Source organism: Primulina tabacum, chromosome 11, assembly GCF_025594145.1.
Source record: "Primulina tabacum isolate GXHZ01 chromosome 11, ASM2559414v2, whole genome shotgun sequence".
In the NCBI taxonomy this organism is placed as follows: Eukaryota; Viridiplantae; Streptophyta; class Magnoliopsida; order Lamiales; family Gesneriaceae; genus Primulina; species Primulina tabacum.
In genome coordinates this window covers 7,991,681-8,135,859 of record NC_134560.1, presented here as the reverse complement: position 1 = coordinate 8,135,859, position 144,179 = coordinate 7,991,681, and the positions used below count along the sequence as shown (strand labels likewise).

Below are 144,179 nucleotides of genomic sequence, written 5' to 3'. Positions count from 1 at the left end.
TAACCTTTCTCATGAAACATATATTTTTATAATTTATTAGAATTGATCACACTTTTTATCATTGTTATTTATTTTCTACTCAATAAAAGTACATACGTACGAGTTGATAGTTCAGTCACTCTTCCGAATAAAAATCAAAATAATTATTATGAAAAAAATGGTTTTTAAAAATCTAAAAAATTCCAAACTTAAATTTAAAAAAATTATTTAACGAGAAAAAAACGTCATATTCGCTTCGGCCAGTAATTTAATTAAAGTCATTTTAGTTTATCATTGCAAATATTAAAAACTAATAAATCATTGATATAAGAATATGTGACCACTATTGATGTGTACGATATTTTCACAAGTTTCGATATATTTTATTCAAATTTTTTTTTGAACATGTAAGACGGTCTCACGAATTTTTTTTTCCCAAATACACGAAATTTGTAGTCAACCATTATGTCTATCATTGTGTTACGACTTATAATTGATTATCTATAATTTCCAAAATACATAAACGACTATAAAAACAAGCGAAATAAATATTGATATATAGCACAAACCTAGCTATCTAGCTGACAAATATATACTTCTTTTTCGTTTGTTATATATATACTAGCACCCCAGTATACGCATTTTGTGCTTATATAATTATTTTTTTAAAGTATTTTTATTTGTTTCGACGACTTTTGTAATTACTTTGAGGAGTAAGGGTTATTTTATAATTTTTTTAAATGATGATGGAATCAGCAACTGATATCCTTCGATGCACAATGAGTAAACTTTCGTGCAAATACAGTAGTCTGAAAACATGCTAGTCATGTAATTGCACTGAAAAATCGTATAAGACAGACTCGTCAAAGAAAATGTTAGTAAGGAAGAATCGAACTTCTGACATTGATCAAACGCTTACTTATTCCACCAACTTGGACACACGTCATAGGTGGGTTTTTTTTATAATATATTGTGAAACAAGATACTATCAACATTTATACATTATAAAATTTAGGAAATATGATAATTATCAAAAAAAAATTATACGAGTTATGTAATAATTTATTAATTGGTTGTTGATAGATACGAATTGACAAATTAAACAAATGTAATTCTATTTTCGATTTTTGCATGACTTATTTTTCATTGGTTTTGAAGACATAGTAAACGCTGGTATTAATTGTGAAAGTCAAATGGATTCGCTTTGAGGTACAGAATATCCCGTAAATAATTTGTGGGACGTTCGTCGCATTCAAACTAAGGTTGGACCACCTAATTAACTGGTATTGTCACCCACCAAAATCAATTTCTTAATGATTATCAGATTTAGACTGGTTTTTGACGTTATTATTAGGCTAGATTTGCTAGTGTAGACTTTTTGTCGGCAAAGATAATAAAAGTCACATTAATTATGAGGAAAAAGTGAACAATCTTTTGTAGCGGAAAAAAATGAAATTAGCATTTGATTCATACAATGAAAATGTGCGGAAGATTCATTCATTCAGACGAGAAATTGCATCTACAAATAGATACATTCTTTCATAATTCAAGTATCCTTTCATCAATTTCTCTCTCATCTTATAACATTTCAGTGCTTAGTTCTATAATATTTGTGAGGTGTTTATTGTAACGCCCCAGATTTGACGAATGCCTTCACTGTATCAAGATGGGTCTTTTCAGCGTGCTTATGTCCTCACTCACACGCACCCTAGGAAACTTCCCAGGACCCATCCCAAAATTGCTCCAAGTCAAGCACACTTAACTTTGGAGTTCTTATGTGATGAGCTACCGAAAAAGAAGATGTACTCAAATCTTTTAAGCTCTTTTCAACTGTACAGTCTCATACCTGAACAGTTTCGGAATCACTCTCCTTCCGGTGTAAGAACAGTTCATCCATGTTTCCTCCACCTAGAAGCGTGCCAGGAGCCTCTCATTGTCCGTGTCACCTCATGGCACCGACAATCATCCCACGTCCTCTTCGATCCCGGGCCTCACATGCCCACCAACTTCCGCTTGGTTCGTCCTCGAACCAGACCGTACTCGGAGAGGTCGGCCTTGATACCACATGTAACGCCCCAAATTCGACGGCTGTCCCCACTGTACCAAGACGAGTCTTTCCACCGTGATTATGTCCTCACTTACACGCACCCTAGGAAATTTTCTAGGGGATCACCCGTCCCAAAATTGCCCCAAGTCAAGCACGCTTAACTTTGGAGTTCTTATATGATGAGCTACCAAAAAGAAGATGCACCTTCTTGATACGAGTAGTACATATCAAGTCTTTTAAGCCTTCTTCAACTGTACAGTCCCATTCCTGAACAGTTTCGGAATCCCTCTCCTACCGGTGTAAGAACAGTTCATCCATGTTCCCTCCACCTAGAAGCCTGCCAGGAGACGCTCATTGTCTGTGCCACCTCATGGCACCGGCGATCACCCCCCGCCCTCTTCGGCCCCGGGCCTCACATGCCTACCAGATTCCGCTTGGTTCGTCCCTGAACCACACCGTACTCGGAGAGATCGGCTCTGATACCACTAAAATATCATGCCCCGGGATGCATGGCATGAACATCGGCAATGTTCTTGAAATGCAATAATTAAACAGACCAATAACACTAAGCCTTATTATTCTAAAATAAATTTATTCAACACAAAGAATTATAAATTTTCTAGCCAAATCACCATCCCCAAAATTCAGACAATTCTTGCTCGTCTATCTCATTCTCATCTGAAATGAAATGTAATAGATGAGTGATATGGTCATCACTCAGTAATTGAAGTGATCATATCTTCAAGTTTAAAAAAAAACATTATAATATTTTACTTATTACTAGATCATATATTTAAAACTTATTCACGAATAGATCTAAAACAGAAAACAATAAACGTCAAATATCTGGCTTAACTCCCCAGACATGATCATATTTATCTGGCTTAACTTCCCAGATTAGATCATAGTATCTGGCTTAACTCCCCAGATTAGATCATGAATGTCTGATTTAACTCCCCAGACTGGATCATAAGTGTCTAGTTTTACCCTACTAGACAAAGTCACAAACAAGATCAAGACATCACCAAAATTATTTATTGAAAACAATCGTCATGTAATACATCATATACTTAAACTTAAAATACCATGAAGACAAATATTATAACGTATCAAGAAAATACACGTTCCACTTACAATCTTTTGCTAGTATTGAAATTAAGGTTGACTCTAAGAAAACTTGAATCCCCCCACCTGGAACTTTTTCACGTTTTTTTTTGTAGAGAGGGAGAGAGTGTTTTGAGAGAATTAATTTTTTAACGCAGTGGAGAATGAGAAAGATGAAGGGTTATAAGTTTTATATACCTAGGATAAAGTTGGGGCGATGTTAGAATTGGGCTCAAGGGCTTGGGCCTCACATTTATTTTCATCTATTAAGATATTATGTGTTCTCTATAGAAACACAGTGAGCAGTTGTTTACTATAAAATATTATAATGGAATTCTTTTCATCTTACCCGTAATTTTTACCCTAATACTTTTTGGGATTTTTCATGTAAATATCGGTGTCCAATTTATTATTTATTGTCATATTATTATCTCATGTTATCGCACGTGAGACCAATAAGTGATATCAGAGCATTGGTTTAAAATTTCTTAAAATTCTGAGCATGTTCTGTGGTTTGCAGCCTATACTGATCTTCCACATCAGAAAATATTTTTTGAGATTTTTCATTAAGACGAGATTATTTTGTCCGGTATATTAAATTGTTGTAGATATAATGACGAGCAGGTACGAGATAACCAAGTTCAATAAAGGCAATTTTATTTTATAAAAAATAAAGCTACAAACAGTTTTAAGAAAGGAAAATTGCTTGAAAGCTATTGTAGATAGACATGTGGAAATGGCGGACGATGGAAAGTTGAATGAGATGAATGATAATTATGTTGCCAATTTACATTTGGCTATAGTAGACGAAGTACTGCAAGTATCTCTGAGATAAAAATAACAAAATTTATCTGGAATACTCTAACAAAGATGTACGGTATCAAGTCACTACACAACAAGATTTTCCTAAAGAGAAGGCTTTATACTCTTCGGATGGCGGAATCCTCATCGATGTCCGACCATATCAACACACTAAATACTTTATTTGCACAACTCACTTCAATTGGGCATAAAATAGAGGAAAATGAACATGCAGAACTTCTATTTCGAAGTCTACCAGATTCATATGATCAACTTATCATCAACTTAACTAACAATATTTTTATGGGTTCTCTAAAATTTGACGATATCTTAATTGCGGTTCTTGGAGAAGAAATCCGGCGCAATAATAAGGAAGATAGGTTGGTAACTTCGAAGCAGATGGAGACTTTACCGATGAAGATTATGGACCGTGACTCCAGTGGGATCCAAAGGCGAGGTAAACCAAAGTCGAGAAGTAAGAAGAAAAATATATACTGCTTTAAATGTGGCGGTAAATGACACTTCAAGAAAGAATGTATGAGTATCGAGAAGAGTTCGCAAGGAAGTGTTGCCAGTACTTCAAGCGGTGATGAAATATTATTTAGCGAAACAACAGTTACAGAAGGTAAGCACAAATTTTGTGACACGTGGATTATGGATTTAGGAGCGACGTGGCATATGACGTCTCGAAGAGAATGGTTTGATTATTATGAACTAGTCTCAAGAGGATATGTATTCATGGGAAATGATAATGCCTTAGAAATCGCGGGTTGGTACTATCAAAATAAAAATGTTTATGGAACCATTCGCATCATACAGGAGGTACGACATATGAAGGGACTGAAGAAAAATTCCTTCGGGCAATTGGATGATATCGGGTGCAAATCCCGAATCGAAAATGAGATCATGAAAATTGTCAAGGGTGCGCTTGTGGTTATGAAAACGAAAAAAGTTGTTGTGAATCTGTATGTATATTTGGGATAAACACACAAAGTGTCAGAACTAGCTGTTGCATCAAGTGGTTCAGGAGAAGAATTGAAAGTGTTATGGCATAGAAAGCTTGGACATATGTTAGAACGAGGGTTGAAAATTTCTCAGAACGGAAGCTGCTGCCAGGACTTATAAAAGTGTCATTACTCTTTTGTGGATATTGTGTTACTAGTAAACGACAGACTAAATTTTGACACTTCCAATGCCAAAAGTAAAAGCATTTTGGAGCTAATTCATTCGGATGTTTGGCAAGCACCGATTATATATCCAATCAAGAAGAAATCAAGAAGATTTCTCTATGAGATGTTGGCAAGCACCGATTTTGGAGCTAATTCATTCGGATACTTTATCTCGTTCATTGATGATTTATCTATGAGATGTTGGGTATATCCAATCAAGACGAAATCAAGTGTTTTCCAAATTCTTAAAGATTTCAAAGCACAAGTTAAACTTGATTCAGAAAAAAATTCAAGTGTCTGAGGACTGACAATGGAGAACAATATACCATTGATAAATTTTATGCATTTTGCCATCATGAGGGCATCAAAAGACATTTCACGACGATTTACACACCTCAACAGAATGGGGTGGTGGAGTGGATGAACACAACCTTGTTGGACAGAACAAGAGCTGTGTTGAGGTCTGCAGGTCTAGATAAGTCATTTTGGGCAGATGCAATCAAAACCAGTTGTTATATTATCAATCGTTCTCTTTCAGTGGCGATTGATCTGAAGACTCCAGTAGAGATGTGGACCGGGAATTTGGCAGATTATTCTCGTTTGTATACATTTGGAAGTAATATGTATGTTATGTACAATTCGCAAGATAGATCAAAGTTGGATTCGAAATCCCGAAAACGTATCTTCTTGGGTTATGCTGATGGAGTAAAAGAATTTCGGTTGTGGGATCCAACTGTTCACAAGCTTGTCATCAACATAGATGTTATCTTCGAGAACGATAAAGTAAAAGGAGACAAAATTACGCTGAATTCAGAAACTACTATATTTCTGGTGGAAAATAAAATGGACGAATTTCAAATTTCTTGTGAATCAGTACCAGAGCACGAAGAACAAGAACATGTTGAGTCTGATGTTTCAAATTTGAGGTAGTCAACTCGAGATAGAGGACCACCAGGTTGACTTTCAGATTGTGTCACTGAAAGAAATATTGCATATTGTCTATTATCAGAGGATGGCGAGCCATCGAGTTTCCAGGAGGCTACTCAAAGCTCAGATATATTCTTGTGGATGATAGCAATGCAGAAAGAATTGGAGGCATTAGAAAAGAATAAAACTTGGGATCATGTTACACTACCACGAGAGAGGAAAGCCATTGGTAATAGATGAGTCTATAAGATCAAGCATGATGGCAATAACCAAGTGGAACGGTATCGTGCTAGATTTATGGTAAAAAGGTATACTCAGAAAGAAGACATTGACTTCAATGTGATATTTTCTCATGTGGTTCGGCTTACAACAGCCAGAGTAGTGTTGACATTTTGTGTTGTGTTTGACATACATTTAGAACAGCTAGATGTGAAAACGGCGTTTCTTCATGGAGATCTTGCACAAGAAATCTATATGCTTAAGCCAGAAGGTTTTGCGGAAAAATGCAAAGGAAGTTAGTTTACAGGTTGAACAAATCTTTGTACGGTCTCAAACAGGCGTCGAGGTATTGGTACAAGATATTTGATTCCTATATCATGGGCTTTGGATACAACAGATTGAGTGCAGATCTTTGTACATATTTCAAGAGGTCTGGTGATGATTCTATCATTTTGCTGTTATATGTGGATGACATGTTGGTAGCAGGCCCCAAAAAAAATCAGGTCCAAGGATTGAAGGCACAGTTGGCTAGGAAATTTGATATGAAGGACTTGAGACTAGCAAATAAGATTCTAGGGATACAAGTTCACCGAGACAGAAGTAACAGAAAGATTTTATTTTCCCAGAAAAATTATTTGAAAAAAATCTTGCAACACTTCAACATACAAGGTAGTAAGCCAATTTCGACCTCTCTTTCTGTTAAATTCAAGTTATCCTCCAAAATGTGTCCTAGCAATGAAGAAGAGAGGATGGAGATGTCTCGAGTATCATATGCATCAGCAGTGTTCGTCATGATCTATACAAGATCGGACATTGCTCAAGCAGTGAGAGCAGTTAGTCGGTATATGGCGAATTCTAGAAGAGAACATTGGAGCACGGTTAAGAGGATCATTAGATACATTAAGGGTACCTCAAATGCTGCATTATGTTATGGAATATCGAATTTTACACTCAATGGCTATGTCGATTCAGATTATGCATATGATCCTGATAAGAGAAAATTTACTATTGGTTATGTGCTTACACTTGCAGAGGGAGCAGTAAGATGAGTTTCAAAACTGCAAATAGTTGTCGCGTTATCTACAACGGAGGCAGAATACATGGCTACTACTCAAGCTTGCAAGGAGGCAATATAGATTTAAAGATTAATAGAGGAGATAAAGCACAAACAAAATAATGTTCTTTTGTTTTGTGACAGTCAAAGTTCTTTGCACATCGCAAAGAATCTATTCTTTCATTCTAGGAAGAAACACATTGAAATCCAATTTCACTTTGTGCGAGAAGTAGTAGAGGAAGAAAGTGTGGATATGCAGAAGATCCATACAAAAGATAACATAGTAATTTTTTTACCAAACCAGTAAACATTGATAAGTTTGAGTGGTGTACATCCTCAAGTGACCAAGTAGAAACGTAAGCAGCAGGGAATGACAAAATTGAAAAGATGTATGAAGATGTGTTTGATTCTCAATCAAAGCTCTAAGTGGGAGAAATATCGCCAAAGATAGGAAAAGTTACATTAATTATGAGGAAAAGTCAAGTCATCTTTTGTAGCGAAAATAACAAAATTGGCATTTGATTCAGAAAATGAAAATGTACGGAAGATTCCTGCGCTCAGATGAGAAATTACATCTATAAATAGATGCATTCTTTCATAATTCAAGTATCCCTTCATTGAGTCCTCTCTCGTCTTATAGCATTTGAGTGCTTAGTTCTATAATATTTGTGAGGTGTTTGTTATCATGTATACGAGAGTGTATTCTTTTTGGAAACAATGTGAGCGGTTGTACGCCATAAAAATATTATAGTAAAATTCTTTTCATCTTGCCCATGGTTTTACCCTAATAATTTTTGGGAGTTTTTCATGTAAATATCGGTGTCCAATTTATTCTTTATTTTCATATTATTATCTCATATTACCACACGTGGACCACACTTTTCTAGTACGTAACTTAGATGATGAAATCCGAAAAATTTTGGGATATCTTAAATTCTAATATTAGATATTTGTGCTACGAAAACTAGGATATATGTACATATATATATGTGTGTATTGTTTATTTTATTATTATTTTTTATTTTTTTATGACGTAGCAACTATTGGTGGAGTATTGTATCGTACCACATCCAAAAATTTATTTCGTATATCGTACCAAAAATTATTGTATATCGTTACCGTACTGAAATATTGTGGTATACTGATATTTCGGTACGATATCAGTATATACCGTTTTATATCCAAAAATACATTATATTTTTTTAAAAAATTAAATTTATTATTTTAAAATATTATATAATTTTTAATTTATTTATATTATTTCGATATTTCGTTATATACCGAAAATTTCAAATTTTATGTTTTTATTGTATCAAATATTTTGGTATCGATACTATACCGTACCGAAAATTTTGATAAATACGGTAAATTTTGGTATGCTAACCTCCGTGTATACCAAAAATTCGTTATTTGTAGTTTTCGAAGCACACTGATAAACCTTCAAGCTAACACAATAAATTATAAATTATGCAAATCAGATAAACCACATTGGACAAGTTTTATATGATATACTCACCCAAAAAGATATTATGTTTTATTCAATGAGAGACGAGATAAACATAACATATTTCCCCTAAATGGGAGAGTTCACGCTATCAAGCCAAGAAATCATATACCATTTGTTCATTATGATGTTAATGGACTTCACCAATATTTTATTTATTCAAAACTACAACTTCAAATAAAAGTTCTCCCAATAAGAAAGAAAATCCACCATTCTTCAAAATTAAAACAAATACAACACAAAATTATTTTAATAAAATTATAAATAAAATAGATTTTTGTAAGAAGGTCTCACTGATTTTTTTATGTGAGAGAGGTCAACTCGATTCATATTTAAAGTGAGAAGTAATATTTTTAACATAAAATAATATTTTTTCGTGAATCAGATCAGGTTGAAGAATCGTCTCATAAAATTGACCAATAAGATCGTCTTATGGGAGTTTTTGTATCATATGTTTTACCAAAAGATTAAAAACATAAATATTTCCTCAAATATTAAAAGAAAAAAAAACAAAATAACTTGAAGAAAAAACTAAACACAAAAATTATTCAAGAAAAATAAAAACTAAATATTATTCCAAATAAATGGTTACTTCAGATACAAAGTCACTCTATAATGTACACGGTTTCACTTACTATTAGAAGGATGCATATTATCCAATGATGTATGTATATATTTAATGCCTTAAAAATCCATAAATTTCCTACTTTTAATAGATAGACTACATATTAAATTTAAATACTACACCGCTAATATTCATTATTATCCATTAAATATAGACAATTACATTAATATTATCAAACTAACAATAATTATGCTTATAGCTATTATTAACTGAGCATCTTAAATAATTTTATTTCTATTTATATCCAATTGATAGCTTTTTTTTTTCCAATTTTTATGAGCATATAAAAAATCTATAATTGGATCACCAAGTCCATTATATTGCTCAACTATTGTAAAAAAGATCTCAACTAATTTAAAATTTAGAATCATTAAATAAAATCATGATATTTATGCAATTTTAGGCACATGAATTTGGGTTTGGTGACAATTTTAGTCCATTTTTTTTGGAAATCGTCCTTATTCTTTTTTGGATCGCTAAATTAATTCATAATCTTTCGTAAATTTATTCATTTCAGTCTCTTTCGTCATCTTCTAGTTGAAAATTAACTGATATCGAATCATGTGCAAGATGATAAGAAATTTGCGAAAAAACTTAAAGCGAACAAAGATATCCACAAAATACAGCGGATCATGCTACAACTGAAAATCAAGAACATAATCTTGTAAACGAATAAAATTGAGACGAAAGCAATATGCTTACCAACCAACAATCTAATTCTACGGTAGAGATGTCCTTTATTCGTTTACAAGATTATGGACTTTTAATGACTTTTATGGAGTTTAAAAGTCTAGAGGTATTCAAACTAGACTTTTATATACTCCATAAAAGTTTAGTGGTATTCAATGTAAACTTTTGTAGAATTTTAAAAAGTCATGTGGTATTCAAACTTGACTTTTAAAAACTCTACAAAAGTCTATAGGTATTCAAAATGTCAATAGACTTTTAATGACTCTAGGAAATTCTATTAAGTACAAGAATTATAGCCTAAGGTACAACAATAAAATGTCAACAAAAGTCTTTGATTCAACCTAAAGATTTGGATGTACATTTAATTGAGAAATCTCCCAAATTCAATACAAACTTTCATTCTTTTCTCATCTATTTATTTTTTTTTATTTGTACTTTTTAAAAACATAATTAAAATTTAAATTTTTTATTAATTATTATATAACATTTTATTTTTAATTATTTTCTTTAATTTTAGTTAATCTATATATTAAATTATTGTATAAGCAAATTCATATCGATACTATACCAAAATTTTCGGTATATCGAACCAAAAAAACCTTACATTTTAAAAAAATTTATAATTTATTGTTTTAAAATATTATATATTTTAAAATTTTGTATATTTTTCCGATATTTCGGTATATACCAAAATTTTCAAATTGGATATCGTTACCGTACCGAAAAATTCGGTATTGTTACCGTACCGTATCGAAATCTTCGGTATACTTAAAATTCGGTAAATTCAATATTTTTTTATGGTAATCTCGGTATACCGAAAATTCGGTATTTTTTCCCACCCCTAACAGGGCTTGTATTGGCATGTGCTATATTACACAATTTTCTTTGAAAGAAGAATCAATTTGATGAATTTCAAATTGAACTAGATAATGAAGCTCAATTGTCTTCATCAGCACAAGTTTATGAAGGTGACGACTTTGATCAGTTATTTAATACTCAAAAATAACAACGATCAAATGCTAATGCATGGAGGGATATCATAGCCAATGGAATGTAGAACGATGTTGATCAAATTGTCAGTAATGATTAGATTTTTTTTATAAAAGACTACTCATTATTTTGATTGTTCTTTTAATAAATTTTATTATGAACTTATAAAAATATTATTCATTAATATGTTGAATTGACATAAAGAATTGAAATTTTGATTTCAATAAATTGGATATTTCATTTGTCATTTTTCACAAATTAAATTGATTTAACTTTTAAGTAAGTAAAATTCATTTAAATTCATAAATAAAAAAAATAATTTAAAATTGAAGAAGTTATCTATGTCCAATAATTAAAAAAATTAATAAAAAATAAATCACAATTATAAACTACAAAATTCACATAATTCTATGAAAAAGTTTACAAAAGTCTACAAAAATCTTGAAAAAAGTCTATAAGAGTCTATGAAATTTGTTTTACAATTCTTGAGATTCCGTAAAAGTCAATAAAAATCTACCAACTCCACAAAAGTCCATCATTTAAAAAAAGTCATTAAAAATATTTGAAAGTATAGAATGAATACACCCCCCTTAGACTTTGTTGTGGTTCGAATTTGATGTCATCAAAGGAGAACTAAGGTTCCTTATATTGGTTACAATAATTGTAACGAAATGTGGCGTTTTAGCTGCTGTATGATTTAAAATATTTAAATTTTATAATTACCACAAACTATAGCTTTTGGTAAAAAGAAAAACGCTCGATCTTAAAATTGATATCCGAACCAGTGACACATGTTGTTTCTCATTTATTGCAAGAAGTGTGATTATTGATAGAGAGATTGTTGAGTGCAATAATTATCTCCGCTCGGTGGAGCAATCAAAACATGTGTTTGAGTTGTTGTGCTGTTTAAAAGATTTGAGGTCACCATTATCACGAGTTATAGTTTTGATAAAGCGGCAAATTTTCGATCCTATACTTTAATTTGAGGAAAATATGGTAAGCTTGTGTATCGGACGATTTCGAGAAAATGGATAAACAAAAAGAAAAAAATGGGTATTAACCCGATAAATTTGAATCACCATTCGAGTTTAAATTTGAGTCAACCCAAAATTCAAAATAGTGTTTTTTTTTTCCAAATTTGAAACTGAGCAGGAATATCAAAATACAAATATTTCTTAACTTGGTTAGATTCAAGTGAGATTTATTTATTAATTTATTTTTCGTTTTTTTTTTATAAAATATTAAAATTGTAGTGCTACAAATTGGGTCAAGGTTAAGTTTGTTATGTGAAAGATGTGGGCCCGTCCAAATGTTTTTGAAACCAGCCTGAGAATGAATCGTCCCAAAATGACGAAGGGTAAGTGGACTTCGGGTCTTTCGTTAATTAAAAAAATATATTTGAGGAAGGCTTTATGAATTCATAATTACGTGATCATTTATTTTGAAAATATATTTGAATTTATATACACTAGTTATTCGACTACATGCGTTGCGTGTTTGATATATATTATTCATAAATATCATGTGAAATGGTCATAATTTCCAACTAAAATATGTAAAATAGGACAACAATGTTGTTGATAGAGAAAGAAATTGATTGAATGGAGAGATGAAGAAAATGATGGAATGGAGAGATGAACTGTAGAACCCGTAAATTAGACTACGCATAAGTCATGCATAATTCTAGTATTTTAAAATGATTTTATTGCATTAGTATTTAAATGCTTTTCTTTAAAGTTAATTATTTTATGCAGTCGTTTAAATTTTTATCTTTTCAGTAATTCAGTGAGGCCGGACTGGAGTTGGAGTTTCGAGATAAAATTTAAGATTCATAAAACATTTTCAGAATTTATTTTAGCTAGCAAGTAAGTTAATTTAAGTTAAAAGGAGGTTTAGGGATTTATTTAAGCAACTTGAGGTGAGTAGAAAATAAATTCATTTAAGTTCCATAATTAAGGGGTTAGTTCACTAAATTATTTAAAGGATGGGTAAGGCATTAAAAGGATTAAAGTTTACTAGTTGAACAATATATCCCCTTCCACTTATTTGATAATTTCGGCCACCCCCTTTAGTGAGACATCATCTCTTTGCAACCTCACCTTTGACCCATTCTTTGATATTCTAGCATGATAACCTTTTTAATTATTAACAACCCTTAATTAATTAATTAATGAGCAACATCCTAGCCTTGTAAACATGTGGGATTCGGTCATAGCCTCCAACAAAACACTCCAACAAATATTTGTTATAAACCAAAATTCAAATTTCAAAATAGGAGACTTGGTCTTGCATTTTCCCATTAAATTTGCAACCATTCCCTCACTCACCTAACCAATATTTTCCCCTCCCTATCACCGAAATCTGAGAGCATTTTCAGAGCCTTAAAACCGTGGGTTTCATAGCTTAAAACAAGAGGGAATCGAGTAATAAACAAGGAAGCAAGATCACTCCACCTCCTTCGCCCCAAATCGTCTTATTCTTTCGTTTTTCTTTCAAACGAAACCAGGCATGCATATGTTCTTCCTTGACTCTTAAATCAAGTCTTATTATCATTTATTTTCATTACATGATCATCATTTCCATGGCAAAAACCGAAACACACCAAGAATTTTCAGAAAAATAAACATGCATATTTCGGCCCCTCCATTTCAAGCTTCACGGTTTCAATTGTTTTGATGGTTTCAGGTATTGGTTCGATTCCAGGCTCCCAAGGAAACATCTAGACATGTAATAGGATGCATTAGGACCATGTTGGTCCATTCATGTCACCACATGAACGCTGGAAGTTGAGAAAATGACAGCAACTCCCCATTTGTGTCCATTTGAGTTTCGAAAATTCAGTTTGCTGTCAAAGGGAAAAGTTTCTGATCATGGCTGCCCAAAAGGCCTATAGCCATGGTTAGAACACTTCCCTAGCATATCTAAGACGTGACTAAGTCGCCCTTTTGGAGGCTTGGTCGATGGTGAATCGGTTTTTAAATAAAACGCAAGAACAGCCTCTTTCCCCATTTCGGATTCTTATTTTTACAGCAAGTATGGTTCGACTTTTGTGGAATGGTGTGGATCTTGGTTGGCCTATGGCCCTTAGCCATGGTTCATACCATACCCCTATATGTCTAGATAGTGCCATGGTCAATCAAATGGCCACTGGAACGACACGAGACAGCAAACGAAGCACAACACCACACACGCATACAAGGTGTTCTCGGGTGAACCTTTCGGGTTACTTCTGGAATGGTGCAAATTGTGGCTGGCCTAGGGCCCTTAGCCATGGTTCAAATCATTTCTTGGAATGTTGGTAAGAGCATCTGGTTGGTGGTTCAAGCCCCAATGGCCGGTAGTCTCGAAAATGACGTAAGGAAACGCAAGCATGCTGCTGTATTTTGTTGACAGCAAGTGATGCGATGGTTCAGTGGCTCGTTCGAGTTCTTCGTTGGCTGTTAGCCTATGGCCTTGGACTGGACAGTGCCTCATTAAGTTAGGAAGGTCATGTTTTTGGTCGTTTGTGATTCGGATCATTTTTGAGGTCGTACGAGGATTTACGGTGCGATGTGCCAAATTGACTCTCGAAAGAGCGTTTCATGTTTTGGCCTCCATTCACCTAGATTTTTACCCTCACCACTTTAGGAGCATTATTTCATCATTTAAGGCGTATTTTAATCATGACTACTTGATGGTTCGGTGTTGGTTCGGGTTGGCATGGAGTCATGATTAAATACGAAGTCGTAGGCGCAATTGTCTCAGTTTTCGGATTTAATTGCATAGTTTGGTCAAGTAAAAGCTATTGCATATTTTTAATGGCATATGTAGGTTGCAGCGAGCCTGGGAGCGATCCAATCCATTCAGTAAAGTTATTGCAGGATATTTAATTATGTTAATTAATTATATTACGTGCAAAAATATTCATTTTGAGATTTATGCGATATTGCTTGTGGTCACTTTACTATCATGATTAAACTCGGTCGCCAGTTACCGATCCGATCGTCAGTTACCGGTCAGTTCAGTTGTTTTACCCAGTATATTGTGGCAGTAGTCTGATCAGACGTACATTATTAAACCCGGTCGCCAGTTACCGATTCGGTCGCCAGTTACCGGTCAGCTCAGTTCAGTTCAGTTTAGGGACCACTTGCGTAGACCATAATCTCACCAGAAAATTATTAAAAGTTATTTCATGACAGGGCTTCAAGGAGCAACCATTTTCATTTATGATTTCCCAGTTCAGTGACGCACGTATTATAATTAATCATGACACGACATTTTTACGATATGCCTCATAACATGATATTTTCACTTGCATGCAATGTTACTATTTAATTACTTGTTATTTACGATATATGCATGTTGAGTCTTTAGACTCACTAGACTTGATTGTTGTAGGTGCTGATGATGTCGGGATCGAGGGCGGGGACCAGTGAGTCAGCTCGAGTCGGCAGTAGTAGGACCCGAGGACCTCAGTTCAGCATTTATTATTATTTGATTGCTCAAACATTTTGTTTGTCGTTGGATAAACTTTTATTGTTATTCAAAAATGTTAATTTCTTCCGCTGCAATTTTGATCATCAAACTTTATTTATCAGTTCATTTATGAATGAGGCAATTTAAAAAAAAAATTTAAATTTTTCCGCAAATTTTCAAACACGGATTTTTAGGCCTTTACAGCTGGTATCAGAGCAATGGTTCTGTAAAGGGTTGTACTACTACTGACCACGAGAAGCTCATGAAGTCACGTCTTCGGTCTGTAAGTTTTACATTTACGCATTTTATTTAAAGCATGAATTATTTGACAGCATGTTTTCATGAATTATTTTACGTCCAGATTTATTTTATTACTCAGTATTTAAATTTAAATGAATTATGGAATTATGCATGTTGGTTACGTATGGGTTATGTATGGAACAGTATGCCCCCTAGACGCATTCTCGAGCGCACTAGAAATGAGGAGCCTCACCAGGAGGACGGGGAGGAGCAAAGGCAGGAGAGAGACTTACCACCTCCACCACTACCTCCACCTGACATGAATGCCCAGATGCTAGCTGGGATGACGCAGTTCTTCGCACAGTTTGCGGGGAACAATGCCGTGGCGACCAGGCCGACAGGGCCTGAGGCTGTATATGAGAGATTTATGAAGATGCGTCCGAAGGAGTTTTCAGGGACATCGGACCCCATGATTGCCGAGGGCTGGATCAAGTCCCTCGAGGTTATCTTCGAGTTTATGGAGCTTGGGGATTCAGATCGAGTTCGTTGTGCCTCTTATCTGTTCGGAGGAGATGCCCGCTTATGGTGGGAAGGAGCTTCAGTAGCTCTTAACTTAGCTACACTGTCTTGGGTGCGCTTCACGGAGGTGTTTTACTCCAAGTACTTTACGGATGAGGTGCGTTCGCGTTTGATCAGGGAGTTCATGACCCTGAGACAGGGAGATCTGACTGTTACGGAGTTCATCCGTAAGTTTGAGAGGTGCTGTCACTTTGTGCCCTTGATTGCGAACGATGCCAGTGCCAAGCTGAGACACTTTCTGGATGGTCTGCGGCCGATCTTACGCCGCGATGTTAGGGTTGCTGGCCCTACTACCTTTGAGGTTGCTGTTTCTAGGGCTTTGGCTGCAGAGCAAGATCTGATTGATATAGAGAGGGATCACTTGGGAAAGCGACCAGTTCAGGTACCACACCGTCCTCCTCCTCTCAGCAGCATCAGCATCACCATAAGAGGCCGCATCACGGCCCGCCCAGAAACAGAGGAGGACCTCAGCAGCAGCAGCAGCAGGGATGTGTCGTCCCGAGGACTTTTGAGCACCCAGTCTGTCCCAAGTGCTCACGCCGTCATCCTGGAGCATGCATGTATGGCTCAGGGAAATGTTACAAGTGTGGCAGCACAGACCACGTGCTGCAGCTGTGCCCCCGGAAGAATCTGCCTACCCAAGGCAGAGTTTTTGCTCTCCATGCTGCGGAGACGAACCCCGATACCATGCTGATGACAGGTACCTTACAGCTTTAAGTTTATATTTGCATTCCAATGTTTTGGGAATCGGGATTAAGATTTTGAACTTAGTATTGCGATAGGATTGCATGCTCTACTCAGTATTATTTTCGGGATTAAGATAGAAGAACTCTGACCTTTGCATGTCTATAAGCTTAGCTCTGTGATTGTTTGGGTTCAGCTTAGTGTTCCGAACTTTCAGGGAGAATTTTCATAGCTGGCTCAGCTACCAAGGCCCTGATAGATTCAGGGGCTACCCACTTATTTATTTCAGAGGTCTTTGCGAATTTTCTCAAATTTAAGACCATCGGGCTAGATGTAGCCTATTCAGTATCATTGCCTTCTGGAGAGGAGATAACAGCCACCAATGTGATCCGAGACATAGACCTTGAGCTGCATGGAAATCTTGTTTATGCGGATCTTATCTTATTGCCGATGCCAGAGTTTGACATCATTCTGGGGATGGACTGGCTATTACTGAACATAGTTTTGATTGACTTCCAGCGGAGATCTGTTCTAGTCCGACCGCTTGGAATGACCCACTTCTTATTTGAGCCGGACAGGTACTTTCCTTTACCGCGCATTATTCCATATGTTCAGGCTAGGAAGCTCATGCATAGAGGGTGTCGGGCGTTTCTAGCGACCTTTATATCTGTCCCCGAGGCGCCCAGTCAGTCAGCCGTAGATGTTCCGATTGTTAGAGATTCTTAGACGTTTTCCCTGAGGACGTTTTTGGTATGCCACCCGAGAGAGAGGTGGAGTTTTCTATTGAGCTTATGCCAGGTACGGTTCCGATTTCCAAAGCACCATACCGACTTGCACCGACAGAGATGGCAGAGCTTAAGAAGCAGATTCAGGAATTTCTTGACAAGGAGTTCATTCGCCCTAGTTTCTCACCTTGGGGCGCGCCAGTCTTGTTTGTTAAGAAGAAAGATGGCACGATGAGGCTTTGTATTGACTATCGGGAGTTGAACAGGGTCACAGTGAAGAACAAGTACCCACTTCCGCGGATTGAGGATCTATTTGACCAGTTGCAGGGAGCTTCGATTTTCTCTAAGATTGATCTGCGTTCAGGTTATCACCAGTTGAGGGTGAGAGACGCCGATGTTTTGAAGACAGCTTTCAGGACTCGTTATGGTCACTACGAGTTCCTTGTGATGCCGTTCGGTTTGACGAATGCGCCAGCAATCTTCATGGATCTCATGAATCACGTATTTCAGCCGTACCTCGACCAGTTTGTGATAGTGTTCATAGACGACATTCTCGTCTACTCCAAGAATCGGGAGGATCACAGCAGGCATCTGACCACAGTGTTGCAGACATTGCAGAAGCACAAATTATTCGCAAAGTTCAGTAAATGCGAATTCTGGTTAGAGAAGGTGGCGTTCTTAGGCCACATTGTTTCCAGCAGTGGCATTGAGGTAGATCCAGCGAAAGTTGCAGCAGTCAGAGATTGGGTTGTGCCGCAAAATGCATCAGAGATCCGCAGTTTTCTTGGCTTGGCAGGATATTATCGGAAGTTCATTAAGGGATTCTCCTCGATTGCAGTTCCACTCATAGCACTGACAAAGAAGAATGTGAAATTTGTTTGGAGTGAGGAGTGTCAGAAAAGTTTCGATACTTTGAAGCAAGCTCTTATCTCAGCACCAGTTTTGGCCGTGCCGTCAGGGTCCGGTGAGTTTGTTCTGTATACCGATTCTTCGAAGCTCGGTCTTGGCGCCGTATTGATGCAGCATGGGAAGGTGATAGCATATGCTTATAGACAGTTGAAAACCCATGAGAAGAACTACCCTACTCATGATCTAGAGTTGGCCGCAGTAGTTTTTGCCTTGAAGATTTGGATGCACTATCTCTATGGAGAGAAGTGCCAGATCTTTACCGACCACAAGAGCCTCAAGTATTTCTTTACGCAGAAGGAGCTGAATATGCGTCAGAGGCGTTGGTTGGAGCTTGTGAAGGACTATGATTGTGACATTAGCTACCACCCGGGTAAAGCTAATGTAGTTGCGGATGCATTGAGCAGGAAAGTCGCAGTGATGGCTCATTTGACGATTCAGAGACCTCTTCAGCTTGAGATGTAGAGGTTTGATCTAGAGTCATATCCTCAAGGGAGAGTTTTCCGTCTATCTACCTTGACCATTCAGTCTTCCCTTTTGGACCGCATTCGCAGTGGTCAGTCAGCAGATGAGCAGTTGGCCAAGTGGAAGCAGAGAGATGAGGCCAAGGGCAGTGTCTTGTATTCAGTCAACGATGGTATTGTGAGATACCGAGACAGGATATGGGTCCCTAGCAGTGACTCTATCCGAGCAGATATCTTATCAGAAGCCCATATGTCGTCGTACTCTATTCATCCAGGGAGTACGAAGATGTACAAATATCTGCAGCTATTGTATTGGTGGCCTGGTATGAAGAAGGACATCAGACGATTTGTATCCGAGTGTCTAACTTGTCAGTTAGTGAAGGCCGAGCATCAGAGACCAGCGGGTTTGCTCAAGCCTCTTCCTATTCCCGAGTGGAAGTGGGAGAATGTTACCATGGACTTTGTGACCGGTTTGCCGAAATCAGTCAGAGGATCGAATGCTATTTGGGTGATTGTAGATCGTCTTACCAAATCAGCGCACTTCTTGCCTATTAAGACGACTTTCACCATGGTTCAGTATGCAGAGTTGTACATCCGGGAGATAGTCCGACTCCATGGTATTCCAGTTTCTATCGTATCTGACAGAGATCCCAGGTTTACTTCCTCGTTTTGGAAGAGTTTGCATTCGACTATGGAGACGAAGTTGCTGTTTAGCACAGCTTTCCATCCGCAGACAGATGGGCAGTCAGAGCGAGTTATTCAGATCTTGGAGGATCTTCTCCGTGCTTGTGTGATGGATTTCTCTGGGAGTTGGGAGTCGAACTTGCCATTAGTAGAGTTCACCTACAACAACAGCTTCCAGTATTCTATTGGTATGGCTCCGTATGAAGCACTATATGACCGTAAGTGTAGATCTCCTGTTCATTGGGACAAAGTAGGAGAGAGAGCAGAGTTGGGTCCAGAGATTATTCAGCAGGCTGCCGATGTAGTAGTCAAGATCCGTGATCGGATGAGGACTGCTCAGAGTCGATAGAAGAGTTATGCAGATCATAGGAGGAGAGACCTAGAGTTTGCTGTCGGCGACCATGTCTTTGTGAAGGTGGCACCTATGAAGGGTGTCATGAGATTTGGGAAGAAAGGGAAGCTCAGTCCGAGATTCATTGGACCATTTGAGATCCTCGACAGAGTTGGGACGCTAGCTTATCGTGTGGCTCTTCCACCGAATCTGGCCGGAGTACACAATGTGTTCCACGTCTCTATGCTGAGGAAGTATATGGCAAATCCTTCGCATGTCTTGAAATTTGAGCCGTTGCAGCTTACTCCGAACCTATCTTATGAGGAGAGACCAGTGCAGATCTTAGACCGGCAGGAGAAGAAGCTTCGGAACAAGCTGGTGAAGCGAGTGAAAGTCAAATGGCTCAACCATTCAGAGGAGGAAGCTACATGGGAGTCTGAGCCGAAAATGAGGAGTCGTTACCCCGAGTTATTCGGTAAGTTTTAATTTCGAGGACAAAATTTCTTTTAAGGGGGGAGAGTTGTAGAACCCGTAAATTAGACTACGTATAAGCCATGCATAATTCTAGTATTTTAAAATGATTTTATTGCATGAGTATTTAAATGCTTTTCTTTAAAGTTAATTATTTTATGCAGTCGTTTAAATTTTTATCTTTTCAGTAATTCAGTGAGGCCGGACTGGAGTTGGAGTTTCGAGATAAAATTTAAGATTCATAAAACATTTCCAGAATTTATTTTAGCTAGCAAGTAAGTTAATTTAAGTTAAAAGGAGGTTTAGGGATTTATTTAAGCAACTTGAGGTGAGTAGAAAATAAATTCATTTAAGTTCCATAATTAAGGGGTTAGTTCACTAAATTATTTAAAGGATAGGTAAGGCATTAAAAGGATTAAAATTTACTAATTGAACAATATATCCCCTTCCACTTATTTGATCATTTCGGCCACACACACCCCCCCCCCCCCCCTTAGTGAGACATCATCTCTTTGCCAACTCACCTTTGACCCATTCTTTGATATTCTAGCATGATAACCTTTTTAACTATTAACCACCCTTAATTAATTAATTAATGAGCAACATCCTAGCCTTGTAAACATGTGGGATTCGGTCATAGCCTCCAACAAAACACTCCAACAAATATTTGTTATCAACCAAAATTCAAATTTCAAAATAGGAGACTCGGTCTTGCATTTTCCCATTAAATTTGCAACCATTCCCTCACTCACCTAACCAATATTTCCCCCTCCCTATCACCGAAATCTGAGAGCATTTTCGGAGCCTTAAAACCGTGGGTTTCATAGCTTAAAACAAGAGGGAATCGAGTAAGAAACAAGGAAGCAAGATCACTCCACCTCCTCTGCGCCGAATCGTCTTATTCTTTCGTTTTTCTTTCAAACGAAACCAGGCATGCATATGTTCTTCCTTGACTCTTCAATCAAGTCCTATTATCATTTATTTCATTAAATGATCATCATTTCCATGGCAAAAACCGAAACACACCAAGAATTTTCAGAAAAATAAACATGCAGATTTCGGCCCCTCCATTTCAAGCTTCACAGTTTCATTTGTTTTGATGGTTTCAGGTATTGTTTCGATTCCAGGATCCCAAGGAAACACCTAGACATGTAATAGGATGCATTAGGACCATGTTGGTCCATTCATGTCACCCCATGAACGCCGGAAGTCGAGAAAATGACAGCAACTCCCCATTTGTGTCCATTTGAGTTTCGAAAATTCAGTTTGCTGTCAAAGGGAAAAGTTTCTGATCATGGCTGCCCAAAAGGCCTATAGCCATGGTTAGAACACTTCCCTAGCATGTCTAAGACGTGACTAAGTCGCCTTTTTGGAGGCTTAGTCCATGGTGAATCGGTTTTTAAATAAAACGCAAGAACAACCCCTTTCCCCATTTCGGCTTCTTATTTTTACAGCAAGTATGGTTCGACTTTTGTGGAATAGTGTGGATCTTGGTTGGCCTATGGACCTTAGCCATGGTTCATACCATACCCCTAGATGTCTAGATAGTGCCATGGTCAATCAAATGGCCACTGGAATGACGCGAGACAGCAAACGAAGCACAACACCACACACGCATACAAGGTGTTCTCAGGTGAACCTTTCGGGTTACTTCTTGAATGGTGCGAATTGTGGCTGGCCTAGGGCCCTTAGCCATGGTTCAAATCATTTCTTGGAATGTTGATAAGAGCCTCTGGTTGGTGGTTCAAGCCCTAATGGCCGGTAGTCTCGAAAACGACGTAAGGAAACGCAAGCATGCTGCTGTATTTTGTGGACAGCAAGTGATGCGATGGCTCCGTGGCTCGTTCGAGTTCTTGGTTGGTTTTTAGCCTCTGGCCTTGGACTGGACAGTGCCTCATTAAGTTAGGAAGGTCATGTTTTTGGTCGTTCGTGATTCGGATCATTTTTGAGGTCGTAAGAGGATATACGGTGCGATGTGCCAAATTGACTCTCGAAAGAGCGTTTCATGTTTTGGCCTCCATTCACCTAGATTTTTACCCTCACCACTTTAGGAGTATTATTTCATCATTTAAGGCGTATTTTAATCATGACTACTTGATAGTTCGGTGTTGGTTTGGGTTGGCACGGAGTCATGATTAAATACGAAGTCGTAGGCGCAATTGTCTCAGTTTTCGGATTTAATTGCATAGTTTGGTCAAGTAAAAACTATTGCATATTTTTCATGGCATATGTAGGTTGCAGCGAGCCTGGGAGCGATCCAATCCATTCAGTAAAATTATTGCAGGATATTTAATTATGTTAATTAATTATATTACGTGCAAAAATATTCATTTTGAGATTTATGAAATATTGCTTGTGGTCACTTTACTATCATGATTAAACCCGGTCGCCAGTTACCGATCCGGTCGCCAGTTATTGGTCAGTTCAGTTGTTTTACCCAGTATACTGTGGCAGTAGTCTGATCAGACGTACATTATTAAACCCGGTAGCCAGTTAACGGTCCGATCGCCAGTTACCGGTCAGCTCAGTTCAGTTCAGTTCAGTTCAGGGACCACTTGTGTATACCATAATCTCACCAGAAAATTATTACAAGTTATTTCATGACAGGGCTCCAAGGAGCAACCATTTTCATTCATGATTTCCCAGTTCAGTGACGCACGTATTATAATTAATCATGACACGACATTTTTACGATTTGCCTCATGACATGATATTTTCACTTGCATGCAATGTTACTATTTATTTACTTGTTCTTTACGATATATGCATGTTGAGTCTTTAGACTCACTAGACTTGATTGTTGTAGGTGCTGATGATGTCGGGATCGAGGGCGGGGACCAGTGAGTCAGCTCGAGTCGGCAATAGTAGGACCCGAGGACCTCAGTTCAGCATTTATTATTATTTGATTGCTCAAACATTTTGTTTGTCGTTGGATAAACTTTTACTGTTATTCAAAAATGTTAATTTCTTCCGCTACAATTTTGATCATCAAACTTTATTTATCAGTTCATTTATGAATGAGGAAATTTTAAAAAAAAAATTTTAAATTTTTCCGCAAATGATGGAATGGAGAGATGAACATAATGAAATCAGCTGACATAAGAGGAGAAAATACCTTTAAAAGTTGCAAATATGCTAAAATGTCGGAAGCAAAGTTGGTTATAATCCTTAAGTTTTGATGATTGACAAAATAAACAATATCAAGTTGTTTCAGGATCCAACCACTCATTTTATTATAAAACAGGTTTTTCAAAACGCTGGATTATTTCAAGTCATTTCAGGAGTTCAAGCCGTTCGGTCTAAAAACCGAACTGCGGTATTCTATCAACTTCCGAAATGACATGAAACAACTCTACTCGGGTGTGGTATATTAGCTTTATCAAAGGTATGTACTTAAAGTCAGGAGAGCATGAATAACAATTTAATGATAAGTACGAAGTATGTTCATATTGTTAAGAAACAATACAGATGATCATTGAAAAGAAATTTCGACCATTGAATTATTCCACTATAAATATGCAGTACATCTCAAAGAAGAAGACTACTGAACCTAGAAGACAGTTCAGAAGCTCAAGCTGATGTTGAAACCATTATTCAACAACAAGCTCAAGCTGAATATTTGGAAAAACAAGGAGAATCCAATGCACGTGCTTCTCCTAAATCTACCGGTCAAACTCATACAGATCTCCCAGAGATTTCACTGATATTTGTGGATGAAGTTTCTGTTCTCTGTCAAAATTTGAGTTTGATCAAAATAAAATAGACCCATTTTCTCCAATGATTGAATATTTTACTACAATGGGAGAGAAACTTCATCATGAGGGAGAACCACGTTTGAAATCTGTGAGAACCCGAATTTCCAGCACTAGCTAGCATTTTTTGCAGCAGCTAGCGAAATTTCAGTAGCAATGCAAAATTTTCAGCATAAGCTAATTACTCAGAAGCTGGTATTTTTTCAGCAGATTATAATCCAGCAGCAGAAAACAGGTAAAATCCAGCAGCAGAAGAGCGAGATTCCAACAGACAGTTACTGATTCAGCTTATGACTTGTAACTGAAGCATTTAACATGGAATAAAGGCGGTTAATGTCAGATTATGGCCATTATTTGGGAGGCTAACAGTCAGAATTTTGCCTATAAATAACACTCTCAAACATCTGAATTGGTGTTACACAAATATTGATATTATCACTTGAATTTTCGAGCTAAGAAAGTGCTTATTTTCGAGCAGTAGAAACCAGTAGCAAGAACAAGCAGATTCCAAACTTCTACCGAAACCTTATAGCAAATTACTGTAAGTGGGCTTATGTATAATATCTTGAAATCAATTTGATAATTCCTGTTTTATATATTTCTGATCTCCGATTTTTGAAGCACTGAAACCTAGTGAACTAATGGTAGGAATATATATTCTGAACATTTATGAATTCTGATTTCTGATTCTGGCATCACCCCTTAGAGAAAAGAACATATAGGGGACTGATATCAGTTAGCCATGAAATTCACAAACATACTCAGTGCTTACTTACTTGCTAATTTCTGATTTCTGTTCTGAATATTGATTCATTTTTTGAAAAGAAGAGTTTTCTGTATATTATTTGTATTAATGTTTCTGTTGAAAATGATTTCGAAAACTGGGAGTAATTCCCACCCCCGCTTATTGAGTGACAACCATATCACTCACCCACCAAACCCATCTCAGATAAGAACGAAAAAGAATTGTTAGAAGAAGAAGAACAGAATCAATTTTGGGGCTGGTGAAGAAGACTGTTGTTCTCATTTATTCTTTTTGTGATTTTCCACTGCATTTGTTAAGATACTGTTATGTCTGATTTTACATTTCCGCTGTAAAACATTAGTTATTTGAGTTGTAACAGATAATGAATTATTCAGTATTATGAACAAAAGACTGGTTTCTGAATTTTGTACTTCTGAGGCTTGTTGTTTTCGAATGTAAATTTGAGAGCAACGCCGGTGTCAAATAACCCCCGTCTCGGGGCGTGACATTGAAGTGGTATCAGATCTAACCAGGTTTCATAATCTGGGGAGGAGAAACTAAAAAAAATGAGTTCTGATAGAATTCTGAAAAATAAGTTATGATAAACTACTGAAAATAAAATACTGTAATCGACTACTGAAAATACACTACTGTAATAGACTACTGAAATGAGTAGAAAAAAAATTCAGTAGACCAAAATCAGTAGATCGGAACCAGTAGATGACCGGAAAACATTATTAACAAAACCAGTAGTCTGGAACCAGAACCAGCAGATGGAAATCAGTAGATCGGAATGCTGCAGACTGGTTTCAACAATGCTGGAAAATAGCAGACTTGACTGCAGTAGCATCAGAATTTCAGTAGGAAATGAATTCCAGTAGGCGCATGCAGTAGGCCTTGCAAATGGCATGGAAGTTGAGGTGTTTTTCGCGCAAACTTCAAACGGCCATAACTTTTGATCCAGGAGGAATTTTGACTATTAAAAATACGGTTGGAAAGCTCTTGACGAGGAGAACCTAACCCAGAACCAAACTTTCGTTCTAGCACCGCCGACGAACTCCAAAATCCTTCGTTTAGATAATGATATTATCATTTCCGTAAAATTTTCCAAATTTCCAAACTTTGAGGAATTTTCATTTCCAAAAGGGTCATTATTTTTGCACCAAATTTGGTACCCTTCATGTACTTGATGTGAAGGATTTTTAGTAAATTTTTCATGCAATTCGAAAAGTGAAAAATTTTGAGCTATTTTCTTCCATTGAATGTTATAGGCTGTACTGATTCTGTTCATTCCAGTAATTGTCTATAATTCGACTTGTACCCTTGAGATCATTTCTAAACCTTCACTCTCATGTTTTGGATGTAGGATATGGCTGACCAGGGTAGCTACATTAAGAGCTTAGAGAATAAGCTAGAGAAACTAAAGGAACATAACTACTGCCTAGAGCTGGACAAAGATGAATTAGAGCGTCGAGCAGAATAATTAAGAAGTGATGTTCAAAGATATGCTCACTATCTGCATGAGGCAGAAGAGGGGAATAGGAAAGCTCAAGAGGAGTTCGAAACCTCCCAAGAGACTGTTGCAGAGTTAGTCGAGTTATGTGATACCTTGGTTGAGAAGATCCAAGTGCTTAAGGATCAAAATCACCAACTTGTGCATCAGCATAATCCGTATTATGAACAGACCGATGCTCAGATTCATGAGTTGCAGAGCACTGTTGAAGTTCTTAGCGACCAGAATGCAGTTCTGCATAGTCATATTGAACATCTAGAAACAGTAATAGCCAACAATTACGATGAACCTGAGGAGGATCCCGAAGAAGAAGAAGAATTCGAAGAGGATCATATGGATTTGGGATTTGGAGAAGTGATAGATTAGATCATCATTAGTAATTCCTTTGTAATAAAACTTGTTTCATTTGCATTTCTGATTAGTAATTTCGAAGTTTAGTTGTAATTTCACTTTCATGGAAATCAATAAAATTTATTTCTATCCATTGGTTTCATATTTAATTCTTGAGCAATTACACAATCATTTTGATTCCTTTGTATAGTCTCTATTCTGCCAACAATCTTAGAAATTTCATATTTGTAGGAAATGGACGGAAGACCTGTGAGAAACAATCGCAATCCTCGCTACGGCAACCGCAACAACAACCGCAACGATGAGGCTGCACAACAACCACCACCAGCAGTTGGCCTCAGTCAGGCGGATCTGATGGCTATAGCCACGATTGTGGCAACCATGCTGCAAGGGTTTGTCAACCCTAATGCTAATCAACCACCACCACCACCACCACCTGCTCAGAATGGGACTAAGCAGCACTATGAGGCTCTCCGAAGAGCAAGAGTCCCGAATTTCGACGGAAGCTCCGATCCTGAGGACGGACAGAATTGGATGAAAGAGGTGGAGAACCATCTTCGACTACTTGAGGTTCCACAAGGGATCAAGGTAGATGTGATTACACATTTTCTTGTGGATAAAGCAGCCAAATGGTGGGAAGGAGTCTCACCAGCTATGGTAAGGGCGGGACCTATCACTTGGCAAATGTTCCGAGAGGCATTTCTGAAGCAGTACTTCCCGACAACAGTTCGAGTGCAGAAGCTGTCAGAATTTGAAAGCTTGGTTCAAGAACCAAACATGACAGTGGTGGAGTATTCATCCAAGTTCCACTCATTGGGAACTTACTCCCCAACCACCATGGGAGACGAGGCCTTGATGATACATCGCTTCAAGAAAGGGTTGAACAGCCGCATTCAATATGCCCTTGCTGTTATCGAACCCGATAGTTTTGATGAATTGATGGGAGCCGCCATCAGAGCTGAGAATGACATCAAGAGGCGTGAAGGTGAAAACAAACTCAAACGTCCTCAGTCGAACCAGTACCAATCGGGCCAACAATTCAAGAAGCCTAGGTTTTCAAGCAACCAATTTACTAGTGCTCAATCCAAAGGAACCACTTCTTCTCAATCAAGCAAAGAGGGAGTCAAGTGCCAAACTTATGGATTCACTCACACTGGTGAATGTCGTAGGAATTCTGGAGCTTGTTTCCGTTGTGGAAAGATGGACCATCGCATTTCTTAATGCCCTCTTTCAGATCCAAGGAATGGTCCAGCAGGAGGAACAACTCCAAACAAGCCTAAGGAAAACAAGACAAATGCTCGAGTTTATTCTCTTACTCAAGAAGAGGCTGACAACTCAAATGATGTCGTAGCAGGTACCATTATAATCAATGATATACATGCGTATGTGTTATTTGATTGTGGTGCTACACATTCATTCATGTCTAAGAGATTTGCTAAGAAGTTAGGAAATAAGCTTGATAACTTAGAAGAACCATATAGAGTAGCAACTTCTGCAAATCGAATTTTAGAAACTCGCACTCTATATCGGGATATTATTGTACTCATAGAAAATCAGAGTTTCAAGACAAATCTAATTCAACTAAACATGGTGGAATTCGATGTAATTCTTGGAATGGATTGGTTAGCCAAGAATCATGCTTTAGTAGACTGTCATGGAAAGATGGTAACTATCCAAGCTCCACACCAAGAGAAACTTTTATTTCATGGTAAGACAAAAGAACGAAAGACTCTTCTTTCTGCTTCTCAAACTTGGAAAGCCATGAAGAGTGGAGAAGAAGTTTACCTAGCTATGTTAAGCAAGGTAAAGAAAGAAACCACACTTGCACTAGAAGAGATTACGGTAGTAGAAGAGTTTCCGGATGTCTTTCCTGAAGAACTCCCTGGCAAAATTTCCGACCGCGAAGTGAAATTTGAGATTAATTTAGTACCCAATTCTACATCAATCTCAAAATCACCATATCGAATGGCTCCGACAGAGTTGAAAGAACTCAAAGAGCAAATTCAAGAATTGTTAAATAAGAAGCAAATTTGACCAAGCGCATCTCCATGGGGAGCTTCTTTCCTTTTTGTGAAGAAGAATAACGGAAGCATGAGATTGTGTATTGATTACAGAGAATTGAATAAGATCACAATCAATAACAAGTATCCGCTTTCAAGGATAGATGACCTGTTTGACCAACTCAAAGTAGCTACAGTCTTTTCCAAGCTCGACTTAAGGTCAGGCTACCATCAACTAAAGGTCAAGACAGATGATATTCCGAAGACAGCTTTTAGAACAAGGTATGGACACTATGAGTTCATGGTAATGCCGTTCGGGTTAACAAACTCTCCAGCAGTATTCATGGATCTCATGAACAGGGTGTTCAAACCATTTCTTGACAAGTTTGTTGTCGTATTCATCGACGATATTCTGGTATATTCGTCACGTGAGGAAGACCACAAAGAACATCTTCGTCTTACCCTCCAGAAGCTGTGAGAAAAGGAACTGTACGCCAAGTTCAAAAAATGTGAATTCTGGCTAGAGAGCGTCGCATTATTGGGACACATAATATCAGCAGCAGGAGTATCTGTGGACCCTAAGAAAGTTGAAGCAATCTCAAATATGCCTAGACCAATGACTGTGACAGAAATTCAAAGTTTCTTGGGATTAGCAGGCTATTACCGAAAATTTGTTGAAGGATTCTCTTCAATAATAATACCTCTCACCAAACTCACACAGAAGAACTCTAAATTTCAATTGAGTGAAGATTGTGAGAAAAGCTTCGAGACTTTGAAGAAGAAGTTTACCTCCAAGCCAGTGTTGGTATTACCTATGGAAGGCAAAGACTTTACCATCTACAGTGATGCGTCTCAATGAGGTTTAAGATATGTACTCATGCAAGAGGGAAGGGTGATTGCATATGCGTGGAGGCAGTTGAAGCCGTATGAACAGAATTACCCAACACATGACCTCGAGCTTGCAGCAGTGGTATTTGCACTGAAGATTTGGAGACACTATTATATGGTGCTAGATGTGAGATATTCATCGCTCATCAAAGCCTCAAATACTTGTTCACTCTGAAAGAGTTAAACATGAGGCAAAGACGGTGGATTGAACTCTTGAAAGACTACGATTTGACGATAAGCTACCACCCAGGCAAGGCCAACAAGGTAGCAGATGCTTTAAGTCAAAAGAATACGAGTAAAGTGATCCTGACATCACTTTGAGCACAACCATGTCTTCGAGAGACAATCAAAATAAGTTAAGATAGAGATCCCGTTTTGGTAAAACTAAAAGAGCAAGTTAAAGAAGGGAAAACACCAGATTTTGAGACGGATAACAAGGGAATCTTGTGGATGAAGGGACGACTGTGCGTACCAGACATCGACAACCTTCGACAAGAAGTAATGTCTGAAGCACATAAGTCGAAATTTTCAGTCCATCCTGGCAGTACCAAGATGTACAGAGATTTGAAGAAAAATTTCTGGTGGAGTGGAATGAAGAAGGACGTGGCAATGTTTGTTTCTAAGTGTCACATGTGCCAACAAGTCAAATCAGAACACTAGAGACCTGTTGGACTTCTTCAACCATTAGAAATCTCGGAATGGAAATGAGAACATATTTCCATGGATTTTGTAGTTGGTTTACCCAAGTCGAGACAAGGTCATGATGGCATCTGGGTAATCGTAGATAGACTCACGAAATCTGCGCATTTCTTACCTATCCACATGAACTATAATTTGGACAAGCTAGCCACACTGTACATGAATGAGATCGTACGACTACATGGAGTTCCAGTTAGCATACTATCAGACAGAGATCCGAGGTTTACATCCCGTTTTTGGAAGAGCTTTCAACAAGCTATGGGGACCAAAATTACTCTTAACACGGCCTATCATCCTCAGACCGATGGCCAAACAGAAAGGACAATTCAAACTCTAGAAGATATGCTGAGAGCATGTGCTCTAAACTTCAGTGATAATTGGAGCGAACAACTGCCCTTAATCGAGTTCGCATACAATAATAGTTATCACAGTAGTATTGAAATGGCACCATACAAAGCTCTGTATGGACGAAAGTGTCGATCACCATTGTATTGGGATGAAGTAGGGGAAAAAGCCATCGTTGGACCCGAACTAATCAAAGAAACAGTGGATAAAGCTGCTATGATCAAAGAGAGATTAAAAGCTGCACAAGATCGACAGAAAATCTGGGCTGACCTAAAAAAGAAGACCCGTGGAATTTGTAGTGGGCGAAAAGGCATACGTGAAAGTGTCACCCATGAAGGGTGTAATCTGATTCAATGAGGCTGGGAAACTGAATCCTAGATATGTTGGACCTTTTGACATTCTAGAGAAAGTGGGAACACTTGCATACAGATTAGCACTCCCCCCTGATATGTCAAGGATCCATAATGTTTTCCACGTGTCACAGTTAAGAAGATATATTTCCGATCCAAGTCATATTCTTGAAGCTGGACCACTGTTGGTTGAGGGAAATTTAAATGAAGAACTGAAGTATGAAGAAATTCCAATTCGAATTGTGGATAACAAATACCAAGTACTAAGGCGAAGAACTATTCCATATGTCAAAGTACAATGGTCCAATCACACTGAAAAAGAAGCTACTTGGGAGTTGGAAGAAAAGATGCGAGAACAATACCCATATCTTTTTGAGGATCATGTATAGCCAAGTTTCGAGGATGAAACTTCTCATAAGGAGGAAGGTATGTGAGAACCCGAATTTCCAGCACTAGCTAGCATTTTTTGCAGCAGCTAGCGAAATTTCAGTAGCAATGCAAAATTTCCAGTAGAAGCTAATAATTCAGAAGCTGGTATTTTTCCAGCAGATTAGAATCCAGCAGCAGACAACAAGTAAAATCCAGCAGCAGAAGAGCGAGATTCCAACAGACAGTTACTGATTCAGCTTATGACTTGTAACTAAAGCATTTAACATGGAATAAAGGCTGTTAATGTCAGATTATGACCATTATTTGGGAGGCTAACAGTCAGAATTTTGCCTATAAATAACACCATCAAACCTCTGAATTGGTGTTACACAAATCTTGAGATTATCACTTGAATTTTCGAGCTAAGAAAGTGCTTATTTTCGAGCAGTAGAAACCAGTAGCAAGAACAAGCAGATTCCAGACTTCTACCGAAACCTTATAGCAAATTACTGTAAGTGGGCTTATGTATAAATATCTTGAAATCAGTTTGATAATTCATGTTTTATATATTTCTGATCTCTGATTTTTGAAGCACTGAAACCTAGTAAACTAATGGTAGAAATATATATTCTGAACATTTATGAATTCTGATTTCTGATTCTGGCATCACCCCTTAGAGGAAAGAACATATAGGGGACTGATATCAGTTAGCCATGAAATTCACAAACGTATTCGGTGCTGACTTACTTGCTAATTTCTGATTTCTGTTCTGAATATTGATTCCTGTTCTGAAAAGAAGAGTTTTCTGTATATTATTTGTATTACTGTTTCTGTTGAAAATGATTTCGAAAACTGGAAGTTATTTCCGCCCCCGCTTATTGAGTGACAACCATATCACTCACACACCAAACTCATCTCAGATAAGAACGATGAAGAATTGTTAGAAGAAGAAGAGCAAAATCAATTCTGGGGTTGGTGAAGAAGAATGTTGTTCTCAATTATTATTTTTGTGATTTTCCGCTGCATTTGTTAAGACACTATTATGTCTGGTTTCACATTTCTGCTGTAAAACATTAGTTATTTGAGTTGTAACAGATAATGAATTATTCAGTATTATGAATAAAAGACTGATTTCTGAATTTTGTACTTCTGAGGCTTGTTGTTTTCGATTGTAAATTTGAGAGCAACGTCGTGTCAACCAACCCCCGTTCCGGGGCGTGACAGAATCTCTGAAAAAAGCTCCAGCTGGTGATCAGACATTTGAAGACCTCGATGCTTCAACCAAAATTATGCCTGATAAAGAAATTTTTATCTTCTCCAGACAGCCTTGCTCGAACGAAGTGCTGATCCATAGTCTAAATACTTGGAAATTCCAGCTGCTGACTTGACCACTGGCCCACAATTTGATAATTCATATGTTCCACTCCTCCAACATCTGCCTTTTCAATCGAAGTCTACAATTCTTGAAGAAGAATTTCCTTCTGATATCAATTTGAACATTTTCTCAAAATTTGACGACAATTTTCCTAAAGTTCTGCTCGACCAAGTCTACTATCAGATTAAGGACCTCTCCAAAAGGGTCAACAATGTCGAAATCAAGCAGTTTTCTCATTATGTAGCATTTGAAAATTTTCAGAAAGACATAATGCATGATCTTGGATCTTTAGAAAAGAGTCGAAGACTTTTCACAACTAATCTAGCTTTTGTAAAACATCAATCTGAATCTTTAGGCTTATCCTTGTTAGATCAAATCATCATATCCCAACAAGCCATAGAGGCCCAGCTAGATCACATCCATACCACTATTGGCAGCCACTTGCAAGAAATCTTAGAATATATGCAAAAAGACGATACCAAAAAAGAGACAACAGAAGGCTATAAAAAGCGTGAAGATCATAAAAGAATAGCAGAAAGGGATAAATTTGGAGAAGATAAGAGGCAGTCAAAAGAAAAGAGAAAAAGAAGAGAAGGTAGTAGTGGCAGTTCAAGTTGTAGAACGTAGGATTTTGTTTTTGTAATAGGTTTTCAAATTTATATATTTGTAAAATTATCATCTTATTCTCTCAATGAAATACAATTCATCTTTATGATCTTACATATTTTTGTAACTGATTTTATATCTTTCCAGCTTAGCTTTGTCAAAGGCATGAACTTAAAATCAAGATAACATTAATGAGCATTTAATGACAAGTATGGAGTATGTCCATATTGTCATGAAACAATACATATGAACGTTGAAACGTTCTACTATATATATGCAGTACATCTATGAGAAGAAGAGTATTGAAACTATTTTTAAATCGCTGAAATTTTCAAGAAACAAGTGTTTGCATATTTCAAGATTTTTTAGAACACTTAGGAGTTTTACTTTCTTATTGCTCAATCAAAGCAGACTCATATCACAGTATATCAGATCTACAAAGATCAATATGTGCTACATCAACCAAGTCAATCTATTACAAAGCTGACTGTTGGGTCATCATTATTATTTATTGTGTTGCTTGTGAATCGAGAGTTCTTAAATATTCAGGCCTTGTAAAATAATTACTAAAAGTTTTAGTCTAGACAATATGATAAGTCCTAACTGAAGTGGTTGTTAAAATACGTTATAAAGCGAAGTCTTTTAATGAAAATCTTCCTAAGTAGAAGAAGGAATGACGTATGAGTTTTATCTTCGAACATCCATAAAAAATTTATGTATCCTCTACTTACGCTATTTCACCTTTTTGCTCATTAAAATTTTCAGACCGCTTCTTGTTAAATTGACAGCCGTTGTGTTTATCACTAGTATAACCGGATCGTTTTCACACTTATTTTATAACAAGTGTTTGAGTAAATCTAATAGTTGAAAAATACATCTTAACAACTTGAAAATTGTCAAAAACATATTAAAGATTTCCGAATAAATCTTAAAAGTATTATTCACCCCAACTCTAACAGTTTCCTACAAAAAGAATTTCTCTAATGTGCTCATCTATTGTAATATAGTCTATAATATATATTATAATACATGAGAGACTTGGAGTAACTAATTTTGCGGTCATTATATAATTTCTGATAAACCAAAAATACCCTTATAAGATACAAAAATACTTCAATTTCATTTAATCAAATAATATCCTAAAAACTATTTTAGTAAATGTTTTGTTTATGTGTAACCATCATATCCCAACAAAATATTCCACTTTCTTTGTCAATATTTTTAAATTTTTACTTGATTATATCATCTCTAACCTAAAAACAATTATTAAAATTTACTATTTTGATATCTCTAAACGTTTCACAAAAATATTATTTAATGTCAAAAATGTTATTAAGCTTTACACAAATTTTTATATAAAATGGTTTTCCTTCCGCAATGTTTTGACACCAAGATTTTAAGTCAGAAACGAATTATCAGATTTGAGACACAATTATAACACACTCCTAACTCAAAACAAAAAAAAAAATTTCTTCAAAATCGCGTTTTACCTTTTATTTGTCTACTTTGATTGCTGATAAATGGCATCAAAATAAAGTTCAAAACTAATTCAATATCGCTTGTAAAAATTCAACTTCACGCAGAGAAGAGAGTGAGAATAAATAGACAGCCACGCCTTATTTGAAATAATTGGACTGAAAAAATAAATTAAGGCATGCCCATTCATCAATCAATGTTTTTTTGGGTACGTTAATGGACCCATTATTATAAACAAAAGTCTCAAGAAAGTAATTGGACAATGGGCTCAAGAAAGTAATAGACCCTGTACCGGCATGTCGAAAGTTTCGATACGTATAACTATAATATTGAGTGTCTCAAAATTTTGCGATATACCGAAATTTCAGTGTTATAATATCAGTATATTTTTTTTTATTCCGAAAAAATATTATGATTTTTTAATTTGTAACTATATTATTTTAAAATATTATATATTTTTTAGTTTAAACAAAAATTTTCAAATTTCATACGGTTAACGTACTCAAAATTTCAGTATCGTTATCATGTCGTACCTAAATCTTCGGTATGTCGAAAATTTCGATAAATTCATATTTTCGGTAAAATAACTTCGTTATACCAAAAAAATTTCGATATTTTTACCGACCTCTACTTGACACTCGTTTAAACTCAAATACAAAGGTAAAATTGTTGTGCAAATAAATAAATTATTTATTAATCAAAATATACTGAATCTGAGTTGCTCATCAAAATGTGTTTGGTATGGAACAAAGTGAAGGGAAATATTATTTTATTTATTTAAGTGATATAATTTCTTATCTTAAATATTTCCCTAATATTATCTTTCCTTGTTGAGTTGATTATGTAAAATATTTATTGAGATTTTGTCTTTCTAGATAATGAGATAAATATGATAAGTTTTATCTTGATATGGTATGATGTTTAAAAGAGGAGTTTATTTACTAATCAAATCTAAAACCTTCCTTATCTTATAGATTTGATAGTGAGGAATTTGATAAATAAGGGAAGAGGAGGATAGTCACGGCGAACCAACGAAAAATCAATCATATACTCTCCTCTCAAATATAAACACGCACTTGTGCATGCTGTGGAATTTTAGAGAAATATTTCTTCAACGGACGTTCTGTTTTGAAGAGTGCAGATATAGCGTGTTGCCTTGAATGTTGGAGATATCTGCAGACAACATCCGTGACGAAGTTGGCTGGAGATCGTTTTGTTGATTTAGTTTTTGGCTCACATTTTTCTTTTGTTGCTTTTGGCTATTTGGTTTTAGAAAGCTTTTATTTTCTCAACGTGTTGAGTAAATTGATTTTAGTCTTGATCACTAGTGATTGGCTTTTGTGTAAACGTTTTGGTTTTCTAGTGATTAATTTTTGCCTTGTGGCACTACTTGTACAAATTTAATCTTGTCCATCTATTAATTTAAAGTTAATTTGTGTTACAAATTATAATATTCTGTTGCATATTGTCTCAAATATTGTAACATTTGACATAACAATTAGTTTTGATAAAACACAAATTTAATTCTTATATTAATATTATTATATACACTTGCCTCTCTCGAAGAACGTTTCTTACACGAAGGTATAAAATCAGACGCAACATTTAATGATACAAAATCACTCATCAGAACCTGTGGTCTGAGGAACCAAAAGGGTAGGAAAAGACACAACACATAATGGTACAAAACACTGCCACGTTGTTGGAAATTGAGCAATTTCCCATTGCTTGTATGACAAAAACAAAGGGCCCCTCAACAGCTGTATTTCACTCTACACTGCCTTGTTTTATTGCATGCACTCTATCGTTCATTGCACATCGAGAATTTCCCCACATACTTCAATAATCCATCCCTTTCACTTGGATTTATATCCAATAACAATATTAATCTCTTTTTTCTCAATAAAGAACACTACCACTTCAAGATGGTCACATAACAAGTTGAGATTCTATCTCTTCTCAGATATGTATACACTTACGGTTCTGATCCAAGAATATGCGTTAATCGACATCACGAACAATCACTAGCGATAAATCTCCGACATCTAATAGGCGTGGCTCGAATCGAACTTAAAATGTGTTTTGCGACGAGTAAGCAGTCACTTGATATGATCACAAGCTTGACCTCGACTTTAAAAGCAAAGAGTGGCTCACGACAACCAGTTGATAGTCTTTTTTAGTGTAATTTTGAAAGGGAAACTTTTATCATGCCATGCATGTTTTTTGACTGATCGATTTTTGGACACAAATCTGAACCCAACATACCCAAGTCGAGAAGGAAAAAAAAGAAAGTAGGCAAGGTGCAGTGACTCTATAAAGTAAAAGATTCTTATAATATGATGCATATATAGTTTCTCTCCACAAATATGAAGACCCCTCATCGCTGATTGTTTCTGACTTTATGGAGCGAAGCCCATGTGCCAAACACATGTAGAACTCATCAGGAAAGGATGGGATGTTAAATTATTGAAGAAAAAGATAAAAGATAGCAAATATTCTTGACTCTGTTTATATATAGTCCTCTGAGAAAAATCCATCAATTATTAGTGCCGTGTTTTCTAGCTGTTAAGTGTTTACATAGAAATAAGCATCATGTATTCCAACTCGACATTCTCGCAACAGAGTAGCTCATAATTTACATTTTCCTAAGCTTTAAAAAATCTAAGTATTGATGGCAAAGAAGAAGAGCTGGTTCAGTATGTTTAAGAGGCTGTTCATTTCAGAGACACATTCAAGATTTGAAAAGGTAAACGATGCACGGACATGCTCATATCATTTGTATGAATTTACTAGGTTAGATGTGTCCCTAGAATGAATTGCCTCAATTTCTTGAGATGTTTTCAGAAGGAGAAGAGAAAGAAATGGATGCTCAAGTTGCTAAAGACGAAACAACTGGCCCCATTATCTGCACCAAGACAAAGGTCACCGTGTGAAGCAGATGCAGAACGGTGTGAATTTGCTGCAACGGTGCCTGCTGAAATCAGGAGCCTCACTACGAACACTAATTATGAGCACCGACAGGGGAATCAAGATCAAGAATCTACAGAATTTAATATCCATGTCAACAGTCCAGAATTACGTTATCAACACCACAACAGGGCAATTCAAGATTTTGCTGCCACCAGAATTCAAGCTGCTTTTCGAGGCTATCTCGTATGTTTCACAATAATGTTCTCTCTTTTTTAAAAAAATGATTATCTGCTCGATCAGGTGTTCATGCTAAAGTTTTTTGTGAGGAAAAAAAAATATCGAGACGAACAAACTTTATCCAGTTCAACACCAGATTAGAGTTTTTTAATAGTTCAAAGACACCATTCATGGCAAACTAGAAGTATGGTCCAGTGCATTAAAATCAAAAAAATCATGCATAGCTTTCATGTACACGTGACGAAATCCTTTACCACGTTTTAATGGCGCTTACAGGGAAGGAAAGCATTACGAGCACTCAGAGGAGTAGTTAAGCTTCAAGCTCTTATTCGAGGGTGGGCTGTTCGGCGGCAAGCCATGAACACCCTTAAATGTCTGCAGTCCATTGTAAATATCCAGACAGAAGTCTGCTCAAAGAGAAGCGAAAGAAGTAAGGATAGTTCACACTGTCAAGAATACAAGTTGCAGGAATTTGGTGAAAAGGACATCAAGGTAAGTCTCCAAACTTCTTTGTCTCTTAATGCACAAGTAATTGCATAAAGATACCAACAGGGGAAGACAGTTTTTTACTTAAAGTTTCATTTACATTCTATTCGTATGCTATAATAAAAAACAAAGGGTGTAAGGTTCACTTAAAATGGTGAAATTATAATTCTAGAGACACAGAATTTAACCAAACGATCATGGTATCAGCTAAATTTTTCTTTCCTATCTTCTTCTTGTTTCTTTTCATTGTGTTCAATACCTGATTTACATTGTTTCTCTTTTGTCTTTTTCTTTTCCCTTTCCTTTCATTTACCTTAGTCATGGGGTCCAAGCGATTAAGGAAGTCGCATTTTATCCTTTGGATAATTCAACAAACAAATTATTTTTCATGTTCATATGACAAATGGTGTGATTATCACCTGCATATTCTTTAAAATTGCAGATAGATTCCAACAGTCAAAAAAGATGGGACGACAGTACATTGACAAAGAAAGAGTCCAAGGCCTTCTTTTTGAGCAAGAGAGAAGCTGCTATCAAGAGAGAAAGGATAAAAGAATACTACATGAATCATCGGGTCAGTTGCTAAGGTTTCAATCCCTCAAATTCGTTTTAATATGAAATCATTCCGATTAGATTTAATTATATGGAAATATATATCCAGAGGTCTGCAGAATCAGAACGCGAGAAGGTATATGGAAGACAAAGATATTGGTTAGAGCAATGGGTGGATGCCCAGCTAGCTAAACGAGATGACCTAGGAAACTTGGATAGAATGTTGCCTGTAAATGCAAGAAACAGAGATGAACTTGGTGGTAGGCAATTAAATTTAAGATATTCACAGAAACAACATCAAGCAGGAATGCCGGATTCTCCTGTTTACGCCCCAAAAAGATCATTTCATCACAGGAAGCAACGTTCCATTGGAGAGGATATTTCCTGCGCAGATTCTCCAGTAATACCTGCATACATGGCCTCCACTGAGTCAGCCAAAGCAAAAGCTAGATCACTGAGCTCACCAAGACTAAGACCAATCAATTCAGATGTCTGCTCCGAGATTAACTCTCCTCATAAGCATTACCTGTCTCCTATATCATCCATCAACAGCGAGCTAACAAGCAGCGTTTGGTTCAGGAATCCGGTTAGTTTATCTCAAAGTTCCCCACGCCTAAAGGGTCTGCAAGGTCCCATAAAATCAACCATAAGCATAAAGGACTCGCTCTTGGATTCGGGAAAATCTTTACCGAAATGGGATTCGCGTTGTACTCACGGTTATATGCCAATTTGATCAGACAATAAAATGTAAGACCTTGTCTAGTTTGGGGTGCCCGATTTGGTTTCACTGAAAATTAAGTCTATAAATTATCGAAGATCTGCCATGGAACTAGTGTCATATGCCACAATAGAAAATCCATCTTTTCCATCAGTTATCCTATTATAATGAGTCTTAAACAGTCATTTGCCACAACGAAATACATGACCAGTGTTTGAATTTAAATAGATATTGCTCTGATCCTGAATTACTGGGAAAAGAAGAATGGGTTACCACATGAATGCTCCAAGCTCCTCTTAATAATTTTCTGTTGCTGCATATTCGCCAGCAGCGTTTAGCTATCTATACAAGCACAGCAAGCCTGCATGAAGACACTTTAGAAACTCCTTTAATCCACAACTAATGACTGAAACTCACGCAATCTCCTCCAGTAACAAAACCATGCCAACACATCATTTTCAATGGGATAGGCTACATAGCATGATTTATTTATTACCTTCCATGTAGTTTATAGTGTAACGTCCCAAATTCGGTGTAACGTCCCAAATTCGACGACTGTCTCAATTGTATCAAGACGAGTCTTTTCAGCGTACTTATGTTCTCATTCACACGCACGAAATTTTCCAGGAGTCACTCATCCCAAAATTTTCAGGATTGTCCCAGGTCAAGTACGTTTAACTTTGGAATTCTTATGTGATGAGTTCCCGGATAGAAGATGTACCTTCTTGATATGAATAGTACATATCAAATTTTTTTAGCATTTATCAACTGCACAGTCTCATACTTGAACAGTTTTTGGAATCCATCTTCTCCCGGTGTGAGATCGGTTCATTCATGTTCCTTCCGTTACAATCTTATTACCATGGCCTTCCGAGAAATGTTAGCCTTTCTAGCTCTACATATGCTACAAGGAAAACTCCATATATCCCACCTCAGTTTGCCAAAACCCATTGTATTACCTTATATTACTGGTCATAAATAAAGTAACATGATAGTAAACCCTGTAACCACCAAGTGAAATAGGAACATTTTAGATGTTCAAAAAATGTTCTTATAAAAATATTATATTCGAAATTTGAATATTTTCCGGTTATTTCTCTAGGTTGCGTTTGAATGAAAGAATTTAATTTGGAAGAGAGGAGTTTATTTGGGGAAAGATGTGAAGGATGGATTTGAAATGATACTCATCTTAGGTGTATTTTAAATTTATCATAATTAACATTGCATCTTCTTAGATTAGCAAGGAACAAAAAATCATTCAAACGAAAAAAAATTAAAATCCATTGATTTCAAACGTATGGCTTCAAATTCTTTCGTCCAGACACAATCTAATGAATTTGCTGCTGCAAAATTCTACAGTTGAGGAAGGGTGGATGTTTGGAAATAATGTCAGGGGTAAAAATGTCGAAAAAAGAGTTTCAAAATAACATAATCACTTTTCACAATCAAAATCACCCTAAGACCAACTTTTGAATTCTAATTAAATTAATCATAATCTAACTCAAAATCTGAGTTTAAAATACACACAAAAAACTGATTTTTTAAGCCAAAATCCAATAATCATTTTTTTAGTGATTCCAAACACTCCCTAAGATTATTGTTAATTGAATTGCTATTAGTTTCTTTTGTTTACTAAGTATATGAAACATTTAGTCATTCTCCATTAATCATGCAAGAAAGGTGATACATTCATATCACGATGAACTACTGCCTTTTCTGTTACGTGATACATTCATATTGTGTTCGTTGTTTTGTTATCGTTTTTAAAATAAAATGTAATAATTTAATAATCTCTAAAACTCTTCATCATTGATCAACTGGGTGTTAAGATTGGAACTTGGACCTAACTCAACCCCAAAAGCTAGCTCAAGAGAGGGAGGATTGTCCAAGTCCATATATACAACTCCCAGGTTATTTATCCAACCGATGTGGGACAATTAATACACCCCTCTCACGCCCAGGAATGAACATCTGAAGCATATATTTTACAAATGACCCAATTATGGGCAGAACAGGTGGCCTAATTATAGGCAGTCCAATACATAACGGTGGAACCCGGGCTCTGATACCATGTTAAGATTGGCACTTGGACCTAACTCAACCCCAAAAGTTAGCTTAAGGGGAGATGATTGTCCAAGACCATATATACAACTTCAAGGTTATTTATCTAACCGATGTGGGACAATTAACACACCCTCTCACGCTCAGGAATGAACATCTAGAGCGTGGAGTTTACAAATGACCCAATTATGGGCATAACGGGTGGCCTAATTATAGGCAGTCCAACACATAACGGTGGAACCCGGGCTCTGATATCATGTTAAGTGTTGGACTGCCTATATTAGGCCATCTGTTCTGCCCATAATTGGGTTATTTGTAAACTCCACGTTCCAGATGTTCATTCCTGGGCGTGAGAGGGGTGTGTTAATTGTCCCACATCGGTTGGATAAATAACCTGGAAGTTGTATATATGGACTTGGATAATCCTCCCCCTTTAAGCTAGCTTTTGGAGTTGAGTTAGGTCCAAGTGCCAATCTTTAACACCGGGGATAAAATCATCCAAAGGCACCCCAAGACTTTTGATTAACAAAGTATTTATTGAACAAAGGTGATGAGTAAAAAGGTTTGGTACCATATAATTATGATGATAAAATCTAGCAATCCGAAATAAAATGTAGCAATTTCTTGCTAGTTAACAATATAATTTCATAGGTAATTTGTGAAAACCATGATGTGATGATGATATGGGTTGTAGAAAATGAAACGGGATCGATTTTAACTGATAAGAGTGAACATTCCATGCAACCAAGTGGAAAGATTTCAATCATTCACATCGCTAATCTGGATTTTCGAGGTCGGGTTCCATCTAATCAGAGTGAGCATTTATCCGACCGAAGTTTCAATGCCTTCCCACGTTCGATGCGCAAACACTGAAAGCATCGTATTTTGATTAAAATGAAGTTGTTCTTGAAAAGGAATGTGATATGAACCAGAACGAGAGGGGATACCACATCATCAGAATATGCAAGTTTCCAAAAACAAAGCTCTTCATTGTGAGTTTGAACGTCTAAATCATGTATCAACAATGTGATGGGTCCAACAATTAATATTTAGGCACTCAAATCATAGAAATAAATCTTCAGGAATGCAGTGAAGATAACAAACAAGAACTTTGAGATTTTTTCGCAGTCAGAAAATAAATTATAAACTGCAGCTCCAGTTTAAACTTGACAGACAGCTACTTTGGTGCTCTTATTCAGTGTGATACATCGACCAAGAATGAACGAGATTCCAAAACTCTATATGAATAGTACAATTGAAGAGAGCTTAAAAGATTTGATAGGTACTACTCATATCATCAAGTTGCATCTTCTTTTCAAGAGTTCATCACATAAGAACTCCAAATTTAAATGAGTTTGACTTGGGTCAATTTTAGGATGAGTGACCCAGCGTGTGAGTGATGACACTAAGCACTTTGGAAATACCTAAGACTCGTGTTGGTACAAGGAAAATGGAACAGATTTAGCATATTTGAAACAAACAAGGTTGTTTTCTCCCTTAAAATGAAGTGAGACGGAGTCAGAAAAATGAAGTTAAGATAAATTAAAAATTTTAAGGGTGGTAAATGCAAAATTTAAAAAGAGGCCCTACTACCCTTTGGCTCCGTCTCTGAATGGAAGAATGAAACTGCTGGATGGTTATTTGTTTACTCGCGTTGAAAGAAGAGCTCCGAGGAACAGTCTGATTTTTTTTTTTTTCTCCAATGGTTGGTAATACCGCACGAAGTTATTATCAATTACTTAAATATATTTTATTAAACTTTAATTAAAGGCCTCACATTGAATACAATTTTGGTTAAATTTTTACTGACTAGTTGAGTAATTAAAATTTGATATTTTTGTTAGCTACGCCAGAAATATGGAAATGGGTTTGAAAAGAAGAATTTATTCATTGAGAATCATTTTGAAGATTATTGGAAATTAAGCCATGCAAATGAAATATTTATGTAAGATACATACCAACTAGATATCAACTGAAAATAAATGGAAAAACAAATTCAATTGAATCACTGAGATTGTGTTTGGATCGATGAATTTTTAATATTTCACTGAAGCTCGCCGATTGTTTTTGGGTAAATAATCAGAGTAGGTGTTCTAGATTCATCATCTTCTTCTTTTCTTGTTGAAATCGCATTTATGATCTTGTATACTTGTCTCTTTGCATTTTTGGTACGTCAAATTTCTAGTATAATTTTTTTCAACATGTGGCTGATATGACGTCAATATGACGTTGATATATATATTGTCACGTCAATATTCGGTTAAAAGAACTAATTGTCAAGAATTGAAATATACATGATTTAGACTGAAATTTGAAAATATAAGATACCAAAATCTGAAGAAAAAAAAACAACAAACTTATATGTTCAAAATTACAATTTCTCTTTTACGACACGTGTGTAAGTGTAAGTGTGAGTGTGTGTGTCTGTTTTTTTTTTTTTCATTTTAAAAATATAATCATTTCAAAAGCATAATTTCAAATTATAGATTTCAATTCATTTCTTTCAAATAAAACACTTTCATCCAACTAATGTTGTAAATCCAAAATTTTGCAAGGATCACTTCCCGTATTTTCCCTCCGACATTATTAAATTCAGTTTTTTCCAAGTGTTATATTTTTAGAAATCTTAAATAGAATTTTTTTCATTTTTACTTTTATTTTTTTGAGTTTATGTTTACTTCAAATAGTCAATAAAAAATTATGATAACTTAAATAGAATTTTTTATTTTTTCTTCCTTTTTACTTTTTTTTTGAATTAATGTTTATTTCAAATATTCAAATCACGCAGTTATAAATGGTCAAAATAACAGAAAAATATTTATAATTATTCTCTTTCGAATTTCAAAATTCGAGTCAAATTTGACGTATTTTCCCGTATTTTCCCGAATTTGACAAGTCAATAAAAATAGTTTTAAAAAAGTTTTTTTTAGAAATAGAAAGTTGGTTCTCATCTTAAATCTTTCTTGAGATATTTTCTTTTTATGTAGTAATTTAAGATTTTTCATTATATTATGTTCAAGCAATTTCATTTCTATGACACAACATATTTTGGATCCGCTATCTGTTGTACATTAACCAGTATGTGAAACAAATCCCGATATAACAATAAAAACAAAACGTGTAAGTAGATCGACTCATTATAATCTCATTGAAATAAGATTCGCGTAAAGAAAATCAACTGTCATTCGTTGGTTAAAGATATCAGTGTCTTTCTTTATTAAAAAAACAGAACAGAAAACCCTTCCAGTGGCAGAGTTTCTCCATCGAAATAATCTCTTATCGAAAGTCCCTGGGCAATGAATATTAAATGTTTTATATATAAAAAAACTTAGCCTACGAAAACTCGAGGAAAATATATGTATGAATTTCAAATATAACGTAGTCCACATATTTTACATACTGATGCATATAGAATTTTATCAATGATCAAAAGTAAAGGCAATAATAATAAGTCTACTTTACAACAAAGATCAAAATGAACGAGTATCATGATCATCTAGTCCGTCGATAATCCAATCTAAACCAAAGTTAGGCCACGACTTCTCGTTTAGGACGATTCCGGGTGCGAATTGGAGCAGATTCTTTGTCTGAAGATGTAGCTTCATTCTCATTCTCGACGTCATCCTCATCTGCTTCCAAGATGGCCTCATTCACAGCAAGCTGGAGCGTGGAACAAAAGAGATTGAAGAAGTTCATGTCTCATATAGTGTATACCTAGTGGCCGAGCCATCATTTCCCATAAAAAAATTTGGGAACTTGAATCATAGTTGTGTGTAAATATCAGATGGAAAAATATACAAGTTTACAAAAGTGTTTTAGAAAGAATGGGGAGGGTGACTGCACCTACTAACCCTCGGCTCCAAAGTTCTTGGCCTTGAAACGTAGAACTTAAAAATGAACTTAAAACTCGCAAATACGTTTTTCTTTGACAAGAGCCAGATCTCTAGGTTCGGCACTTTGTTTTCACACCAATAAAACGATTTTACTCAAAAAGCAACCGAAATTTTCCTGCAGGATTCTAGCACTTACAGACTACTGATATAGTTACCGCGACATAACAATCGCTGCACATTACACCTCTCGTTCCATAAAGTCTTAAAGTGGTTCCACGATTCTAAGGTCATTGATCAGCATAGCATATTTAATATAAAACCATAACAGAATCAATACTGATTTGCTGCCCATTATCACACCTTAAACCGCCTCTTATTTTTGTTGTTTCATCGGTTATATAACTTTTCTCGGGACGAATGCCATATACGATATATCTGCAAGCTTAACCTTCCTAGACACATAAAAACACACCTGATAGTCTCACAGGCTACTTGAAAAGTTGTTTCGATAATTCAACTATCCATTCTTCAATTTATCTTCTCAAGTTTCCAATCTGCGACCCCAATTATTACTTTATAGAGAAAGGATGGAGCTTTATTTATATTCTCAAGTTTCCAGCCTGCAATTTATCTTCCCAAATTTCCAATCTGCGACCCGAATTATCAACGGATAGAGCGAGAGCAGTTTTGTTTACTCACCAAAATCACTTTTCAGACATAAATTTAAGTTCATCGTGGCCGACATTTCCCATATCTTCAACTCCAAAAAATCTAAAGCTCAAACAAACTCTAAGAACTAATTTTCTTCCCTTAAAATGGTGATACACTGCTATTTCTCAGGTATTAAACAACCACTTCAAATCTTTATTACCAGTAAGCCATCATTTCAGTGATGCTTTGTTCTCTGTCCTCAAACGAAATGAATCACAATTCTTAATTAAGCACTCATTTTCAATTCTCAGAAGAATTAATTATTTATTTTCAGCAAAACCCTTGGATTGTTTCAGAGCAATTTGTGGCCTGAACCATCTAATTCTCTAATGCTAGTGCAACTCCACAAGCAGTAAATCTCTGCCAATAAACCGTCAAAACTACCGAGCAAATTCACCCCAGGTCCTATAATCTCCGATCAAAACCATCGAGCAAAATGAATAAGAAAAAAAAAAACAAAATATTCTGTAGAACAAGAAAAGACCCACAAGAATTCTATAAACAGAAGCTGAAGATAATCCCCACAAAACTTTACCTCTTCGAAAAACTTTTGGTCAAGCTTATCAGCAATTCTTATGGAAGTGAAGATAGTGACGGCCAGAAGAGAGAGAGGGAGAACGAAAGCAAATATATAGCTGGAAGGGCTGATGCCTCCTGCGCGTGTCACCACCGAGACGCCTCTCTTGCTCGTTTTCTGGAGACCCACGTGGAGATTTATTCTAGGGGATGGTACTTCAGTCGGCCGTAGTAGCAGCGTCGCCGCCGGCTTGAAGTTGGTGGCGGGGATAAGGCGGAGCAGTGTGGAAGAAGAGACTGAATTGTGTAGCATCGTGTGGCGACGTCGTCGAAGAAAATGAAGAGAAAAATAAATATGATTTAAAAAAGAATTACAAAAACAAAGAATCTATAGATAATTACTTTTTTTTACCCCGCCAAAAATCACTTCATATTTTACGTAGAAAAAAATCTAAACAAAACTTCACTTTTAAATCGAACAACTTTTTAAATTGAAAATAATTTCGTGTTAATTATTTAGTGTTATTTGATCAAATTAAAAATAATAATAATACATGCAACACATGTGCATCTTTTACTAGTATAAAGAAAAGTTGGAGGAGAAAGATGGAGACGGATAATTTTTTGTATGATAAATATCACGCCCCCCGCAAAAAAAAAATCATAGAACAGATATTGTCTAAACCGATTTACTATCATGATCAAAGCATTGTCTTTATAATGAGATATAAATCAAGAGAGATAAGGCGCAGAACTGTGAAAATGAAATTATTACAAAATTAAAAGACAGTCTTGATTGAATAAGGCTTAATCACCATTTCCAAAAATGCTTTTTCTCTTGTTCTACGACTTGCTCTTTATTATCATACATGGGGAGAGAGCGTGATTCGGTGAGTATTTTGTGAAATAATCACCAAGTAGAGGTTGATCAAACACAGAACAACAGGATATACATAGTTGGGCATTATAAACAAATTTCATTAGTTCGATGTCGTTGTGCCAATATCATTTTCTATTTTTATCTTTAAAGAATAATCTTTATTTCCTAAAATTAATGGGTAAAATCGAAAAAATTGTACCCACCATCTCACCAAATTCATGCTCACGTCTTCTTATCCACTATGCAACAATCTACTTGCTTCCACTTCACAGATACATTTATCTTCATACGACAATTGCTCAACTTCGAATTTGTTGTCCAATTTATATGTGAAATCTTTGTACACACATCCACGTATTTGGCGATTTTTAACGATTCGTTTTGCGGTTAAATTTTGATTTATCCTTCATAAAGCAGTTGTATCTAGTATCCATTTTGATGAGAAATATCGTGTTTGCTATGATGGACAGTTATTAGGTTTAGTTTTTGGTGAATATATCGCATTCTCCCTAAGCTTTTTACTGGTATACAATTAAAAATATTCATGCTCGGTAAATCCAATCATTTAGAAGAAGATTTATACTCTCTAGTTTTGAAAGTAGATCTTATTTGCTTGCTCAAGCGGCATGCAATACAGATCTTATTTTTAGTAAAATCAATTTCGGACAATCCAACCACCAACTCTTGTTTACTTAGACTGACAATAGATTTGAAGTTTAAATGATTTAGCCTCTTATGTCATAACCAACTCTTACTACCATTCAAAGCAACAAAATATCTAGGAGTAACAAGGTGTTCACCATTCCAGCTAACTTTATAAGTATTTAGTTCTTTTAGTCCGGTTATCATAATATCACCATTGGAAGATTTGACACTGCATGTGCTCTTGTGAAACTCAACAAAAATATTCATTGTCACATAGTTGGCTAATACTAATCAAATTATAACATATATTTTCAACCAACAACACATATCTGATGATGACTTTGTCATGGATAATCTTCTCTTTACCCATAGCTTTATCCTTGGAATTATCCCCAAAGATGATTTTTGTACATTTGCATTCAATGACTTATGATAGCAACTTGATATATCCGGTCATGTGTTTGAAGCAGCCAGTATCCAGATACCACATAGAATCTCCGGTGAATTCTTTTTCTTTTGTTCCTCATCATCTCTAGTGTCTAGCTTAACATCAGCCATCAAACATTGAATTGTCTTTTCACCATGAAGTTTCTGAGCTAGATGCTTCTGAATCGGAGTCGAGCCAAGTTTTTTGCGCTCCTCAGCAACAATCATTTTATAATCCATATTCTTCTTGAATGACTTCTTGTCATTCATGGACCTTCTACTCTCAAAAGATTTATTTTCATATTTTATGATCCTATTATAATTTGTGATAAAATGGTATTTCTTGTCATAGTTAAAATTACGTCTGATTATCATCAACTTTTCTTTTTATGATGAGATTTATTAAATTTTTACTATTTCTTTCTCATAAATTTTTCAAATTTTAACAAAAATAAACATAACCTCATTTCTTATCTGCTCTACAAACTTTTTATTTGATGGCTCTTTATTAAATGTTGATGCAACAACGTAGCATATAGAGATTTGGTCAAATTATCTTTGACGTGTCTGTCTGGTAGATGAAAAAAGTGCTTGATATACAATACTACAAATCGGAGAACTTATACTGCTTGAGCATATTAAATCGAATCTTGGAAGTAGCTCGAACCTTATAAAAGTTGTATAACTTGAATTTAGGATGTCTAGCTGGTCCGACAGACCGTCCAAATAGAATCTTGAATAAAAGGCGATCCAACTTGAGTTCACGGTAACTAGCTCGACACCTATAAATACAATAAAATAACTGTTGGCTAATAAAATAACTCGATCATGTTTGTTATCACTGAAACAAAGAATTTTACTCTAAAAGATTGAGTGATTGATGTTTCACTAAACTATAGTAGTTATTTGTAATTATAGATCTTTGTACCACTTAAACGCATGTTTTGACTGCTCTTTCGATTGATAATTATTATTCCCCGCACAATATATATATATATATATATATATATATATATACTTGATTTTATTAATAAATTTTACAGGGATTATAAGTAACATAAATTCAATCATATCCAAAAAAAATTACTATAAACAAACCCACCATTCCACCCACACACATTCAAAAGTTATAAAATTTTGCGAAGGGGTGAAATAAAATAATTTATTGAAATTAATTCTTTACAAAATTTATTGAAATTACGCTTATATATTTTGTATGTATATACTATAGTAAATAAATTATATAATTTAATAAAATCAGACCACATTTTAACCAAAGCTACTATACATGCTAATAAAATTTTATAATGATTTTATTATCCCATTTTTTTATAAAAAAAACTAGAAACAAATTACTAGTACAGACTTAAGGTAGTTTATAAGAAATGTATAAATATCGATAATAATTATATTTGTGTGTCTTATTTCTTGATTTTTATTTTTTATTTTTTTGTGTTTTATAATTTCAAGTAAATCGTGTAAAGATCAAGTGTTGTCTAAATAAACTAAATTTTTCTTTCTCAAAAGTAATGGCTCTTCTGAAATTTTCAAATTTTATAGTTAAAATCTTTTTATTTCAATTATGTGTCATATAAATAAATCTTGTAAAATTCAATATAATAAAATATTAATTTATATATCATATCTTAAAATTTTTGAACCCAGATCTTATACAATTATATTGCAAGGACCATCAGTCAACAGAGTGAAAAAAAATCTAAATATATATTTGAATGGATAAATTTGAAGTTGAAAATTTTAAAATTTATAAAAAAAAATTTATTTGTCAGTTAAATTCATTTAATAATAAATTTTAAATTTTTAAATAAATTTTTTTTGAAATTTTTATTTTTAATTTAATTATACTATTTTTATCTTCTAGTCCTGTTAGAATTTTTTTTTAAAAATCCTAATTTTAATAGTGAATTCCAATAAATTCTAAATCTAATTAGTTTGTAATCAATCAAAAACAAATTTCCCTTTTATTATTATTATTATTATTATTATTATTATTATTGTTATTATTATTATTATTATTATTATTATTATTCGTTTTTTTAAATATAAAAAATAGAAACCAATATCTGCGAGACTATATATCCTAACCTGCACCGCACTACTCTTGTGCAAACCTAAAACTTTGATATAGTCCAAAAACTAGCAAAAATTCTCATCAAAGTTTCAATCTTTCTTCTTCCTCCGGAGATCAAAGCAAATCCCATTGCTTGAATTTGTTGATGCGCCTGATTGAGGTCAAAGTTCTGTTCAGTGTTGTCTTTCTTTCATATGTCTTCTTCAACCTTCTCTGTCACCTCTGAAAATAAAGTTCCTCATCTTTCCTTACTCTTTACCAGAAGCTTTCCTAGACGTTTCCTTCTTTATTACATACCCAGAAGCTAGTGTCCTAAGTTTCTGAATCAACTTCTTCGCAACATGGGTGATCCCTCGAAGGTCGGTTCTCTTATTCAAAAACCCTTTATTCGGTTGACATTGCTTTCAGTTGTCTTTGTTTCGATATTGTAATCCTGATACTAGTCTATGGTTTTGATGGGTTTTCCACATTTTTATGTGGGCATTATGTAAATATGGTTTTATTATATATTTTCTTGGCCTTGGAGTTTTACTGTTCTGTCTTTTAATTTTTTTTTTTATAAGAGATGATTTTGAAATGTGGACTCTCTGGATTTTTGGTTTGAAGTGAGGCGTTATTAAAAAGATTCAAAATTTACTCTGTACCATTAAGACGATACCTTACTTTAATTGGTCTGTATTTAACAAGGCCTGATACTGATCTAACGGTGCTTTGTAGTTGCATGTATCCTGTTTTTGTGCATTGTTCTGTTGAACTTACTGTCACCAAAAAAGACGGTAATACATCAAGACTCTTCAATGAGTCCTGGAATGGAAAAATTAGTAGATTTTCACTGATATTATTCTTTAAATGATTGACACATAAAGTGAACTTCTAATGCTAAACTCCTGTACATTGTACTAGTACACCATTTGGGGGCACAACTGATATAAAATGACATTAAACAATGCAAAATTAATGCAGAATGACAAGACATAAAAGTTTAATCAATATTGTTGATTGTTACCTAATTCTCTGGCCTTTTGTTGGGAAGACAAATGTCGGTCAAAGATGTGCCTGTTGATGACCTATAAATAATTAAATGCTGAAAGTATTACTTTCCTCTTCTGTAGGTGTTACTTTTTGGGTCGTTCACAGAGGACGAAACCAAATCTTTGCTAAATAAGGCGTCTTTTGTGGCTAAAAATTATGGTGAAAGGAATGAAATTCAAGCCAATTCCTCCACGGGGATACCTGAATTGACATTTGGTAGTTTTAGCATTACATCTAGCATGAAAGTTGGTTCTCCAAATGGACCAGTCTGTTCACATCCCACTGAAGAGCAAAAGGGAAATGAACAATTGGTTGTTAAACCATCCAGTAATTACTTTCCAAATGTGAAAGATAATGGAAGAACTGCAGACTTTGATCATGGCTGTGATGAGAGAAATCAAGCAACAAGTAGTGGGACAAACTTTCCTGCATTACTTGGTTTGGATAATGAAAGAAAATCATCTAAAAAATCTAGCTCACAATTGCAAGAGTTTGATGGTGTAAACTTCAGTGATTCCACCAATAACTCATCAGTTAAAGCACATAATGAATTGGCCCCTCAGAAGGCTGATGACCACCTTTTAGTTGCTCGAGATTTACTACCTCGAGGTTTAATTAACTCTGGGAATTTATGTTTCCTTAATTCAACACTCCAAGCTCTATTGTCCTGTTCTCCATTTATTTTTCTGCTACAGGGATTAAGGAATCGGAATTTTCCAAAGGTTTGGTTTCTTTACTTCAATTTACTTTGTAAAGTGGCATGTGGCTGTTAGATTTTGTATACTATGGTGTTAATAAAAATAAATTCCATTTTGTGTTTATAGGCTGGCTACCCAACATTAAATGCATTTGCAGAGTTCATTGCGGAATTTGAATTTCCCGGAGGAACCAACATAAAGAAGAAAGATACTAATGTACTTGAAACTGGAAGGGCTTTCAGTCCTATCATGTTTGAAGCTGTGTTGAAAAATTTTAGCCCTGATGTTCCCTCTAGCATTTCAGGGAGGCTTAGGTTTGTGCTTTTCCACTAAGTTTTCATTGTTTGTCACCTTTGGGCTATGAAGTGTTGATTTCAGTCTGAATTGTACTTGATAATTTTGATCGCTTATGTCAAAAGTACTTCGAGGCTTGTAGGAATGATCATACTCATATAAATATTCACTGAAATCAGCCTCCATATCGAGTTGTGTCAATACATCACATGATTTATTAGAAGTAGCTGCAGGTGCATTATGAAATTGGTGTTGAAATATCGTGTTTATGCATTTTGATGTGCCGTAATATCCTAGCAAAACTCTCTCAATTAAGGAGTTAAAACATTTGTATGCTCTTTGTACACAGACAAGAAGACGCACAAGAATTTTTAAGTTTCAGTTTGCATCAAATGCATGATGAATTGCTAAAGTTTGAGGGGCAACCCCAATTAGATGGGCAGGAAACCTTCTTTGGTTTCTATATCTGAAGATGATGAATGGGAGACAGTTGGCCCTAAGAATACGTCTGCAGTGACAAGAACCCAAAATTTTAACCCCTCGGAACTGAGTAAAATATTTGGCGGACAATTGCGAAGTGTTGTGAAGGCAAAAGGTATGTTACCTAGTGATTGGCTAGGGTACCCTCGTACCATTTTGTGTATGATGTTTGGACTGTTGCTTACAAATTTATAATAAGTACGAGTGCATGGTTACATATTTAACCGATGGACCATTTCATGTGTATCAAGATGACAAGATCCATGCATTCTTTTCTGACCAGAAAAGTAACTTCGTACTGAATGTCTCAAATTATCTTCTTCAGCTTTTAGTTTACGCAAACTGGTGTCCATGTGGGTATTTTTCTCTGTATTTTTCCAAATTTCCCATCATACCACCGTTTCTGATTTTTCTCAGTTAAAAGGTTTTTGTTTTGTTTCCTTTTTCTCTCTTTCTTTTTTTATTTTCTCAACTTAGCATTACTTTCTGGCAAACACCTTATCAGCTTAGCAATCTCGCATATTTTTAAATAGTTGTGATTTTAATGCTCTAATTGAGTTAGAACTTTTAAGATAGGCGAGAAGCATACATTGCAATACACCCATTAGAGTGAACACTGTAGATTTTCAATGGTTTTCATGATTTATATTATAATAATAATTAGGCTCACTTAGATGAGCCATTAGATGAACCAAACGAAAAAATAGTGCACATTGTCTTTAATAGTTTTAGATCCCCCCATAATTAAATATTTTTTATTGATCTAATTCACTCACATAATTTTAGTTGTGGTCATCATAGTGGGACATAGCAAATCCCCTGGATATTTCAACTTTTGATTATAAATTTTGTGGTGGTGAAAGTGATACCGTACTTCTTAACATTGAAAATGCTTGTGGGATCAAAGATATTTTGAGGGAACAACCCCAGTGATCCTACCAACGTTCTGAGGTTTGATTAGTTGAATAAAATTTGTTGTCCTTCTTGGAAATTCAAGTCAGTCATGTTGTATAAGCATTTTTCAGTGGTATGATCACCCATGCTAAGATTCTATTGTTGTCATTTGAAAGCTTGTTATATTATCAGTGATCTCGATTACTAGTTCAATGTTCTATGTTATATCTTTGAAATGTTTATTTTAAGAATTAATGATGTTTCCTATTCTTTTACTTACAGGCAACAAAGCCTCTGCTACTGTTCAGCCATTTCTTCTGCTCCATCTAGATATTTCTCATGAATCAATTCGAACAATCGAAGATGCTCTTCATTCTTTTTCAGCCCCAGAAACTCTCGAGGAATACCGAGCATCGTCCACTGGAAAAGTATGTCGATTTAGTTTAAATCATTTTTATCAATGGGACATGATAATATATATCTTTTGGAGGATAATTAATTTTTCAAATATTCATTTGTCTTATCACAATTCAATGAACTTGCAATTTTCCACGTCACGGGCCTTTGAAAAATATTCAATACATATACTGTCAACTATTTTGATTTTTTCTTCATTCTCAAAATTTTCGTAATTTTTTTCAATGGGGTTGATATGTTCCTTTTCTTTTAACTTTCAGGCTGGACTAGTAGCGGCCAGAAAATCCGTAAAAATACAGTCACTTCCGAAGATAATGATTCTACACTTGATGCGCTTCAGCTATGATAGCCGTGGTAGTACCAAATTACACAAACCAGTGTACTTCCCTATTGAACTGGTGCTGAGTCGTGATCTGCTTGTTTCTGCTGCTTCAGAGGTAATATTTTTATGTACCATTTCTGGCTTCTTGGATGTAGCTTAATAATTGTGACTGTTTCATTGTCATGAAACCTGCATGTGAGATCAAATCCTTTTGGTTGGTTTTGTCCCTGGACCATAAATAATGCTCGCCAGCATTTTGAAATCTATATATGGCTTCTTCGTGGCTGTGTCTATGCAGTTAAAGATAGAAAACAGTATTCTAAATGATGGTCGAGGCGGCCGCCTAGGAACTTAGGCGGTAGGTGGCCCTCGACCGTCCCACCTTTGTGTAAGGTGGTCTCTATCGACGGTCCGAGGCTATCAAGCAAGCGAGCTGGCGGCCGAGGCGGTCAATGATTTTAAAATCTTACTTAACTGTTAAAATCAAATAATTTTAAAAATTAGGCAAAGTCAATCAATTTAAAAAAACCCTAGATATAATAAAAACACCTCTCACTTTTTATATTACTTTTGGTTTCAAGTGTCCTCCAACACTTGGTTCAAACCGTCTCCAGTCGCCGCCGCCATCAGTCACCACCTTAATTATTTTGTTGATTTGTATTTATATATTTATTTGCACTTTTTCTAGATTGTATTATATTGTATGGAGTTTGTTTATGCATAAGCATTATTTAATTACATATATCACATAAAAATAATGATTATTTCTAAATTATATATAATCACCTATAAAAATTTGCTAAAAAAAATTCAGTTGCCTAGGCGGCTGAGGTGGTAGGAGGTCACTGACTGCTCCGCCACCGCCTCCCGCCATTTACAACATTGATAGTGGGGTTAATATTTATCATATGTACTGTTCACGTTTTGTTAATATACGTATGTGCTGAAATTGTTCATGAAACTCTAAATTTTTGAACGGTACATGGGACAGAACTCGACATTTCAGCTGCTTATGCCACATAAAGAAACTAGGATAATTGTTATGTGCCAACAATTTCCTTTTCAACTATTTCTCCAACCACTCATGGAAACTGAATTTCATGCTAATAGTAGGATTGACCATTTGCTTTTATGCAAAAAAATTACAGCGGATAATAATAGTGAAATTCAACTTTTTAAACTGTACAACGAGTCAAACATGGTTTGATAGTTGTGTCACACATCCAGCCACATAAAACAATCGTCCAATTGTTACTTCCCTAAACTTACTATTCTTCTTTACTTGCTGCTGACACATTGTTATTCCAGCTGTTAAATACACAATCTTATACTTCTATTCAACCACTAACACTATTTAACCTCTTTCACCTGCATCCATCAATTTGAGATCTGCACACCAATCTACTTTTATTGAAACTAGTATGAAGTACGTGCATAACACTAATTATATATAACATTAATTAAAAATATATATTGGAAGTTAAAAATTAAATCTCTAGAACTTGTATTAGTAGCAAATCATAATAAACAAAACACATATAAAACAATCAAAAAAATGTTTATCCTTCCACGCACCGTACATTAGGGAAAGTAAAAACAAAAAATCAATAATTAAGATGGAGATTAAATGACATACAAAAAATATAGATAATACAACGTATGTTAATTCAAATTTATATATTGATCTCAAAGATTTACTATCATTGCAACATCTAACTAAATATATATCATAGAAGTAAATAATTAGTACCATAGGGGAAAAATGGATGACATGACACTTGAAAATAAAAAAAATGACAACCAAACAAGTAAATTAAATGAATTGCTCTCACTTCATTTTGCATTTACCCATATGCAATTCCTGAAGAGAAACTGGAGGCCAAAACTATGATCATAAATACAATTTTCAAGAAAATTTCAGACTTTTCAATCTCAAGCCCTTAGCAATTAACAAATATTTCAAACAATAGTTGCAATAAGGTGGATCATTTGTGAGTATTGAAAGAAATTAAAGAGAGAATTTAATGGTTATAGAATTTAAATCATGATTAATATTAGGCTTTAATTTGACGTTCATATTCATTGATTCGTTAATCTAATAATAAATTATTTTAGAAAATTAAAGTTAGTAAAAATAAAAATAATATAGAATACAATTTTCATATATGTCTTATGATATTAAAATTTTAAATATATGTCCCTATGGAGTCATTCGATTTATGTAGATGATTTGAGATTTTCAAAATTGGACAAATAAAGTTAGCTAAATAATTTAAATTTGTTTAATATTTCAGGAACAATAATTATATTATAATGAAATGAAATTATAAATTTAATAGTAACAAACATGAGATGAATAAATAACGTAAATTAAATAGTAAACATATGTAATGCAAGAACAAGTGAAGAGACGAGATAAATTTAATATTATCCAGATCATTACAAATCAATTTGTTTAACTCACATTCACATTAACAATAGCAAATAATCATAAATCAAAAAAATATTCTCCTAATTAACTTATAATCGTTTCATTATAAACCAATTAATTGACATATTAGTTAAATAATTATTTGCACCGAATTATTCTTTTTACGTTCTTTCAACTCAAATTTGCACATATTTATTTGATTCAACCGACCACTATTTGCTTTGAAAAACAAAAAGACAAACAATGCTACATAGGATAACCATATTCAACCTCTACACATACCTATTTTTTTTAGTAATGAAGTCAATTTACTAAAGAAAAATAACATAAGTGAATGAGCCCAAAATATATTATTATTTTTTCGTTCAAATTAATTGTATTCGTTTAATTAATGTTTGATTACCTTTTTGTCAATATAATTTTCATTATATATTTGTATAGATTAATTTTACAAGTGCTAACAAATTGTCATGTCATTATTCTTATAATTAAGTATTATTTGATAATATATAATTTAGAGATACTCAAATAAAATAGAAGTTAGGAGAGGAATTAAAACAATTAATTATTCAATTTATTTTATTTATTATTAGAATTAGTGGGAAAAAACTAATGAAAAATTGATTTGATTTTCCGCACAACTCTTTCTCTTTTAATAGCTTTACAAAAATATATTTTTAGTATCATATCATATAATGTATGTAGATTCAAATTTAGTAATTTCTTGATTAATAATATTAGATTCACAACAAAATTTTGGGTTAGAAAATATTATATTTTTTCTTGAAGTTAGAAATTAGTAATTTGACAAAATAAATTTAAAAGAATTTGATTAAATATAATTTTGTTCATGAAGTTGGGAATTAGTAATTTGACAAAATAATTTTAAAAAATTTGATTAAATATAATGTTTCTTTCAGCTCAATTCATTTATTTAATTTAAAAGTAATAATAGTGATTTTACCTTCTTCTTTTTCATTTGTCAATATATTTAATGTAGAATTTATTTAGATGGCTCTTCATTCAAAGTATTCAGATACTTTATTTGGGTCCTTCATAAATATAAGTTTTTGAATTATTTTTTAATTTAATTACATTGTTATTATTATTTCTTTTAATAATTCATCGAGTTTATTCAAATGACAGTGAAATAGACCAATAAATAACATAATTAATTTAATTTAGAATTTAAATGAAAGTTCAAGAAAATTATTAAAATGAGAAAAATAATTAATACCGATATTAAGTAAATTTAATAATGATTTTTTTAATTAGCTCAAACATTTAAGAACATGAACATGACTTACTTTGCTGCTACAAACTAAAATATAAATATAATCCAAGCTTATTTTTATCATGTCAGTTTACATTTAGAAATTTTTTCCATCATCCACACTTTTATAGGTACTAGTTAAAGACACGTGCGACGCACGTAAAATACATTTCTATTATCAATAATTGTTGTTAAAAAATGAGATCAGAAGAGATTAATTTACAAAAAATTATATATTAATGATTTCATGCTATATTAGTCGATAGACAATGAGTAATGCTACATGTGCAATCAAATTTGTACAATAATTTTTACAATTCAAAAAAATCAATACAGAAATTTCATGTATTAAAATCTCATTATAAATTAAATATAAAATCTCATTAGATAATAACAAAATCTCACGATATAATTTTTGTAAATATCGCAGTACGATATATTGGTTGTACTTTTAGCATTATCCGTAGGAAATTCAATGTAATATAATTTGTACTACATGTATTATAAAATGAGTGCAAAAGATATTTGTTCAAAAATTTTATGTGTTATAAATCTAAGGTTATTCTTGAATGGAAGGATTTCAAATCCATGGATTTCAATACATTCAAATGTATTTTTATTATTTTAGAGAAGTAACATCATAAACTTCAAATCCACTCATTTCATGTTTATATAGTAGTATTTCATATTCTAAACCTTAAATTAATTATTGCGTCAAATGTTTTCTTCTTTTATATTTTCAATTTATATTGCTTTTATGATTTTTTTTTTGTCATCAGTTTTTCTACTCTGTGAAAAACAATATTCTCGCCATCTTCATTAGCAAATCTTATGAGAAGAAATGTATATTCTTCTCTATTTGATGCCTCTACAAATCTCCACACAAATTAAGTGTTTTGTAAGAAAAAAAAAGTTTGTTTCATCAAGCAAATAAAACCAAAGAATTTTGTTATTTCAGTATTCTACAAATTATATTTATTTTTTGTAAATATTTTAACTTAATATACAAGCAAATAAAATCAATGAATTTTGGTTATTCTATCTTCTAGACAACTGACAAAATATGATTTAATTAATATTTTATTATATTTATCAAAAAGTGTTCAACTCTCACTTTTATAATGAATAATTGTATAGATTTGATCATTATCTAACATAAATGTAGTTTGACAATTTTGTCCTTATCATAATAATTGATTTGACAAAAACATCTTCACTAAATTTTTCCTGTATGTACAAACTAAGGACAAAGTTGACATTACACAATAGAAAAACTTTGACCTTGATTCACACTTTTATAATATGTATAGATATAGAATAAAATAAAATATTTTTAAAAAAAAGAATGAAGTAGAATACAATATATTGTGTTTCATGATTTACACATAAAAGTATATATAGAAGATTAATTATGTCAATGCATAATTGAAAACAATGCTCTTTATCCACACTTATATATGTGTGTGTGTGTGTGACTAAAAAATTCAAAGATGTCCCACTACCTTTTTTATACCTCTATTATATTTGCACTTCAAGTTTGAATTTTTTTCCCTCATAATATAATGGGTATAGTTAAATCTTTAAGTTATAAATTTATTTTATCTCAGTGTGGTTAGGTCCATACCATAAAAAGTTAAAATGGGCAGGGTAAATTTTATTTTAGAAAAAAACGTTAACTAAAAAGATATAAAAAATGAGAAGAAGTTCTAAAAATGAGGAGAAATTAGAAATTGGTAGGTCAATCAAATAATTTGTTTTTCCCTCATCTATCCCTAACAAATAATCAACTTTACGAAAATACTCATATTGAGTTTCATTATGTAAACATAAAGTTTATTTGGGGTTTGAATGAACCTTTCCTCTCAACTCAAGAGACATGTTCCTCATGGAGCATAGCTACCTTAAAGGAAAGGGCCGCAGAAACTTTTGGTGTATGGTTATACACTGTTTATTTTGGTCGATATGGCTGGAGCGCAACAACAGACTCTTCAAAGACATAGAAGAGCCATCGGAGAATTTGTGGGAAAAACTTAAAATCAGAGTGGCAACATGGACACTGAACATACCAGAGTTTCAGCATTTACTACTATCAGATCTTATTAGGGATTGGTGTTTTATTTTATGTTGAATTGTTACTAGTTTGAATTACTCGTCGTGGATCGTGGATCTCTTGTCCACGACGTTCTGTAATCTTTTGAAAATTTAATATTAATAAAATAGTTTCTTATAAAAAAAAAACATAAAGTTTAGCTTTTTGCCATGAGTTAATATGTATGGGTGTGGCCATGAAATGTGGGGAAGCATTGGTGAGAATGATAATGCGGAATACTTATTTTTGCACTCTCCACTCAAAATGCTGTCAAATTCTCTACAAATCTCGTAAGTTTCCGGGTCAGAGTTTTAAAAAAACTTGAGATGTGAAAAGGGACTACCAAAGATATAAGCTTTCCTCATTTCCTGTATTTTCTGCTTCATTTATTTTCAGCCTTATGTGCATTTAGTGCGATTCAATTTGTTTCCTTGCTTCTTAGTAGTTTTTATTGTAATATTTGAAGCGTTTAATAATTCCAATTCTTGAAATTCTTAATTGAGCTTGTGAATCATGAAGATATTGGGAGTTACATACAAGTCCATGATTTGTGTGAAATAAAAAGTGACTTGAGCAGGATTACATTTCCTAAAATGTGCAGGGCCGAAATTACGAGCTTGTTTCCTCCATCACACATCATGGGAGGGAAGCATCCAGAGGCCACTATACCGCTGACGTGCGTCACCCCAACAACCAGTGGTTACGTTGTGACGACGCATCCGTTACTGCCATTACTACGAGCAAAGTGTTGCATGATCTGGCATATGTTCTCTTCTACAAACAACTGTAGTGGCAAAAAAATTGATTCGGCTATCGTGAGTTACTTAAGCATTGAACCGTCGATCTTAAATATTTTGCTATTGATGGCGAGTGAGAGATCCAGCTGGTTGCTTAATCAAGAGCTACAGAAGATCTGTGGCATTTTTGTTCATTTAGAGATTTAGAGAAGAAGCCTAACGTTATTGTATATCATATGATCTGATGACAAATTGTGGATGAAATTTACTAAGATTTATGTACATGATAAATGTTATGGGATTTTTTTTATCTTTTACTGATAGAAAGTTCTTTTAGGATTACGTGTGAAACAAAACTTTTGCTTGCTCATTCAAATCATTTCAAAAAAATATTTACCAACACATCATACACTTAATTATTTTGAGGATTCTTGCATACAGCTTGGGATCAGTAAGAATTAACACATCTTAAGCTTCATGACTCAGGAGCTCAATTGGGCTAGGGGCTTGGTTCATGTGTTAGGTAACGATTTAAAACTATATGTACAAACTTATTGAAATGCATTTTTTACTGCAACAAAAAACTTGTCTCCCTTTAATACTTGAAATGCACTTTTCAAGGACTTCCAAAATGTGGATTCTATGTATTTGTTGCAACTTTTCTTAAGAAATAGTAGTAAAAAAAGATCCTTCCTCTTCCTTCTCAAGATTTGATTTTAAGGAGAGGAAAAGTTGAGGTCACTACTTATGGACACTTCACAAATGGCAATATCGATACAACATCGAGTCTATACGATCCTAGGTAACATTATTATTCTTTTCTACCACAGTATTTCCTATTACATTAGTCGGGATACACACTAGTAAAATAACACAAGAGATGCAGTACTTTAACACAGGCATGCATCCGGAGTACTGTAATGGGAAAATAGACGGCTCTCGACTTCAGAAGAAGCCAGTGACTGAAGTTCTGCACCTAACCGTGCATTATATGCCATTAAGCAAGTGAAAAAAGGCCATTCAATATCTCCTTTAGATAAGCAGCAAAGGTGCAGAAACTTGAACCGATCATCTGCTGCATCGTATAGATCTCCAGGCCGAAACTGAGAAAGTGCACGATCTTGCCAGCAGATGATGAAACAGCCATTTTCTTCTTTGATTTTATAGCCATCATAGTTGTAACTCTTTAAAATAGGTTTGTTTAAATTGTGTCATTTGGAGCGTGTAAAATAATCAAATAATAATAATAATAATCCAAAAAAATGTTCATTCAAATTTAGATATAACTTGAATCCACTTCCAGTTCCAGTTCCAGTGAAAGATGGAGTCACGATCGAACCGCTTGGATCGACGCATTGAAATTCATTGTGGTTCTAGTTATTATTTATGGGTGTTCTCTAATATCATAGCAGGAAAAAGATAATTTTTAGGGATGGGTTGCTTGCACTTTTAAAGTTTATTTATACACGATGTCTTCTGTTTTTTGATCAATTTTCCGGGAATTAAAAACACCTGCCGTTTCGAGTTCCGGCACCAGAGCAACAAAAAGTAAGACATACATTAATTCATGCTAAACATCGACATTGTTCTTTTGGAACAGGCCATACATTTCAATTTCTTACATAATTAGCTAGTAAACATACTAGTACTGTTTTATTACTATCGGAAATTATTATAAATTCGAGAATTTTTAGTTACTGTGCATGATGAATAGTCCATATTTTTGTCTTTGAGACTCTTTTAACTTCATGGAACTATATAACCTGCAGCACATAGAGTAGAAAAATATCAAAATTATGAATAAATATATTTGTATGTCCATGTGCTGTATTTGCTGAGATCAACTAGAGGAAATAGTAGGAAAGTTGCTCCATGTGTCTAGTTAGAATTAAGCAAAATTTCGAATTTTATACATTCATAATCTATATTAAATAGAGGTAAATTTCACTATAGTGTGTATTAAAATGCTTGCAAATAATAAACTTCTAAGTATCCCAGTGTATTATTATTAATATTATTGTCTTTTTAACAATGTGATGGAGAATTGAATCTAGTTCTGTCTCCCGTTTAGAGAGAGATCATGTCATCAAACCACGAAGGTTTTGGTAGTGTTCTCGGTGTGTTCGATAGCAGATAAAAGTGTATACTTTCTGCCGCATGGGCCAACAGCACGACTCAATATTTCCTCGCCAACTACGCATAGGTGATCAAGGGAAACTAGTCATTCGACCTCAGACTAGGTACTGCTAAGCACAAGAAGAATGGGAATCAAGTAAGAAACCATCAAGAAATGTACATAACTTATTAGAAATCATCTACTTACTTCCGCATCTGGTTCCATGGGCTAATGGCTTCCCACAAAACCGAGCGACGAAGACAGCTTTCTCCATGCTAACTATTTGCTCAACATCATTGGTGATGTGTGGACACACACAGGGAAAGTCAATTGTTTTGACAACATCACAACATTGTTGAGATGGGTTTTGTGTAGGGCCATTCTTTTGAACATATCTCGCACATTGCTGTACGAGACCTTGGAAATCCCCTCGGCATTGTGCAGAGACCACGGTGTTTTCAGCACAGAACAAGGTTAGACACAGCATCAAGATAGCTTTGTATATTATCATTGCTTCCATTCTTCGCCTCTCTAATGTGAATTCTATGGGCAAAGATAGCTTTTAAATAAGGATATTACATGGATATCATGTGACACCTTGCATGTGTTTTGTGTGAAAACGAAGATAGCAGAGTACTGGAAGTAAGGTAGGTGCGAGAGCTTTTTGGGTGATGTTGCATGCGAACTTCAACTCATTATGTTTATGACTTGGACCTCTTTTTTGGCCTTTGTGACACTTTTCTTTCTTAAAATTGGCTGATTCTAGCCAAACTTTTGGTTTAGAAACTTGTCCATTAGCGGCAAAGCAGTAATAGAGCAAGAGGAAGAGAAAGATTAGAATTGAGATATTATCCTTAATTTCATAGTTTCCATTTTATATAGATATTATAATAGGATAAATTGCTCGTAGATCCCCAAACTCAAACTCAACTTTACCCAAACTCTCTATGGATCAAGATCCTCTACTGTGGGCTCCCCACAGTAGAGGGTGTAGTGCTATAGATTTTAGTCTATAACATTATTAAAAAAAACTTATTTTTTTAAAAAAATTGATATTTTTATATTTTAATTATTTCAAAATCAAAATTATATTTTTTATATTAAAATATGTGATTAATAATCAAATTTAAAGTTACAATTTTATTTTTTATTTCAAATATATATTGTGAGATTAAAATGACGTCTCTCTTATTACTTTTTTTTTTATAATTTTTTCAACTCTTTTTTTAAAAAAATGTTCATAAAAATTTATTTTTTTGTTACAAATATGTGATTTTGAACGAATTAGAATATAAAAATGTCAACAAGATTTTTTTTTTTTACAAATATGTGATTAATAAAATTTTAACTTCTAAATAAAAGATTACCAAGATAAAAAATGAGAAAATAGTTTTTTAAAAAGAACTATAATATAAAAAAAATTGAATGTACCGTCTTTTTTTTTTTGTTCGTTCGGAATCACATATTTGTAACAAAAAAATTAAATTTTTATTAATATTTAAAAAAAAGAGTTGAAAAAATTATAAAAGAAAAAGTAACAAAAGAAGTGTCATTTTAGCTCCACAATATATATTTGTAATAAAAAATAAAATTGTAACTTTAAATTGGATTATTAATCACATATTTTAATATAAAAAATATAATTTTGATTTTGAAACAATTAAAAAATATAATACCAATTTTTTTAAAAAATAAGTTTTTTTAATAGTATATTGGACTAAAATCATAGCGCTGCACCCTCTACTGTGGGGGAGCCCACAGTAGAGGATCTTGATCCAACTCCCTACACCTCAAAACCTTTCTTTAAACTCCCTAATACCTTAAAATGGACAAAAATACCCTTATTCCTATTTTAAGTTTAATTGATCCCCGCGCTTTTCAAATGGTATCAGAGCGAAAGGTTGATTTAATTCAAACACAAATTTTATTATTAATAGTAACTAATTGTATGAGAAGGAGAATTTCGAAAAAATTATGAATCCGAACTTAGGTTCGAGAAAAATAATTTACAAGAGCTATTCCAATATTTTGGAATATACACAAGTTTATCTAACTATTGTTAGATATCAGAAACAGAAAGGGACGCATCAGCACCCTCAGGTAAATTCTCAGGTAAACTTATGATTCAAGCAAATACGTTTCTGGAGATAGTACCAGACTCCTCAAAGCTCTCTTTAGATCTTAGGGAAATCCAGAAAACCATACAAAATTATGGCAACATGCTATATTTTGTACCCCAACGAGTTGAAGAAATCCTTAAAAACCAAGAAGAAATTCTTGGATCATTAAAGGATATTCAAACAAGAATTCAGAAGCTAGAGCAACAACCAAGTTCTAGTAAATGAACTTCAGGAGAATGGTTACCACCATCATTTGGTACTGAACCCTTGTTACACCAACAAGGAAAGGCCAGAGTGGTGTCAAAACCTTTGACTGAAGAAGAAAAGATGATCAATCTAATTAAATCTGTCTCAAAAAAGAAATTATCTGATGACAATTTTAGAAAGGATTGGTCTGGAGGATCTACTAGAGCTTGCGGAATCCTTCGCAAATCTCAAAGTTGTAGATCTGAAGATGAACACAGCAGGAGGTGAGATACCTGCTATAACCTGGTCATCTTCTCAGGAACCACCAAGGGAAAGTGCGGGATCTCAGAATGTAAACATGAGAGAATCTCAATCTAACTTCCATATTGGTGGGGGTTCACACCCAGCGGGAACAAAGTCAAAGAGAAATCAAATTCCCTTGCACCAAACACCCTATGGAAAGACTGTTTTAGATCCTATACATCCTTACAGGGTTATGCTCAACCTTGATGTATTAGATTTCAAAAACAGAGAAGATCTCATAGATGATTGGACATCTGCTATGAGAATCGCAGCAGGAACACTTGATCTCAACAAAGAAGGATTCATTAAACTCTTAGAAATGAGTCTTATGGGATCAATGAAAATTGCTTGGGACATGACTTCATTAGAAATGAAGGAGTCAGTCCTGGCCGGAGAATCTCTAAGCGAGATAGCCGAAAAAATGTCTACCCTATTTAAAGCACAATTTATAGGGGTAGACTATTTTAATAGTTAAGATACAGAGAAGAGGAAGAAATATACTCAGGCTCTGTATAGTCTTGAATTACACGATATATGTTTAGTGGATAAATACATTATGTTATTCACTAAATATCGATGGAATTCAAAAGTCGAAGAAGATATAGCTATGCAGCTTTTCTTCGCAAAAATGCCAAGCCCTTGGAGAGAAATGCTCATAAGGGAATACGTACCTGGTAATCCAGATACGTTGGCAAGAAGAGCCTCTTTCCTTAAAGAAAAGTTAGCAGAATGGTGTCATATGGCAGCATTACAAAAGAATTACAAACGCTTAAGGGGTATCAACAAAAGAACTTCTTTGTGTTGTAAAGAGAATGATCTTCCAACAATTATTGGAAGTAAACCACAGAAGCACAAGAGAAAAGGTTTTAGGACTCATCCTTATGCTCGAATTGGAAGAAGTTCCTGGAAACCAAGAACTGTTTGGTCTAGATAAAAAGCCAGATCTTATAAATCTGGACAAAGAAATAGACCATCAAGAAGTAGGATATCATCCCAAGCATCGAATACATCTCGAAGCACAGGAAGAACACCTACGAAGAAAACTTTCAGAAAAGCCCATACTCGGGCTAATGAAAGTTTCAAAGATTGTAATTGCTGGACATGTGGAGCAAGAGGTCATATCTCGACCAATTGTCCAGAAAATGAAAAAAGAGGTATTAAACGCTTTGATCCTACCCCGGATATTGAAGAAGCAGTTTATTACCAAGATCTTATTCAAGTATACCGATTTGAGGACATTGCCTCAGATGAGAGTATATATGAAGAAGAAGAAGTTCTGAGTCAAGAAGAATCCGATGGAACTGAATCGGAATCTGATTGAGGACGAAGTGTTTCGACATGAAACACATGAAGATTTGTCAGGATTCTTCAGCCAGACAACAATATCTCATAACATGGTCCAAAGGATCATGATAGAAAATCATAGCCTACAGAGATATCAAGGATTCTCTGCAGGACAGGTAGAAAAGTTTGTAGGAAGTATTGGCCTAAGAAACAGAAAGCATCATCTAATCTATAAAGTTTCTAGAAAGAAAATGGCAATCCCTATGGAACTTACAGGCAATAGAATGGAGAAGCAGTTAATTTCTACCGAAGAAATTAAGGATGAATTACAAAAACTCAAGATAGAAGTAGCAAGGACTATGTTTTGGATTCATATTGAAGCAATCCAGATTATGATAAAGGCTGCTTTCAAAGAAGGGATAGATTCACCTATTGATATTGCTATATGCGATAAAAGAATGTGGAATCTACAAGATTCAGTAATGGGAACAATCTCAGGAAATCTCTGTGCAGGAAATATTGTAGGAGTAATCTATCCAAGGATAGCCTACAACTTGGCAGATCGAGATTTCAGCCAAGCCTTGACATTACATCCGAATTTCAAGGAAAAGAGGCTGATGAAAGAAGGTAATAGACCATATTCTATTACCTATCAGATTTCATATGCTCTATCTAATACACATCACTCAGAGTTGTTAATTAGAAACGAGTTTATTGAAATTCCTGAGATATTCGGATAAGTTGCTCAGGCAATTTATCCAGAAAGAGTTGAGTTTCCTTTAATACAGGAAACAGATATCCAAATACAAGACAAATCGATTCTACAAAGGAATCAAAGTCTTAGATTGAAATCAAGAAGACTATCTTTTCAGGGAGATAGAATTACAAGTTATAGATGGGATAAAAAGCCTGTCATAGAAACCCAACAGGATCTAAAAAGTTTTTCTACGATAGGAAAACTCAGATGCCCAGAAGGGTGGAAGGAAGTAGAAATAGTATTTGATATTACGAAGCAAATGAATCAATTTCCTTGTAATACCATATACTATTTGGAACAATCTACGATAGGAACTTACCAAGGACTAATTAATATCGGAGAATTGGAAGTCTATATCCAAGGGATTCCAGGGAAAGAATCAGATCGACTGATTCTTGGACTAGAGTTTCTCGAGGAACATAAACCTTGGAAACGTCTAGAGTATGGAATGGAGTTTATGGCAGAGGAGAAAATGTGAAAAATCCAATGACCACAAGCCCATTCTCCATATACATTCCCATAGGAATGTTGTATGAATAATATAAGGCAGAATATTTTGCTGCTTATATTGATTCAGGTGCTGGAATCTGTACAGCAAAACGAGGAATTTTTCCAAATAATTTGGAAGAAGAATTACCCAAGATTGCTGGAAGAGATTTTTCCAAAAGAATCTTAATCTTATGTAAAGGGATTAAGATGACTGAAATCATGATTTGCGGTGCTGGGCAAACACCTTGGTACAAGGTAAAAACACCACCAATTTATTTTCATGATACAGGAGCTGATATTTTACTAGGAAATAATTTCCTACAAATGTTCAAGTCATATACTCAAGAAAATGAGACTAAAAGATTAGTTTTCACAATACCCTGTGATCACAAAATCATAGTCCAGAGACTACGATAGGCATTTTACAGAAAATTTCCAATCCTGTTTCGCAGCAAGCGTGGTGATTCAGGACAACTTCTAAACCCAAAAATGAAGGATTCTAGAAGGTTTGGAAAAACAATGCTCCAGTTAAGAGCAGATCAAGTACTCCAACCAGAAGATATAGAATGCCTTAAGATAACTCTACAAACAAATGAAGTAGAGTTCGAATCTAAGGTATCATTGGAAAGAAGAGGATCAAAGAAAATTACAATGAAGATCCCTTGGCGTGGTGGGACAGAAATCAACTCAAAGCTTGCCTCAAGATTAAGGAAGGCAAAGAGTATGAATTTGTCTGTTGCAAGCCTATCCCAATGAATATCATTGATCCAAGGGATATGCAGATTATAATCAAGGAACATTTGGACCTTGGTTTAATCAAAGCAGGTATGTCACCATATAGCAGTCCAGGTTTCCTGGTAAGAAACCATGGTGAGATAAAACGAGGAAAACCCAGATTGGTTATTAATTATCAAGAAATTAATAAAATTCTGGAGTTTGATCGGTATTTTATACCTAGTAGAGAACACTTGATTAGTTGCATATGCAACGCCAAGATATTCTCTAAGTTTGATTGCAAGTCCGGATTATATCAAATTCGGATGCAGGAAGAAAGCAAGAAATTCACAGCTTTCTCCACACCTCAAGGACATTATATTTGGGAGGTATTACCAATGAGATTGGCTAATTCACCCCAGATATTTCAAAGAAAGATGGATAATCTTTTTAAAGATTATTTTAAGTTTATGTTTGTTTACATTGACGATGTTTTAATAGCATCTAAAGATATGAATGAACATGTTAAGCATTTGGAGATTTTCTCTAATGTTTGTAAGAAAGAATGACTGGTTTTATCTGAAAAGAAAGCAGTCGTTGCAACAAGAAAGATTGAATTCCTCGGAATTGAAATCGATGAGTCAGGAATAATTTTGCAAGACCACATAGTCGAAAAGGTGCAGAATTTTCCAGAAAGTCTCAAAGACAAGAAACAACTTCAAAGTTTTCTATGAGTTGTTAATTTTGCTGGGATGTATATTAAAAACCTAGCAAAACACAAGAAAGTGTTCAGTCCATTATTGAAAAAATATGCAAGATTTATATGGACATGAGAACTCACAGAAGGACTTGCCCAGTTAAAGAAGATTTGTAAGGATCTTCCAAAAATGGCAATTCCTCAAGATGAAGATGATCTGGTATTGTATACCGATGCCAGTGATCATTGGTGGGCTGCAGTGTTAACAAAGCTCACACCATATGGAGAACAACCATGCAGATATTGTAGCGGTTTATTCTCCGATGCAGAAGCCATAAGATGGCATATCAACGAGAAGGAATTTTATGCAGTAAAAAGGGCTTTAGAAAAATGGCCATTATTTTTACTTGCAAAGAAATTTACTTTGAAAGTTGATAACACACATGTAAAAGCTTTCTTAAGGAATAGAATTGAGTCTAAACCTGAGAAAGCCAGATTATTAAGATGGCAAGCACTATGTCAGAATTATATTTTTGATATTGTGATAATAAAATCTCATGAAAATATTCTTGCAGATTTTTTAACAAGAGATGGACAGCATTGACATTGATGTTATTATCAAGATGTAGAGGCATTTGAGGGAACACCTTGAAATGCTTCAAAACGAGTTTAACATGCTAGTCGTAAATGCAGAAGTTGCGGGAAGACTACAACAAGCCGATAAGAGAGTTGTCTCTGATCGAATTATAGGATGTTTACAGGCGTATACTCAGCTATGGTTTGTAATGCAAAGGTCTATCCTCCAAGGTATTGAGAAGCCATTGGTTTCCCAAATGGAGAGTTTTCGAGTACAGGACTCTATACCTGTAGCGGGGGATTCAAATACCCCTTGCAAAAGTGTTAAGTCGGGATCATCACCAGATGAGTCGGCTGAAACAAAAATTGAGACTCCTGATCCTTATCTTGAGTCTTCAAGTCAACCCTTCACCTCAGGGATTGAAGAGGGAGAGATCAACTTTAGGCCTCGTATTGACAAAGGCAAATCTAAGGTTGGTACTAACGAAGCAACAATTTCTCCATTTCAAGTTTATCAGCAGAACTGAGAGAAATTGAAAACGAGAAGTGGAATTAACCAAGTTACCAACAGGGTTGATGTTTCAGGAAAATATCCCAGGGTATGGATGAAATCAAATTCATATCCAAAGGAGGTCAAGGCATGGTATGAATTCGGGGCTCTTGCCTCAGTTTATACTACATCACCAAGCTTTCCGGAAATTTCAGAACTACCAAAATGGATCCAGGAAACTGTTCATGAAACTTGGGCGAATAATGATTATTTGTCTAGATGAGATGTTTTGGAGCTATACTTTTTCAGTGCAGCACCAGAACTAGCAGGGAAAGGTACACATGAAGCCTTTCATTTCATCAAGCTAAGGAGGCCAGATATAAACATTCAGAAATTTATCAAAGACCCTCTGACAGAAGAAACACCCCTAGTTGCTTCAATTACTGAAGATGATATTTCTACCAGAAGAGCTTGGGGTCTATGGGTCTGTCTCACTGAGATGGACAAAGTCAAGTTTCCATTCAAATTTTATAATCATTCAGTGAACGGATCATTCCTGTTAAACACCATGATAGGAAAAACAAGTTTTGCAGAAGATTTATTCGAGAAAAAGAGAAATCTTTTGTGGAACAGCAAGATGCCGGCAAGTAAAGAAACTCGTCGGAAATTCTGTAACATGGCACATGTAGGAAGATGGTCTGAAAACATCTGTCCAGAATGCCAAAACCAAAAAGAACCTGAATTCGGTAAAGGATTCAAACCGAGATCTGATCGGAAACACTTTACCGACACAAGCACAAGTGGGGATGGACCACATTCACGTTTTCCTCGAGGACACCAAAAGCCAAAGATTCCTCGACAAAGTTACATGTGGACATGTTACTAGCCCACTAGCAAAAAGAAAAACCCACCATGTGAGTGGAAGGACAAGGACCACCAATAATAGGTGGTAAATGACACTAAAACCACTAATAATGAGTGGTAAAAGACAAAAGGACATTGGATACTATATCTTTAAAAATCCAATGAATAAAAGCAAGATAACTGGTCTCGAAATTTTCATCTATAAATAAGGACAGATTGGAACCAGTGAAACACACCAAGAAAGAAAATCTACAGAAAATGTATTTTATATATCTGAAGGTTTTAAAAAGAAAACTCAAGTATGAAAGGAAGGAGCTAAAAGCTCTTAGATCATTAGCTCAAATGTTCCAAGAAAAAGGTGACGAAATTACAGCTGATCTTTTTCAAACGCATTCCTACTGACAGTGCGGTGAAATAAAAGAATGTGAAAAGTTGATGTCTAGATTAATAATCTAGAAAAAGACATTGCAGGAAAGGACCACTCAACCACTATATGGTCCCCAAGTAAGCTGTAAAGGCTTATGAAGATTTGAAGTCCTAGTTTCAAATCCGAAGGAGCCTTCTATAAATAAAGAAGCAGAAGGAAGATGAAGGCATCGATCAACCTCTTCATTTTTCTTCAAAATCATTTGTAATAATTTTCTTTCAAGTGTGTGTGTAGTGAGTTCAGCTACTGTGAGTAGCTAAACAAGTTTATCCTTCTCTACAGGAGGTTACTATGTATTAATAAAATGTTGGTGTTTGAATAAAGAGATCTTTGCTCTTAGCCCCTCTCATGTATTATTTTCAAAATTTTCTTTTATTGTACACCCTAAGGTAGGAAACGAATTAGGGTTGTGCCAAGTGCTGCTGAAGGAATCTACGTCGGTAACCATCGGTTGCGATCGCGTGGTTGGGCTGTGAGGAGCAGTCTGTAAAATACGGTGGATATAACCCGGTGGTACTCCGGTCAAAGAGGTAAAAGATTTAATTTATTTTACGGAAGCATGATGGGCCATTATTTACAAATGAAAAATCAATTATTTGAAACAAAGTTTTAGTGGGGAAAAGAGTAGAGAGAAAGTTGAGAATGGAAATAGGGATTTTTTGACAAGTTTCCATATATAATACCAAATTACCAATTAATTTGATTATAAATAATGGCTGAGACATGGAATGGCATTTGGTAAGTTAATTTCTTGGATTTTTATATCCAAAAAGGAAAATTCTAGTATGTAATACGCTATTTTAAAAAAGGAGATTGCTTAAAAAATTGGCAAAAACTTGTGTGAGACGGTCTCACGGGGTCGTATTTTGTGAGACGGATCTCTTAAAACTGGGTCATCCATGAAAAAATATTACTTTTTATGCTAAGAGTATTACTTTTTATTGTAAATATCGGTAGGATTGACCCGTCTCACAAATAAAAATTCGTGGTCTCACAAGAAATCCTAAAAAATCATACAAAGCCATATGTATATTTGATGGGAAATTTTATAGTACATATGTCAAATGGGTCAACTCATGATGGGACGACCCGCCAATCTTCAACAGTTGAAGATGGGTAAAAAAAACGGTTAAGTTAACAAGCCATTTGAAAATGGGTCAAAACGAGTTAACGAGTTTGGTTCATGAGTTAGAGTGGGTTGGGTCGGGATGGTTATCATTATTTTAAAAATAAATTTATTTATTGATTATTAAATACTTATTTTCTCGTTTGAGTTAATTATTAGGTGGTTGTGTGAAATTTGTAATCGTGTATTATTTATATATAGTAAGTTTATATGTTTAATTAAGCTAAGTGAGATTTCTTCTCTAATAATTCTAAAACTAAAAAAGTAATAAAAAAAATTTAAAGTAATAAATTATTTGAGAAGTAAATAATATGTAAAGACTAGTTTTTGTTATTGATGTGGAAATTTTCAAAAGATGTAATATTTTTTAAAAAAAATCTAAATTTAAAGATGATTATTACTCATTTTTAATTAAAAAAATAGATTAATATATTTGTTATTTTTTAATATATTAAATATATGATGTACATGAAATCCTGAATATCCATGTACACACAAACATAGGAGGCGATCAACTCATTTGGCACTATAGCAGCAATGGGAAATACCAAGTTCGATCAGGTTACAAAATAGCACAAGAACTGCTAATCGATGGCGACGCTCCTACGGACCTTGGGGATTGGCAGAAACTTTGGAGCCTAAAAATTCCACTAATAGAGGCAATCTTCAAAAGAAACATATCCTGGTACCTATCTCGTGTGCAACATGTGGGAGCGATTGGGAGAACTCGTGGCATCAATTTATTTTCTGCCCAATGGCAAAAGCTTGCTGGGAAGAACTTGGTATCTGGAGCTTAGTGGTCTCAAAGTCCAATGAAGTTGAAGGATTCATCCAGTGGCTTTTCAAAATGTTCCAGCAGGTAGATGTGGCTTCCCTCGAAAACATAGCTATGGCACTATGGGGCATATGGCGGGCTCGGAATGAGAAACTTTGGAACAGAATTGTTAGACCAGCTGATTCAATTGTTAGCTCAGCCATTCAATTCTTGACAGATTGGAGAGGGGTGCGTAACATCGCAACAAATTCAGAGGGAATAACCCATCAAGAAGAAGAGAGATTTTCCTGGCTAAAACCACAAGCTCCAACACTCAAATGCAATGTGGATGCATCGGCACAAAATGGATCGGGGTTATTTGGGGTTGGTATGGTTCTTCGAGATTTCGACGGGATTTTTATTTCAGCTAGAACAAATGCCTTCCCTGGCAGAGCTCTCGTAAAAGAGGCAGAGGCTATGGCGATCAAGGAAGCCCTTAGCTGGATCATGGAAATGAACATCCAGGAGGTAATTTTCGAGTCCGATGCCAAAGGAGTTACTGAAGCACTGAATTCAGCAAGAGACGACGACTCAGAGTTTGGAGCGATTATCTCAGAGTGTCGTGAATTACTTCGTCAAAGAACATCATTCAGGGTCTGTTTCACTCGTAGACAAGCAAACAAGGTTGCCCACATTCTTGCTAGGGAATCTTGCTTTCATGCTCGTCCTTCAATCTGGAATTCTCCTCCAGATTTTATTTTAGAAGTGTTGAATGAAGATTGTAATTTGACTGATTCCTAATAATATATTTTTTCTCTTAAAAAAAATATATGCTTACTTTTATTTTTTGTGATATGAACAGTCAATTTCATTAAATATTTGAGCTTTTTTTATTTAGAATATAAATATTAGATTTTAGGAATTAATAGTTTATTTTAAAACAAATTCCTAATTTTTTATTGGTTAGCGGGTCTAACCGCAACTCGTGGTGGGATGGATTGAATTAAAGTTTTTCCAACTAGCCCAATGATGGACCGGTCTGTTCATCGCCGCTTGATATCGTGCTAAAGTGGGTCAAGCCGGTCTGTTTGACATATCTAAGGAGCCTTGCCTTATCATAAATAACACAAAAAAATCGTATGAAACTATTCTGTGAGTCAATTTGTGAAACGAGTTTCTTACTCGATCGACTCATGAAAAATTATTATATTTTATATCAAAAATAATAATTTTCACTTCAAATATAAATCAGATAAATTAATCTCATAGAAAAAGATTCATGAGAGTATTTCATAAGAGATCTGTTTTTAAAAGAATATTTTTAGCCATCTAAGACGTGGGTTAATTTCTTGGATTTTATACATTTCTTTAGAACAAAATATTATATATATATTACATACTTGTGAGTTACACATTAAAGAAAAAAAAAAAGCAAACTGAATGAGTATTGCACATTTTAAAAAAACATTACACATATTTATAAAAAGTTCTAAAACGTGCGAAGCGCATCGAATCATAAGAACCAAGTTTCAAGTTTTTCAAAACTCAAGAGAGCTTAATAGAGCTTAAGAGTAAAACTTTTAAAACGTTTGTAATCGAAACTATAATTTTAGTGATTTGCAACAAGTACTATTGCATTTTTCTAATATTACTTGCTATTGAAATTTCTAATTCATGTTTCTATTCTTCTTGTTCATCAATCTCGCTCTTAAAAAAATCTCACTTAATCGTTGTTAAACACGATTATACATTTCTAATCTCACTTATTGATAAAAATAACCTAATCTGTGTTTCCCCTTCTTATTCTTCACTTTCAGTTCTTTTAAAATAATCTGAAATGTATTCAATAACGCTTAATATAATCAATTTATATATATTTGACCGCTTTGGGCTAAAATGAAGCGTTTTAGAGAAGTTTCAAGCTGAAGCCAACATATAAATACCATTTCTTTCAACCATAGAAAAAACTAAATAAGCATAGGCACCCAACCCAAACATCGAGCGGAGAAGCAAATAGAACTCATTTTTTTAATTAATTTCAAAACCAACGATACTAAGTACTTAATCAAAGACGAGACGGACGGCCCCAGGCCAGCGGCAACCCTTATCATGGAGAACCAGTCCCACCAGCAGCATTGGCAACGTCAGTCGGCGGGTTGGGCTGGACTGGAGCGCACCAAAGTCCCGGAAACGGGCAAAAGGTCGGCGACCCAAACCCCGGGATCGGGCTGGGAAAAGATCCACCGAAACCCGGGTTCGGAAAAGAACCACCGAAACCCGGGTTGGGCAAGGATCCACCGAAACCCGGAAAAGATCCAGTGGAACTTCCAAATGTCTTCAGAGTTCTTGCTCCTTTCACATCCATCGAGAGAACACCAAGAAACACAGTGGCAATGAGGAACACCCTAGCAAAATCCAACTCCATATTGCTGTACTTTTCTCTGTTCTCCCTATTAATCTTCTTCTTCTTCTTCTGCTACTACAAGTACTATGGTTTCTTATTGCAGATGCCGCCATTTTTATACTGTCTGATCGAATTTGTCCTGTACTGTAGGATGCATGTCACAGCTTTTTTGATACTCACGATGTGATGTGAGTGGGAAATGGAAATGTGCTGTTATGAGGATTAAATGGTATTGGAAGACTGTGCATGAGTAAATGCAACTACTCGTATTTATATCCATTAAATGTTTTTTGTTGACTCCCTTGAAGGTTTAAGATTTCGATTTTTGAAATCCTCGAATTTAATCATGAAGATAAGTGCTATTAACTGTGATTAATGTGATGTCATATGCTGTTCGCAATCCGTCATTTGTATGGATTGAGAAATTATAAACCGAACCTGCTTATTTGATATCACATGTCAGCTTAGCGGGTTTTAGTTATATAAGACAAACTGACTCACATCCGTCGTTTTGATGGGTTGAAAAATTTCCGACACTCAACTTTTCTATTTGGTAGAGCGGGACAGCATAGACCACCTTACAAACTCAACCCATTCTGTCAGCTGGTAGATGTGGGATGGAAGGGGGTGGTAAAAACCCTCTTAGGGGCAGCTGAGGTATTTGTTTTTTTTTCCAAATTTCATTTACAAATTTAATTCATGTAAGAGTGCTTTTACGACTTTTTATATATACTAGGAAAAGACACTGCAACGCACCGAAAATACAATTCTGTTGTTGATAAATGTTAGTTAAAGAAATGAGTTGAGGAGAGATTATTAGTTTGCAACTAATTAATGATTTTCATGCTATTTTATTTAATCAAACAGTAAAATTCAATGTAATATAATTTATACAACATGTATTATAACGTGAAAACTTTATTTGTTCAAAAATTATTGTGTATTTCAAATCTAATTGAATTTATAATTATTGCAAAATATATTAATAATCAATCCAAAAAATATAACATAGAATTGATGTCATAACAAAATTATTAAAATAAATATGAGATAAAGAAAAAATATAATTCATAGTTTTGAGCACATTATTTTACCATTATTGATTTAAGAAAAATAAAAATATAACGTAGATAATGCATTCTAAACCTTAAATCAAATAATTGTGTCAATATTTTCTTCCTTTATTTTTTGGACTTTTCTCTCTTTCACGATTTTCTTTTTTGTCATTCGTCTTTTCTTCTATGTGAATGAAGCAATATTATCATAATCTTCAATAAAAAAATTTTGTGATGTTATCGCCGTCAATCATTTGTATTTTCATATTTTTATTCTTTGATGATTCTTTTGTTTGATGACCTCTCTTTTTATGTATTTTTTTATGCTGAAAATCTTTCATTGCAAGAGTAGTGATAATTTCATCATCCTTAATCATCATTCTTTTATTGTCGTCATATTCTATTACTTGTATGCCAATATCGTTAATGATCGATACATTTGTTGGACATCATCTTTTCTTTTTAATTTCTTGTTGTTCGAAATCTTCTGATCTATTTTTGTTTACGATGCTTTCGTTGTTGAAATTTGTGCTTTAATTTTGAATAGCTTCGATTACAAATGCTAACGTTCCGTTTTTTATCTTAATTGACATGTCCATTTTGAGAAGAAATATATATTCTTATCTATTTGGTGTACATGTGGATTCAATTATTTCATCTATCATATAAGTGAAAAATTTGTAAAAGTTACGAATCTGTTTCTTTAAATATATATAGATTGAAAAGAAAAAAGTCAGAAACATGTGCCATGATGTTCATCTTGAATGATATTTTCAATAGAAGAAAAGTTCGATTAAATATTATTTTGAATTTGATTAGTAGCTTCCCTGGACTTGTATTTGAGAATATTTTGATGCCAATCATTCTATTCATTCGGAAAAAGAAGCGGATATTATAAAAGATCATAACAACCATAATAATGTTTAGTTCTCTATGACTATGTCCATTGCATTCATGAATTACGATGTCTCTATTATATGATATATTAGCATTATTGCTTTCGATCCAAATGGCAGCAACTTGATCAGCTGTAGGCGTATTGTAACATCGTTGATCCACAACAGCTTTTTTAAAAATATGTAGCCTAATTTCCTCAAGAGACGATGAATCATTTATTCTGCTTAATAATTGAGCGTAAGAGTTTCTTTTCAGAACTTTCATTAATAATCTCATTGTGTCTTCATCGATATCAGCATTTCCCATCCCATTCATTCTATCATTTAACTCATTACTTGTATCCCAAAAATACAATTGGAAATGAGATGGATCTGCCTCATCGGGCGCCATAGGTGGAAGAGTGTGGAATATTTGGCTTAATTCTTGAAACGTGTAAATTCCATGATTTAAGGAAATAAGTTCTTTGTCTATCTTAACTCCAAACAAAGTAAAAGAAAATAGGCTATTATAAAGTTTAATTTTTTTCCAAAAATCAACAACTTTATTATATTGATTTCCACTTAACAAATCTATCAATTCACACCACATTACAGTGTTTGCCAACTTAATTTACCATTGTCATAGCAAAATGTTGGAGATTCAAATTCAAACTTTCTTGCTTCACAGTAGCGACATATATTCATAAGTTTCAATTTATTCATATCAACAAGTGACTGACCTAAAAAAAGTAAAAATATGATAATAATAATAAAAAATATAGTTTCCCGATACTTCATAAATGTGTATGAAATTAAAGTTTGTTTTACCTTCATGAATCAAAGCTTTCAGTAACCAAACTGTATTTTTCTTTTTTAATTTTGTAGATGTGATGGATTCACATTCGTTTAATCCTTTTTTTTTTCCTTCTAGAATTCACAACATTGTTAATGTAATGACATTTTTTATCTATTGCCAAATTTGAATATTTTTTTCAAAAGTGCAACACCTATTAAATGTCAATAGGTCTGCAATTTTGAAAAAACCAAACAACTTGTTAGGAATCAAATTTGGATATATATTATTTCAATTAAATACTACAAATTTGAATCTTCAAATGATGTATCTTAGTTAGTCTATTTTCAATTGATGGATTGGTTGGTTCAAATAACTTACTATTAAGAAACAAAATTAGTCACAACTTTTATTTCAATATATTATCAAAGATGCAAAAAAGATTAAATAAATATAGCTTTTTATCAATACCTATTCGAATTTGAGGAAGAAGATTAATAAACAAAAATTTTGTAAAGTCTACAAACAGGTGCTAAAATTTCCGTTGATATTTCGAATCGAGGCAACGTTTGTACCTACATCCAAAGATATAACAAATATCAAATATTAGTACAAAAATTCAAGCTAAATTGAGAGGCTAAAAACTCATTCATCGGCTGCCTATGAAACTCGAGGTAGGGCAAGATTTCGAACTCCAAATGCCTTGAAAAATCAAGTCCTAGCAATGGCGGAGGCCCAGTGCGGCGGATGACGGCGGAAGAACGATCAGAAGAAAAAAAAGGTCGACGACAAAGTTGCGAAATACCCCTCAATATCGGTATCAATAGAAAGATTATGACAAGATCTTTTCGAATATGTATTTATTTCTAAGTTTTGATGACGTACGGCGGCAAACCGACGTCAAGAACTAGCGGCAAAGGTTTTATAATTTGCATCACAATTTGAACGGGAGAGAGCAAGAGGAGAGATAATAATATGATATATAAATGACCTTTTTTCGATTACATAATTCTTTTACAACTTTTACATATATTATATGATTTTTAAGAAGATTTTTGTAGGAAAAAATATGTTCACTTTATCTGTAATAATAAAAACTAAAGTATTTTCGATATTTCGATCAAATTGGATTCTTATTCAACAAACACGTAGCTTGCAAATTTTGATCTTGTCATAATAATTGATTTTACAAAAATATCTTTATTAAATTATTCAAGTGTATACAAAATAAGAACAAATTTGACAGTACACAATGAAAAACTTTAACATTGGTTCACACTTTTATAATATGTATAGATGTATAGATAGATAGATTTGAATATTCATGTCTTTTGAATTAATATTGAGTGATCATTTATATTTTTCATGTTTGAGGAAAACTTTGTTATAATTAAGTCTCAAATTTGATATCTTGTTTAAATTTGAATTTCATCACAATTTGAATCCTTGATAATAGGTAAAGTATAATCTAACTATTTTTTTTGGGAGAGTGATTAAGAGAGATTTGTGAGAGAATTTTATTGTTAATTTATTTTTTTAACTTTCAAAGTTTGAATATTAGTGTATGTCGACACCAAAATTTCTTTACAGTTTTATAATGTCGTAATATTTGTTAGTTAACTTTGTTATTGTGAGTTTATTAGTAATTTTTTTTTACATATTTATATTTTTTTTTAGAGCAGGTCTTTTGTGAGACGGTCTCACGAATCTTTATCTATAAGACGAGTCAACCCTACCGATATTTACAATAAAAAGTAATACGCTTAGCATAAAAAGTAATAATTTTTCATGGATGATCCAAATAAGATATTTGTCTCACAAAATACGATCCGTGAGACCATCTCATACAAGTTTTTGCCTTTTCCGATTGATTCTCCAACTTATCTATAAATTATCTGAAGTTCAAATTATTTAATAAATCTTATATAATCATCAATTTATGATTATCATATCCTCTTAAAATAATATATTTTTACATAAAATCGTCAAACAAAAAAATTAATATAACACATCACATGTCACTAAATACTAGTATATTTAGAAATTGTCTAGTTTAAACTCTTCTTATTTAATATGTAATAAATAAATAAATAAATATAGATAGTTGATATATGTGTTTTTTATATTGACTCGTGCACACCATCCAATGAAGTCGGTTGGCACACTAAACGACAATGCCGTAAATAGCAAGAAAAAATTGTCATGTTATAATTAATATTTATTGCTTCCAAGAAAAAAAATTAATACTTATTTTACGAATATTATATCAGTAATTCATTTTCAAAACAAAAATCATATTAGTTTTTATAAAGCTTCTTTTTTTATCATATTCATAAATAATATTATTTTTCGTCAAAAATATTTATTTTCCACAACAACTTTTTTAAGAACTTTTTATATTTTCTTAATTGTTTTTCTTCTTCAAAAGTATTAGTATTTAAATTTTCTATGTTATTTATTAGTATTTAAATTTTCTATGTTATTTCTTTGGCTAATATAATATATATATATATTCTAATTGATTGTATGTATTACATACTATTAAATTTAAAATAATCCAAATAAGTAAAATATACGCATTAACATCACACGATCGACATACGTACTAATTGGTTATTGGTTATCTTTAATATATATATTATTGAGTAAAAATGTCTCAATTGATAATTGTAATATATTTGATATGCCATTATTGAATTTACTAAACCGCCTTATTTTATTATTTATCCACACACGTTAGATAGAGTTTTATCATCTAAATTTGATTTTGTTGGCTACTTAATTCACCAAACAAAAATTATTGTGATATTATTTCAAGAATTAGTTTTATAAAATATATATTTTTTTCCAATTTAATTTATAAAAAAATTATTTTTTTTAAGTATTTAAGTATTTGTGCAGTGCGCAACAAATCGAGCTTTATCCATAGGAGAGTCGTACCCAGATCTCTTTTATCTTCTTCTTCTTCCATCGATGGATCAAGGAGACAAGAAGAAAAGGAAAATGGAAGAAAATATCAATAACATTATAACAGATCATGCGGATGAAGAAGAAAATGAAGAGGAGGAGATGGAGAAATTCTTTGCTTTACTTAAAAGCAGCCGAGAACTAAAGGAACGCCTGGCGATGGGTAACAGCCAATCGCACCACAAGAAATCAGACAATGAGAAGGCCGCCTCCCCGCCGCCGCTTCTGCTTGGAATCCGACGTTTCGGTTTGAAGATTTTACGCCGCCGCGGGCTGCACCGGCCAATGAATACAAGGAGGCCCGAAAACCAGGTCCTTCTTCGAAGACTAAAGATTATGACGAAAACGACGGTGAAGAGTTGGATCTCAATCTTTCTTTGTAGCCGCATAGATTTGTGCGGCGGAGATTGATTGCATTTATATCAATAAATAATTGGATATTTGTAATTTTTATGCGAAAATATCCCAAAAATTGTTTAACCATTGCATGATTTATATAAAGTTTCAAGAAACAAATTAGATATATATTTGTTGTTTTATAAATTTTGTTGTATAATATAAAATTTGAAAATTTATCATAGTTTGTCATCTAACTTTGTTGATTTCATCTGGAGAAACACTACATATATACTATATGATATTCGCTATCAACAATCTACATGTGCGAAAAAGTATAGGCATCATATCTTATCTAACTACGCTAATTAACGCAAAATTAATTAACGAATTTATATTCGTGAGACGAATTAATTTGATTCATATTTATATATAAAATTAATATCTTTTACATAAAAATAATATTTTTCATAAATTAGGTCGGTCCAAAGATCTTTCTCACAAAATTGATCGGTGAGACGATCTCATAAAATTTTTGTGATAAGACAAAAGTTCATAGACTAATTAATTTATAATTGATTTGATAAGCCTTATTTAATTAATTTATAAAAAGTAAATAAACATCTTTATTTATTTATTCAATTTATTAATTATTAAATTTATTTTAAAATATATTTTATTGTAAATAATAAAAATTAGATTTTTAATTATTTATTTTTATAAGAAAACCCCTTGATTTTATTTAAAATATTTTTCAAAGACAAAATTATTCAATTTTAATAAAACATCAACTTTGATCTATAATTTTTGAAAAAAATCATAAAATCGCACTCAGGCCCAATTTATTGAGCCCATGGGCCAGGGACTATCCAAGACCATCTGGTGTGCCTCTCTTTTGCCATACTCGCTGCCCAAAATTTATGGACAGTCGCCGGCTGGCAGCATCGTTTCTTAGGGGCATCACGCTGCCCTATTTTTAATGTTTTTAATTTAAAACATATCATGACAGTCACCGCTTCCCAGATTTGTTGTGTCTGCCTGCGGGGAGCTGCTGTACGCGTGCGTAGAATTTTGCTTTTTTTTTTTTCAAAAAATTTTAAGGGCTGCAATTTTGGATTTCTTATGCGGTTACAAACAATTCGTTCAATACGATTTAAATAACATAAATTCATACAATTGAGAAAGCTATCTCGGATACAAATTCTTGTGATTCAGAACAACATTTGTTTTTATTTGGGTTACCCTAATTAACCACATTCTTTTCATCAATCACTTGATCAAAAACGTCAAAACTCGAGTCATACCCATCGGATCATGGTAAGAGCATCTACTAGCATCTTCACATGATCTTCAAGATATCACTGACAGTATCTGCAAGAACCTTAAGTTATAGTTAACGTATAGTATGATATCTTCAACTCATATTCCGATCGAATCTGCAACAATTGGTATATCGAAAGTTGCATATGAATTCAATAATGAAGTGATGCATATTTGAGTAATAATAATGACATGTTATGTGCAAATGAAGAAACATCATTCCAAAGTACACATGTCTTACTTGGCCAGATATTCTTTGCATTACTAGCTCATCATATCACATAGGATATCTTCACTCATAGGTGAACGATAAATCACATGTCTGCAATACATTGACTCCTACGTATTTCAAAATTATACCCAACATCGCCACCTGATGACCCCAATGAAGTCGGTAAATGGATCAAAGTATATGCTAATACGTAGTAGAGCCTCCACTTTGTCACGTGTCAAATGACTAATCATGTACAACCATAATTACGGATTATTCCACTTGATAAATAATAACCACTTGAAAATTACGATGGAAGATTATTTAGTGCATCATCACATGATCACATATCTGTATGAATGAACATCTTCATGCCCTTACCAATGAAACATGATGTTTACATAACATACGATGGTCTAAAGCTCAAGCGATTATCCTTATTTTAGGTTGTTGAATCAACTAGGAACCAGTTTAGAATATATAGTATTCTTACTAATTAGTTTCATGATCTTACGTTGAGAGGCAGGCCTCGTGGTACCTATTGTATAATCAAAAACTTTATCTATGCAGCTTGCATGTGCATACAAATAAAGTAAATATTATAATTAGATAAAATCATAAAATATTTGAAGAAATTGAGAATGAGAAAATTCTTATTCATGCATATTTCCTACATATTACAAGTATTTATAGAGATATCTTTAGTAATCTCCATCACACGTTAAAAATATTAAGAATCTACCTATACTAAAAATAGTTCTAATTACCTCCACTAATTTAGCATAACATATATACACAAGATATAATACACAAGAATATTCTTATATGCTCCAATACTCCCCCTCAAGCTGGATCCAAGCTTGCTCAACAGCCTGTGGAAACACTTTGGTGAACACATCAGCTAGTTGGTCATTAGAATGTACATATTGAGTGTCAATTAATTTGGATTGGACTTGTTGACGAATGTAGTGACAGTCCACTTCACTGTGTTTGGTTCTTTCATGGAACACAGGATTAGCAGCAATGTGCATAGCGGCCAGATTATCACAAAAAAGTTTCATAAGAATGGAGCTAGGACAGCCTAGATCAATAAGAAGACTGTTAAGCCATACAAGCTCACATGCTGCGGAAGCCATCGCACGATACTCAGCCTCAGCGCTAGATCGAGCGACCACAAGTTGTTTTTTACTTTTCCAAGACACCAGATTACCACCAAGAAACATACAATAACCAGTAGTAGAGCGACGATCAAGTGCATTACCAGCCCAATCAGAATCGGTATATCCCATAATATTAGTGTGACCATTACCGGTCATGACTATCCCACGACCAATCGTTCCTTTCAGATACCGCAGGATTCGTTTTACCATGCCTAGATGTTGAATGGTTGGGGCATGCATATGTTGACTAACAAGACTAACTACAAACGTAATATCCGGTCTCGTGATAGTCAAGTAGATGAGCTTTCCAACAAGTTTATGATAATAGCTTGGTGAGTCGAGGGCTTTTTCTGTAGATGCAAGCCTCAATTTGCTATCGAGAGGAGTAGCAACGGGTTTGGTGTGTAACATTTCAGCATCTTGAAGTAAGTCTAAAATGTATTTACGTTGGTTAAGGAATAGCCCTTTGCTTGAAGCCGCCATTTCAATTCCTAGAAAGTACTTCAATGAACCAAGATCCTTGATTGGAAATATGTGCTGAAGTTTCGTTTTTAATTGAGCAATGGACTCATTATTATTCCCGGTAATAATGAGATCATCCACGTATATTAATACTACAAGTGTGTCAACTGAACCAAGCAAGACATAAAGGGATGAATCAGCTGAGCTCCTTTTAAAACCAAGAGCTTCAAGAGCGGTGCTCAGCTTTGCGTGCCATGCACGGGGACTTTGTTTAAAACCATAAATTGATTTATGGAGTTGACATACCAAGTTTGGATTTTCACTTTGAGGATGCCCGGGAGGAAGCTTCATAAATACTTCTTCCTCGAGATCACCATGCAAGAATGCATTTTTTATGTCCATCTGAAACACGGGCCACCCTTTTATGCCTATCAACAGAACCATCGGAGTTGAACTTCATTTTAAAAAACCCAACGACTACCAACTGCATGTTTTCCAGAGGGAAGAGGCACTATAGTCTAGGTTTTGTTCTCAGCAAGAGCAGTTAATTCTTCAAGCATAGCTTTCTGCCAAACAGCCTGGGATTTGGCTTCATGAAAATTCTTGGGCTCCAGACCATTTGATATAGCTGTAAGGAAAGCTGTATGCGAAGATGATAGTCGTTTGTATGACATACAATTAGTGACAAGGTACCTCACTGTGTGAGCAACATAATTTGCCAGTTTTGTTGGAGGGTGACGCATCCGCGGAGGATTACGTCGGGAAGATATTTGGTCACCTTGTGTATGGGAAAGACCTTGCTCGGGTGATTCTATAATAACTTCCCTGGAAGGAGCACTAGAGATATCCAAGCGATCATCACAGTTTTCTGAAGTACCTTGACTAAGATGTAGATCTTGAGTAGATTGATGACCATAATCAATGCTGGGCAAAGGAAATAGCTCGGGCAGCTTCTCCCCCTGACTAGGGGCCACAAAGTATGGAATTTGTTTAGCAAAACGGACATCTCTAGTCACATATAGTTTCTTGGAGAGAACGTCATAACATTTGTATCCCTTTTGTGCTTGAGAATAACCAAGAAATATACACTTAACAGCTCGCGGATCAAGCTTGTCACGATGAGTAGTTGAGACATGTACAAAACAAGTGCATCCAAAAACTTTGAGATGAGACAAATTTGGTGCTTTGTCCTGCAATACTTCAAGAGGACATTTAAAATCCAGCACTCGACTGGGTAAGCGATTCACAAGATAGGTTGCAGTAAGAATTCCATGAGACCAAAACTATTTTGGGACATTCATTTGAAGCATTATGGCTCGAGTTTTCTCAAGCAAGTCACGATTTTTACGTTCGACAATCCCATTTTGTTGAGGTGTATTGACACAACTAGTCTGATGCAATATTCCGTTAGAAATTAAATATTATGTCATGTTATGAGACATATATTCTGTGCCATTGTCAGATCGAAGAACTTTAATATGAGCTGAAAATTGAGTCGTAACCAACATGTGAAAATCCTTAAAGAACTCAAAAACTTCACCTTTTGATTTCAATAAGTACACCCAAGTAACCCTAGAAAAATCATCAATAAAGGTTACAAAATATTTAAATCCATCTAGAGAGGAGGAAAAAGGCCCCCAAACATCTGAATGTACAATCTCAAATGGTTGAGTAGTACGAGACAATGATGAGTTAAAAGGAAGCCTAGAGGACTTAGAAAAATGACAGATATCAAAGTCAAGTCTTTCTTTAGGTAGGACTCGATTTATCTTGCTAAGAACATTATTTGAAGGATGTGCGAGACGGCGATGCCATATATATTGCTCAGTAATGGGAGAGGAAACAGCTTGGAATCCCTTGGTAACCTGAGAGTTAGGAGAGAAGTAGTACAGACCATGCAAATGAAATCCTTCACCAATCATCTTCTTGGTGACGAGGTCCTAAAAGATGACCTTGTAAGGAGTAAATATAACTTCACAATTGAGCGAAGATGTCAGTTTATGAACAGACAACAACTGAAAGGGAAAAGATGGAACAAATAGAACATCAGACTCTATAGTATCTTAAACAAGTTTAATTTTGCCCTTACCCTTTACAGGAGCACTATTCCCATTCGCTACAGATACCAGAGAAGGTGTAGAAAAAGAACGAAAGTCATAAACATGGGTTAACTTATTTGACATGTGATCTGTGGCACCAGAATCAATGACCCATACATCATGCAAACTATTAATTTCGAGTGCAGTCAGAAAAGCAATATGAATACCTTGGTTGGTGTCAGACTTTGCATCAGCCACAAAACCAGGAAAATGACTAAGAAGTGCGGCTGGCTGATCTTTTTCTTGATTAATAGCTCCTCCTTGGATAGCTCCCTGACCATTCCTATCTTGTAAATAATTTGCGAAATCATTAAGTAAAGCAGCATGATTAGAAGAAAAAGATTTAATGGAGTGTGTAGCCACATGCGCCTTATGTTCAGGAATTCGTTTCTGATATCCTCCGCCCTTCTGATCTTTGGAGAATTTGGGCTTCAACTCTGGGTGAAGTGTCCAGCAACGATTAATCGAGTGACCAGTAATATGGCAATGCTGACATTTGAGGTCGGGGCGTTTTCCCTTGTAAGACTTTTCTTCAGAGGATGAGCGAGTAATATACGCACGAACATCCGGAGGAGAGGGATTAATAGAGTGTGGCATGACTTTCCGACGTACTTCCTCACGGTAAATGGTCGCGCAAATATTTTTGAAGGAAGGTAAATCGGTATTCATTAGAATATGACTCCTTAGATCCTCAAACTCAGGATTAAAACTCGCCAATAGCTGAAAAATACAGTCCTCCTCTGTTCTCTTCCGCAAAATAGCTGCGTCAACTGTAGGAGGTCTATAAATCTCCAATTCGTTCCACTCTTCAGACTCCCTAGCAAACTTACGAATGGCTTCCCATCTTGATGAAGATTTGCAATCTCCCTGTGAATTTGGAAAATCCTGGCAGAATTGTTTTGGTTGCCATACATGTCACGGACAGCATTCCAAAGGTCCAAAGAAGATTCTGAATAGCTGAAGATTTCTACAAGATCACGCTCCATCGAGTTAAGAATCCATGACATAACATGTTGGTCCTTTGACAGCCAAGCCTCATACTCCGGCGAACTAGATTCAGGGGATTTCAGAGAGCCATTAATGAATCCCAACCTTGATCTATCACCAAGAGCAATGGTAATTGCTCTCGACCGTGGAAGGTAATTGAATTCATTCAACAATACTGAACTCAATTTTTTAGAGATATTGACGTCACTATCAGCAATATCCTTCGACCCTCCAGTGACAACAATAGCATCCGCCATAATAATAATTAAGAGAAATATGAGCAACATGTAAGGATCACTGCTCTGATACCATGAAGAAATTGAGAATGAGAAAATTCTTATTCATGCATATTTCCTACATATTACAAGTATATATAGAGATATCTTTAATAATCTCCATCACACGTTAAAAATCTTAAGAATCTATCTATACTAAAAATAGTTCTATTTACCTCAACTAATTTAGCATAACATATATATACAAGATATTATACACAAGAATATTCTTATATGCTCCAATAATATTATTAAAATAAATTTGTTTAGGTAAAAATTAATAAAGCTCAAACCACCTACACTTTAGCAATAAAGTCCTTGAACAAAAGTGGTCGCACCCCACTTGATGTACATGTAATATTATCAAATGGTACTAGTGGATGACAGAAATATCATTGCCTGCTTCTCACAATTCAATCACAATAGCAACCCCAAAAACAGCAAGTAACTCGGCATTTCAAGTTATTCCAATCTGCCTTAGACAAATTGTTTGAGTACTTCAAGTTGCGCTGATAGCAACCGCAACATATCAAGTGGTGCTGAGCCCACCAGGTGGCGTTTGGCAGGACAACTTTTGTCCTACTGCTAATTCCACGGGCAAACAGTCACCACGACACTTCACCGAGCAAACAGCAACCGCAACCTATCATGATCTTGGTTCACCGTAATTGTAGAACATACAATTTATATGTATATCATGTTTTTTGTGTTGGGAGACATTTGTTGTACACAATAGCATTTTAACCCATGGAGTCAAGATAGGCTTTGTATGTAAAGAAATCTAATATTTGTAAGATTGTAAGCGAAATTTACAAATAACAGAATTATAGAAGCAAGCTCGTAAATACAAAACTGTATAATATGTGTATCGTATATGTAAAACAAAACCAAATCAAGGTCTATTGCATGTATAATTTTCTTAAAACAGATTTGTCCTCTCTGGTACGTGCTTCAAGGATTTAACCGAATGTCTGTTTTTCAGGATACAACGGTCAGACTCGCAGTGATATAGCACAAATCACTATACTGGCGAACAAAAGAGTACCCGAACTTTATCAGCAGAATGCGTAGGAACATAAGGAATTTTCGCATGAGAGAAACAGGAGGCAGAAATGCAAGAGAGGTGGATTTTTGCTGGTGGGCTTTGGCACATCTCTTATTTATACACGCTGATAGCAGTCATACGAAAGGACAACGATTGCCATCAAGAGGCCAGCCGAAGCACCAAAGGTTGTCATCAATAGAGCAGCCGAAGCACCAACAGCCAGACTGATGGAGCACCAACAGTCAGGCCATGTGAAAGGTCTCAAGGCCATGTGAAAGGTCTCATCCGAGAAAAAAAATTGTAAAAGGTGACATAGAGTAGCTAGGCAATTTTCGCCTTGATTGGTCCGACATTCGATGTACCCAGGTCGCTCTTGTATGCTTGCTCACAAGTCAAATCTTTTTCAGTGCAAATTGAGCCCATGATTTGAGCCCTCCCATGCCGGCGTGCGCGAGAGAGTCTATTGGCCAATCTTTCTTACACTTTTGTAAAGTGTAACACAATATAAACTTATCTATACCATTTTATTTTTCCGACGTGGGAAAAACCTACCTTCCCAAATTTACATTAACTTACATGGAAAGCTCATTGACACACACAACTCAATATATATTATATATACATAATCCAAAAATATTTACACAAAAAACATACGTGAGACTGTCGCACATGTCAATTTTGTGATACAGATCTTTGACTCGACTAGACCCATGAAAATTATTAATTTTTATCTCCGAAGTCAATTTTTGAGTTATATTATGAAGAAATATCGTGCAATATATACTGATTTGAGTGAAAAATAGAAGATCTACAAAAATAGTTGATATTATATTATATTTTGAATATGTTTAGATTCTCAATATAGTAGATTTTATATCTAATCGTAATCATTAATTTCTTTAGATTCTCGATAAATTGTATCTTAGTAATTAATTTTATTAGATTCTCAATATATCCGATCTTAATCATAGATCTTTTGAATTTTCAATGAATCTCTCTCAATATAAAATCATCCTGTGCTACTTTAGAGCAATCAACATTATAAAATAATGATATTTCATGGGTACCAATGTATCAATAATTATAATTGTGACACTTCTAGAGCACCAATGAATATTTCATAAAATAGAGTATTGACTAAACATTGTGCTTCTTCATGATCATCAACATAATGATATTTATTTTTATTCTCAATTAGTTATAATATAACACTAATAAAGTATTATAAACTATAAGAGAAATGAGAGATGAATAAAGATAATTCATATGAAGAAAAGACAATGAATCAATAATCATGTGCAATTTTTATTGAAATTAATCACCCTATTTATATGAAAAATACAACATACAGACCTTTAAAAATATTTTCTTATTATATTTATCTCGATTACAAATATATCAAATCTAAATAAAATTTGAGAAATCATCAGCATGATAATATATTTATAACGTTTTCTATATTTTTTAAATCATTATTTTTGTCCACAAGATCCAAAAATGGATTACAACCCTTTTCTTAGCCCAATAAGCATGGGCTTTCTTTTTTGTATCACCCTTCCCCAACATACGGTTAATAGGATGCTGATTTCACTAATACAAAAACTTGTGTGAGACGGTCTCACGGATCGTATTTTGTGAGACTGATCTCTTAATTGAGTCATCCATGAAAAATTATTATTTTTTATGCTAAGAGTATTACTTTTCATTGTGAATATCGATAGTGTTGACCCGTCTCATAGATAAAGATCCGTGAGACTGTCTCACAAGAGACCTACTCCTTCACTAAAGTCGGTCACGAAAAGAACTTACAACAGTTAAATTAAACTGAAAGAACTGGTCAAATTTAAAAGAATGGAAATACTTAAATTGATTTTGTATGAGGTATTATGATGTAATTATTGATTGTTGTCTTTAGAATACTTCAACCAGAGGCTTTCGTTGTCTTTTTTTTAAAAAAAATATTTATGATGCTATTAAATTTACTTTTCTGATGACGAGTTAGTTAATACTAATACTTAGGTAGGATCAACGTATTATGGTCATTTGAGAAAAATACCAAGAGATCAAACGAATAATATAATTAATAGATAAACCTTTACGATATGGTCTAGATTAGGCATGGGTCACATACGTTATTTGTACATTATTATCACTGAATTACTGCATCAATTAGTTTATATTATGATATTAGAATAATCTTAAATTTCAACATTTTTAAAAACACAACATTAGTGTTCTAAAAGGCAGTCCCTAGACGTCGGGTAGTTACCCATCGCCAAGATTTTTGCAAATGTGACTTCTTTGAGTGGTTCCACATTAATAGGCTGCGTAGATGGTAACCAGAACTCCTGGTCAATTTGAGATTATTTATTCATTACCTCTTCTTTTATGGGATGAAAAGAAGAAAGATGTCGTGGATTTTGAACTTGAATCCGATATAGAGAAATTGTTGGAGAAATATAAAAATGAACCATAAGAATTATAAATTTATGATCAAAGCGGCGAGTGATCACCCACCTACCGTTTTTTATAACACTGCATATCATGCATTACTACACCAACTATCTTAATTCAAAATTTAGTTTTAGTGAACTAACTTTTAATTTTCAGGTACTTGTTTCCAATTGCTAATTTGGTGCCGGACAAAGTACCAATTTTCAATGTCACAACAGTCATTTTTGATGTCATGATAGCAATTTCCGGTGACACTTACATCAGTATTTTTCGATATCTTGTCATTATTCCAATGAAATATGAGTAATAAAAAGAAAGAAAAAACAAAAGTAACTTACTTCAATACTTAATGGATCAAAACTAAAATGACATAAAAGTGGTGGTAAAAAAATAGTAGTTATCATTATATAAAAAAATGATATCGTTGACCTCCCCACCTATGGTTAAGATAATCAAATGTCACCAAATACATACTTGATTTGCAAGATTGCATGTGTCCTTTTAAAACCTCCTAACTTCATCATCAGAATCAAAATAACTTCAATTTAATCCGAAGTTGTTGACTGTCTCATTATAATAACATTTCACCAAAAACACGTATTTAATCCTCAACGGTTGACTTTATGTCCCTTTTAAGATTCATTGCCTCGATCAAATTAAGTCCAATCAATATAATAATTCCAAAAAAAAAAGAAGAAAATTCATGGAGAGGATGCTTGTCGAGGCAGCCAAGAAAGGAGATGTTTTTACACTACAGAATTTGATCAAAGGCGATCCTTTGGCATTGAAGGCCACAATGTTATTCGAAGAAGATAATCCTTTAAATATCGCTTGCCTCGGTGGATATCTGGATTTCGTAAAGGAGTTCCTGAGTTCGGAACCCGAATTGGCAGCAGAAGTAAACAAAGATGGTTTAAGCCCTTTGCATATTGCATCAGCTAATGGGAATTTAGAGATAGTGAAAGAGTTATTAAAAATTGGGAGTCAACTTTGTTTTGTCAAAGGAAAATATGGGAGAATTCCACTTCACTATGCAGTTTGTAAGGGAAGAAAACAAGTTATGAGGGAGTTGCTTTCTTTTAGTTTGGAGTCTATTGAGGAAATGACTGCTCGAGGAGAAAATTGTTTTCATCTTGCTATTACGAACAATCAGTTCGAGGCTTTTAAGGAATTGGTTGACTTTGTGGTGAGGCATGAGAAAGGGGACGTTCTGAATATGAAAGATTGGCGAGGAAACAACATTTTCCATCTTGCAGCCTATGGGAAGCAATACGAGGTGAGTTCACTGACTTTCTTTTTTTTTTATTGTGATTGGGGAGGGTTTTTTTATGTGTCCGGAGATTGTTTCTCCCTTATCGGGGAGATGATTATGATACTGGACAAGAGGCCAGTGGCAAGAGCTGTCGGACGGGGCCGTCTGCCAAATTTCAGGAGGTTTTTTTCTTGTTGATCCTAAATGGAATGGTAGTTCCAAATCGCTTGTCAAAAAGAAAAAAATTGTAAATTGGAATTTCGGATAACTTGGAGAAAGGTTTATGATATCGTACATACAGATGGTTAAATTCGAGACTAAAGTTAAAACTAAAAGAGAATTGTAATTTTATTCATGTAATCCGGTTTGAATTGAGTTTTAATCTTGTAATGAATAGGTCTCTTGTGAGACGGTCTCACGAATCTTTATATGTGAGACGAGTCAACTCTACTGATATTCACAATAAAAAGTAATATTTTTCATGGATGACCCAAATAAGATATATGTCTCACAAATTACGACCCGTGAGACCGTCTCACGCAAGTTGTTGTCAATCAGTAAATCCATTAAATATGGTTTATATGGCAAAAAATTTTTCATATGAATTATGTCATTGTGACAAAAATAATACATAAATTACATACATTAAAATCAATCTAACGCAAAAATAAAAGATAAAATAAAGCAAAATGACCCCGATACTTCAAAATAGGATAACAAAATATTGTTGTTTTCCTGTATTTTTGTTTAGATAGATTTTAATCTGCGTAATATAGAATATTCACATAAGAAAATATCAGTGTCAAATAAACAATATTCGGTGGATTTAATTGTTTCAGGCAAGAAAATGACAAAAAGAAAACAAATTATAGATGAAAATCAAACTTTCACGAGTTAGCACACTCAAATCCAGAACAAAACATATCAAATTACGAAACTAAAATTGCCATTTAATTTCTCAATATACTACAACTATAATCTCGATTTCAGTTTTTTTTTTTTTTGGTGGTTATATAATCTAACTTACTTATTCTGAACTGAAATTCGTTACAAGGTTTTTGATTTACTGCTGGATGAGAATTTTCATTACAAAGGCATTGTCGTGGATCACATAAATTCCTTGAACAAAAGCTGTCTCACCCCACTTGATGTCTTACTATCAAATGGTGCTGCTGACCGTGAAGTAGAGGAAATGGTCAGGGCATCCGGTGGTAAAAGAGTTGAAGAAATGCAAGCAACATTATCGCAACAAAATTCAATGGCTTCTTCTCACAGCTCGTCACACGACCAACCCGAACGACAACGGCTCCGATCTACCTCTGAAAGATTGTTTGAGTATCTCAAGTTCAACAAACAAAACGAATCTTCTAGTAAAGTCCGTGCCACGTTACTCGTACTAGCTGTGTTGATAGCAACGGCAACATATCAAGCAGTGCTCAGCCCACCAGGTGGCGTCTGGCAGGAAGACTTCTGGCCTATTTCTAATTCCACAGTCAAACAACCACCACGACACTTTGCCGGGCAGGCGGTGATGGGGACAAAAAATCCATTGTCATATGGGCTATTTCTGCTTTTCAATTCGATGGGATTCTTTATGTCACTGCAAATTATATACTGTCTGACCTCTGGAATTCCCATGCAGCTTGAAATTAGAGTATCACTTTTCGCGCTGACAGTTACATATGACACTTGCATGACAAGCATTGCTCCTGGCGGCGCCATTTCGTTATTTTTTGTAGTAATTTCCGTTGTATTGCCACTAATCATGCCCATAACAACCGTGGTGGTGAGGGATTATGGAAAGGTGCGACGGTGTTCGTTCGCAAGTAGGAGGGGCAGTGCTTGATCATTATCAAAATCTTTCTTCGGTGTTAATATACTCAGAGGTGTAATGTGTTTTTGTCCTTAATTCTACAAGTCAAAAACTTGTGGAAGATTGATTTTCATCCCGTAATTTTATTATTTTTTTGTTTTCGATTTTTTTTATTACCAAAAACCACTAAAATATTATTTATTTGACACAAATGTTATTATACGTGCCTCGTTTGACAAGAATAAAACCTATATCGCATACATTAAAATCTACATGGAAAAAATAAAGAGAAATAATAACAAACAGCTTTCCTCACATTTTGAAGTATTGTGAGTCGTGTTATCTTATTTTCCTTCTTTTTACTTAGTTGATTTTTAATGTGTGTAATAATATATGTTTTATCGTCGTCACGTAAGAGATTTTTTGTGTCAAATAAACCATATTCGATGAACTAAGTGATTTCTGGCAAAAAGAGATTAAAAAAATTCTAAATTATTGGATGAAAACAAAACTTTGATAACTTATGGGACTAAATTCAAAAAGCATGCTACTTACAAGACTAAAATAAAATTAACTAATAAGATATGACATAATAAAATATATAAGATTAAACTTGAGCAGGTCTCTTGTGAGACGATTTCACATATTTATATCATGTGATATGTGTAGATCCGATACATATTCGCAATGAAAACTAATATTGTTGACATAAAACGTTATATTTTTCCATGAGTCGAGTCTGATCGAAAATTAACTTCACAAAATTGACTCGTGATATAATCTCATAAGAGTTTACGTGCAATTTGTTGAACATATCTTGTACATAAAAACTCGAAGATATAAAAAAGTTGAGGACAGACTTGAAATTAATTGTTTTAACCTGTTGAAAAATGAAAAAGTAAGTTTGCCATTATGTAGTTGATATAACAAAATAGTAAGTGTAATGACAAAAAGGGCATGAACATAAAAGTATTTATACACGATTGGATTTGAATAATAATATATTTTAAAAATATTCGAGTTGGTAGAAGCAGATGACCGCTTGATCAACAGTCGGAATACATTATCATAATTAGTAAAACTACAAATTGTTAACGCGTTCCACTTAAAAAAATGTTCAAGAAATTGGCCTGTCCCAAAACGCGTCTTCAGATTTGAATCTCTCGTTCGACTTGTCCAATCCAATCATTGCTCGACTCGTCACTAAAAATACACTGTGCGTAAATTATTTTAAAAAAAAAACACATAAACCTAAATAATAACACACACAAAAATGAGCTACGAAAATTAAATAACCCGTACCTTAAAAATGAGACTTTTCTTAAACTTAAATTAAATATATTTATCAGTACCAAATGTAATCTTTCTAACTTCTAACCTCTCTTATTTAGTTATGGGAATGGGGCGCATGAGATTATTATATAAATACATATCATACTTACACCTGTATTTTGATCTAATAAAATTTATGAAAATTTGTAATTTGGATATTTATATTTTTGTCTCTTTGGGATTTTGATTTCTACATTATTAAATTGCATTTTTAGTCGTAATCTTTGTTTTTGTGTACTTTTTTTTTTCAATTTAAGTAATTTTCCTAGCAGGTCATTGATGTTCTGTCCAAGAAACACTGATATGACGTCGATGTGACCCTTACACACATACTATCACAATCACTATGTGTTTGGATGAAGAGTTTCACTTTTGGGGCTTAGAATCGTAAATTCTATTTCTTAGGCATCTCTAATCCAAATCCTATATTTTTCATCATCTATCCTTCCAAAATAGAGATCAATGATCTCTATTTTCAAAAACCTTCTCCAACTCATATCCTCTAAATATTATCAAATACTCTATTTATTTCATTTTCAACATATATCCTCTAAATATTACCAAATATTATATTTCTTTAATTTATTTCATTTTCAATCCATATTCTCTAAATATTACCAAATACTTTATTTTTTTAATTTATTTCATTTTCGAATACACATACACACATATAATTAATTAATTTCATAATATAATTAATAACCGGCCCAATCTTTATAATTAATTCATTAAAAAATTGAAACAACTTTTGATCAACAAGATCGACCCTAAGCTTTATCTTGGTCGACCAAAGCAAGACATGCTTTGGAGCATCATGGTCGACCAAAACAAGCATGGTCGACCAAAACATTATCTTGGTCGACCAAAGCATTAACCAAAGCACAACCAAAGCATGGTGCTTTGGTTGGTCGACCAAAGCACGACCAAATCTGCTTTGGTCGACTTAAGTGTGGGTGTGTGACTTCAAGCCCAGTCGATTCATGAAGAGTGATATTTTCCTAGAAAAAATTTCAAAAGTACTATATTGCAATTTTTAAAATATTTATTTTTAAATCATTTCCCACTCTTTTTCAATCCTCTATATGAACAGTGATCCTCCATAAATAAGAGGATCACTGTTGCATACTCTAAAATGGAGGAAGCAAATAGAGCACGGTTGGAGAAGATTTCATCCTCCATAATGGAGGAATATGGAGAACGGACATCTCCAACCCATCTCTATTTTGGAGGAAATCTCCAAAATAGAGCATGGGTTGGTGCTCCAACCCAACTCCAAATAGCAATCTCGATTTTGGAGATTGCAACAGTGATCCTCCATTTTTTGAGGATCACTATTCATATAGAGATTACACCAAATTACTGAAATGTCATCATAACAATTGTAAAATAGTCCTTTTGTATTTTTATGTATTTGTTTTGCTCCATTTTATATTATTATTTTTTAAATTATTTAATTAATTAATTTAATGTTAAATAATTTTTATACTTAGTTAATTTATTTTAATTGTTTTATTATTTTCATGAATTAATTATAACTATATTGTTTATAATAATCATGAAATGGAAATAATAAACAAGATAATGATCACAAAAATTAATAACATAATTTATTAGAAATACTTATTGTCTATTTAATTTATTTAACTTGATAAACATGCGATTTTTTTAGATGATAAACAGTAGACAATACTAAATGACATCACAAATAATTAAAAGACATCACCAACAATTTAAAAAACACAAACAACAATAAAGTTAAATGTCGATTTTTTATTGTATTATGTTTATCGAATTAATTGAGTTCAGTTATATTATACATAATGTAATTATATAATTATATGTGTGTTTTTAAAAATGAAAAAAAAAAGAAATGAAGTATTTTGTAATATTTTTAGAGGATATGGGTTGGAGAAGGTTTTTAAAAATAGAGATCACGAATCTCTATTTTAGAGGATAGAGGATGAAAAATAGAGTATATGGGTTGGAGATGGCCTTAGAATTGTGGATTCATTTCGGTTCTCTAAATTTATGTGTCCAACGCTACATTGACACTTCGGTGAAATATGATTAAAAACCAAAAAAAAAAAGTTACTAGACTGAAACCCGACATACGAAATCGAAAAACCTCAGCTTGATCATGTCGAAGACTAAATTTTTAGCTATTTCACCCAAATTTCTCAAACACGTGATTTAATTTTTGATCGAGAGATGTGCTATTTTCTTCGAAAACAACTCTTTTATTATTTGGTTTTGATAAATCTACGTCACTTACATTATATTTATTGCTATTTTATGTGCTTAAATGACTTATGTGTGAGCATTCGAAATTTCTTAAAAACCAAACCGATTGGAATTTTTTTATAATGCCGAACAGATTTTTCAAATAAAAAATTTAAAAAGGATAATGCCAACAAGAATGTAAATGTTAAAGATCATGACCCACGTTAAAAATATATAGTAGGTCTTTTGTGAGACGGTCTCACGAATCTTTATCTGTGAGACGAGTGAACCCGACCGATATTCTCAATAAAATATAATACTCTTAGCATAAAAAGTAATATTTTTTCATGGATGATCCAAATAAGATATCTGTCTCACAAAATACGAGCCGTGAGATCGTCTCATACAAGTTTTTGTAAAAAATATATTATCATTATTACAAAATATTATTTAGTCATAAATAAAAATTTAATTGTTTTTAAAAATATTTGTTAAATCGGTTTTTAAAAATCAAAACCTAACCCATTCTACGGATATATATATATATATATATATATATATATATATATATATATATATCATTAATATATTCAACTACGGTATTAATTATTTGAAATTAAATAAATAATAAATAAATAATTAAATGTGAAATCTTTTCAATTACTTTTAAAAATTTAAGTTTGAATTTGATGTCCTTGAAAATATAAATTACATTTAAATGTCTAAATTATTAATTTTGTTTATGATTTTTAGTTTTATGTTACTTATATATATTTAGTTATCACTACTGTATGCAGGCGGAGTTATGAGTGCTAGATAGGACACAACATGACATATTTGGCATACTTTGCAGGGTTGTTTAGCTTAATTATGATGTAGCTCCCTTACGTGTTGTTACTTGAGCAGTATTCTTGTTGCATATTTAAACCCATTATGAGGCTCATTTGTTCCTTAACGTACCAAAAAATATTATGGGGAGTAGTTTATTATAATGGCAAAAACTTGTGTGGGACGGAGTAGTTTATTATCATGGTAAAAACTTGTGTGAGACGGTCTCACGGGTCGTATTTTGTGGGACGGATCTCTTATTTGAGTCATCCATGAAATAGTATTACTTCTTATGCTAAAAGTGTTACTTTTTATTGTGAATATCAGTACCCGTCTCACAGATAAAGATTCGTGAGATCGTCTCACAAGAGATCTACTCTATTATAATTAAGCATCGTCTCACATTTGGATTGAATCATTTCAATATATTATTTTAATTATTTGGCTAAATAATTTAATCAAGATAATTTCAAATTAATCTCTTTCAATTCAGTAGTAATTATACAGGAATTGAAATACGTCTATCGGTATAATTCGAAATACATTTCTCAAATCAAATCATTCCACTCTAATAAAATCTCGAATAATTTTTACATGACATTCGCATTCAAAAATCTCAGGGCACATTAGCTACCTACTATTGCATGGCAAGTAGATTTAATTTATTTATATTTATGTATTTTATGAAATTCACGACGAGCATGTGTATGTAATTTAGTTAAACGAAATTCTCTTGTCAAACAGTTTCACGTACGTATTTTTATTTGTGAGACATGTTGATTCATATCCATAATGATCATGAAAAATAATTCATTCTCCATCTAGATTGGTTGTATATTTCCTTGCAATACTTCTTAGAATTTATAGTGTTAATGAAGTACTACAATATTGAATGTTGCGTGTAACTCCATGAATTTAAGTATGTTTCAATGAGGATTACAAATTAACTTTGGTTATATTTTAATTAATGAATTGTTTTGGAAATATTAATTTGGCAAGTTACATGCATGTACGTACGTGGTTTTTGTGTGATTGTGGCAGCATGTAGACTTGTCAAATTGGGTCATACCAGTCCGCTATAAAAATTGAGCAGATTTGGTTGATAAAATAGCAGACCGTTTAGAGGCAGACCAAATGGGTTGAGCCCGTTTGAGTTGCGGGCCAATACGGTGTGGGCCTAAACGGGGCAGGTCATTAGGGTAGAATTTTATATTTTTAAGTTTTATATAAAAATTGGAATAAGTCTCTTACGCCTCCATCACTCTCTTATCTTATTTCTTCCTTATTTTTCTCCTGCGTCTCGCCTCCATCACTCACTCTGATAAAATCTTAATCTATGTGCTAATGTAGAAGATCAAGACCGAATGGAATTTAATGAGAATAGATTTTATAGTATTTGTTTAATTTCTTCATGTTTAGTTTAAGCAATTTACATATTATGGATTGTGTTGTATGTTTTCTTGATTTTTTATTTCAATGTTTTTAAGTATTTTATGAAATTATTTGACTAAAATATATATTTTTTCTATGTTTACTGTGATACTGAGTAGCATTTTTTTCTTAAAAAATTAAGCGGATCAGCCCGCCTAATCCGCGGCCCAAGGTAGGTTGGGCTGGGTTGGCCATTTAGAGGCCCGCCAAAATAACGAGTTGCAGCGGGCGGCGGGGTGGCCCGTTTTGACATGTCTAGTAGTATGGTCATTTGAAAGTTAATTTGTCTAGTTGGATTGGATAAGGATAATATCGTCTTTTGGAAAATGATTATACCAACGAGACATGAATTTTATAATATATTGTACATGGTATACATACATGAATTACAAAATTGTAATTTTCGTAAGTTATGTTTGCCTCTTTACAATTTTGGTCTTTTATGCTATCAAAATTAGATCTTAGTCATTGAATCTTTCCATTTTTTGGTATTTTTACTCTATTTTTTATCATGTGAAAATCCGTTGTCCTTATTTTTGGTGCACATTCTGTAAACCTCTGGAATAACGCAATAACATGTAAACAACGTTAGTAAATAAACCACAATGGGGAAACAATGAATTACAAGTTCGCGAACGGTGTTGGTAAAGAAAATTGAAATTCAAACCATTATTCAATCGTTCATCTACTTTGTCATATCGGACACCTTCTCTTGGGCTTTGTTTTACCATATTTTCCAGATCGAATGGCCCAAAAACTAAGAAACCCAATATACATGTGCAACTTTGCCGACGTTCTTTTGATATATCTATCTACTATTAATTAAATTCATCAAACTAAATTTACATATATCAACTAAATTAATACAAATATTTAAAAAAATATGGAATTACTAACAACTAATCTTGCTGGAAAATGTTGTATAAGTTTCAAAAATTGTTTTCTCAAAAATAAAAATTTACATAACTTACACACATATCGTGTGTTCCGATCATTAGTTTAATTATTATTATACTTCTAAAATATATCAAATTTAATATAAACTTCAAATTTAGTTAATTAATAAAATAAGTAATTCGAAATAAATATATATAACATTTGAAATTAAATTTAAATACGTTGATGAAGATACTAAACTAGAAATTAATATAAATGAATAATTGTTTTTAGTCATGAATGGTATATCTTTCGATTTTTGACAATTTTATTCATTTTAATCGGGATTGTTGATGTGTGGTACACATAAAAAAAGACAAAAACTTGTGTGAGATGGTCTCACAGGTTGTATTTTATGAGACGGATCTCTTATTTGGATCATCCATGAAAAAATATTATTTTTTATGTTAAAATATTACTTTTTATTTGAATATCGATAGGGTTGACCCATCTGACAGATAAAGATTCGTGATACCGTCTCACAAAATGCCTACTCGGAAAAAAAAAATTTCCCGCAAATAAATTACCTTTTACTTAAATGAATACGGTTAAATAATTTAGTATCTTAAATTTTTTATTTAAAGAATTATTTTTTATATGCATATATAACTAGATAGATATTATTTGCAAAATAAAAACTAGAGATATATTAAAATGGACATTATTTATTTTAATTAATAAATAAAATCCTTGACCACTTCTTCAAGTCTCTACTCTTGATTTTTACGCAGAATCTGAATTGAATGGAGGCGAATAAGCGCAAATTCAAGAAATTGGGAAAGTATTCTACAAATTCAATCGATTCTCATGTAAACAATCTGGATGATGGCTGCCTTATGCACGTTTTCAGCTTTCTCGCACCGATTCCAGGTATAGGTTTTTTTAATACGGGGTTTTTCTGTGTTTTTGCTGTATTATTTATTTGAGTGGACTGTGGTTGCCATTTAGTTCAGCTGAATTCATTTGTCTTTTGATCGATTTTATGTGAATCTGCCCTTGAATTTCATGCTTCTTTTGGTTTTATAGGGAAATTTTATTCTGAAGTGGGTTCTGATCCAAGCTCAAGATTTTATTTTTGCTTTTGTAAAAATGGAAAGTGCTGGAAAGATCATATTTTTAGTACTTTTTAGAATTTATTTGTAAATTAGTGATGTAAGCTGATGAGTTCTATGGGATATTCGAACTAAGAACCCACCATGAGTGTAAATTTTGAGGCTTTTAATGGAAACTATGTGGTACAAATGGGAGACTGCCCTATTCTCGTTTGATAATTAAATATTCGCTGGTTTTAATTTCTCAGATAAATGCCTACGTTAAATTAACTTTATGTCTTGGCTGATTGGAAAACATGTCATTTGTATTGGCTTTTTGTTGGTTTCCTTTTATTCACCTTTGCTGAGGTTAATTTATGTTTCTGCATATGGGTAAATGATTTACTCTCTCAAAAGTAGAAATGGGATATTGAACTTTTGTTTTTGCATATTGACATCTACATTATAATACACATTCCATTGGATTGAAATGGCAAACCAACCATTTCACTAATTCAAATATTTGAACGGTACTACATTTAAAAATTCAAAGCTATTATTGTTGTTATTATTTGGTTTGGGCGGCGTAGGGGATGGGGGTGTAAGGATTGATTATATTTTATGAAGAATCGTTCTTTTAGTATTACATGTAAATAATTAAATTGCATAAAGGCTGGCCAAACTGTTTTTGCGCTGAGGTTTTGTTTCAAACAGAGTTTTTTTCTGAAGGCTGACCAAACTGCTGCTATTGGACTAAGCAATTATGGTGATGTTGAACATCATCTTATATATTTTCTACTTTCACAACTAGGTATCCCATGTCTATAGAATCGAATCTTTGAAACTAAATGTACATATGTCGAAAGTATACCTTGACCATGCTTGCTAAAGGTGTCACATGAACTTTAAGGCATATAGGGTGTAAGCACCTGTTGTGACTTGTGCGACAACGTGCACACCTTGTCTAAGCTAGGCGCACTTAGACATAGTGTTCTGGAATTTTTATTTATGAAGAAAATTATGTTTTTGTGACACAATACTATTTAACAATAATAAAGAAATTGTTCTGAGAGTGCAAGTAAATATGACTAGCACATTATATTTCTCCTTGGATTCACTGATCCTTACATTTCAATTACACCTTGAACATGCAAGGCTGACAAAGACTCATGCTTCACAGTCAAAGCCATCAGACGACTTGACACTTTGGTTTGAACTAGGCGGCCGAGTTGCTTCTTGTTTTTTGCCTGATACCTCATGCACTTTTAGCAACTATGTTCTCAACCATATTATACCTTTGAAATTTGGAGAAATTACGTCTACAAGCCTAAATGCAAGATACTCTAGCTTACTGTCGTGTTCTGTTATAAAGTGCTGTTGAGTTTGCAGATCGGTATAACACCGCCCTCGTTTGCCACAGATGGAGTTTCCTGGCATGTCACCCTCGTCTTTGGCTTCGGGTAGATCGTTCTGTGAAAGATTCATCTCAGCCTGGAGTCTTCCCTGACATTGAAACGGCTGTCACTGCCGCTAGGTCAGTGAAGCTTTATACATTTTATTCAGAATTCTGGAACTACATTGTAGTTACAGAATATTGGGCACTGCAGGCCTGGGGACACTATACTAATAGCAGCAGGAGGAATTCATCGCACTTCGAACATTCAGATTAAAAAACCTCTTTGCTTGGTAACTTCTTACTTCTCGTTCTTCCAAAACCCATTTTTTGTATCTTTTGTTTATCTTCCTCGGAAATGAGACTGAACCTGTTAATTGAAATTTTAATTGTGTTACATGGGGATTGGGGTTTGTCTTGGCAAATACAAGGTATGATAAATGAATGTCGAACACTGGTTGCATTGTAGAACATAGTTTCTCAAATTTTGCTCAACCTGCACCTTCTCGATTGCCTTTCCTGTTTGATAATTTGTTGTAATCATAGGATGATTAAATTTAGCTATTCATCTTCCCTTGGCTTCTCCAAGAGCCGATTGGAGACAGAGGTGAATTGGAACTTGCTAGATAGGTCAATTATCCTGATGTAATTTCTTCAAAAGGATGATCCAGATGTAATTATTTTCTGGCATTGGCTGCTTTATGAAGAAACAAAGATTTTTTTAAAAAAATTCCACCTGAAAACCGAGTTTATACTTCTTTATAGTGTTATTTTCTCTTTACTTGGGTCTGTACTTCTCTATACTGACATATGGTCGTGGTGTATTAATATAACATTTCTTTTTCAAGTGTTAGTCCCTTTTTATTATCAGGCTTTACCTATAATCTCCATCCTCCGCTTGTTTGTTCTATCTTGCAGTTTTGGCCTTCAACTTGTAAATGTATTACCATTTTCTTTATGCGTTGACATTTTTTTAGACTGGCGCCGGTGAGCTTCCTGATGATACAACACTCATCTGCTCGCGAGACTCTGACAGGTCTGCAGCATTGCATGTTCGCTCTGCCCTTAATCTATTAATGTATGATTCCGGGGTAATATATCAATGGATAAACTGTCTAAAGGTGGTGGATACGATTTTAACCCACTTGCATGTTTTCTGATCACCCTTTTTGGGTTATGATACAAATGATGGTTTTATCTCAAATTTTGGACCTGGCAACAAATATTTTCCAGCTTAGATTCATATCTGTTATAATTGAAGAGGCTTGTTTTTTATTTACGGTAGAGTTTTGCGGACAAATGGTGTTTTCATTTAATAATTTTTTTCCTTGGGAATCCCTGTTGCGTGTTTAACGGGATTTAACAACGCATCCAGAAGTTAGGAGCGCGTTATTTAACAATCACAGTCTCTTTCCAATGTGTGAGTATATATTAAACCTTTGTTCCTTGTGCTTGTACAGTGCTCTAGAGTTCTTGTCGACCTGCAAACTAACAAACTTAACAGTGAGGGCAGAGCTTGGTTGTTGCCTGCTTCATAGGAGTGGAAGGCTAACCATTGACGGTTGTATTCTTCAGTGCGAATCAAATCCATTGGATCATCTCTCACATGCAATTGTTACCACCGCAACTACTCCTGATGCGATATCGTCGGCACTTGAGCGTTCTGGTGATAGTGTTTCTGTAATGCGAACCAGGATTGAAGGAGGTGCAAAAGCTGTATTAACGAGCGGTACTCTTTCGCTACAGCAAGTTCGGGTCATATATACTAGAACTTCACTGTTCTTCTGGTTCAACGTAGAGAGCAGTTGACACAATCTTCTTCCAGTTGCAATCAAAACCATCAGACCTGACCTACTTGGTATTCCTATGTATGTATGTATTTATATCCATTTTTAGCATGTAGTTTGTTTCACTTATTTCTCTCTTAACTGTATCAGAGATTTGTACGACTCCATTTACTAATAGAAGACAGTAGTAATTGTGGCCGATGGCTTTATCGTTTTGTAGTTCCTTGCCTGCTGGCAAATCATCATGAAGAATAATGGTATAATTGAGGCGAAACTTGGGAAAAAAAATAAAATATATTGTCTATTTTTTTCACAAGTATTTATGAAATTTTGGTGAATTCAAATCTCATCTTGTAATTTTACAATTGACGATGTGCCGAAACTCCATAATCATTTTTTATTACTTTTTTCCTACGAGTCATTGTTCTGTATCACAACTTCGTATAATCATTTTTGTTGTATAGATGTTTCTACCAATTTTTTAAGATTTCTACATTATCGCAAACTTATTTACGTTTGATAAAAAAATTAAAACAATAATGGTCATTGAATTGAATCTTCCCTGAGAAAATAATACCCTCGGCATCGATTAAAGTCGATCCAATTTCCAAACTGTAAATTTTTCACCGCGTGAGAATGCAATGGATGCCAATATCGAATTTCGATTGACAAACATCACTGGTAGGGTTTACAATAGTACTCGATTTCCTCGAGATTAAAATGGTATTCTAGGAAAACCATTAATTTGCATTTGGAATGGTAAATAAACCCCCTTGCCCTTACACTTGACATTATCGATAAATCAACTTTACCATTCTTGAAAAAAGTACAAGTCAAACACATTCAAGTTTCAATGCTACAAAAAAAAAAAAAAACAAAAACAAAAAAAAACAAAAACAACCGCATAACAACTCACTCCCACAAGCAATACATCCCGTTTCAGCGAGATACAGTACGTGCAGTTCTTTCTGTAAGCAACACGCTGTCAAAATGTCAAAATTCCACATGTTTAATGTGTTCATACAATTCTTGAGACGACGGTAATACATGAAAGACTCCTTCCCTTGAAGGATCAGACCTGCCTATAAAAAATATAAAAAATTTAACAATTGATCTCACCATTCACTTCATATCAGAGAAAACATAACCCAAACATACTATCTATCATTTGTTCTTTCCTACGGTCTGTACTTTTGGTCTAGAGATTAGCTGTTTTCCAAGAGTAGCCAATACCTCAAGCTCAATCTTGTTTGTTCCATGCATCAAATTGAATACAAAATCAGCGTTTTAAGTTCACTGAATGCTGGGTAACCCTGGAAGAGGGAAATAAGCAATTAAATAATAGGTTGTATCCATATTACATAAAAATTTAAAACGCGTAAATTTTAGTATCAGTGGGAGGGATTAGCAATATACCAAAAACATTAAAACAGATGATAAGTAATTCACTCTAAAGAAATTCCGTTGTCCCAAAAAGGCTGATCTTAGTCCATAACATCCTGATTGTTTGGGAATATCGAAAAGAGAGAGAGACACCATGTCACATAATTCAACCAGCAAATTCACTCTGTTTATTAGAGCCTATAATAACTTGTTTAATCCAGCCTCCCGCCCGAGTTTCTGATTAGACCTAACCAGCTATCTATGTTTATACCTTAATGGGTTTACAGGGTCCAATATAAAGAGTACAGTGACATCATGGAATAAGCTGTTAATGTAGCTGTTAAAAGCATGATGCCAAAAATCACTTTAATCAAGAAGTCGGGCTAGAAGGTAGAGCTCCAGGAGAATGAATAAGAAACTTTGCACAAGAAGATCCTTGGTAATTTCAGAATATTTAAACTTTTTCAAGTTCCAAGATTGAGGGGATGCAGCTCCAGTTAGAGTAAAGAGTCAATTGATTAAACTGATTCGGTAGCTGGACTCAATCCTTTCTTAGTACAAGAAGCCTTAAAGGTAAACATATTTACTACCTTCTCACTTAGAGGTTGGTAATCCAGCCAAAAAAGAGCTTAATATTTTTTAGAGTCTAACATTTCTTGCTTGCGAGGATGCGTGATCAAGCTTGCTCTCAGACAAAGATTGTGGATGCAGGAGTGGAGGCTGTGTTGCCAGGACACAATCATGAGCGTGGGGAAAATTAGTTAATATTTCTCAAAAATAAGAAAGGTTGTGTTCAAAAAATATTGGAGGTAATCTATCTTGAAAAAACTACAAGTGTTTGATGATTTATAAGCCATGAATTTGCTTCTTCGATGCACAGAAACCAAATATCCCCACAATCATTCGAAGTGGTTGACTTCTCCAAAACTTTTCTACTTATTATATATATTGTGATTCTTTGATTTGATTTGTAATATCATTTTAAATTTTCTATGAATAATTCTGTCGATGTTTAAAATGAAATTTTGAGCTCTTATTTACATTGTAACCAACTCGTATGATCAATTACAGAAAACATACTATTATCTCAATTATATCATCGTACCATCTATGGTCTTTTTCTGTTTTTTTGGCAATACTATCTAAATCAATTTAATGACCCTTGGAAATTTTTTTAGGCTTGCAAAAGTAATAGATAATAGCAATCTACACACGGAATCCCAAATTAGAGAGGACGTATGTCCACTTTTATAAGTGGCTCGATAACTGTGCATATGCAAGCATACACGGAGTATACCCCCCAGGCATCTGATGTTTTTCACGGAGCACTTAGAAAGGCCAACTAAACTCATACACTTGCAAGCCAAAAACCTTTTCTGGAAAAATCTACAGCCTTCTCCAAAAAATTCAAGGGAGATAAATTCAGACAATTTGTTTGGTACTGATTGGTCATCAAATTGTCACAATAGAACAATTTCTATACAATTATGACATACTTGTCGTTGGGCTAGATAGTTTTCATCTTTTTTATCCCATATTGAAAAACAATGCTTGAAAAAGTCTGCGTTTAACAAAATTAAAATAGAATAAGGGCTTACCAATAAAATCTCAAAACAAGGTAATCAAAAGACTTCAAGAAGCTGATTTCCCCCGCACAACTAAATCATCAACAGAGTAATATTCAGCCATGAGCTGGTGCATATATGAAGGGTTGTGCCCACCACTGTGAAAAACAAGCATAAATGAGAAACATGTGGTAACGAAAACTTTACAAATGGCGCGTGAATTTATAATCCATCAATTTCGCCACATTATAATTATGAAATCCATTCGTAAAGTGATTTTAGGCAATTATTTAATGGAGGTCTGTTGAACACTTGCCATACTCTATCTATTGCATCCAGAACAGTTGTATTCACAGCCTTAGCAGACAATGGAATGCATGCTTTCCATGCCTCCAAGTATTAAAGAGAAAGTAAGTTAACTGTGTGGCCAAGTTCTGCCACTGCCACTTTCCTTTAAAAAAGAATATGTATGTCCTAATCTAAGCCATCAAAATCACCGTGTTTACATAGTTTTAATTACCACTAATTAGTTTCTTATTTCAATTGGCAACTCTTAGACTATTTAATTAATATGCTAGTTTCTCCTAGTACGAAATATCAAATAAGACGAACTTACATATCTGTTATAAATAAGCTAACAAGATTTGGTGGCACATAATCAAATGCAGGATTGACAACGTGAAGAAGAGGTGAACCAGTGCCACTCCCAAAATCCAAACAATCTGAAAATTCTCCAAAGTCCAGAAGCTCAGATGGAGACTTTAGCTCATTCAGTAGGACCTCTGGTTTATGAGGGTATAGAGGACACAGCTGTAGTCAATAAAAGAGTTATGATGAAGCATGTGCATTCTGAAATACTTGGCACCTTGTTTTGCACTTGGATAAAAGAATTCTAATAGATGGAACTAGAACAGCGTGAGCCCTTCTAGGTACTTCCTCACTTTTCATGTACAATTGAAGCCAATTGCTGCTTAATAATAATACAAATATTAATCAACATAAATATAATACTGCACTGTATAATGCTGAATGCAATGTGTTAGAGGCGACGCCCCGAAAAACTTATCCCAAAACTTTTACACCTTTGCATTCCCATTGCTACAGTTGCTTCTATATTTTGAACTCTACTGAATTTTATCAAGCAATAATACAAGATGTTTTCCTTGCTTCTACGTGAGTCAAGGCACTGAGAATAAATCCATTGTCGAATTGGCTGAATGTATTGTGGGCCAGGAAATAAAGGGCATCTTGCACATGCACAAACATTTCTAATTGTGAACCCTTGCATGTAAAAGCAAAGAACAAAGTTTATTAACTAACATTAGCTAAGATGTTCCTAGTCACAAACAATCAATCACGAGTAAATCTTCCTGTTGCAAAATAGAAGTTGAAAACATGGATTGCAGAGACAGATTTCTAATACTCTCTATGATAAAGCCACAGCTCCACCTGAGATTATCATGAAAAGGCATTACAAATTCATAAAAAATTACAACAAAAAGGAGGTCATGCTTTTGTTTGGATTACTCTATTTGCTAGTAATTTGGAAGCTTGAAGCCAGTTATGGATTGAAATCTAAATGAGGAAGCTTCTCATATGACATGTAAGAACAATAATTAAACTAAATTGAAATGAGTCCATACAAATAAGAGTATTCAGAAGATAGACCCTTGCAACACTATACCTTGTGAATCCCAGCAAGCACAACAAAAGGGATAGCATGCCTTTGAGCAGCTAGGGCCACCATATTCAACCCCACAGGAGCCATAACCCCACCGTTGGCCATGACAGCATGTGCTCCAACTATAACCTGTATATGAAGAAACTTGAAGTAACAGCAGAATGAAGAAACTATAAAAACTCTTGCTGCAACTGTGACACACCATGTTGACTCGAGAAATCATAGCAAAAACAGCAGAATCAGTAATAACTGTAGTTTGTAGCCCTCTTGTAGCCAGTTCTTTGGCAAGAGCATGACCCTGATATCTGAGATGAAAACAAATCCAAAGAAAATTGGCATTAGCAAAGGAAAAATCAATTGACTGACGGCCTAAAGCCCAACTATTTTTAACAAGAGTCACAAGATGAAAGATATTCATATTCAACCTCGGCGCACCCTCTGCGACAAAAACACGGAATGACCTCTTTTTCTCTTTTGCAGCACATAGGAACTCCGTTACTGTCCTTGAACTTCCTAGAGTCATGATCACCTCACTGAAAATGATAAAAGCAAAAAGACATAAATGTTTGTTTAAATTAACTATCATTTCTGATATGATAAAAAGGAAAAAGAAGAATCTTAGTTGCCAAAGAAAATAGGCAGATAATTGCATGTTTATGATTGACAATTTGACATGAATTGCGACAAACATAATCTCCTGTAAAGACAAGGGCAGAAGTTTGGCTTTACACTCCTAACTTCACCATTCCATGTTTAATAGGAAATTGGAAACGAAATCATGGAGAGTAAGAAACATAAAGAGATTGAGAGGAAAACTAATTGTCACGATCCAGCATTGGTAAGTAGTAGTAAGAGCTGGGATGCCACTGTTTCTCATTTAATAAATGTAGCGAACTAGTATCTGGATTTCCGTGGATTATGACGCCGCCAATGGACAAAAGCATGAACGTCGGGGCCGAATGTAACCCTAGTGACTGCGAAACTTCTTTTATTGAAGAGACACAGAAGAATATCCTGGATAATGGAAAAATTGCTGGTTCCCTGCAATCTGGTGGGGAAAAGAAACCGACTGCAGCCTCTCATGGTAAAGTTTCATATGCCAGCCTCTTTAGAGATAATCGTATCACCGATGACAAGTCGAAACTTGAATACATACCTCCTGAGGAAGGCGAATTTGTGGTCCATTTTGATAAAATCGATACAATGGAACAAGCCTGGGGCTTCTGCTTGGTTGGGTTTGCAATAGGATTAAGACCTAGTGCATATACACTCACGAATTTTGTGAAAAGCTGGGAAAAATGTCGAATTTGAGAATAGAGGAACAGTTAGACCATATTTTCTTTTCCTACCGCATTGGAAAGGGATAAAATTCTCAATGGCCCTTATATGATTCTTGGTAAGCATTTGTTTCTTAGGATGTTGCCCAAGTGCTTCTTATTCAAAGCAGAGGATATGAACTTCATTCCCATCTGAGTAGGACTTCCATCTGATTGCGGACCAACAAAGTACTCAGCCGTGTGGCCTCGGTTATGGAAAGCCTCTCTTACCAATAAATTAACTCAAACGAAAGAACACACTACATATGTGCGTATGTTGATTGAACTATTGAAGTGCATAGTTATTTAGGGCGCGAGACACACTAAAACGCAAGGGTACCCTGGAGCCTGAGAAGTAAATGCGAAGTACACGCTTTATCGAAGTAAAACACATTTGACATAAATTTTAAAATTCAATATGTATAAAATGATTTATACTATAATATTACATAAATTTAATATTTTTTACAACGATACCAAACATAATAAATAAAAATTCATTAATAGACAATGTAGCGTAAATTATAACCAGGGAAAAACTTTAATCATCTAAAATTCATTAGTAACTCATCAATTCATAGTATGTTAAGAAAAAAAAACTTCAAATATCTATATCATCAAATTCATTTTCATCCTCCTCAATTATGTCATCATCATCATCTTCCAAAACTATTGTGAGTCATGAGTGTAGAATAAATTAGAGTAAATAATTAAATTCCTTTTCATCCTCCTCGACTATATCAATCATCAAATTATTCTTCTTATCTTCCTCAACTACATCATCATCATCAGCAGCATCACAAGGGGAAGATAACAGTAAAAGTTTGCATAGAGGACTTCTGAACTTTCAGATAAAAGTCTTGCATAGCTTAGTGACAATAGGGTTTTTTTATTCATTAAACAGCCCTGAGATTTGCTAATTGGGCTTCAAAATTGGTTGGGTTCGAGTTAATTTTTATTTACTTACAAAATATCAGCCACTTCTTTAAAGTGCACACTTCTGCGCCACTGGATGTCTCGCGCCGAGGCAGAGGCGCACGCATTAAGTACACTTGTTTCAAGTGTTGCGTGTGGGTTATTACCAAGGCGCAATGGGTGCGCCCGTCGCCTATAGGCGCAGCCAAGCGCACGCTTTTAATAATTATGTTGAAGTGGATGCCATAAAAACCCGAGTAAATGAGCTAAATATCTTGCTGCCTACATAGGAATATACAAAGATGGAATTCATCTAAGAATGAATCGTGTCTTGTTAAGAAGATCTTTTCAATCCGGGATGAGATCCTGGTACATGGCTAGGTGGATGCCTCTATAGCAATGTTGAGTGGTTGGTTTGAGGCAAAGAATGATATGTACAAAGCGTACAGTTTCCTTGCCCCAAATTATGGAAATGGCCTTGGATGCCATTTGGCGTTGGAAGAATTGACTCATTTCTAAACACAAATTCTACGTATGGTTGTTTGCAAATCGAAAGTTTCTGACTAGAGATAGACAGCCTTATGTGGAGGAGAAGAAATGTATTATTAGTGGTCATTTTAATAAAAGTTTCGATCATTTGTTTTTCCTCCGCCACTTCTCGAATTCATTTTGGAATGAAGTTTGTGAATTGCTAGGAATTAAGAAAATCATGGGCTCTCATCAAGCATACCTGAGGCTAGGCATGTCAAAATATGACTCGACCCGGTTTGACCCGAAAATATCAGGTTTGGGTCGGGGGGTTGGACCCGTTATCTGACCAGAAAAAGTAATCGGATTCGAGTCAAATTGAATTTTAAGTTTTTTTAAAACAAATACAATTTATAAATACTGTCTGCATTTGTATATATTGTATGTTAGAAAAAAAATATTGAATATTTATAGCAAATGTTTTCATCATTTAATATCTGTTTTGTACATTTTTTATTTTTTAAAACAATTGTTTATTTTATTTAGTAATTATATTTTTAATTTAAAATAAAAATCAGTTTGAGTCGGATTGATCGGGTTTAGTCGAGTTAGTCGGGTTCAGGTTGGGAGTTTTCGGGTTTGGGTTGAGCATTTTTTTAACATTACCGTGTGTCAACCCAACCTGAACCAACCCGACTCACCCAAATTGACACCCCTACTTATGGCTTTCACAGGGATTTATCGAGGGACTTCCTCCTTGACAAAGATACGGTCCACGGCTATGGCAGTTGTCATCTTTCACATTTGGAGTGCAAGAAATCTCACATTTTAGATGTCAGTGAGTTGTTGTTGGTTCAAAGGATTTAATATCCTTGTAGATCTCATGGGCATGTCAAGAGTATTTGTACCCGAATTTTTACCATATTGATATGACATTTTCAGGTAAAAAAATTCAACCATCTTATCTAATGACCATATATACGTTAGATCACTAAGAAAATTGACTTCTTATCCTCAATGCTGAATAAAACACTACCATTGAAGAAATCAAAACCGGTTTGCCATGGTAAGTCATACATGTGAATCACTTTCTATAGAGTATAGGTAGAGAGCACTGTGAAGTAAGTATGACATATGGAAGCTACCTCTTCAAAATTTATTTCACACCACTTACGTAGACGTTTCATTTATGGAAATGCTATGGGACCATAAGGCATCATAAACCATATATAATTGAACAGATAATTCTGCAGAAGTCCTTGACAATTGAAAAAAATAAGAAAGTACTATGTGATATAAACTGCTCCATCAAAATGATTGGAGGAACATACTTCTGATGTATATGTTCCACTGCTTGTTCAGCAATCTGTTCATGGCAAGTAGAAATTTCTTGAATGAGTTCATTAACTGCCTCAATGACATTATGCTTGAGTTTCCGAGTCACTGAATTTTTATCAGCAGCTGAAAGAAAGAGGACAATACGGATCAACTCTGACAACAATGGCATTTGATGCATATATTATACTGCTGCCAGTCATCTTATGCTCAATAGAAAGATGAGAATTCCTTTCAGAACCATTACAAACACATTTTAAAGGAAAAATCAATGGCCAAACCCTAATATCACAATTAGATTTCTCATTAACCACATTGTATCATAGCAGTATCTAGATAATGAAAGACCATATAATATGAGAGGAGAAAGATATACATTTGCTTTTTTCTTCAGAATCACCGCCAGAAGAAGATGTATGAGGCACAGCAATTGTGTTGGGCACATCCTCGAGCAGAGTCTGCAGTGAAGGTGGCCTTAGAGCGCTTCTTGCAGCGGCAGCCACCATGATAGCTGAAAGAGCTGGATAATCATCATGTGCATCATCTTCATCATCACTTTCAGCTGACAAACTTAACCCGCCAACAGCAGCAGTAGTTAGAGAAAGATTTTCCTCACGTATAATATGTAGAACACGTCGTACAACATTGCCAACAGCTAACTCTGAAATCAGGATAATCCAGAACCATCAAGATCTAGAACACAAAACAATTGGAGTAAAAGAAACTTGCTTGAAATGCAAAAATATATACAACTTTCAAGTAATTCACAAACAAGAAATGGTTTCCTTTCCAGTCTTTGATAAACAAGTTTGCATGAAGGTTTTTCAAGATTGTTTGAGTTGTAAAATCTTTGTTCGTCTAATATCTGTATTGAAAACCCTTCATAATGGTTAAAGTCCTAATATGTTGCAGTTACATGATAAAGAACCCTTCATCGGTATTTAGACAGCAATACTAATAAACAAAAATTAGAACCAACTCATTGCATTTGTATGTGACTGAAACAATTAAATCAATAACATTGCAAGAGGTTTGCATCAAGAAACTACTTGTGCCTTGTTGTTACTACTCCATCCTAGAGTAACTAATCCACCAAAAATATAATATAAAAACGACTTAGCCTTCCCTCCAACCTCCACAGTACAGGCTCTCACTGTAATGACTTGAATCCTTATTGGAATTAAGTACTAATTTAGACATGATTAAAGATTTTTTAATTAATTGTTAATAAGTAATTGAATAATTGAGGATCAACATGTTAGGATTCACCGAATTTGAAATGGACAACCTAATCTACTTCATATTATATTATCCTCAGAAATCCAACTAGACGAATGAGATTATGACGCGTGGCATATAAGATTGAGTTTGGATCTTCTGAACTATTCCAGATGCAGCTTATAAATGGGAGCTGATTTTATTTATTTCCTACACCGCTTTCTCTCATCTTCTTCTCAAGTTTTTGCCATATACCTTAGGTTTTCTAGCAAGTTTCTAGTGTAGTTTAATGTCGGGAAGCTTCGGAGCTAGAGTCAACTCGAGAAGAGTCGGTGATCCGAGACAAGCAGATCGAGACGTCATAAACGGGTTGACGACGGACGTAGATAAAACCCTAAAGCGTTGAAATAGTGATTTAAGGATCATTAGAAATAATTTTTAAGCATATTTAGTGATTTTGGATCTGACATGACAGTGAATTCAGTATGTTTGTATTGTCTAGGTTCATAGTTCATACGAGTAGACTTTCTGTCAGATTGTTTTAATAAGGTATGTGATGTACTGACTGAGATATCCAAGCGTAGTATATACACTTATATGTTGTTTATTTATTTGTTGCATTATACATGTTTTACTGCTTTGACACATTATGCATAACATATAATGTTAGGCCTAATATCTTTTGAGATATACCATGTTTGTTGGGGCAGCCAAGCCCTGTTCTGTATTGTGGAATGCGGACGGTTGGGTATTGAGAGCTACAGTGTCCGACGGGACCCACGGGATCTGATGGCCCTAAACATTGCAAAAACATGCCTAGGACATATCGAATACTACACACTCAGGCGCCTCTAGACTGAGCATGAGATTCTTGACTTGATCTTTGATATCCGAGCTTATTGTATTTAACATGAATCATATCATTTTGTATACTCGTACATTCTCGTATTGGACGATTTTTGCTCTCGTCCTTGTTTTCATCTTGGACACCCCATTCCACCGAAAAGGTCTTAGGTTGGACGGTTCGGGCTGCCAGGGTAGTGGCTAAAGCAGTTGAGTTTTCGGTGGTGATCTAGTGGAGGTTTTATTTGGTTTATCGTATTCTCGTGCATGATTATGATTTCGATATGGTATATTAATGTTTAAAACTGATATTATTGTTTTGTCTCCTTGTGGGTTGTTAGATGATTATTTTATTTGGTTTTCGCTGTTTAATTATTGATTAAGTTTTGATCAGATGTAAGGAGATGGAAGCAATCATGGAAGTACGGGACATGGCCGTTTTGGCGACGATGAGACAAGCCAAGAACATCGTCGTAGAAATCGAGATGGAAGGCGTCACCAAGACCATGATAAAAGAGACCTAGGAACCATGTCAACATTATGAATTTCTTGAAGATTGGACCTCCACCATTGAAAGGAGATGAAAATGTTGATTTTGTTGAAGCTTGGGTCGATATCATGGAGCAGTATTATCAAGTGTTGCACTCTGACGAGGAAGTGAATGGGAAGATTCGTTCGGAATGAGAATATTTCCGTCAGGCCTTATCAATCATCACTTTATGCCAGCTCCTCGCCAGGCGAATGAGATGGAACTGTTGACCATTAAACACGGAGATCGGCATTGAGGATTACAAGAAGCGTTCTACAGATCAATTTCTGTATGCTCCTCACATCAGTGAGAATTCTGTAACAAAATATTCTCATTTTCTGAATTGTTTGAATCAGGAGATTTTTTTATCGAGTTTCCGTCTGTGACGATCCGACTTCATACGAAGGAATAGTGAATCGTTGTCGTCAAGCCGAAATCAGTATTGCTAGGAGAAAGGCTATGCAAGCTATCAAGAGTTCTAATTCGTTGGGACCGAGGGGTCAGTTTTTCAGAAAGTCTATGTAACTTCTTCTTCCGGTTCTGGAGGAGTGCACTGTTTTGGCAATAAAAAGTTGTAATATGGCCACTGCGGTGGCAACCACCAAACGGAGAAATGTCGAAGAATCACTGGTATTTGTTTCAATTGTGGTGGTTTTGCTCACATGAAGAGGGATTGTCCTAATTTGGAGGATTTGAGCATCATAATTACTGACTAGAGCATCATTTAACAAATAAAACTGATAAAAAAAACAAAAACAAAGTTAACCACAAACACCATATCCAATAAAATCAGGAAGCAATATGTGGACATGAAATATTCCAGTATTGGAAAGAAAACATTGAACGATGCTGAGTCGTTTTGACATACCTACAGGATTGGCAGCAACAAGTTCCTCACCGACAGATTTCACGGCCTCAATGAGAGCCCCAGACTCGTTACGTTGCGGCAGTCTCTGCTGTGATATGAATGAACGGAGCAATTCCGCAGTTAATTTTGCACATGCCTTGGAACCTTCAACTTTGCTGCAGTAAATCGTAACATACACACACACACACACAAAACAAGCAAATGATATCAGATGAAATCAAATAGCCGATAACTTCACCGAGGGGACAAATACTTACCGTTTCTTGAGCTTGACAACGAATTCATTCACGAGCGAATGAACGTCGGGCATCGTTTCCTGTTGGAAAAGAGCAGGAATTGAAACCAGTTTTCCTGATTAACGAATCGAAAGATAGATAGCTCACTGAGTTAGGGTTTATGATAGTGCAAACTATTGTTCATCTCAAAAAGACTCAAACAAATATTCCGAACGTTAAAAATTAATATGTATGAAGAATTTGTGCTGTCTGTAATATTTTCAGTTAAATCGTATATAATCAGAACAAGGCCTACAGTAATTAGTGATGTTTGACACGAGTTATTCTAATTTTTTTATAATTAATTTGATTTATATGAAATGAAAATCATAACATAATTATAAAAATTTGTTAAAAACTAAACCATAATTTTGAAATTTTGAATAAGGATCAAAAAAAATATAGTGCTGGATAAAATTGTAATTTTGAAATAATGAATTAAAAAAATGAGTCTCTTGTAATACGGTTTCACGTATCTTTATCTGTGATACTGATCAATCATTTTCATATTTACAATAATAAGTATATTTTTTTATTGGTCGCCCAACTAAGATATTTTTCATTATATCTTTGGTGTATTCAACTTAGTTTTGCTGCGACTTTATATCAAAATTCGAACCAAATCATATTATATTGGTTTCATAAAATTTCAAACTAAATCAAACCTTGAATTTTTTATAACCAAAACAAATCAAACTAAACCGATAATCTCATTTTTGATTATGTTTGGTCTGGTTTGGATTATTTAATTTAAATTTTGAGTTGCATAGTGAATCAATAGATGAAATATTGCAATTCAAATAAATTAGTAAATGACAATTAATAGAAGTTGAGTGGGCATTGTATTTAATTATGATATCAAATTTTTCTAACTTATAAAAACATAAGCTTTAGGGATGTGTTTCTGTTTATTGGGCTAAGATCTACAATCAATATATTTTCAATGTAATTGTATTGTTATAAATAATGCTCACTAATAAATAATAATAGGATTGAAACTAAAATCAACCAATATATTTCTATGTCCAAGAAAAACCACACAAAACCGACAAAAATTATTGCATGATTTTTTATAACAGTGTAATTTGTTTGGATTGGTTCGATTAGATTTATTTTCATTCAAAACTTGAATCAAACCACGGTTTGGATTATTTTAAAATAATTAAAAACATGATTGACTGAAAATCGATGAAAACCATGAAATTTGATTTAGTTTAATAGTTTGTCCGATTTGTGAATACCCCCCCAAACATTCTCCTGGATTTTATATTGGGAAATAAAAATATTTAACCGTTTTTGGTAAAAAAAAAGATTAATAGAATAATGTCGGGGTGCGATCTAGCGGTTTTTATGAGAAATTCAAACTCAATTACATACTAGTAAAAGATGCACATGCATTACATGGGCTATTATTATTTTTAATTTGATAATTTGATCAAATAATACTAAATAATTAACACAAAATTATTTTCAATTTAGAAAAGTTGTTCGATTTAAAAGGAAAGTTTTGTTTTGATTTTTTTCTATTTAAAATATGGAGTGACTTGAAAAGATTTTTAGTAGAATAAGAAGGGTAATTATGGAATTAAATATTTTGGTGTCGTAGTTATTCTAAGGTCCTCACACTTAATATAGAAGTATAGATAAGGTCGGAAAATTTCTTTTCCTTCATAATCGGTTTTACATGTAGAATGAGATTTGCGGTGGTTTTCGGCTGTTTCAGGTGAATAATCAAATAGAATGCAACAATAGTAGAACAAAAATTCAAATTGATTTAAAATCATTTGAGAAATAATAACAAAATAATGTCTTTCTTTTTCACTTTCAAACAAAACATTTAAATTTAAAAAAAAAAAACTACTCTACGAGTATATGACTGTTCTATTAAACTTCAAAAGAAAAAAAATATTGGAATAAGAAAAGTAAAACAATAATGTTGATCAAAATTTATCCAATAAGAACTAACTTTTCTGAAAAATGAAAATCGTCGTTCAAATTAATCATCTTCCACTCCACGACAACTTGCTCTATCCAATTCTAAAAAGATAATTAATTTTCATTGACAAATTCGATAAGCATTTAAAACGTAAATTAAACATATGTTAAAAATATGGAAAGGCAGGACAGTTCATGTGGCTTTTTTAAATTTTAATCGCAATTTTTTTAAAAAAAAATGAGAAAATGGTGCATTGAAATTATGTTTGGTCAGTTCGAACAGTTATTTTAAAATTTTGATCACTCATAGAGTAATGAATTGGGTGAGATCGTCAATTGATACAACAGTAATATCATGCGAGTCCTGGCCAAGATAAGAAGTGATCTGGAAGCATAGTCAGACCCGAGGAAATGGCAAGGAGGTGTCCTGTCTACACAAGGTATGGGCTAAAGACCCGAGGACTCGAGGAGACAGTGAAGAGGTGCCAATCTACCCAGGATAGGGGCCGAGGACCCGAGGAGACTGCAAGGATGTAACATAACCTAGGGTGATGAGGTCGGAGGACCCGAGGCTAGGATGATCGAGGCCTTAGGCCAGGGACAATTTGGATTGGTTGTGCGAACCTAAGTGATGTGAGAATATCTGGGGTCTCAGTCCAGGTAGTCACTGAGAGGGTGATTGAGGGCTAAGGTACTAGGTGGAATAGTTGGAAGACTCGAGGTCTGTGGGATGAGGACTGAGTTCAAAGAGATAGAGGTGGGGAGAAAATGGATTGATATCAAATCAGATTCACTAATTCTTTATCATGATATATCCATATCTTTGGATAGAGAAAGAATATTGAATTGGGATAGATACAGATTTAAATTGGAAGCAATCTTCTTGTATGTGGATATATGCTAGGGTTTGCTTATGCATATAAAAATGTATACCATCTTTTGTTCATGGACAATATACTGCAATTACTGCATTCTATAAAGTTTTCTCTCTTTCCGTGAGCCCTATAATGACTTGAGCGTCATAGTGGTCATGTCAAAAAACTCTTATGGCGCTCATCAAGAGTTGTTCCATGTGTGCAGGTGACCGGCTTAAGTCTCCGGCCGCATCTTGGGGAGAAAATTTCTTCATAAATTTCCATGTTTGCCCCCAAATTTTCCAGATGATATCATTGGCACTATCCGTGGGAACCAAATCTAAATCGTAGATATGGTGAATACTCGAATAACAAACTCAGAGAATAATAGAGAAGATGAGACATCAGATGCTCGAATGAGACATGTGCGAGGGAGCCAGAAGGTGGGGGTTCTATTGTCTGATCAACTCACCCAAATGATCATGGTCGTAGTCCAGCAGGCGGTGGAGGATGTTATGTCTCAGTTCGAAGAAGCCTCGTCAAGTAGGGAGGAAGAGGATAAAAACATGTGGAGTATAAGGGAGAAGAGAAATAATAGAACCAAGATCGGGAGGTCGAGTTCCATACAATGACCCCAGCACACATGGAGTTGGTTGTCAGATGAGAGAGCTGAGAGAGAAGATGTGGTGGCTCTCCAAAGGTCATTGACGAGCCCTTGCCAATCAATTTTATGTAGCCTCATGTAGGGGAGTATGATGAAAGTACCGACCTATAGGAGCACTTGGGCGATTTGAGATGCAACCATGTTGCATTGATATTCAGATCGAATCAAGGGCAAAGCCTTCCTCATCACTCTAGTGGGGGCGGCTCAGCAGTGGTACAATCAACTCAGACCCCTCTCTATCACCTCGTTCCAAGACTTTAACGAGGTCTTTCTGCTCTAGTTTACCTGTAGCAAGAGGCATAAGAAGACTACCCTCAACTCATTTGATGTGAAGAGGATAGATGGTGAACCCTTAAATGAGTTTGTGAAGAGCTTCAATATCACGACACTAGAGGTCTCGACATACCTATCGGAGTTCCTAATCAATGCCTTCACTTAGGGTCTGAAAAGAGAAGGCTTTTTTCATACTTGGTCAAGAGGGCTCCACTCACATATGATGACATTTTGACTAGGGCTGAGAAGTATATCATTGTGGGAAAAGCCCACGAGGCACCAGAGGACAAATAAGAAAGATGGAGCTAGGTCAGATCAGTCGGCGAGACCGAGAGAGAAGAGGTTGGTAGAGAAGGGTGTCTGGAATTTATTAGATTCATAGTTTGAAAAACTGACCAATAACCGATCAGAAGACCTGAACTGAACCGATAATTGAACTGGTAAAGCATAACTAAATTGAAGGAAACTTTGCAAATTTAATAGAATTGAAGTAAACTAACTAAAGTTCTCAAAGGATTTATAGTCTCAAACTGATGAATCTAAGATTGAGGACATGTTACCAGATCAGGTCAAGCATCGCCTTAGTATGACCTTGGACTGAGGTCAGTGATGTCAGACGTTCTTTTGCGAGTAAGGATCGTGAATGGTTTAAGCGGGTCAGGCAGGACTCACCCATTCGACTCTTGACAGTGAGGAAACCTCTAGTCCGACTAAGGGAGGGGGAATTGGTGATACCTTGGTAATGTCCCATGAGTCCTGACCGGGATAGGAGGTGATCTGGAAACATATTCAGACCCGAGGAACTGAGGAAATGGTGATGAGGTGTCCGGTCTACCCGAGGTATGGACCGAAGACCGGAGGACCTAAGGAGACGATGATGAGGTGCTCAACCTACTCAAGAAAGGGGTCGAGGACCCAAGGAGACTGGAAGGATGTAACATAACCTAGGGTGATGAGGTCTGAGGACCTGAGGATAGGATGATCGAGGTCTCAGGCCAGGGACACTTTGGATTGGTTGTGCGAACCTAAGTGATGTGAGAGTATCTGGGGTCTCGGTCCAGGTAGTCACTGAGAGGGTGATCGAGGGCTAAGGTACTAGGTGGAATAGTTGGAAGACTCGAGTTCTGTGGGATGAGGACTGAGTTCAAGAGATAGAGGCATGAAGGAAGAGATTGATATCAAATCAAATTCACTCAATCTTTATCAAGATATCTAATACCTTTGGATAAGGAAAAAATCTTGAATTGAGATAGATTCAGATTTAAATTGGAAGCAAATCTTCTTATCTAAGGATAATCGTTAGGGTTTGCTTATAAATATAAATTTGTGCCACCTTTTGTTCATGGACAATATACTACAATTTATTGCATTCTACAAATTTTTCTTTGTTTTCGTGAGTCCTCTAGTGACTTTACATTAGAGTGGTTACGTCAAAAAATTCTTCCGACATCCAATTCACGAGTTGTTCCATTTGTGCAATATTGGTGTACAGTTTTCTCATACCCAAGATACAACAGAAGTTTTTTAAAAAAAAATTGATATTGAAAACGTTCTTGGACATCGTATGATTTAAATTAACTATTCATAGGATGTTTAGTTCAATTTACCTTTGTGTATATAATACAAGCTCCAACTATTCCAAGTTTTAAGCAGATATAGTTCTTTTTGTAAATCTCTACAGACGAATCTCCTCATTTATTCGTTTGTATAATCAGGTCCAAGATCGGATACTAGATTTTTCGTATAGATCACACTAGAAATCTAAAAAATTTGCATCGAGATTGGATCGCCAGAATTTTAGAAATTCGGCGCGTCAGGGCAGCGGCGCGGTGGAAGAGTGGTGGTTGAAATTTTTCTCTAAAAATTATGGGGTGGCCGAAAATTTTAAGGAGAGAAAGAGGAATTTTTGTGGACAAAAACTTGATTGTAAAAGTTATGTTATTTCATATAACTTTTTAATGAAATTTTTATAAATTTTAAATCATGATCAAATCAGGAGTCCTCTTGAATCAAGATATTGTAATTCCTATTATTCAAATCTCTCATGTATTTATTTTCTACTATTGAAGATACCATATATAAATAAATTATTATCAAATTTTGATAATACAATACACACACACACATGATCCCCTAGGTATCACTGATAGTGACTGAAAGAACATTAAGTTATGGTTAGCGTACAATACGCTCCCTTCAACTCATATATCCTGAACGAATCTGCAACCATTGGTATATCGAGAGTTGCAAATAAATTTGATAACGATATGATTTATCTTTGAGTAATAAAAGCGACATGGAATGAGCAACTGAGGAAAAATATTTCCAAAATGTGTATGTCTCACTCTAGCAAGAGATTCCTTATACTATTAACTCATCAGATCATATAGGATATTTATACACGCTCCGACTACAATACATTAACTCTTATGTATTTCTAAACTACATCCAACCTCGCCACCTGATGACCTTCAATCGAGTCGGTGAACAGATCAAAGTGCATGCCAGTACGTAGAGTCACCACGTTGTCCAAGGTCAAAAGACTAATGGTTTACAACCATAACCACACATTATTCCACTCATAACCACGTGAAAATTCCGATGAACTGTTGTTCAGTACATCATCGAATGATCACTCATCTGTTTGAATAAACATATCTTCATGCTCTTACCGATGAAACATGACATTTACATCACAGATGTTATGTAACGTACCGTATTTTGAACTACTTGAAATTTGCAGAAAAATAAAAATTTTCTTAAATATAAAATAAACTTTCAAATTGTGATCATAAATAAACTGTCCAACCAAAATTATTTGCAATAAGATAGATCACATATAAAGTTTACTAAAGAAAAATACTTGTTTAAACATCATAAACCAAAACGTAAAATTAGAATAGTTGAAGCATTGCAATAAAAACTTAAAAACATGGGCAGTCCTCGGGTTTAGCATCCCGCTCAATCCAAGTCAGCTCACTGGTCCTCACCTCTCGTCTCCTCAAACTCATCATCACCTGCATCGATCAAGTCTAGTGAGTCTAAAGACTCAACATGCATAAACTGGAAATAACAAGTAATACGTAATAAAACTACATGCATCTTTAAAATAAGACGTACATACTTGAAACTTGAACGTAATAGCATAAACGTACTTGAAACATGAACGTAGTAGCATAAACGTAGACGTGCCATCATCATAAGAATTGTCTTAAACATACTTGCATCATACATACTTGAGCATACATAACATCATTTTGTGTAGATATATGTTTCCAAGCAAGTGACCCATACATAAATACGCCTGATCAGACTAAACCACAGTACTGGGCTGGCAGGGAAAGTCCACTACCACATACATGAGATCTCCGTTCATAATTTAACGGGTGGATTGGTCCCTGGTCATACTTTACCTGCTTTCCAATCCTGATCTAAACCGGGTCATACTTTACCGGGGTGGAGAGGTCCTCGGTCACGTTCACAGACTTTCAAACCCGTTCATAATTTGGTCACAAGACATTTAGCATACCTCAAAAATTTAAAATATTTTCTTTTGCACGTCGAACATACTTACTTGGCGTTGAGGGATTCGTTAGATCTCGCTTGGGGTCACTGCTGCACATACTAACATGAATTTGAATCCTTATCTTACATAACTTAGACGTATCGTCATTCTCACACCCAAAAATGACAAAACATTCAAAATCTCTCGGGACTTGACCTCGTTTAATCATTGTACTAAATCATAACATCAAACCCCAAAACAATCCCTAAAAAAATAAAAAAATTTAATTTTTTTTTAAAGGGACACGGACCCCGTGTAAGGGTCCAGTGTCGGGGTCCGTGTAGATGCTAGAAAATCGCATTTTGAAGGAAAAATGGACACAGACTCCGTGGAGGGGTCCGGGTAGCCTTTGGACTTGCAAACTCGCGAAAATTCACTAACTTATTGACTCATTCTTCCAATCCATGCCGAGAGACCATGAACCAACACCTCGAGACTCATCCTAGGATGCTATTACATTGATTCAAACTCAAACAAATGCCCCAAACAACTATGCATCACAAACAACGCAACTCAATCCGTGAACTCGACATTTGACACCAAAACGCATCCTACCACTTCTAATGCAAACAAGTGCCTATCGACGCGATCCGACACACCAAAAACCATCCCAACATCATACTCAACATACTAACACAGCAGTGATCACCCGTCGGTCCCCAACGAAGCCTGCAACAATAAAACTTCAAGAACACATCAAGAACGCATTTTCCGAAAAAACTCAGTTTGAGCAGTCCCACGAAAACAATCATAACTCACTCATTTCTTATCCAAATATTTCGAATTTACTGTCAATCAAAGGTATCAAAAAGTTCTACGTGTTTTATGTTGAAAGTTTCTCCAGAAAATCGACCGAAAAGTCGCAGTATTTAAAATGACAACATCGAGTTTTCAGAACTAAAATCGTTTCAAAATCGATCCAACAAATTTTTGCTCAAACTTTTTACAACATACATGGATTTTTACGCATAACAAACGTAAGAACATATAATATAACAAGATCGATGCAGAAACAAAAGATTATACATGCCTTTTGATATTTAAAAATACCGAAACGACGAAACCGGAGCGGGAAAGGTGTGAGGGACGATCCGGGACGAACATGGCACGATTTTCTTGAAGAAAAAAGCCAACGAAATCGCTAAGAAAATCAGAGAGGATAGGGGCGGCTGCTAAAGTTCTATGAACCCTAGATTTTGTTCTCAAAAATTAAAAAAACACAAATGACATATGTGTGTGTGTCTCGTAAGTTTAGTATGTGTAAAAGTGTGTGTATGTTTTTGTGTGAGTTAATAATAGGGTTAATTAGGGACTAAATTGTGCTAAAATTAATAATTAGCAAACAATTAAAAATGCTAACCCACTTTTAACTTAATAAAATCCCTTAATTTAAAATGAAATGCACACTTGCTAAATTTTAAAAGTTTTAAACTCCTAAAATCACTAATTAAATCAATTAGGCTTTAAAAATGCTAAAAACTAAATAAAGATTTTAAAATACCCCAATCCTAACTTTAAATAAAATACCACATTTTAAAATCGTCATAATCGTCGTCGATCTCTTTTCCTCGACCCCGCATCGAATAATCGCCTGAAACATGAAACTCAAGAAAAAATTTAACGTGCATCACATAAACATAAATAATTAAAATAATACAATTTAAATAGATCATTTTAAACTTCAATAAATAATTTAACAATTTAAATAAATGCATAGGTTTTACGTGTACTGAATTTGGGCTCTACATGTTAGTATCAATTTCAACAGACTTTTATCCTTATTTTATATGGTTGAATCGACTAAGAACATGTTTAGAATATACGGTACGCTTCCTAATGAGTATCATGACCTTACGTTGGGATGCAGAACTCATAGTACTTAATATATATTTAAGAATTTTATCTATGCATCTTGCATTAATATATAGATAAAATAAATGTCATAATTGGATAAAATCATAAAATATTATTAAAATATATATTGTTTTCACATAAGAGTCAATAAGGCTTAAGCCACAAGTCAGCTCGTTGAACACATACTCTAGCATGAAAGTGACCACCTTAAGTATCTGGCTGCATTATGGGGAGAAAATTTCTTGGCATATTGCCACGTCTACCCCCAAAATTTTCCAAGTGATATCATCAAAAAATACTTCATATAATATAAAAGAAACCTATATAATCATATACATGGTTTCAGGTTCCAACTGAAATCAAGTAAAAAAATAATGTCGGATTGTTAATTTATGCATATCAAGAGCATTGTTCTATGTCACATTTTGGAACTATGAATCCATTCAAAGGAAGTTTGTGCATGATAGATATTGTTTGAATTTATTTTGCATTTAATATCTTCTTAGAAACATGATTAATTCAAGTCGTCATAATAGTCAATTACGTATTCGTAACTCCATCTTTATCGTCTTAACATACGGATTATTATATGCTACACCTGGAATATTTCTCCTTATATGATGTGGTCAAACGTTACACTTAGATCATCATCATATATGTCAACTTCCATAAAAATGTAAGGGGCTCACATGATCTAATAGTATTTGAATAATAGGAGAAACAAAAAATGGCTCATATCAAAGGAAGAATAAACGTGTAGGAAATGGCGACGACCATAAGCCGGCATTTTTTACGAACGGTACAGGTGCTACCTCAACTTTAGAAAATTGAGGAGCGAATGCGCCTCTTCCTTTGACCATTGAGATCCCGATCAACTCATTGATGATATGAGAAATGCCTACAAATAGTAATGATTGAAGTTCCTAAGCACACACCCCAAAAGAACAAAAATACAACATCTACGGTGAGAGTTGAAGTGCTTAGAAGGATTCATTCAAAGGAAAAAAATACTTACATTCCTATGGCCCGGAGGTAACACTCGACTCACTTCCGCATATTGTTTATCATTTCATAGATATGTAGAAACATGATTTTTTTAGAAAGCTCTAATATTTTGTATCAGAGCAATGATACATTTGCCTTGAATATATTTGTTTTTTTATTTTTCCGAAATTCATATATCACAAGCTCTTCGGAAATTTGATTCTCAAATTTTGGTATGAGATAGAGTGAAATTTTTGAAAAATCTGGATGTGGCCATGAGGGTCGTGACTGTTTTTTCTAAAAGTTCTAAGGTTGAAGTTGATGATACAGGTTTGCGTTTATAATGAAATAGACAAACCATCTACATGCATTTTAAAAACCCAACGTTTGCAATCAATTCTTATGACAAAACAACGTAAAATGTGTTAGTTTATATCATGAAAACTTGCATCCCAATATATGGTTCCATTTATAGGGTTGACCCACACAATTGAAGACATTTAAATTGTGGGGTCCTTAGCTCCTAATCATTATTACAATGTAATTTGATTAGGGTTAATTAATTACAGCGAAAAACGAGTTTAAATTTTCTTTACAATGAGCACAAAATATCTTATTGAATACTAAAAATAATATTTCATCTCATATCATAAAGTATGCCCACACGTAATCAAAACCAACCACAGACAAACAACTCATATCATCGGGACATGCCCTCGATATATAGATACATATATACACGGGGAAAAACATAAAACCTCAGCTCAAACTGTGACTCCCTCCAGAAGTACCATCTTCGGTCTCCTGATAACCTGGAGTATCTGTCATTGTCAATATACAGAGACAAAAACAGCCCCTTCTGTGGTGAGCAAAGCTCAGTCTGAAACAACCACAATATATATCACAGATATCTAAATAATGATATATGATATGCAATGTATATATGTCGTGGAGGTATCAGGTCAAATGCCCATCCATTGAGCACATTTCGAAACGCTATCAAATCAATGCTCGAGCTAGCACATCGACCTCAAGCAGGGATACTCATATGATAGCGTCGACAAAATGTCATCAAATCTCAAATCTCAATCAATCATCGGGGCCACTAATGTCTATGCTTTAAGGGCCACATAATGCCAAACATAACATTGTGTTCACAAACCCCAGAATCAAATCCAATCATATCAAAGTATCCAAGGATCATAGCTCAACGTGTGTGTCATGTGTGCCACATCAAATCAATAAATAATGCATATAGACATATATTCTCGTTCCAATCCATCAAATCAATCCAACATATATCATATGATACAGATACCTGTCGTATGTTACTTTGTCGCAACATACCTCAATTCTTCGTTTCCAGTCGATGTAGCTTGAAGATATCAATATAATAATCTATCTACATCAATAACATATTCATTTCAATCAATAACATCATTCAAATTCAATATTATAAGTTTCAAATATCTTTTGAAACTTTGAAAATTCATGTCAAATCAAAATCACAACATAATTCAATTCCGAATTCAAAACTTAGTTTCTTGTCGGTTATTCTACCACATATATGAATCTCGACTTCAAATACATGCTATTCCAGCACTTCAATAAATAAAGGTGCTGAAACTAGAAGAAACTTACCTCAAAAGGAAGCTCTCGACGCGAGGATTTCGAATATATAATTTGTTTCAAGTTTGGACAACGTTTCGAGGTGATTTCGTACAAAAGAAATCGATTTCTAACTTACTCTCTCGAAACTTCAAGGAAGAAGGAAGAATATAACGTAAAAACTCATTCTTATCAACTTAAATATTGTGCAACAGCAGTATCGGTGCTGGGGCGGTCAAGTTTGGGCGCCCCAGCACGCCCACTAATGCCGGAAAGATTTTTTTGGCTTGGCCTCGTGCTGGGGCGCGCAAACTGTTTCGCTTTAGCACGATTTGTTCTGTCCGAAACTCTATTTTAGGCTTCGAATTTGAAAAAGTGGTCAACATGAAAGTTTTAGATCTATGTCTTAACTTTCATTTGCCACCAACCTCACTCAATTTGGATATAAGATGTGAGAGTTATGCTCATTCTCCCAAAATATGTCAGTGCAGAAACGGCAAAGCACACGATACACTTCGGGATGATTTTGCTCCTATTTTCAAATAGATTTGGACAAAACTCAAAACATGAAAGTTTTAGTACAATGTATTAGCTTTCCAACGAAATTGGCCTCATTTCATTTGGACTAATACTTAGTTAAATATGCTAAAAACCATAACATGTGTCACTTTTCTATTGCGGTTCCGCATACTTTCAAAGCACGAATCAATTTCTAATACAATATTTCATTATCACCACCTATTTTCTCACTTTCATTCTCAATTATATACGTCATACACGTAATCACATAACAAATTCATGAATTATCAATAATCAGCATAGGATTTACGATAATACGATACACAGTCCTTACATAAATTGTGGTAATTTTAAAAAAAAATTGTAAAAAAATGAAAGCCTTTCATAGGAGTTTGAAGATAATAGTTGTTTTCATCTATCTGATAAAATGAAAATAATAAAATGATAATAAACAATTGGCCTTGATTGCATGTTATCGGTAAACAATGGTAATAAATAGACATCAATGGTAATAAATTATAAAAACATAACAAATTTTATAAACAATTGGCCTTGATTTCATTTTGGATCACAAAATAGACATAAATGGTAATAAATTATAAAAACATAACAAATTTTATCTCACATGGATTTTTGTTATATTTATATAATTAATAAGGTTAAAATATTAAAATTATATTTTTCTTAATTTACCCACATGAGATAATGGAAAATATATTTCGATAGTTTATTGTAAAGTTACAGAAAAATCTTATTGAATTAAAATTTTAGCTCATAGACAAATTTTACTTTAACAGATTTTTGTGACATGATTTACATTAGTAAAACATGATATTTACCTAAAAAAATTTGAAGTTATAAGCATACTATCTTTTTTATGTAGTTATGCAACCTGGAGTTTTTCTTATATGAAATGTGATATTTCCGAACTAAAGGACAATTACTATAAATTATGGAAATAAAGAATTAATTTTCAGCTGAGATGGATGGATATTGATTATGTTATACGGAAACACAAATCATATGCTATTACTGAAAATAGCATTCCAGACAATGTTGATATTTATGAAAAATTGGAGCGATCTAATGAGCTATGTATAGTGTTCATAAAGACCAAAATCTATGTTTGTATGTTCCATCGATCAATATAATAATGTTAAAGAATAACTGAAGCATATTGATGAGTAGTTTCAATTTTCAGATAAGATACTTGCCAACACCTTAATTATAGAATTCTCTTCATTAAGGCTTACCCGCGTGAGAGATGTGCGAGAGCACATCATTAAGATGCGGGACATAGCGGCTCGACTGAAAACACTTGAAGTGAAAATGTCTGAAATTTTTCTTGTGCACTACATTTTATGAACTATTCTACAACAATATGGACATTTTGAAATTTCCTACAACACACATAAGAATAAGTGGTCAATCAATGAATAAATGACCATGTGTTTTCATGAGGAAGAAATATTGTTGATGGAAACGAGTGATATTGTTTTTATGACCGCACAAGGAAAGTATAAGAAGAAAGCAAAAGTTAAGGAAAAAATGGAAACAAAAAATTCTATCCCAACCTCACATAAAAAAAATCCAAGTGTTTTTTCTGTAAAAAGACAAGACATGTGAAGAAGGATTGTACTAAATTTAAGGGTTGTCTTGAAAAGAAATGTATTTCTATTTCATTTGTTTGTTATGAATTTTATATGGTTGATATGATTTATAACACATAGTGGAGATTCTGTTTTACAATTCATGTTACAAATACATTGCAAGGTATGCAAAGCCTAAGAAAATCTCTAGAAAATGAGCATAACATCTATTTAAGAAACAAGATATCTTTTTATATGGAGGCTATTGGGACTTATTGCCTAGTATTTAATAGTGGTTTTATTTAAAAATGGGAAAATATTTTTATGTTCATAGTTTTTCTATGAATTTAATTTCAGTTTCAAATTTTGTGCCCCTTTGTTATTTTTTTCAGTTTTTGGATAAATCAATAAATTTATTTTACAAATCAAATCTTGTTGAAAATTGTACAATGATTGATAATCTTTTCTCTATTTCTCTACAAAATAATAACACCACTAAATATGTTCAATGAGGTATTAAAAGGCGTGTTATAAGTAAAGATTCTCAATATTGTTGCACCGAAAATTGGAACACATCTCCATAGAGAGGATTAAAGTATTAGTGTATGATGGATTACTTAGTACTTTATATTTTACTTATTTTGATTCTTGCGTGGACTGCATTAAGGGAAAACAGACCAATAAATCTGAAAATTATGCCAAGAGGAGTACATGAATATTAGAAATCATACATTCATATACTTGTTGTCTAGATATGCACATGCAAAGTTCGAAATACTTAATCACCTTCATTGATGATTACTCACGATACATGTATATCTACATGCTTCATAACAAAAACGAAGCACTTCGAGTCTTTAAGGTTTTCAAATCTGAAGTGGAGAAAAAATATGAAAAAAAAATTAAAATTGTGAGAACAGATAGATGTGGATAATATTATGGTAGATACACTGAGAATGGACAAATACCTGATCTGTTTGTGAAGTTTCTCCAAGAGCATGAGATTGTTGTCCAATATACTATGTCTGGTTCTTCGGACCAAAATAGCCTAGCCGATAGGAGAAACCGAACATTATTGGACATGGTGCGGAGCATGTTTAGTAACTTCCAAACTTCTTAAATCATTGTGGACTGAAGCTCGTAAGACAGCTATGTATGTATTAAACTGAATTCCAACTAATGTTGTCCCAAATATGCCATTTGAATTATTAGAAGATTGGAAACCGAATTTGCGACATATACGAGTTTGGGGTTGTACTTCTGAAATAAGAGTTTACAACCTTACATAAAAAGAAACTAGACCCAAGAGTTATAAGTGGATATTTTATCGAGTATGCTAAAAATCCAAAGGGTACATATTCTATTATCCATCTTATAAAACTAGAATTATGGAATCAAGAAATGTAAAATTTCTTGAAAATGACTTGATTAGTGGGAGTAATCATTCAAATGACATAGTTTTTTAGAAATATCACACTTATGCACAAACATCTTATTCAAATGATAGATTGGTCGCTATTCACACCACTCAAAACCAAACAAGTGTTAGAAAATCAGTTACTGAATTTCCACAAATCGTTGACAAAAATTCAGTAGATCAAGTTGTTAATGAAAAACAACAAAAAATTGTTGATCAACCAAACAATCTAAGGAGATTTACTAGAATAAGAAGGTGAGCGATATCTAATGATTATGTCATGTATTTACAAGAATCAGACTTTAATATCGGAGCCAAAATTATCCTAAAACATTTTTACAAGCCATGAATTTTAATGAGTCAAAACTATGGTTTAGTGCTATGAAAGAAGAGATTAAATATATGGCATTTAATGGAGTCATGTATCTCGTTCAGTTGCCTGATGATGTAAAAGCCAATGAATGTATATGAGTCTTCAAAAGAAAGAAAGACTAATTAGACAAAATTGAAAGATATAAAATAAGATTCACCGCTAAAAGGTTCACTCATCCTGAAGGAATCGACTACAAGAAAAAAATTTCTCCGGTAGCATTAATTGCACATTTTGGCTTAGATTTACAACATATGGATATGAAAAAGACTTTTCTCAACAGAGAACTAGAGGAAAAAGTTTATATGAAAAAACATGAATGATTCTTCTATAGTAAAAGTGAGCACTTGGTACGTAAGTTTAAGAAATTTACATATGGATTGAAACAAGCTTCCTGTCACTGGTATTTAAAATTTCATGATGTTATCTCTTCATTCCGATTTTTAGAAAACCCCATGGATAAATGATATAACAGAAGGTTAGTGGGAGTAATATTTGTTTCCGTATTCTGTATGTTGATGATATTTTACTTAGAACCATTGACAAGGGTTTGTTATGAGATGAAATCATTTATCTCTAAAAATATTGATATGAAATATATGGGCGATGCATCTTATGTCATTGGCATTAAGATACATAGAGATAGAATTCGATGTATTCTAGGTATGTCTCAAAAAACCTATATATATAAAGTTTTAGAAAGATATTGAATAAAAGATTGTTAACTAAGTATTGCTCCTACTGTGAAATGTGACAAGTTCAATTTAAGACAATGCCCAAAGAATGATTTAGAGCGGGGAAAATGAAAAAAAAAAATTCATATACTTCTGTTGTCGGAAGCTTGATGTATACTCAGGTTTGCACTAGACTTGACACTGCATTCATTATTTGGATGCTGGAAAGATACCAGAGTAGTTGAGGTTTAGACAACTGGGAAAATGCAAAGAAAGTGATGAGGTATCTTCAAAGGACCAAAGATTATATGCTTTTGTTTAGATGAATTGAGAATTTGGAAGTCATTGACTATTCTGATTCAGATTTTGCTGGCTGCATTGATTCACGAAAATCTACTTCAGAATATATTTTCATGCTAGCTGGTGAAGCTGTATCTTGGAGAAGTGCATAGCAAACATTGACTGCTACTTCCACTATGAAAACTAAGTTCGTAGCTTGTTTTGAGGCAACCTCACATGGTGTATGCTTGAAGAGTTTCATTTCGATGCTTATAATTATGTATTTTATATCTATGTCATTAACAATATATTGTGACAATTCAGCTGGTATTTTTATGGATAAAAATAATGGAAGTGGTAGTCGAAACAAGAACATCGAGATTAGGTATTTATTCATACGAGAACCTGTTAAAGATAAGAAATTAATTATCAAGCACATTAGCATATAAATGAGTATTGCAGATCTTTTGACTAAAGGCATGCCACCATTAAAATTTAAGGATCATACAGAAAGGATGAGTTTTGTTCTTTTATGTAATTTTGTTGTAAGAACAAATTAATAAAATTTTGATGTGATATTTTCTCATATTTAGTGTGCATACGTTCATTGATTGGAGAAATATCATTAAAGTTGGACCCCGAATAAACATAGAATTTATTTATTAAATTATACAAATTTGAAATACATAAAGCATTGTAATAATGGAAGATAATACTCGTTTTTAAAAGACATATTATCATGATTCATATGTTTTGTTTTCTCGCATATGAGATATGTATGGGTTAAGTGGGAGAATGTAAGAAAAAATGGCTCATATTAAAGGAAGAATAAACGTGTAGGAAATGACGACGGTCATAAGCTTGCATTTTTTACAAACGGTACATGCATAGCCTCAACTTTAGAATATTGAGACGTGCATTAGCATCTTCTTTTTACTATCGAGCTCCCGAACAACTCATTGATGGTATGAGAAATTCCTAGAAATAACAGTGATTGAGGTTCGTAAACAGACACCTCATAAGAACAAAAATACATCATCTATTATGAGAGTTGGAGTACTTAGAAGGATTCAATCAGAAAAAAGCAAAATACTTACAAATTATTCGATAGCCAAAGTAATACTCGATCCACTTCTGCATATATTTTTTATCATGTTCATAGATGTGTAAAAACATGATTTTGTTAAGAAAACTATAACATCTCGATGTAACATTGACTAACCCTTAACATCCTAAAGTTTGGTACTATGATTTAGACAACACGTTTCATATATTTTGGCAGCATGTTTGGTTGGTCTTGTATTGGAACCGATGGAGCAAAAACAAAGCAACAAATATAAAATTTGGAGTCTAAGACAAGAAGATTAAACAAAAATATTTTTTGGGCAATGCTGACATGAGGAAAATATATATACTTGGAGGGAAAAAATAAACAATAAACATTTGTAAATATTTCTAAAATAGAAATATGTTTTTTTAATAAAAAAAATTAGCATTGCTTTGGTTCTCTTTAGATAAATGGATTTCCCAAAGTTAAGAATTTCGTTTATCCTTTTGGTCATCATTGGCCAACTTCCACGAAATGTCACCTCGCCTTATTGTATATTTATATGTAAAAAAAATTGTTGTCTTTTAATAATGAATTAATATTTATTATGTTCACATGTCACAATAATATGTTGAATTAATGTTGTCTGTTTCACATAAAATTTATTGGGAATTTGTGTATTTAATTCATTTGTATGTTTAATTCACATTATCGTTGATTGACTAAAACGACTTTTATTTATTTATTGAAAGCTAAGTTCTTATGCCAAGAATCTCTTGGTCTAATGACAAAAATGATATCCCAAAACCCTGTTGACAAAAATTTGTGCGAGATAGTCTCACGGATCGTATTTTTTAAGACAGATCTCTTATTTGAGTCATACATGAAAAAGTATTACTTTTTATGCTAAGAGTATTATTTTTTATTGTGAATATCGATAGGGTTGACCCGTCTCACAGATAAAAATTAGTGAGACCGTCTCACAAGAGACCTACTCAAACCCATTTGATATCGAGATTAAATTTTACGTGTGAGTAGTATTTATATTAGATAAAAAAAAATTATTTTCCCCCATTTTATATAAGAAAAAATAAATAAATTCGTAAAACCGATGAAAATAAATTTTTGCATTAATTATATTTCTAAAAAATTTAACAACTTCACCAATTCTAGAAGAATCCATTTTCAAAAAATTATTTTACAAGATTAATCCCGTCCCACACGTTGGACGGTTCAAATGCAGCATTTCTTCTTCAGCGGTCAAACTTGGCAATTTGTTTTGCTACCTCTCCAATAATTTTTTTTAGTAGGACACGAATCGTGAGACGGGTCAATCTTACCGATATTCACAATAAAAATAATATTCTTAGCATAAAAAGTAATATTTTTTATGGATGACCCAAATAAGATATCCGTTTCACAAAATACGACCTGGGAGACCATCTCACACAAGTTTTTGCCTTTTTTTATATATATTAGTGGATAATGCATATATTATATATGTATAAATATACCATACAATTTTAAGCGTATTAAAATTATTAAAGTTTTCTCGTAAAATGTTATATTTGAGTTTTATTTTTACTATTTTTTTTCTCTATTTAGTTACGTAAAATGGTATTTTTTTTATACAATACAATTTTAAGCATATTAAAAAAAATAAGTTTTCTCGTAAAATGTTATATTTGATTTTTTTTTTACTTTTTTTTTAAAAAAAATTAGTTACGTAAAAGGGTATTTAAAAAAAATAGACGTGGTAAAAAAAGATTCAAATGAGTAACATGCATTCACACCCATAAGCTACTTCAATCGAAAATGATTCCAACTAATTTTTATTTTTTGAAAAACAGCAGAGGAAACTTTTCCAAAAAAAAAAAAATTTGTTTGCAAAAAGATTATGTATTACAAAAGTGATTAAATTTGTAGATCATGAAAAAATAAGAAAAGATAAAACAGTAATTGAAAACAAAAATGAAAAACTGAAAATCAGAAATTGTATATTATTCGATAAATAAATTATTCTAATACGAACTTGAAAGAAAATAAAAGGGATAGGAGATAAAATCTTTGGTTGTGAAGAGAAAAAAATGTACATTTACCGAGAGTTACAAGGATATATATATAACTATTACAAAGAATTTATGTTATTGATCCTAATTGATTTGCATGAGAGTAAATTGATTCTAACATGATTTATTTACATAAATACAAGAATGAGATCCGGGATATTATTGCATCCAAATCATTCCTTTAATACTCCCCCTCAAGTTGGAGCGTGAATGTCAAGAACTCCCAACTTGTGAACAAGCGTGTGAAACGAGGTCTGACCCAACGCTTTGGTAAATATATCTGCAACCTGATGCTCACTTGAAATGTAGGTTGTTTTGATCTCTCCTGTGTTGATACGTTCACGAACGATGTGACAGTCAACCTCGATGTGTTTTGTTCGTTCGTGAAAAACTGGATTAGCAGCAATGTGCATGGCTGCTTGATTGTCGCAGTATAGCGTCACTGGTTGGGGATGAGCAATATGCAAATCCCGTAATAAGTGCTTTAGCCAAGTTATTTCACAAGCAGTTGATGCCATAGATCTATACTCTGCTTCGGCTGAGGATCTAGATACAGTTGCTTGCTTTTTGCTTTTCCAAGAAATAAGAGCTTTTCCAAGAATGACACAATATCCAGTCACTGATCGACGTGTAGTGATATCTCCAGCCCAATCCGCATCACAAAAACCAACCAAATTCAAATCATTTTTAGAAGGAAATAATAGTCCTTGTCCAGGTAAATTCTTCAAGAATCGGAGTAAACGATGAACTGCATCAAGATGAGGCCGCTAGGCTGTTGCATAAATTGGCTAAGTGTATTAACTGCAAAAGAAATTTCTGGCCTTGTGATTGTTAAGTAGATCAACTTCCCAACTAGTCGTCGATAATGTGTCGGGTTTTTGAGTATATCGCCCTCAGTAAATGTGAGTTTCAAGGATTGTTCCATAGGAAATTTTGCTGGTTTTGCACCAAGTAACCCTGCTTCTTGAAGAATATCTAAAGTGTACTTGCGTTGATTGATCGAAATTCCCATCTTAGAACGAGCTATTTCAACCCCGAGAAAATATTTTAGCAATCCAAGGTCTTTAAGCTTGAAACATGATGCAAGGAAAACTTTCACATTTTTTATGCTCTCTAGACTATTCTCTGTTATGATCATATCATCAACATATAATAAAATGGCTGTGAATGAGTTTCCACGCATCTTGGTGAAAAGATAATGATCAGCCTGCGATTGTTGGAAACCAAAATTTGTGATGGCAGACAGGAACTTATGAAACCATGATCGGGAGGCTTGTTTTAATCCATATAAAGATTTATGAAGTCGACATACAAGTGACTCCCCCTGTCGACGAAAACCTGGAGGAGGGTGCATATATACTTCCTCGGTGAGATTTCCATGTAAAAAGGCATTTTGAACATCCATTTGGTGAAGTTCCCAACCATGAATAGAGGCAAGAGCAAGAAGACAATGAAATGTGGTGAGTTTTGCGACGGGGGCAAAGGTTTCATGATAATCAATGCCTTCTCGTTGGGTGAATCCTTTGGCAACAAGGCGGGCTTTGTAACGCTCGATAGTCCCATTAGAGTTATATTTGATCTTGAACACCCATTTACATCCAATGGGACGACACCCTGAGGGAAGAGGGACGAGAGACCAAGTCTTATTTGCCTCTAGTGCTGAAAGTTCAGCCTTCATCGCCTCAATCCATTTTGGATCCTTGCATGCTTGCTCATATGTTTCTAGTTCTAACACACGTGAAACAACATGGATAAAGGAACGGTGAGCCAGAGAAATATTGGAGTAGGACACATACCTGGATATTGGATGTTTGGTGCCAGATCCAACTGGAAGAGATGAGTCTGTAGCAGGAAGAGTATGGTTGATATTATAATCTTGGAGGTGAGATGGTACACGTCTTTGACGAGTGGATTGTCGAAGTGTTGTCTCAGGGAATGTTCGAGTTTTGGCCACTACAAATGTTGCTTCAAGATCTGGTTGATCAGGTTGTTCAAAATGATTTGTTGCGGTTGATTGCGGTTCAAAATTAGTGGGGTTATTGGGAGCAATCCAGTTGTTTTGTGTGGGTGAAGTAGTGGAGATGACCTCTTCATCTATTTCTATTGGTTTGGGCAAAACTAATGTGTTGTCTTGATCATTATTATGCATGGTGGAGTATGGAAAAATATTTTCATGAAAAACAACATCTCGTGAGGTGAGTAATTTTCTTTCTGTGAAATCATAAACAAGATATCTTTTTTTCCCTGATGGGTACCCAAGAAAACCACATCGTTGTGATCGGGCAGCAAATTTGTGAGTATGATGGATATTTGTGGCAAAACATAGGCAGCCATATGTACGCAAGTGTGAGTAAAGGGGAATCTTATTGTGTAATCGCTCATAGGGTGTTTTGTTGGATAAAAGTGGTGTAGGCAAACGATTAATGAGATAGCAAGCCGTTTTCACATGTTCCCCCCAAAATTTTAAAGGAAGATTTGCTTGAAAGCGTAAAGCACGAGCAACATTTAAAAGATGACGATGCTTGTGTTCCACTACCCCGTTTTGTTGGGGTGTGTAGATACAAGATCGATGAAAGTTTGTGCCACACTCATTGAAAAATGGTGCTAAGGAAAGGAATTCTAGTCCATTGTCAGACCTTATGTTTTTAATCGAACGATTGTATTGAGTTTTGACCCAGGTAAAGAAATTTTTAATGAGGGATTGGGTTTCAGATTTATGACGCATGAGATGAACCCAAGTGTATCGAGAAAATTCATCAACAATAGTTAAAAAATAACGTGCTCCAGAATAAGAATAAATCTTATGTGGCCCCCAAATGTCGCAATGTATCAAATCAAAAGGCTCATGGCTAGAAATATTACTAGTTGAAAATGGTAGACGTGATTGTTTTGCTAGATGACAAACATCACAAATATTATTAAAATTAAAAGAAACTTCTGGAATAGTTTGAGATAATAACTGTAGTGGAGTGGTAGAAGGATGCCCAAGTCTCCTATGCCAGAGGTCAGGTACGAAATGGACTGTGTTTGACAAGTGTGGACTTCGATTTTGGATAAGATAATAGAGCCCATTACTCTGCCTGCCCAGCCCAATCATCTTCTTCGTAGTTGAATCCTGCAACACGCAAAAATCAGGATAAAATGTCACACTACAATTTAAAGCTCGTGTGAGTTTGCTAATGGAAAGTAAGTTAACTTTGAAATTCGGGACATAAAGTACATCATCAACACTCATATCATTGCATAAATTCATGGTTCCAACAGATTTGATTTGTGCATATCCTCCATTTGGTAGTTGCACAGTGGGATATTTAGCGGCCGATTCATTTCCACTAGGCCGATTTTTTGATACATGATCGGAGGCACCGCTGTCTAGAATCCACACATTATGACTGGAAATAGAGTTGTTACCTGAAGTGTTGACAAGGGGTTCGTTGTTACCATTTTCTTTGCGAAGGAGCATCATAATTTGATCATATTCCTTAGCAGTGAATTGTTTGGCTTCCACGTTACAAATGGATGGGGGCTTCATGTTTTTCTTTCCCTTTGGTTTGACATTTTTGCCATGATATCGGTGTCCAGGTGGAAACCCATGAATATAAAAACATCGATCAACAATATGCCCGTCTAATTCACAATGAGAGCATTTCAGTCGTTTGTCGCCAGCAGTCGATCGATAAGACTCAGTTTCTTTTACTTGCCGACCCTGAATTTGCATCTTTTGTTGAGCAAAATTTGCATTATATCCAGTAGTATCTCGATTGGCAGCAATTTCGTTTTGTCTCTCGTGCTGCAATATAAGAGCATGAACTTTGCGGGTGTCAGGTAGAGGATTCATCAAAAGTATTGAACCACGGACGGTGGAAAAAGAATCATTTAATCCCATGAGAAATTGCATGACTTTTTCTTTCTCTTCTCTTTCGAGAATTCCTTTGACACCTCCGCAATGGCAAGCAATTGGATCATGATAGGAGCCCAACTCATCCCATAGAGCCTTCAATTTGGTGTAGTAAATTGATACAGATTAGTGTCCTTGTCGGTGTTCCACTATCTCGCGGCGAATCTCAAAGACACGAGCATCATTTCCTTGTGAGAATCTGTCATATAAATCATTCCAAACATCAAGTGCAGATTCAGCATAAATGATGCTTTCGGCAATATCGGGATGAACGGCATTGAGAATCCACGATAATACCATATGATTGCAACGTTCAAATGCCGGAAACTTGTCGTCTTCAGCCTCCAGTGCTTTGATTGTCCCATTGATGATTCCGATTTTGTTTTTAGCACTCAAGGCTATGCGCATTGCACGACTCCACTGCCCGTAGTTGCTCCCATCGAATAATTTGGAGACAAGAACCAAACCGGGATGATCGGATTGTTGTAAGATTAGTGGATCCGATTGGTTTGTTCCGGTCTCCGATTTCTTGCCTTCATCTCCCATTGCAGCGAGAATAATTTCTCAGAACCAATAATGCTCTGATACTACCATGAAAGAAAATAAAAGGGATAGGAGATAAAATCTTTGGTTGTGAAGAGAAAAAAATGTACATTTACCGAGAGTTACAAGGATATATATATAACTATTACAAATAATTTATGCTATTGATCCTAATTGATTTGCATAAGAGAAAATTGATTCTAACATGATTTATTTACATAAATACAAGAATGAGATCCTGGATATTATTGCATCCAAATCATTCCTTTAATAGAACTTTTAATAGAATCCATTTTGTAGAATCTGAATTAATGTCTCGCCAGTTTTTTGATTTCAGTTAAAGTAAAATTTGAGAAAAGCACAAAACTGATTTTTTCAAGTAGAAAATCAATAATAGCTTTTTCCAATTATTGCAAACAC

At 34.3% G+C, this 144,179-nt stretch overlaps 6 protein-coding genes, 1 long non-coding RNA gene and 1 pseudogene across 12 annotated transcripts; 5 read left to right on the top strand and 3 right to left on the bottom strand.

Moving 5' to 3' along the window:
- The first annotated feature begins 37,178 nt into the window (after positions 1–37,178).
- LOC142519266 (protein IQ-DOMAIN 11) lies at positions 37,179–40,436 on the top strand. Its single transcript, XM_075622229.1, has 5 exons — positions 37,179–37,863; positions 37,962–38,270; positions 38,541–38,756; positions 39,193–39,324; positions 39,412–40,436. The coding sequence occupies exons 1-5, from the start codon at positions 37,789–37,791 to the stop codon at positions 40,033–40,035; spliced, it is 1,356 nt and encodes a 451-aa protein (XP_075478344.1). The 5' UTR covers positions 37,179–37,788; the 3' UTR covers positions 40,036–40,436.
- Positions 40,437–51,200: 10,764 nt separating this feature from the next.
- LOC142518473 (ubiquitin carboxyl-terminal hydrolase 24-like) lies at positions 51,201–62,161 on the top strand (annotated as a pseudogene).
- A 445-nt stretch (positions 62,162–62,606) lies between these two features.
- LOC142518907 (uncharacterized) lies at positions 62,607–64,572 on the bottom strand. Its single transcript, XR_012813668.1, has 2 exons — positions 64,175–64,572; positions 62,607–63,614 (listed from the first exon to the last, which is right to left on the bottom strand). It is a non-coding gene; the product is annotated as an uncharacterized LOC142518907 (long non-coding RNA).
- A 10,182-nt stretch (positions 64,573–74,754) lies between these two features.
- LOC142519600 (uncharacterized) lies at positions 74,755–75,555 on the top strand. Its single transcript, XM_075622641.1, has one exon. It carries the CDS (start codon positions 74,755–74,757, stop codon positions 75,553–75,555), a length of 801 nt encoding a protein of 266 aa, XP_075478756.1.
- Positions 75,556–86,855: 11,300 nt separating this feature from the next.
- LOC142519599 (uncharacterized) lies at positions 86,856–89,680 on the bottom strand. Its single transcript, XM_075622640.1, has 5 exons — positions 89,360–89,680; positions 88,434–89,303; positions 88,290–88,352; positions 87,993–88,202; positions 86,856–87,527 (listed from the first exon to the last, which is right to left on the bottom strand). Exons 1-5 carry the CDS (start codon positions 89,678–89,680, stop codon positions 86,856–86,858), a joined length of 2,136 nt encoding a protein of 711 aa, XP_075478755.1.
- A 4,115-nt stretch (positions 89,681–93,795) lies between these two features.
- Positions 93,796–96,423, top strand: LOC142519452 (uncharacterized). The gene is made up of 2 exons (XM_075622481.1): positions 93,796–94,473; positions 95,504–96,423. The coding sequence occupies exons 1-2, from the start codon at positions 93,901–93,903 to the stop codon at positions 96,293–96,295; spliced, it is 1,365 nt and encodes a 454-aa protein (XP_075478596.1). The 5' UTR covers positions 93,796–93,900; the 3' UTR covers positions 96,296–96,423.
- Positions 96,424–103,688: 7,265 nt separating this feature from the next.
- LOC142518559 (F-box protein SKIP5) lies at positions 103,689–107,435 on the top strand. Its single transcript, XM_075621348.1, has 5 exons — positions 103,689–103,879; positions 105,430–105,574; positions 105,648–105,726; positions 106,411–106,469; positions 106,894–107,435. Exons 1-5 carry the CDS (start codon positions 103,753–103,755, stop codon positions 107,240–107,242), a joined length of 759 nt encoding a protein of 252 aa, XP_075477463.1. The 5' UTR covers positions 103,689–103,752; the 3' UTR covers positions 107,243–107,435.
- Positions 107,436–108,125: 690 nt separating this feature from the next.
- LOC142518523 (uncharacterized) lies at positions 108,126–119,822 on the bottom strand. Of its 6 annotated transcripts, none has more exons than XR_012813566.1 (11): positions 119,599–119,822; positions 119,342–119,496; positions 116,260–116,544; positions 115,880–116,009; positions 112,275–112,382; positions 112,052–112,154; positions 111,853–111,978; positions 110,785–110,978; positions 110,202–110,326; positions 108,454–108,533; positions 108,126–108,188 (listed from the first exon to the last, which is right to left on the bottom strand). XR_012813566.1 is itself a non-coding variant. In XM_075621309.1 (10 exons), the coding sequence occupies exons 1-9, from the start codon at positions 119,649–119,651 to the stop codon at positions 110,236–110,238; spliced, it is 1,245 nt and encodes a 414-aa protein (XP_075477424.1). In that variant the 5' UTR covers positions 119,652–119,822; the 3' UTR covers positions 108,158–108,533; positions 110,202–110,235. The 6 variants fall into 6 exon arrangements, 1 of the variants encoding a protein (XP_075477424.1); XR_012813564.1 differs by having other exon boundaries at positions 108,158–108,302; XR_012813565.1 differs by having other exon boundaries at positions 108,158–108,202.
- Between the last annotated feature and the right edge of the window lie 24,357 nt (positions 119,823–144,179).

Coding starts and splice junctions, on each gene's coding strand:
- LOC142519266 (XM_075622229.1), top strand. CDS start 37,789: ATGGCAAAGAAGAAGAGCTGGTTCAGTATGTTTAAGAGGCTGTTCATT. Junction 38,757..39,192: donor TTGGTGAAAAGGACATCAAG/GTAAGTCTCCAA, acceptor TTAAAATTGCAG/ATAGATTCCAACAGTCAAAA. Junction 39,325..39,411: donor AATACTACATGAATCATCGG/GTCAGTTGCTAA, acceptor ATATATATCCAG/AGGTCTGCAGAATCAGAACG.
- LOC142519600 (XM_075622641.1), top strand. CDS start 74,755: ATGGCAAAAGCTTGCTGGGAAGAACTTGGTATCTGGAGCTTAGTGGTC.
- LOC142519599 (XM_075622640.1), bottom strand. CDS start 89,680: ATGGCGGATGCTATTGTTGTCACTGGAGGGTCGAAGGATATTGCTGAT. Junction 88,203..88,289: donor TTATATTTACTCCTTACAAG/GTCATCTTTTAG, acceptor CCTAACTCTCAG/GTTACCAAGGGATTCCAAGC. Junction 87,528..87,992: donor CTACTCAACCATTTGAGATT/GTACATTCAGAT, acceptor GAAGTATTGCAG/GACAAAGCACCAAATTTGTC.
- LOC142519452 (XM_075622481.1), top strand. CDS start 93,901: ATGGAGAGGATGCTTGTCGAGGCAGCCAAGAAAGGAGATGTTTTTACA. Junction 94,474..95,503: donor CCTATGGGAAGCAATACGAG/GTGAGTTCACTG, acceptor ATTCGTTACAAG/GTTTTTGATTTACTGCTGGA.
- LOC142518559 (XM_075621348.1), top strand. CDS start 103,753: ATGGAGGCGAATAAGCGCAAATTCAAGAAATTGGGAAAGTATTCTACA. Junction 105,727..106,410: donor TTAAAAAACCTCTTTGCTTG/GTAACTTCTTAC, acceptor ACATTTTTTTAG/ACTGGCGCCGGTGAGCTTCC. Junction 106,470..106,893: donor TGCTCGCGAGACTCTGACAG/GTCTGCAGCATT, acceptor GTGCTTGTACAG/TGCTCTAGAGTTCTTGTCGA.
- LOC142518523 (XM_075621309.1), bottom strand. CDS start 119,651: ATGCCCGACGTTCATTCGCTCGTGAATGAATTCGTTGTCAAGCTCAAG. Junction 119,497..119,598: donor GTTGTCAAGCTCAAGAAACG/GTAAGTATTTGT, acceptor GATTTACTGCAG/CAAAGTTGAAGGTTCCAAGG. Junction 116,010..116,259: donor TTCTGAAGAAAAAAGCAAAT/GTATATCTTTCT, acceptor TCTTTCTTTCAG/CTGCTGATAAAAATTCAGTG.